Source organism: Amblyomma maculatum, chromosome 2, assembly GCF_055883805.1.
Source record: "Amblyomma maculatum isolate TAMU_Amacu chromosome 2, ASM5588380v1, whole genome shotgun sequence".
NCBI classification, from domain to species: domain Eukaryota; kingdom Metazoa; phylum Arthropoda; class Arachnida; order Ixodida; family Ixodidae; genus Amblyomma; species Amblyomma maculatum.
Genome location: NC_139345.1, coordinates 91,458,400 through 91,602,578, shown reverse-complemented (window position 1 = coordinate 91,602,578; position 144,179 = coordinate 91,458,400). Strand labels below are relative to the sequence as shown.

The 144,179-nt window shown below is 44.8% G+C and overlaps 1 protein-coding gene across 1 annotated transcript; it reads right to left on the bottom strand.

Annotated features, from left to right (window-relative positions):
• Positions 1–42,794: 42,794 nt before the first annotated feature.
• On the bottom strand, positions 42,795–103,414 carry LOC146199262 (uncharacterized). The gene is made up of 6 exons (XM_084592085.1): positions 103,373–103,414; positions 102,269–102,425; positions 99,300–99,517; positions 94,106–94,392; positions 91,427–91,649; positions 42,795–42,950 (listed from the first exon to the last, which is right to left on the bottom strand). The coding sequence occupies exons 1-6, from the start codon at positions 103,412–103,414 to the stop codon at positions 42,795–42,797; spliced, it is 1,083 nt and encodes a 360-aa protein (XP_084448211.1).
• Positions 103,415–144,179: the final 40,765 nt, after the last annotated feature.

The window sequence follows — 144,179 nt, the reverse complement described above, 5'->3', positions numbered from 1 at the left end:
ATTTTTTACATGCATGTTTTTCTGGGCTGACAATGCATGGGTATGACTTTCCACGTTTCTTAAGCACTGAGAAACTAAGAAGATACACAATGCCTGGCTGCCACCTTTTTGATGTTGTGCGATGTGCTTACATGTAGGGTACAACATTAGGCCCGGGGTCCATCCGGTGATCTTCAGACCCATGTGTTTTTGCTATTCTACAATTTATCGTTCGAACTAGGGCTACCGAGACGGCATTGAAGACCTAATAGCACATTTCCTGCATTCAAAGATTGCTTACATAATTAAAGAAATTTGAAGTGTCTAGTGTGGGCACAATTTTTTCAGAGCACTTTTTATCCATAGCCAAGCTCTTGCTGTTCAAATTCTCATGAACAGCGCCGAGTCAAAAAGCAGCGAATTCTTTTTGGCGTGTCAGAAATATCCCCTGCAAACTGCCCCTAACAGAACGTAAGTTTCAGTTTTGTCAAGCTTAAATCAGAATCATCGGGCACCTCAAGGGTATGAATTATTGAATAATTTAGTTAGTAAATAATTATTTATTAATTTATAATTTATAATTAATTTATAATATTAATTTATAATTTCTAGAGAGCATTTTGGACTACTAAAGTGCGATGAGGCGAAAGCCATTATAGCGCGGTGAATCGTAGCCGTCCGCTACGGCACCTCTATCTCCCTATCTTTCACTTCCAGCCCGCCGGGGTGGCGCAGTGGTTACGGCGCTCGACTACTGTTCCCGAGGACGCGGGATCGAATCCCGGCCTCGGTGGCCGCTTTTCGGTGGAGGCGAAAAGCAAGGCGCCTGTGTGCTGTGCGATGTCAGTGCACGTTAAGGAACCCCAGGTGGTCGAAATTTTCGGAGTCCTCCACTACGGCGTCTCTGATAGCCTGAGTTGCTTTGGGACGTTAAACTCCACAAACCAACCAACCAACTTTATCTACCACGTACCTCACAGGGCAGCCAGGAGCCCTTGGTTTCCATTGGCGTCTTCAGCTATTTGGATTAGATCTATCTGGTGTTCTAGGGGCGAGTTGAGCAGACTCCTCTCAAAATCTGTTTTCTCTAAATCTGATTTTTTTTTCTTCTTCCAATATATATGGAATGCGTCGCAGGTGCACTGTTTCCTGGAATGGTTTTGAATTTTGTTTTTTAATTTTTCAAGATACCATCTGTTTAATATCTTGAGCCTGGACAAGGGTTTGGGTAACACACAACCCAAAACCATGTTTGTTAAAAGTAGTCGAAACTTCACTTACTGCGAAGTGTTAAGCGAAAGCTATTCTCTTTTCTAGAAGGATTACAAAGTCACCAGTGTCACCAAAGTCACCAGTGTCACCAGTGTCACCAAAGTCACCAACGTCACCTGGTAAAATTTGCCGCCTTTATCATTCCTCTTCCTAACGTGAATGTGTTAAAGAAAAATATCGCGGATAATAGGAGCCACAAACGATGATATGCCCATAGCATATAGCTCTAGAAGAAAAAGTTTGGCTGTCAATGAAAATAAATTTAGAGTTCATTTAAAGCCCTAATAAGACACTAAAGATTGTCTGCAGGTCATCGTTTCGAATTCTAGGAAGAGACCTTTCTGTTTATTTTTCTATGTATGTCTTGGTAGACAAAATAAAAATTGATTTTGCGGCACGGAATACAAAGTCTCGTACGCGTACTGAAACTTCAAAGCCAATATTGCGCGGTCCCTAAGCAAACGTTTTAAATCGATTGGCGATTGACAATTTGGTGACGAAAGGACCTTTTAACACAAGGTTGCTATGATTCTTTAACTAGAGCTAGCTGACGTTATTCTATACGAGAAACCCTATTCTCTATCTCCCATCCTGCAAGCAATTTCGGGTTGTGGGCATTATCTGTAAAACATTTTCAAACCATTCAGCTCTAAGTAACATCCCGGGCAACAGTATACTCCAATATATATGGTTACAGAGCTCGATGAGCTTAGTTTTGACCCTAAAATACATTTACTTCGTAGGGAAAAAAATTCTTATTACCAGCTTTGTCAGTGTAGATTACCGTGGCGGCCGTGCCGGCTCTGTAGGGTGCAATGCGTAAAGCCTCTTCGGGCCTTTGCGACCGCTAATGCTTTCTAATTATTATATGTAGCCAGCCCTAAATGTCTATTTTCTCTTCTGTCTGCACGAGGCAGCGGAGGTGGCTCAGCTACAGAGCCAGTAGCAGGCCCGTGCATTTTCTTTTCCCTCTTCCTACAGCCACAGCAACAACAACAGCCCAGTCCGCAGTTCTCCATGGAGAGGGATGGTAATGAAAGTCAGGCCGCTGCTAAGCGGTGTAAGGGCTGAGAAAATCTGAACTCGTCGGACGCCAATGTTGTCGCTTGGCAGTCGGTCGTCGGACGTTAAAAGAAAAACAAGCTAAAGAAGGTTAAGCGTGCGGCGAAGACACCGGAGCAGAGGAACGCCTAGACAAGAGACAGGAAGCGGAGCGGCATGCCCTCGCCTCGCAACAGAACAACGCCGTGCAAGCGGCGACGATGAGATGCAGAGCAAAATATTAATAATAATATTAATAATAGTAATGATAAATTGGTTCCCAGCAAAGGGAAGGCGCAGTATCTGTCACACGCTCTATGGACACCTGACCCGCGTTGTAATGGAAGGAAGGAAGGTGGAAGAGAAAGTGGAAAGAGAGAAAAAAAAAGCCATAGTGGAGGGCTACGGAGTAATTTAAACTGCCTGGGGATCTTTAACTGATTGGTTGATTTATAGGAAGGAAAAGGCGCTGTAACTGTCTCACTTGTTTTCTGTGGACACCTCAACTGCGCCGTAAGGCAAGAGAGGAAGGTGCGAGTGAAAGTGGAAAGAGAGAAAGAGGAGCCGTAGTGGAGGGCTACGGAGTAATTTCGACGACCTGGGGACCTTTAACGTGCGCTGACATCGCACAGCACACGGACGCCTCTTCGTTTCGCCTCCATCGAAACGCAGCCGCCGAGGTCGGGTTCGAACCCGAGTACTCCGGCACAGTAGTCGGCGTCTTACCACTTAACCAAACCGGCGGGGCAGGGGATCTTTAACGTGCACTGTCATCGCATAGGAGTCGAATAGGAGAAGGGTGGTTGCTCCTGGCCCTGCGGGGCTGGGACTGGTAGGTCAACGCCACTTAATTGCGGCGGGTGGCTAGCCTGCCAACGGATATTTTATCTGTTGTAGGCTGCCATTACTCACGCCACCGCTTTGGTGGTGACGACGGCTGTTGCAGCGCGCGTCTCAATCTCCCTCTTTTTCTTTCTTCTCTATTTTCCATTCGTATGTATGTTGTTGTGGCGATGGAGGCGAAACGAAGAGGCGTCGTGTGCTGTGCGACGTCAGCGCACAGATCCCCAGGTGGTCAAAAATTACTCCGTAGCCCTCCACTACGGCTCCTCTTTCTCTCTTTCCACTTTCACTCCCACCTTCCTCCCTTCCCTTACGGCGCGGTTGCGGTGTCCACAGAAAACAAGTGAGACAGTTACCACGCCTTTCCCTTCCTATAAATAAATCAGCTTTTGTGGCTGGTGAAACGCAGGGGCGTCGGTATGCTGTGCGATGTCAGCGCACGTTAAGGATCCCCAGGTGGTCGAAATTAAAAAATTCTTTTGAAACATCTGTGAAAGATTGGTAATGGTTTCTTGTCTAATATGTAAATATGTAGCCTAATATTGTGTGTAATTTGTCACTCATGATGCTAAATGCACTAAAAATGTAGCTTTATTATACTCGGCATATCGATCATTTTAATGAAATAAAGGAAAACAATCTATATGTATTTCCGTCTTTGATATTTAACTAACACAGATCCCCGTGTATGAGGTGCGTACTCGGTTTTTAACCTTTATTTGTATGTTTAGGGCTGCCTGATGTCTTCCTTTTATTCGATTTCCAATGATAATCTATATGATAAACCGTGTTTGTAGATTGTTTTTCAGCTGTTAAATCATATTCCTGTCTCTGCGTTCTACTGATGTCTGATTTTTATGTTTGATTGTAGTCTGTATATATTTACAGTCCTTACGCCCTTACAATGCTCCGAACTGGAGCCTCTAGAGTATTTTGAATAAATTATTCAACAAATAAATATATAAAAAAGGAATAAAATCGTGGTACTCATTTCGCCACACCCTATACTAGCCGGGGGCAAACAAAACTCACTAGAAACTCACCTGCCATTGAGTAAACAGAATTCGTCTGTATTTCTTGTGGTGATTTGTTTCAGGCATATTTAAAACAAAAATGATCAATAATGGGAGAACGAGACCCTGTAGGGGTCCTATACCAAGTAGAGTAGATGCTGATCACATCGCAACGACTGTTTACATTTAGTCAAACGTAATTTATGTTTGCTCTGCACCATAACTACATGTACAGTGAACTTTTTTTAAGGCTATCTTACTGATTATCGTCACGCAGGTCTACTCATGAAATACGCTTGCGTGAATTATCTAGGATAAGAACAAACATCAACGTTTTCAGTGTTACCAACCTGTTACACCCCTGAAGTTTCTAATTTAGATGTCAGTGAAACGTCTTCAAGAGGTTTAGCACATCTTTTACTTTGATATTTTATTTCCCTTTTCAAATATCTGGTAAGAAAAACTTGATAATAAGGCCTCCTGATTAACAATCAATAGAGCATGCGTACACATATTACTTTCATTGCTCCCTGCCGGGCTGGTGCAGCTGTTAGGGCGCTTGACTTATGAGGCTAAAGATGCGGGACCCCGGCCGAGGTGGGCGCTTTTCAATGGAGGCGAAAAGGAAGGCGCCCGTGTGCTGTGCGATGTCGGTGCATTTTAAAGAACAACAGGCGGTTAAAATTTCTGGAACCCTCCACTACGGTGTATCCATAGACTGAGTCACTTTGGGACATTAAACCTGTATAATTTGTTTTGTTTGCTGTTATTATTTTATTGTGTGAATTCTGCATTGTAAACATCATTTGACTTCATAACCTACAATGTCATGTACCCATGTTCTTTCCTCCCTCCTTTTTTCTTTCTTTTTGCCAAGTCTCACTCCCCTCTATAATGCCCACCGGGCCAAGAGGGTAACTGAAATAAATAAAAAATAAAATAAATAAATAAACCGATCAATGATCCTTTCATTGCCTGGCATATAAAAAAAATGCAGCACACAAAAATGAACATTTTCTTCAAAAAATAAATTAGAGGCGAAATTTTTACTGTTCATTTTCACACCTTTAATTGCGGTTTATTTTTAATTTTTTCCTTTTTGATAGGCATTCGTGAACTGTTAAAAACATTACGCAGCAACTTCGCGCACTTCTCAATTCTTTCCAAGTGCACTCTTCTACAGATGCTGACCACTACGTAAACGTTATGCGAGCGCGAAAAGAACGTGAAGAAAAAATGCAAGTGCGAAGTATTTAAAAAGAAATTTGAAAGTACATAGCAAACGTAGTAAATCGTGAAAAAAGATAATATCAAGCGTTTTCATCTGAAACAAAAAGCCAGCATTTTTTTTTCTACTACCCGATTTCAAACAGGCTGCCAAGGAATATTCTACATAGCGTGAAAAAAACTAACCCACATTCCTATATGATGCAAGCATATGAAAAGTGAATAGATGGAAAAAAATATTTTTTCCAAGCTTGACGCAGCAGATGCGCTATCAGCTGCAGACAGCATGAGGGGGAAACAAAATGTTAACCGGGACCACAAGTTACAGAATAAAAGGTTAAGACTGGCGGTGCGGTGCGGGTCGCTCTTCAAAACAAAAAGGAAAACGCGCCTTTTTTGAAACTGGTGCTGACAATGAATACCGAGACACGTAGAGCACAGAGAATTTTTTCTGAGAACAAGAAACGCGCGGGAAGACGTCACCTGCACACGTTCTGCCGCTGCTTCCTTAGCGCGCATTTGTCAATTCATTCGCCCGTTTCTCTGCGTTCCGCTTCTACTTCCTGTCCAGGAATGTCCTCTGGAAACCTCCGTCTAGAATGAGAAGTAAAAGACGTGCTCCTTACGAGGAATGGTCCAAGCCTGTCCTGTTCAGGAAGTGCCGACGGATGCAGAGAATAGAGCACTGTCTGCTCTGTACCTCGACTCTAGCCCTGGGGCAAGAACGTGACCTGGGAGAACAAAGAAGCAGCTTGTGGGGTCTGCTATGCTGGAACTGCCTATTTTTATCATTTATTTGCTGAGTGTAAATTCGCATGCACTGCATACTGAGAGTGGTGAAGGTTAGAGGTGCAATACTGTGGGCAAGCGTTTAAATGTACATCTTTTTCTTTAGTTGGGCCATGTGGCGGCATCACCACCTGAAAACACAGGAATGTCTGCGCATACTATTGAAGATTTCAAACATTCACATCATCGGCAGAAATGAAAAGAAAAAGTAACACAGCATCGCCTCCCTCCCCCCGAAATTGACTGAGCCGAATTCGGAAACTGCGTTGAACCGTATTCAAATAGAACCTGGCTCGTCCCCGAAGTCTCGCTGCCTCATCCCAAAATTAATTTTGCCTCATTCGAAAGTCACGTTTATCATGCTCAAAGACGACTTGTATTCACGTTTTTGGAATTTACTTGACGCAATGCTGTATCACATATCGGATATCGCAAAAGTGTGTTTGCATGCTTAAGTCAAGTTTCTAAATGTTCACAAAATTTCTTATACGAACGTTTTACCTCCATGTAAGATACCCAGACATGTATAAGCCCACATTAGATATTTAAGCGGCTTTAGTTGATCAATTTCCAATGGGTGAAAGATAGCTTACCAACATTTCAGGAATGTGTTTTATTCGTTCCATAGCTATAACCTAAATGCCAAAATTCTAAAATATGAGTTTGCCTAAGAGGTGGGGAATACGGAACTGCTTTTTTTTTTTTTGTATCCTAAAACTCACCTTTATGCCAGATTAGTTAAATTAAGGTAGTAGATTTTTCTTTGCATTAAGTCAGGGAAATCCTTATCATTCATACCTCCCGTCGGACTGTACCAATATCTGGAATGCTTCTCAAAGGAGTGCCTGTGCCAAATAAAATAAACAATTATATCAGCATCTTTTGGTCAGAAATTAGGTAATCAGCAATCATGTGAGGGTCGAACTGAAACCCTTTCCTCTATCAACACTCGGCAGGTTATCTCTCTTTATTTATCTTGCTAACATAACTTTCACGCGAGTTGGGAGGACAAGCATAAGATCAAGGAAATGCACTTAGGTCTAGTGATATATTTTTTTTTTTCCTGTTGTTTGTCTTCTTGATGGGATAGCTTCATAGCCAGGACTGTGCGAACTAGAGCAGCAATAGCTTTCGCTGGTTTTTCATGTCGTGGTGATGATACCTTTTAAAGTGCATGTTACTAAGTTATATTTTTTGTCTCCTCTCGATTTTTTATTCTCTGTTATACAGTTGATGGGCTCATTATTAGCTTTCAGGCATGTTTCTTCGATCAACTATTTTTGTATGATGTACGGCCACAGTGCTCTTTTTTTTCCGTAAAGCGCACACAGACAAAAATTTGGCGTCTGTTTAGGGCTCTCTTGTGACCTCAGGGCCTGATTTTGGCGACTGATTATGAATAAAGGACGTCGGATGCCATCATTGGTGCCTCCGTTCGCCAAAGAGGTTAAACCCGACTACGGTTTAGTATTGGACTGACATCTCTCGGTGGGTAGACCACTCCATGCCATCATAATTTTTCAGCCGCTCATATATACAGCAACAATAAAAATTGGCTCTCATGAATTTCATACAATGTCAGTTTGCTTTTGTGACCTGAGTTTTCCTATGCCAGATCAGGATCATTCATCGAAGGAGACAACGCAGAGCTTTCGTATGCTGATGCCAATATCTTAGTTCGGTAAGGCCTTTCTTGTACCAAAAACTAGGAATTTTAATTTTATGACCATTAGATTGGTATGTTCAGGTGCATTGTAATTTCAGACCAAAATTTATAAGAATAGAATGTTCTCACGACGCAATAAAATCACGAAACAAATGTTAAGCTCCGCTTCAGTTTACCTTTCTGAATATTGATCTAAAAAGAAAATATAAAGTGGGAAAATGACGACTTTTTAAACTGCTCACGTATAAATAAAACCAAAGCTACCTATTTACACGTACACTTTCATGTTGGAGCTTTATCTCACACATTTTAAAAGGCAGATGATGTATTAAAAACTACACAATGTGTTTTAGCGTATATTATTCGTTACCATTGTCGGCAGTTGAGTAGAAAACCAAAGCAGAAAGCGGCGGCGTGCCTTATAGAGCTGTATAAGTTTTGTATATTTCTTGTTAAGATCGGACCGTATTAAGCAGGTAGAGCTTGGAGAGATCGCTAGGCAGGGGCGACCGCGGCCACATTTATTTTGAGGAGAAGCTGAAGAGGTGACGACGGCAGCGTCCGGCCGAGGCGAATGTCGCCAGCGTTCCTAAATTCTTGTGCCGGCGCTGCTTCCTTCTCTTCGGCACGTGCCGGACGCATGCCACGCGAGGCACTACAAGCTCTTGACTTACAACAACAGAAAGGCGCAATTTTGAGAAGTTAAATTGGTTCACAGGAAGGGAAAGGCGCAGTAACTGTCACACTTGCTCTGTGGACACCCGAACCGCGCCGAAGGGAAGGGAGGAAGGTGGGAATGAAAGTGGAAAGAGAGAAAGAGGAGCCGTAGTGGAGGGCTACGGAGTAATTTCGACCACCTGGGGATCTTTAACGTGCGCTGACATCGCACAGCACACGGACGCCACTTCGTTTCGCCTCCATCGAAACGCAGCCGCCGAGGCCGGGATTCGATCCCGGGAACTCCGGCACAGTAGTCGGGCGTCTTACCACTGCACCACCCCGGCGGGGCCAATTTTGAGAAACTTTTTCTGAAATTTTACCACTTTCTTGCTTCACGCTTTTTTGACGTTTGTTTAGATACTTTATGTTTGCCTTATATTTGTAATGGCTGTTTTGTGCAAGAGATGTGCAAAAGATGTGCAAAAGATGTGCAAAAGATGTGCAACGACGCAAACGACCTCGGACATCTCAGTAGCATCAGAAATATACGTACGACCTACTGCAGTTCTTTCATTCCTGCTGGTCGTTCTGCAGAATAGTCGCTGGTTGATTCTTGCGTGAAATTATAAGCTTCTTGCCACCCAGAAAAAAAAAAAAAATATATATATATATATATATATATATATATATATATATATATATATATATATCGCAGTTAACATGTGAGCAACCGTTTACGGTTAAACGCCAATGTGTATAGCACGACTCAAGGCGAATGACTGTCATCCTACCCAATATTTTGCATAAAGATGCCTCTACCTCGTTCGTCTAATCAACTTTTTTTTTTCAAGCAGCTGCCCCTTCGTCCCCCCAATTGTCTTAACCTCATCCACCCCCTTAATTTTTTGCCGCTCCTATAACGCTTGCCTTTTTTAAAGTGCAGTCTGTTATACTTTGCGACCATTAGTTTTTTTTTATTTCCCATCAGATGCTATCGTGTGTCTAATTATTCCCTCATACTTCGGCTAGCGCATAATTAACTTCCGTGTGTTTTCAGGCATTCTCTGTTGTCGGTCCCACCTCTTAAAGTAAAATATTTCATTTTTCTTCCCATAGAGCGCTATGTTCTCCTCAAAGGAGTTTTCCCTTTATCATTCATGGTATCTGCCATACATATTTTCCAGTAAATCTTATTAAATGAAAGGCTTAAAGCGATATAAATATTATAATACACAGCCTATTGCTTACGCTCCTACATATCAACGTAGATTCCAACAAGTATAGGAAAGGGCAATAAAAGGTATCCTACGCTTGCACAAGAATAATGTACATAAATGTTCTATGTGTGATTTTTAATAAAATTGCGGTCAAGCCTGCTGCTATAAGTCACGGAAGCAGGAAGTGTGTGCAAAAGCATCTGATTACCGTATGGTGCTGTAACCTCATTATATCTGATGGTGTTAAGTTTGGCAGTTGAACTCATCGCCTTCTAAGGAGTGTTATGATTTTCTTATTATTTGTTATTTGTGCATATACGTAAAGGCTACAAAAAGTAACAATATAACGTTTGAAACAAAAATGGTTTTGTGAGCGCGGCAGTGTATCTGCTTTCCCACTGACAAAAACAGACCATTCGAATTGGATTTCATCAGTCCTTAGTAAACAATAATTTCTTCACCGTACGACAAGCAAATGAATCTTGTCTGACACGGGAGGCTTTTGACGTAGAATTGTGTAATTCGTTTCGGTACTCTAGGACATGTTCTTTTTTTTTTTTTTTTCATGAAACAATGCTACAAATGTTTCAACTAAATCGACTCCCCGCCCGCCGCCCAAGAAGTGAACTAAGAAGAGTTTCTGATATTGCCGCAACAATTTCTCATAAATTTAGAATGATGCCTTATTTCGCAAACAATTATTACCAATGTGTTCAGGTGCTGCCACGTGATCAGATCTTTTACACGTTAAGCTACTTCCGGTTGATGTAATTCGGGGTCAGAATGACGACTGCCTAGATATTATAACGAATAGTTAGTGTTATCCAGTGCCATTAATAACAATGGTTCAAGAGTACTTCCCAGAGCAGTGCCTGTAATAATACCTAAACTGTGAGTAAAGTGCCGGCCAGAGCAAACATTTGCGTGGTGGTGCTATTAATAGGATCAGTCTAAGTTTTTCCCTTCAAAAGTTTTCTCTTTTGATTGGCTTAGACGGCCGATTGGCCTTGTCGAAGAACTATGGCAACAGTATGCCTATTTTTAATAGACCTCTCCTAGAATAATTTATTTTCAATTAACCAACGCTGTTTTATGATGCCTTTCATTCTATAAGCTGTACTGAGAGGAAGCAGGGTATTTTCACAAGGTCTAAATTTTTGCTCTGTAGCCTTGTCGAAGTCTTTAGAATAGGCAGGCAAAGAAAGCATCATAGCCGGAGAAGAACTTTCCATTAAAAGCACATTCTGTTTGAATACTTGAATTTTTACTGAAGTGTTCCGTGTAAGGATATGAACCAAAGACGGAAGTGAGGAGAGGCCTAACTACTTAGTAGAAGAACATTATCGTCTTATGACTTCTTTAATACGTTACCAGAGATGCTAACACATTGACTTCTTAGGCAAATGCTTACGAATTGTGCTGGTGGACAATGGTTTTCTTCTCTGTATCACATAGTTGTTAGCTATAGCAAGCTGCTCGCTGAAACAAAGAGCGAGTTAAGACTGTTAGTCATTTTGGGACAGTTTGCTTGGAGGAGCGAGTCACGTCCTACTGCTAATAAGAATGCTGCAGCAGAGCATTCATCTTAAGCTCAGTATAAGACGCAGCACTTTACCTTTCTGATCGCATACGACTGCATATAAATCTCTGTGTACTTAAAGGTGAGCGAAAGCAACGCACATTTTATTTGGTAGCATTTCACAGAATTGGACGATTAAACATAAGAGAAGTGTACACCAACTGGTCTTTATGGGCGCTCTCTAGTGACTTCTAAGCCCAGTGTTTTCTTCCAACACTTCGTGGGAAGTTGAGATTCAGTGTATACTGTAGTGAAAATGCTGCTTGTCGAACAAGAAAAACAAATGTATGTAACACAAAGCATCATAAAGGTGACGGAAGTTGCCTGTGTAGCCTCTGAAAGCGTTCTTTCCTGAATCCCGGCAAGAACTCGGGCAATGCAACATCTTTGGACGGAGTAGCGGGGCACGCAGAGGCGGCAAACATCGAGCGAACGCCATGGGAGCCAGATGGCATTGCTGGCTGTGCAGTCGTTTCGGAAAAAGAGAAACGGCTAAGCCCCCTTACAAAATCAGATGGCCCGTGGTTCCCCGCTTCCTCGCAAAACACAGCTCGGTAAAGAGCTTGAGCCAGAAAAGCCGACCAGCAGTACACACGGCACGTATGCTGCCCGCGAAGACTTATAGCATTGTGCCAAGGAGTATGAAAAAAAAAAAAAAAAAAACGTATTTGTGTGTTTCGACGCAGAGGCGTGGGTAAGAGTGGATGAAGGAGATGTTCTGGCGATCGCTTGTGCAGTTGTCTCGCTCTTTATGTAATGTATAGAACTGAGAAAATTGGAATTCCCCATGTCGCGTCTAGGAAAATCGTAGCGACAATGTGACCATTGTGCGCCTTCAACTTCCGCCGGAAACTTTCTAGCGTGCTGACCGTTCGCCCTCCTATCGCTTAATATCCGGTGGGACATGATCTTTCGTACTCACACATGTTACTTCTTTGTAACGAGTGAACGTGTCCTGCTTCACTTCCAAGATCTCCCAGATCTGGGAATGCCTCTGACTTGTTGCACTAGAGGCTCGAGTTATGGCTAAGATCTGAGCTTCGGATGTGAACTTGCTTGAACGTTATTGCGATAACGCAGATAGTTAGTAAACTAACAACAGGGCATCAAAAATTAGCGGGCTCGAGAAAAACGTAGTTTTCGGGCTCCCTGTCCTTTTGAGCGTCTTCCTCGGAGCGAGAAGGCATCTTGCTTCCAAGCTTTCTATTTCTACTGGATCGCGTCGGAGATTTCTGCGTATTAGCGCCAAAGCCACAACACGAGCCTTTTTACTTCTGTTGCAGAGCAGCTAGTAATGTCCAGTTTACACAAAGTAAAAAGGTATTAAGCGCTTAGTTAGAGAAACAGATCACGTTAACAATGCGTCTTGCACCAGACTTTGACTATTGCTACTTGCGCTTCAATAAATATTGCTTTATGACACATCGCATTATATCTTGAGTGGAAGTCTTTACGGGGTACAGAACTTCAAGTACGTCCCCTACAGCAGACCTTGGTAAAATCAACTCGATTTTTGCCTCATTCATTAGAATGCCTGTGGAGTTTAAGCCTAGAATCCACCACAAATGCTTTACTTCTTAAATGGCTCTATGCTATATACGTTCTCACAAGCACAGAAACGTCCTACTGCCCAGTACCCCTTCGAGCATTTTCTCGATGGATGCCCTGCTCTGGTAGCCAATAAACGGTCCCGCTCGACTATAAATGGCATAGCCTTTCATCCGTAAGGGCTCTTGTTTCGACGTTGGTTTAAAATGAGGAAGATAAAACCCTCTAATGCGAAGTCTGCGAAGACAGAGTAGGGAAGAATACTGCCTTGTCTCGGCTTAAAAATTCAATGCATAATATTTTCCGAGCATCTGAGCTTTACATCTTTCGGAGTGAGCGTATATTTGAGTACTTCAGCTGTTGTATTACCTCGGTTACAGTTTGGAAAGAATATCAAGACAGTGTACAAGAGTAATAACGTAGGAATGTCGTTCCCCGTTTACACATTGGGTTTTTCCATGTCCAATATGGACCAGAGTTCGTACTACAACCTGTTCAATTACCTCCTTGAAATGGGCTGCTCTTAACTAGCGTTTCCTCAATATGTTCCGGATAAAAATGTTTCGATTCAAGTGATAGCCTTTTGAATTGTTCAGACGAGCGCAAATGTTGGTCTGAACAAATATTTTACACGATATAAAACATTTAATTTTTGTGATTCTTATTTTGTTCAAATTTTGCATTGCATTGTATTGTGCTTTCGTATCTCGCTTGAAGAACTCTCCGCTGCAATAGTGGTTTAATCCCTAACTTTAGCCAAAAAAAAAAAAAAAAACAAACAATTGTTTTTCCGCGCTTTCGGTCGCAAAATTCACCAAGTGTTCCAGTAAAGGTATAATATATGGTCCGGTGCATAAGTGCATAGTTTTATTGTTATTTCGTACCGAAATTTTTACCTGGATGCTTTCAGCTTTGGCTAGTGAAAATTTTGAAATTGTGTGAAGCACCATTGGTCGCGTTTATCACATGCTGCAACTGAACGTTAAAAAAACCCCAGGTGGTCGAAATTTCCGGCGTCCTCCACCATGGCGTCTCTCATAGCCTAAGTCGCTTTGGGACGTTAAACTCCACCAACCAACCAAGCACGACACGCTTTGGACAGCGAACATGCTCTAAACATAAGCCCAACAAAATACACGAGTTACTGTCCTTGGTGCGGTGCAAGCCCCACACTCTTTCACATCTCTTGGGAATGCCAGGACAAACCTGACCCAACGTTAATAGTGCCATGCCCGACACACGAGCAGTGGGAGGCGGCCCTGACCAGCGACAACCTGGACCAGCAAGCCTGGATTATCCAGCTAGTCCGCAAGTCAGCTGCTGCCAGCGGAGCCCTGGACTAGGCGCACCGACCACCCAGCTCCTGCGAATATTTACTGATTATATGCTCATTAAAAGTTTTCTCTCTCTCTCTCATGCTCTGTAACTGCGTCTTCTTTCGTTTGCGACGGAGTGCCATTTTGTGAGTCGAGTGAAATTCACCGGTTTCTGCAGACAATTAGCTAGCTGCAAAAGAAAGCAGACAGAAAAAGTGTTGAGATGTCGAGAGAGAGAGAGAGAGAGATGTTTTAATATAGCAGGAGATGTCTGCATGCTGGTGAGCTTGGCATGCTACTCGTGATGAAGGTGAGAAAGAAGTGAAGAAAATGAAAAGAATAATGAAATGGATGAAATTTAAATCGGTCCCACATGCAATCCCGCGTACGTTCGCACACACAGAGTCGTTTCAAAGGATAGCTCTCAGCCACGTGTCCTTATGGAGCTTGCTCGAAACGCTGAGAACGCCATTTTCCTGTACAGTGCAGCAGTCGACCGTAGAGCGTTGCCGCGCAAATAGGGCCAAAGCGATGGTTTAGGGCAGTCGTGGGCTCCGCCGAAGCATATACTAAAGCGCAAAAGGTAAAGTCGGGACAAAAACACTGCGCGTTTTTCAATATACCAAAGGTATACGATTGCACGAACGCGACAAGACCAGGAGCGATCGGAACATCGCGACGAGAATGGCTTGCACGCATCAACAGGCGGCATTCACAGAAGTCCGGACAAATGTCAAGTGTGTGCACGTCATTTCGTGTCAGGATTGCAGTCATCGAAAAGTTTATACGGCCGACGTGCAAAATGAACACATGAAGCTAGAATGGTGAGCTCCTGCGGCAATCTGTGCCTTAATGTACAACATTCGAGGTGCACATGCAACTCTCGTCTGCGACGACGTTCCGATCGCTGGTCTTGTCGCATTCGCGCAAGCGTACCTTCGGTATTTTGAAAAACCCGCAGTCGTCTTGTTCGGATTTTACCTTTTGCACTTTTGCACTTCAGGCTTCGTTCGGCTATTACAGCCCACGACCGCACAGTAGAACATCGTTTTGCACTGTACAGGAAAATGGCACCTTCAGCGTTTCGTGCAAGCTCCCTATAGAGGTCATGTCATGGTCATCCAATCTATACCACTTTTGAAGTCTGGCAAATATTACTGGGCCTTATTATTCTATTTCCGATTTTGAGCGTCCTAGACGCATTCCTTATTTTGAAATAAAAGGCTCAAGTTGACATCGCGAAGCTCCTCCCACCGACAACGGTCGCCATGTTGAAACACCTCGTATCTTCACAGAGCGGCGCTGGCCACCGCCTCGTCTGCTGCTGTGCCGGCGCCGATAAGCTGCCGATACACTGTACTGTGTTCGCGCTTGTTAGCATCTCTCCCAATAAGTGTACTCAGCACGTTTATGAAAACAGAACACAGACTGCAGTAAAGCGCGACTTAGTTCCTTCCCAGGCATCCATCTTCGGTGTGACTGCCGCCAACGTACTGCCCCCATCACCACCGCGCCAGCCGCGCCTACCGCTCAAGTCGTCCGCGCCAGCAATATATACGGCGGATCCCTTGCGTCAGCGTCAGAAAAGGCGTCGCCGAAAATAATCATTGCCTTTACTGGGAAACAGTGGGACGGAGAGTGAACAAGTTTCACGATCGAGTGGTCCATTTACTAAAACGCCTCGCTGATCTGTTACAAAGTGCCGTCCGCTGCGGCCTCACTGCGAATTTAGGCCTAGCGGCGATTAGGGAGAGGGAGACAACCTGAGCTCCGTCGTCCTTCGCGCTCGCGGGCGCCGTTGCAGTAAGCTTGAGGCATCCGGTGCTGTAAGCCTCTTGAGCTGGTCGTCTACTTTCGTGATGCGGCTAAGGCCTAACTTGGGCCCGTCATCAGTTCAGTTCAGTTCACGCGTTCAGTCGTGTCCGACTCTTCGTGACCCTATGGACCATGTCACGCCACGCTTTCCGGTCTCTCACTATCTTCTTAACATCACATAGCTTCATCTGCAATGCCTCGAGAATGCCATCTAACCATCGCGTTCGCTGCCTGCCCCTTCTCCGGCGACCCTCAACCTTTCCCAACATCAAATCTTTCTCCAGCGACTCCTCTCTTCTCATCAGATGACCAAAGTCATCTGATGACCCCGTCATAGAGTAGCGTAAACTATGTGCTGCTATAAGACGGCACGGCCGGGGTAAGTGCGCCGCGCCAAATATACGTTACGCTGCTGCGCGGTCGGGCGGTACCCGAAGATTGCAGAAAATCGCCGTCAGAAGGCGCTATATACATTGCGCATATATACGCTGTTCGAGCGGGTAAGCTCGTGCGCCTTTCGTACTCGGACGCCGAAGAGCACCTAAATCCCGCCCAGAGATGCCGCTATTCCCTAGGTTAAAAGCGCTAACAGAGATCGGCGAAAAGCTATTTGCGGTAACCTCGGCAAGTGGCATGACTGCTGTTTGGCCGACATTGCCGCAGCTTTGCGTAACCGCGGTTTACACTACTCAAGCACACAACATTTAGCAGACGACGCGGTGGCAGCCTATGGCGATGGCGATGGTGCAGGGTCCCGGTGTTTGTCAACTGTCTATTACCGTAATAGAGAATCTGTGATTGAATAACAGTGCATTACAACCTACTCTTGAGCAAAGAGGTGAGAGGCAAAGTGAGTTTTCAACGTTAGTCCGAACATTTACATCGTGCGTAGAGCTGAGCCTTTCTTTAAATGTTGGCCCCGGAACAGACGACTATCACCATGCTCAACTAAGAAATTCCGAGTGAGAGAGATTGAAGAAATAAACAAACTACCGGTTCATTTTTAAACAAAAGGTTATTATAATATTTACAGCTATACTAAGCAGTAAAACTCGTAGAATGGCTTCTATCATAACTTTTGTTTTTTTATTACATTACTTCTGTATCGACCCCCGTATACTAGCGTAAAAGGTATAATGGGCTCGAGGTCATATTATGCACTTTTTTTTATGCTGTAGCTTTTACCAGGCGTAAATAAAGTCTTCTCATTATTGCATCGTGTTACTCATACTCCAAGAGAGATTTAACAGAAAAATACTATAAATTATAATTATTTACTTACAGAAGCTTGTTCAGAAATGATGCTTTGAAATTGGAGCGCTCGCTTTGAACCGTGAAACCATCTAAACTCACAGCCCATTATATACTGAAATATTTTTTGTGCGGAAGAGCAGAAAAATGCGAGCCATGGAAAATGAACGCACAATGAAGACCACTGCCACGTCTCACATTTATTCCTTGCCTAAGTAAATTGCGCGCTTACCAAAGCAGCTGTCTTGGCGCTGACGAAGTGGTGGATTACGGTTTCCGCTTTGAGAGTTGCGCCTTTAATTATAATGTAATGAGGTCAGCGAAGACTTCCCCGCGGCAGCTTGACGTTAGCGTGTTACTGCAATGAACCCAGGTGTCTTAAATTACGGCCGCCAGCAAAAATGCGTAATAACAGGGATATCATTATATGACCGCTACAGCTTCTTGCAGGCACCAGCCCTTCGCCTCTTGTTATTAAGTAAGCGAAATCCTGATGACCAAGAGAAGGCCAAGAAGCTTGCTACGGCAGTCAAATAGTAATTGCATATATCGCGTTGATCTTTATCCTTTTTTCTCTTTGATGTCTTCTTTAGGTCGAGCAAATATGTTTGTTTAAAAGTATTTCTATGCTACTGCATATAGGGAACCGAAGCTCAAGTTTCACCGCACGACGGCAGCGCCGCATTCCTGGCGTGGTGGCGAAATGTGAAACGATGGGGCTTCGCCGGAGCAGACGCTCCGCTAGCTTTCTGTGTACGCGCGGCGATCGCGTTGCGCCTGGAGGTTATTTGGCGATACAAAAACGCTTCCGCTGATGCGAAACGGATGTACTAAGTAGCATTGTGTTATAGGAAGCCACAATAGCAGGCGAAGCACCAAAAGACGAGGCTCACGTGTGAAACTTTGCAGATTCCTTTGGAAGCGTGTCCGCAAGACCTGTTTTCCAATCGCATGACGGCGTTCTGAGAAGTCTTGCGTTTTTTTTGGAAACGAAAAGAGCCAATTTCCCCTTTCTTCGTAAACTCAGAAATGTTGACAGTTGACAAAGACGGCTCGGAGAGGCATCAAAAAAGTACAGTGGTTTAACACCATGCATGTGAGGAGGATGGAAGATTATCCTGCTCTTCGCTCCCCGCGTGTCTAGTTTTGCCGATTTTCTTTGCTCTCTCCCTGCTTTGTGAGTGCTCTAAAAGCAACCAAATCAACAAAAGCGACGTTCGCGATCGAGACTGATGTGTGAAAGTGCCCTAAGTGTCCACAGCTGCCTTTTCATTTTTAGATTGACCGAGAATATATCTAGGAACGAGGCCTTTTTTTTTTTTTCGGGGGTGGGGGCGGCGTTGGAAAACATGCCTCGCTGAGACGCTTTTACAGATTTTCGCAAATTGGCCAATAAGTGAATCAATTATTATTATTATTAATATTATTATTATTAACAAAGATATGTCGGAAGTGCACTAAAAAGTGATCCAAGCTATGGCTCGACGGACCCTACTCGCACGGAGCACACCATTCGCGTCACAGGGTTCGTGAGTGCAAACCAAATATCATAAATGAAGCACGACCATTTAATAAGAACCGAAATAAAACACTATGTAGTACAAGCTTGGATTTCACCTGCCTTCCGAGCCAGTGAGCCGGTTATGTCGCGTGCAGCGCACGGAGCACGCATGCGCTTATGAGATTGCTAGCGTTCTTGTCTTTGAAGAAACACCTCCTTCGGACTATATACTTATTCTTCTACTGCAAGATTTCCCCTTTGGTAACGCCGTAATAACAAAAAACAAATCCGTATATAGACCGCATGCTACAGGCCAAAACGATGGTCAACGATCGGGCCACTTTATTTCACAGTACTGATGATACTTTACAGTTTTTAAACATATTATATACGACAATATAATTACTTAGCGGACTTACCTCGAGATACACTTCCGACGTTTTTGCTAACGTGGGACGCATTCACAATCAATATTTACTCATCCCCGTCTGTTGTCTGCTCTACACTACAGACGTGAATAGAAAGTTTCCCGCCTATAATTAAGTATCCTTCATGAAAATTCGCGTCAGGTTGCCCAATCAAGACTGGCATGTCGCGGTGCGCCTGCGGGGGCGCGTCAAGGCGCGTGCTCGTGCGAGAGAAAGCGCGCGCGGCGCATGCCGTGAAGACAGCGAGCTGAGCCGGCGGCGTCCAGTGCGTGCCCGCGCGACAAAGCAACGCGAGACGTATGCACGTGCGCGGACGCGAGCGAGCGAAAGGAGAGGTGGTGCCGCCGCGCGTATCCCCAGTTTCTATTTTTCTGTCAGAGATGGCGCTCCCTGTCAGGAGCAGCAGCGCCGCTCGACGGTGCTTTGGAAGCCTATAGCTGGAAAATAGCTTCAAGAATATCTGCCGGTACTTTTTTTTTTTTTTTCTGTCCAACGTCCATTGCTTTGACAACCTGAAACCTGATTTCCTCTCTTTCTATGGTGTTCTATTTTCTTGAAACTTTATTTCACTGTCCGAGTGGTACGATAAAGACTGTTGCATGCAGTTTGTTTATGTTCAGGCATCCCTATTTCTGTCCTGGGTAAACGTAAGCGTCTGTTCTTATCTAATTTTACAGTTCTGTTCGACTAGTAGGTTATTTTCGCTCAATATTTTGCCCATATGATCTACTCCCATATAACTGCATCTGTATAACCATTCCATGAGAACAAAAAGAGCGCTTTATAAAGCGTAAACTTGTTTGCATGCTTGAACGCGTATCGCATCGCTATCGGTCTTGGGTATTATCTGGTCACGACACGAAATCAGAATAAACAGGAATGAAAGTTGAGTTTTCAAAAGTTCCAGTGAAGGCAAATCCCAAGAATTACCTTTACCTCCCATTCTCCTGTTCTTTCTTAAATAAAACGGCAAAAAGGAATTTAAGATCCCCTTCCGGGGGCGGGTAATTACTTTCTCTTCTTTTAGTCCCAACGCTTGGCCCAAGAAAATTTAATACGTGGTTTGTCGACAATCCACTACACAATCTACTACTGCTTTTGGCTTCCTTTTGATAGCGAAGCAAGAGCTGCAGCAAATTGTACGAATGGAATATCAGGCTATGAAATAAATTAACACGAAGCTATTTCCAAGACCATTGCCTGTTTTCCTCAAACATAATTCACTGTCAAGCTCCTCAGGCCAGCCTAGCTTCTCTAGCGTTGCCTGCGCACCTGTCTACTGGAAATGTGTAAGCAGATTGAACGCTGCAATCGTTTAATTCAAGTATTATTTTGCTCCTTTTCGTAAATGTTTATTTTGTTTTTACCTAGTCTCCATCTATCTGCCATTTACTTTCAGGGCAGATTGTAACACCGACATTTATAAGGACAACCACATCGAGTGCTTCAAATTTGTGGGCAGTGAGAAAACGGTTTATCGAAGCCGAAACACTGAAACCTATAAATGTCAGCACAAATAATGGAAATAAAGATTTTGGTAGGAGGAAAGCGACCTTGACACAAGATAAAATGCTGATCCATGTCAGTATTTAGATTCGAACTAACGCGTGTTACAATCAGGAGATCAGTGGTGCACACAGCATACAAACAGGTGATGTACGTGCTTAAATATGTTAGAAAAATATAGGTTTTCAGTATTCACTAGTGAGGTCAAGTTCACTTGCTCATTAATTTGTTAGGTTAATGAATGTGGTTCTAGTCAAGCGTCTGTTAGTTGCATGAATGTGTAATAGCTAATTATTCTAAACTCACGAGAGAGCTCGCCGTCCATTTATAGTTGGCTTTATCTGAGCCTACTGTTTAGTCCAGAAGGTCGCCTAGCCAATTCACTTTCTGAACCTGAACTTTTCTTAATCCGGTTAACATTTATCTGCGTTCTCTAATTGCCTCGATAATTTAAACTGTGCTTTGCTACACCGACCGATACCACAAACGAATGTAGCTGATTCGCATCTGCCTTCTGTCTCGGTCCATAATCGCTTAGGCTTCCAGTAGGCTTAGCCGTTGGTGGAGGTTCATACACACACAGAGAGTACAGAACCAACAGAGTCCAAAGTTGACCCACATAAATAATCGTCGCAGACGGTGACGCAGTTTTGTACACAGCTGAATGCCGCAGCCGCTGACCCAAGAGAAGCTAATGAAATTAGCACAAGGCGTGTCGAAAGAGAGAGGGCTCCCGCCCACGCGATGTTGCATCCACGCCACAAGATGAGTCTCAGCCACCGGCGTAGCATCTAAATGAAACCTAGCGCTGAAAGGACAGCTGGCTTCATTTGCAGAGCCACGGTAAACACGAAGTAATTTTGTTAACTTACGCGAATGGGGGTTGTCAGAAGCTTACGTATCAAGGAAACAACAATAGTAAATAAAGAAAATGATTAATACGTTGAACAGATAGAAAGTAAACTTTATTTAAGACTGTGTAAAATGTTCGGGAGCACTTAAGCTCAGTCTTTAACTGCATAATGAAAAAGCGTTATTGGCTCCCATTTGCCAGATTTTCGTTCAGATCCCCGTTTGAATACACACACTTTGCTTTTCTGGAATGGTCAATAATCCTTTAATATGTGTGTATACTATATCATGTCGATGAAAATTGCGCCCTAGGCAATGAAAAACAATGTACTGTGATAGTCATCGCCATCGACATGCACCTGGGCGTTGTGCGACGAAGACGAAGTACGCTGGGCTCGCCGTTGCAAGGTCCTGTCCTCACAGCTCTCCATCTGAGCTTCAATAAACGCCCTATTACAATTGGCGGAGGTGCCGGAAACGATCCCACCCAAACTGGAACTGCGAAGCCGTACACTACCCTCTACGACCGCCATGCAAGACACTTCGACGCTGCCGGCCGTTCCACCCACGATCATGTGTGCTGGCGTCGTGCGCCAGCGTGACCCTTGCCTGTTCAGCGGCACGGCCGATCAAGATGTCGACGACTGGCTGTCATCCTATGAAAGAGTAAGCACCTACAACAAGTGGGATGACTCATACAAGCTCAGTAACGTCATATTCTATCTGACGGACGTGGCGAACCTCTGGTTTCGCAACCATGAGGCTGACCTGTCATCTTGGTCGACATTTAAAAAGAATTTCGCGGAAGTGTTCGGCCGCCCGGCAGTGCGTAAGCTTCGTGCCGAACAACGTTTACACGATCGTGTTCAGCGCGCTGATGAGACCTTTACCAGCTACATAGAAGACGTCGTTGATCTCTGCAAACGAGTCGACCCGGCCATGCCGGAAGCAAACAAAATCCGCTACATCCTCGAGGGCATTTCTGAGGACGCCTTCCAGATGCTGGTAGCGAAAGATCCCACCAGCGTTAGTGAACTCGTGAAGCTTTGCCAGAGCTACGACGAGCTCCGCAAGCGGCGCGCTTCTAGGCGCCGCTCCAGTGTGTGCGACGAAGGCGTATCCGCATTAGCCCTGGGTGGTTCGCCAATTTCTGAAGGGAGCCCGCTGAATCAAAAGATCAAAGATTTTATTCGTGAAGAGGTCGCACGTCAAATCTCACTCCTTCCCCATTTTCAAGACTCGGGCCGCCTCGTTCCTGAACTGGCTCCATCTTTGGCCCCTGCTATACGCCGTGTCGTGCAAGAACACGTCGCTGATGCCTTGCCGTCCAACCCCGTGGTGCCGCCTGTGACGGCACCTCTCACGTATGCCCAAGTAACGGCTAGGCCACCACCTTCGCCCACGTCTGGCTCCTATGTGCAGGTCCCTGCCTACCGTTCACCGCCGCATGCTGAGCCTTCGTTTCAAGCCCCACCCTCAAGATTCCGCCCACATCCTATGAAACCTTGGCGTACTACGGACAACCTTCCGATTTGCTATGCCTGCGGTCGGCCGGGCCATGTTGCGCGCCTTTGTCGCCAGCGCCTCCAACCTTCACAGCCTGACATTCGATTTTACCCGTACGATACCGACTCACGCTCGCAAATGATTCCGCCCGGTTCTCAATTTGTTCCACAAGATCGCCAAACCTATACCACTCGTCGATCACATTCTCCTCGGCGCCGATCGCTTTCTCCAATGCTGCGACGTTCTACCAGCACCGTTGAGGGAAACTAACAGTCGCAGTTCCGGGGGCAAGAACTGCGCTTGTTTCGAATTCCTCAAGTCCTCCATGCCGTCCCGCTAATGTTATCAAAGTTTCTGTAGAAGGCGCCACAGTTCTCGCTCTCGTCGATACCGGTGCAGCCGTCTCCGTCATCAGTGAAGCGCTCTGCCGTCGAATTCGCAAAGTGACCACTCCGATTTCCGACTTTTCGCTCCGCACCGCCTCATCACAGCACATTCACCCCTCCGCATCTTGCACAGCCCGTGTGCTCATTCAAGACGTCTTGTACCCCATCGAGTTTATTGTTCTGCCGAACTGCTCGCATGATATCATCCTCGGATACGATTTTCTATCGACTCATCAAGCCGTTATTGACTGTGCTCGTGCACAAATTGCCTTCGCCCCCCTCTGTGATGCCCCCTTTTGTGATACCCCTCCCCGCACTGCAAAACTTCTCGTCGCCCATGACACCGACATTCCTCCGTTCTCTGCTGCCCTCGTACCACTGTCTTGTGAGTGGGTAACTCCTTTGACTGCGATTTTTACACCTTCCGAAGCCACCTCCCGTCATCCCTGCCTCCTTTTTCCGTTCGCTGTTCTCGAAATTCAAGACGGCAAGAGTGCACTTTACGCCTCGAACCCATTTTCTTGCCCAGCAGTCCTGCTCCGTGGCGAATGCATTGGACGTCTTGAAGAGCTTGATCCCAGTCATATCACCACTCTTGCTGACTCAACCCCCTCCTTCGACGCTAGTCTGTGCTCTTGCGATGTTGCGACCGCTTCGACGCCCTCCGACGTTTTCCAACATGCTATTGATGCTGATCTTCCACTTGCGCAACGTGATCAACTTGTCGCCCTCTTGCAGAACTTCGCTTCTTCATTCGACTTTCCTCAAACTGACTTGGGCCGCACGTCTGTCGTAGAGCACACCATCGACACCGGTAAAACTGCACCTTTGCGCCAGCGCCCCTATCGCGTGTCGGCTTCGGAGCGCCAAGTAATTGCTGATCATGTGGACGACATGCTCCGTCGGGGTGTCATTCGGCCATCCCACAGTCCCTGGGCGTCTCCAGTTGTGTTGGTACCTAAGAAAGATGGCTCCTTCCGGTTTTGTGTCGACTACCGCCGGCTCAACAAGATCACGCGCAAGGACGTCTATCCTCTGCCACGCATCGATGACGCACTAGACTGCTTGCAGGGCGCCGAGTTTTTCTCCTCGTTGGATTTACGATCTGGCTACTGGCAGGTGCCAATGGCTGACGCTGACCGCTCTAAAACTGCCTTCATCACACCAGATGGATTATATGAATTCAACGTCATGCCCTTTGGGCTTTGCAACGCCCCGGCCACATTTGAACGCCTCATGGACACTGTGCTTCGTGGATTCAAGTGGCGAACCTGTCTTTGCTATCTCGATGATATCGTAGTCTTTTCTACCGATTTTCAATCCCACCTGCTCCGACTGAAGGACGTTCTCACTTGTCTCGCTACCGCCGGCCTCCAACTGAATCTGAAGAAGTGCCGCTTTGCTGCTCGCCGACTAACAATTCTAGGTCATGTCGTTTCTAAGGATGGCATTCTTCCCGATCCCAGCAAACTTCGTGCAGTTGCCGAATTCCCACGCCCAAAATCACTGAAGCAGCTACGAAGTTTCATTGGCCTATGCTCCTACTTTCGCCGCTTCATCTTAAATTTCGCCTCTATTATTGCTCCTCTCATCCAGCTCCTCTCCGGTAGCTCCGACCTCTCCGCATGGACACCTGCTTGTGATGACGCCTTCAACACTTTACGCCGTCTTTTGGTTTCGCCTCCCATCCTCCGCCACTTCGACCCGAATGCGCCAACTGAGATTCACACTGACGCTAGCGGTATTGGGATAGGCGCCGTTCTCACCCAACGCAAACCTGGTATCCGAGACTATGTGGTGGCGTACGCAAGCCGCACCTTGACCAAGGCAGAGTCCAATTATTCTGTTACGGAAAGAGAATGCTTGGCCATTATTTGGGCCATCGGCAAATTCCGTCCGTATGTCTATGGCCGACCATTTTATGTGGTCACTGATCATCACGCTCTGTGCTGGCTGGCGTCCCTCAAGGACCCGTCCGGCCGCCTTGCTCGCTGGGCTCTTCGCCTCCAAGAGTATGACATTCGTGTCATATATCGCTCAGGCCTCAAGCATACTGACGCGGACGCTCTTTCGCGCTCACCGCTGCCTCCCTCTTCGTTGCCTGATGAGATCTGCGCCTACGATTTGTCTTCGCTTGCCACTATTGACATGGCCACGGAACAGCGGCGCGACCCGTGGATATCTACACTTCTGGACTTTCTTTCAAGTCGCTCTCCAGGTCGTCTGTCTCGGGCGCTTGCCCGCCAAGCTCACCATTTTTCAATTCGTGACGGGCTGCTCTATCGCCGCAATTATCTTCACGACGGAAGGAAGTGGCTTTTAGTCATCCCCCGTCATCTCCGCGCCGAAATTTGTGCTGCTTTCCATACTGATCCCCAGTGCGCCCACGGCGGAGTGTTGAAAACCTACACGCGCTTGCGTCTACGCTTCTTCTGGCGTGGAATGTACCGCTTTGTCCGCCATTTTGTCCGCTCCTGCCAGTCTTGCCAACGCCGAAAAACTCCTCTCAAGTCCTCTGCTTCGTTGCAGCCGTTGCCCTGTCCTGCCCGTCCGTTTGATCGTGTCGGCATAGATCTATACGGTCCCCTTCCTACAACTTCAGCTGGCAACCGCTGGATTATCGTGGCAGTGGATCATCTAACCCGCTACACTGAGACATCATCATTGCCCTCTGCTTCCGCACGCGACGTGGCTGCCTTTATTCTGAAAAACCTGGTTCTTCGCCATGGTGCCCCTCGCGAACTGCTCAGTGACCGCGGACGCGTTTTCTTATCAGACGCTCTTGAGGCTCTCCTGAAAGAATGCCGCATCATACACCGCACCGCTACCTCGTACCACCCTCAGACGAATGGACTGACAGAACGTTTTAACCGCACTCTCGGTGACATGCTGGCTATGTACGTGAACACCGACCATTCCAATTGGGACCAAGTTCTACCGTTTGTTACTTACGCATATAACACCGCGACACAGGCCACTACTGGATTCTCTCCATTCTTTCTCCTTTACGGGCGCGAGCCACCCTGTACTATGGACACACTTTTTCCCTACCGCCCTGACGTTTCCGAATCTTCCCCGCTATCCGATGCCGTCACGTACGCAGAAGAATGCCGTCAGCTCGCCCGCTCTCTCACAACAGAAAATCAGTGGCAACAAAAATACCTCCGTGATACCGGCGAATCTTCGCCATATCTCCCGGACACACTGGTGTGGCTCTGGGTGCCCTCCACAACCCCTGGCCTTTCAAAGAAGTTTCTTGCTCGCTACCACGGGCCATATAGGGTCCTCCAGCAAACATCTGCAGTCAACTACGTAGTTGAGCCCGTCACACCCTCTGCGGACTTGCGTCGCCGTGGTCGTGAAACAGTTCACGTGAACCGATTGAAGCCATTCTATGACCCCGCTGTGCTTTCCGCGCCATAAGTCGCCAGGATGGCTCCTTTTTTTACCCGGGGGGAAAATGTACTGTGATAGTCATCGCCATCGACATGCACCTGGGCGTTGTGCGACGAAGACGAAGTACGCTGGGCTCGCCGTTGCAAGGTCCTGTCCTCACAGCTCTCCATCTGAGCTTCAATAAACGCCCTATTACAGTGTGTATACTATATCATGTCGATGAAAATTGCGCCCTAGGCAATGAAAAACAACACAAACGTGAAAAAAAAAACAGGAAAATTGTGATACATAGGAAAAGCGCGTGCTGACCACTATCGTTCATTCACACAAGGCATTTAATGTAGTGCATACGCATGCTCTGTTCAGAGTAATCACGCAAACCCATTCCCATTGATAGTGTTCACGTACTTAGGTACGTAGACAATTATTTATTAGTTTTATTTCATCATTGGTTAGCATAGCCTATTGTATGACTACGCACTTGACTTCTGCAGCCTATACGATATCTGAAACCTTAGAGTATTGCTCTTTCCTTTCTCTCTTTTGAAGGAGCTAAGATGGTTGTTTCTTGAAAGTACAGTGCACATGTGTGATTTTGCGCAAAATACAAATGTCTGCCGTATATTTAACGAACCCTATCAGTGAGCGTTTTTTCGCTTTGTCGTCGATTGTTTTGTACTTCCAAGTGGATTGCAGCCAAGAGGTTTCAGTAAATGAAGCCCGGTAGGTGTTTTTGAAGGCGTGCATGGTTGTTATGAAAGATGGGCTTCAATTATTTTGTCGATGCTGTTGTATAAACCCATCTGTAACAGTTCGATCGCATTCCTTTGTCAAGTCAGGTAAAGCGCTGTCTTCACAGCTGTTTGGTGCATCGTGTCGACCTTGCTTTTGTTCAGTGTATAGAAATGAATCTGCTACAGAATAATTCAGATCAACCTGGAATATGTAATGTGCACAGACATCGTACAGCACCCAAACGCCTTTTGCGTTTCGCCTCCATCAAAACGAAACCGTCGTGATCGGGTTCAATGAAGGCAGAACGCAAAAGACGTCCGTGCTGTGTGATATTCTCACTGTCTCTGCTTAATGCTTTGTCGAGAGTGCGTGCAGACATCAGCGTCTGCTGTGTGCTAGGCGACCGCATCTACATAAACAAGTAGAAGAGAGCACCCACAAAAGTAAGCTATCACCGCCGATGCAAGGCAGCATAGAAATGTGTCCCTACAGCTGGAGAGGTGTGCGGCACCAGTGATGACCGCCGCTACGTTACGAGAGCAAGATGGTGCCAAGATTTATCTCGTCAAAAATGAAACGGTTCATTGGAAACCTCTCATATCTGTAGACTAGTATACACTGAATACATAAATATATCTCCTGATTTCGTGATGCAGTATATTAAAGTGTGAACTCAGAGAAAGGACGCTTAAAATAGCCAACGCTGAACTGCAATGATAAGGCGAAAGAAAGCATTTATTGTCCCATCGTTGTCGTCAGCAAAAGTGTCACGCTTTTGCCTTATCACGCTTTTGCGGCGGCTCTCATTGGTCGAGACGGAATGACGTCATGGAGGTCTCAACCAATCACAGCGCACCATCACAGTATGCGCGAATGCGTGCCTTATATGGTCATATGGCATGCAATGATCAATTACTGAATAATTACTAATTAAATATTGAATTACTACTCTATTACTAATGAATTCATTGACTACTAATTACTAATCAATGGCTAATCAATAAAAAATACTAACCCCTGCTTACTAAGTAGTTGCTAATAATCATTATTACCTAATTATAAATTGCTAGTTAGTGTCATTTATGCAGTTAATTGTTTATTGCTAATTAATGCCGCAGCCCCCTGTAATATCAACCGCTCAGCAGTAAACGTAGAACGGCTGCGTATATACAAAGAGCGCGATCTCGTCGCTGCCAAGCAGAATTCGCTGAATAAATGCACTCGCAGAATATGAAAGAGTAGTCGCTCGCTTTACTACATGCAAAACAGTCGCGTAGCAGAATTCTGCACTCAGACTTTCGCCTTTCATCACTTCAGTCGCCAAAGTGTCCTCGAATTTTAATTCCTTAATAAGCTAAAAAACTTTCCAATATACTTTGCAAATTATGTCATATAATACTCCTGAATCCAGGCAACTTTATAGAGGAATTACACAGAGCCAGCAGAAGTATGTTACCTTTTACAAAGAGATTCAAGTCAAGTGATTTTCTTGTCCATGTGTCAGAAATGCAATGGTGGAAACCTCTCGACAACATTTCATCGGGACCCTCCTGTCCTTCGTCCTTTTACTAACAGACCACCTTATTTGCTCCCAAGGACTGCGTAGCTAGTTTAGTCTATGTGTTATCGTACAGCATTAAATGCCGGGGAACATAGGGTTCGTGCGGCCATTATTGAGTCTAAAATATGCCGCTTAGCCCACAGTACAAGCGGCTTTTTGCAGATACCTCCGACAAAAATGGTCAGCCTCAAGCCTTATTTCATCTGGTATTATATCAGAGGACACCTTTTTTCTACTCATAGATTGGCTAATAAAAACTACAGACCCGGAAACAATTTTAAAAGAAAAACAAGGTACAAAATTAAGCACAACTTCAGTATTGAAGGTCTGCGGTTGTATTTAATAAAATATATCTGGTGAAATATCAGCATTCGTTCCCTTCCATGGCGATTGTGAACTGGGTTGTTTATGTCGATGGATCAATGCCACAGCTCTATAGACACGCTTTTCGGGCGCCCAATGGTTACTTTCTAGCAAGACTCAAAGATTCATAACAAAAGAAAAGGTGAATAAAACTAAAACCACCCGAAGCAAGCTGGTGATTTTCAGGAGGCGGGAGATCACTTCTTTGTTCTTTCCATTTTTTGTCTACCTGCCACGCACGTTGTAGTTTCATCTGGGCACCTTCTTGTTCTCCTCCACTTGCAGAACGAGAAAGAAAAGTTTGTATATAACCGTGCAGGCAGCGTCCAATCGCCTTTGTTGGCACAAGCTGATTGCTTCTGGTCGACAGGATATGATGCAGGCAGGTTATCACTTCTCTAGCGTCTTCAGGTTTTGTGGTATATCTTTTTGAGCATTGCGAATATTATTTATGCATATACATACTACCTCGCCCCATTTGCTTCCCAGTTGCATACCCAGTACAGCGAAGCGGGATCCCGCAAAATATTTATTGCGATGAACAAAACAAAATGGCAGCTTGAACACAAGGTGTTTATGAAAGCTCTCGCTCACAGTGCGAACAGGACGAGTAAAAATTAGGCATCAAAAGTTGCTGACGTTAGGTTGCATTCTTCAGTTTCTGTAAATTTCTTTGGGATGACGGGAATCTATTTGTCAAATATGTATGAGTGTTATTAATAAATTAAAACCAAGATTTCGTCCCTTCTTTCAATAATTTTGCAATTATTACGCCTCTGCGTTAGTCAAACCACATCTCTTTTGTTGCTGTTGGACGTGCGAGCAGAGTCGCCTACGTTGAGAGATAGCCTAGGCATTTTTTAAAGAATTAGCTACAGGAAAACGGCTCCTTTGTGCGTCATTTGTTTTTTATATGGTTGTTTAGCACAAGCAAAGAGGTGTTTAGGAGTATGCCCGAAAAGCACATATTGTCGCAGACGGTAGGGAAAAGTGAAGCAGCACATCGGCTTAGCTCGGGTAGGCCAGGAGATGACTAGCAAAAGCCAGGGTTTGGCTCAGCTAAGCTTGGTTAGCTGATATTTTAGGATAAACCGGTTCAGCATTTCAGATACTGTCCCGGTTTCGATGTATGTAAAGCACATGTTCGTTCAATGTTACACTTTATAGACACGAATTCCGATCGATATCCTGCAAATTAGTATGCCATCGTTTCCATTTCCGATACACAATATCTAGACATGATGGTCTCTCTTTGGTATAAAAGATAATCGCAGTTAACTGTTGGGTAGCCTCAACATGAGGATCCGGTGCCAAATGAAAGTCGAGCTTCGATTCTTTCTGTTGTACCGTTGTACTGCTTTCTACTTGTAGTGTGCAGCGACTCCGTGTCTTTGCCGATCCGAGACATGGCGACACCATTTACCAAGACATACGTCCCGCTTTCAGGCAGGCGTCTCCGGCGCTCGTTCAGCCTTCCTTGCTTCATTCGGACGTCGTCGGGTAGCCACGTGCTATGCGATGACTTCTGGGTCCGTCGACGCTTCTTCAATTAGACTCCGCTGATGCCGTTCACAGTACGTGCTCTCGTCGTCCACCTTTTCATCTATTGCACATCTATCTAGCCAGCGAAAACGTCGCGGCTTATGTTCTCAGCTGCGCGCTAGGTAGATGATCCCAATCACGATGATCACGCGTGATGATCACGATGAAGACCACGATGTGCATAGCGCGACGTAACGTGGCGCACGGGCGCCGCAACCGGTTGTTGCGGTAATGGCTCATGCGTAGTTGCGGCTCCGGCTGGGCACAGCGATATGCGCCTCTGCTAGCCTAGTACAGTTTCGTCACAAAAGAAGACTCGTTATCCTGCAGCATTTCTTTGCACTACGAGAGGCACCCAATCTCGTTTTATTCGAATTAGTTTTTGGGATTCAACGCCTCAAAAGGACTGAAGCTCTGCGAGACACCTTGTGGGCCTTGGGATAATTTCGAACTACTTTGGCTCTTTTATTGATACTGACCTGACACAGTATACGGCGAATAATATCCACAAAACTGAAGCTCTATGCTTATGGTTCTTAAAATGGAAGGGCGGTTTACAATAGGCAGCAAGGCGCCGGAAGTGACAAGGGATTACTTCTACTTACGGAAGGTTGTAACCACAGATACTGAATAAGAATGTACTTTAGAGCTTTTGAAGGTTACCCTAAATTGTGAATGGCAATCATAGTATGCTCGAGCAGAGAAGTGCAATAGCTGTACCTTACAGGTGCACATGTATGTGGTAAAATATGGAGGCTTACAAAATAGTATTTCATCTGGAAACTGGGAACATAGTTATGCCAAGGAATTTGATACGTGCAACTTTAAGAGACTGGAAGACAGCCAACTGGGGGAAAGAACAAGCGAGTATACTTAAAGGAAGTGGCACGGACAGGGAGTGTCATGTGAAAGAAAGATAGCCAATGGTTTTAAAGGGCAACGAGCTTCATTCATGCAGAATGCAAGTGCAACAGGTGGCGACGGAAATAAAGGCCGGCGACAAGATTAGAAAGTCTCTGTCGGTAAAGAGATCGCAGCAGACACAGAACGGGGTTATAGACACAAAACAGAAGCGGCGGCGGTGGTCGGAAGAAGGGGTGACTGGCTCGATGATGTAGTTTACAGTGGTTGTGCGTTGCAAGACGCGATAAGGTCTGTGGTATTTCGTTTCTGGTTTGCTGGTGCCAGGAACGCATAGCCAAACAAAGCTGTCGGCCAGGAACGTCGGAGCAGAGGTATCGCTATTATGCTGATCTTTGCGATAACGTTGAGTGTTGAAGGTAAACGTGCGAGCTTGCTGACGGAATTCCTCGGCCTTCTGTACAGTATCGGACAAAGCACTGTACTCAGAGGCATCTGGATGGTATGGCAAAATTGTGTCCAGAGTACAAGATGGTTCACGGCCGTATAAGAGAAAGAAGGGCGAAAAACCAGTTGTTGCTTGGGTGGCAGTGTTGTACGCGAACGTACGAATGGCAGTACCTGGTCCCAGTTGGAGATCCCCGATTCAGATGTAACATACATTGCGAGCATGTCCCCAAGCGTACGGTTGAAACGCTCCGTGAGACCATTGGTTTGCGGGTGGTACGCGGTTTTAGCCCGATGTATCGATTTGCAAGACAACAGGAGCTCTTGGACTACTTCGGAAAGAAAGACGCGACCTCTATCACTGAGTAGCTCGCGAGGGGCGCCGTGTCGAAGAATGAAATGGAGCAGAAGAAAATGGGCTACCTCTCGGGCTGTCGCCGCGGGAAGTGCAGCAGTCTCCGCGTAGCGGGTAAGGTGGTCGACGGCGACAATGACCCATCGATTACCGGTGGCACTGCAATGTAGCGGACCATAAAGGTCGATTCCCACGCGATCAAATGGGCGAGCTGGACACGGTAAAGGCTGGAGAGGGACAGCGGGGTGGCAAGAAATCTTGCGTTGTTGACAGGCGGTACAAGAGCGAATGTAACGACGCACGAAATTGTACATTCCCCGCCAGTAATACCTCTGACGAATTCGACCATAGGTTTTCAGGACGCCGGCATGAGCGCTTTGTGGGTCAGTGTGATGGTGGGCACAAACCTCGGAGCGCAGGTGGCGCGGAATGACAAGAAGCCATTTTTTGCCGTCTGAGTTGTAGTTCCTTCGGTAGAGGAGGCCGTCCTGAATGGTAAAATGGGAGGCCTGTCGGCGGAGTGGCCGAGGATGCATAGTCACGGAAGTAGTGCCAAGGATTTCTAGCAGGTTAGAAACCCAAGGATCTTGTCGTTTCTCGAAAGGCATATCCTCAATGGTGAGTGCTGACAAGGATGCTTGAGGAGGAGATGATGAGTTAGGCGAACGCACCGGTGACCAAGAAAGAGCGTCGGCGTCAGAGTGCTTGCGGCCAGAGCGGTACACTACACGGATGTCGTATTCCTGAAGCCTAGGAGCCCAGCGCCAGCAGAGAGCGAGCCAACAGAGAGCGTGGTGATCTGTAACTACCTCGAAGGAGTTGCCATATAAGCGAGGGCGGAACTTCGTTATAGCTCGCACGATTGTTAAGCACTCCTTTTCGGTAACGGAGTAGTTTGACTCTGCTTTGTTAAGAGCACGGCTTGCGTAGGCGACAACGTATTCGGAGAAGCCAGGCTTGCGCTGGGCGAGGACGGTGCCGGGACCTCCACCAAGTGAAATGTGGATTTAATAGTTTGGTCGAATGTCTAGCGCTGCCATTAGTACGGGTACAGCAGGATCGAATTACCAGCCGCAGGGCACAGCTTCAGCGCGAGAGAGATGGGCGCCGGAGATCAGCGATGGTGATGGTGATGCCGCAGCGTTGTTTGTTCTTTGTCTTCTTTACAATAGAGATATAAATAAAATTACCTCAAGAGACATGCTAATGGAACACACTGTTAATGAATTACCTGACGCAAAACATTTTTCTTTTCAGACCAAATTCTCATTAATACGCTCTTTATAGGCTTCAGTAGGACAAAGGTGCAGGTATTTGATGAAGAAAACCGCGCTCTTTTCATGATTTTGAGTTCATTACATATCATTGCACATATTGTTGATACTCATTCTTATATGAAGCACCGATGTGTGAACATTCAAAGCATGTATTATTTACACATCCGTGAGGAACGTGTACGTTATAATTCACTACTTCCTGATTTGCAGATAAATCATTTTCCTCGTCCTGCATGGTGGCACCTGCTTTTCCGGGGAATCTTTTAAGCTAGGTTAATAACCTAATTCAAGCGCAGAAGATACACGAAAACAGAAAGTGAGAGGTTAACACCACCATGTGTGCTCCCATCTGTTGAACCGAATGGCGTCGAGAACTGGTAAACGAGGAGTGCGTGTTGTCGGGCTAGTTGGTTCTGCATATTTAAGAAGAAATTAGTGCTAATCATTGGACAGGGACGGACGAAAACACAGACGACGGTTCCCAAGCGCTATTACCAGCTGTTTATTGGAGTTTCAACGCAAGGAATATAAAGAAAATTATGAGCTTGCGCATATAGTACAGGCACACACATCGATTGCAGTTGCGTGACGTGTGTGCCTGTACTGCCAACGCATGGTCATATTTTTCTTTATATTCCTTGTATTCACACATCAATAAACAGTTCGTAGTAGCTCTCGTCAATCTTCGTGTGTGTTTTCTTCTTGCTTCGTCCAAGTATTAGAGCCAATTGCTTCTTAAATTAAACTGGTAAACGATTTTACGACCTTTGAAGCTGGCAGTGGTATGTCCAAAGGTGCCGCAGGTATGCTGGATGCAGCGAAATATATACAGAAGACGCACGCAAATAACGAGTCGTAATAAAACTGTTAGGTACGGTTCAGTATTGAGAAAGAACATTCGCCTGCTTGGAAATGAGACCAGTGAAATGCGGTGTTGCATGGCGTATTAATTTGGTTGAAATGTATTTTAGTACCAGAGGGACCATCACTCGAACAGATATTTCGAAACCTTTGCTCTTAACTACTACAATCACATGGTGCTACAAACGAAAGTGGGCATTTCCCTTCAATGTCTAAAGAAGTGATGGAGACTATGTTTTTGTCAATACGTTTTTAGCCTTCTTTATCGCCCTATCTTATACGATAACCTCGATAAGGTAATTGCAGGTAACTTAAACTACGCGTGGTCATGGGTACAGTGTGTGCGCTTATAGACTTGGTTGCTAATTCAGCGAAACTTTTTCTGACGCCACCAACGGCTCCGAGCTTTCTATGCACACGAACTAGCTCTCACCGTCATACGCGTACGCAGCCCTAAGTGTCCCGAAATTTTTACGCGAGAGTATATGCAGCTCATTTGGGTGGAAAACCGCCGTCGTGCCCCACTTTCGGTTCTGGTTCTGGTTTTCTCGGATAGTGGTTCTGGTTTTGTTGGAATTGTTTGGAATGGGGTATAAAAAACGAAGGCCTGTATTTGAGGCGGTGCAACGTTTTTCACGGCGTGTATAAGTTTGCAGTCGCCTCCACGCCACTGCTTGTCTGCTGTTTAATTTCGGGTCTGGTGGGGGTACCAGTCTACGATCCAATCTGTAGTGTTGCGTGATCTCCCCATATTTTAGCAAACGCTCTCCAATTCCTCGGTCATCAAGTGGCCCTGTAGCGGCTCGGCGGTAGAGATCTCGAGCCAGCTTGTGGGCCGCCTCGTTGCCGAGGATGGCTTCGTGCGCAGGAGTCCAAATTATTTGAATTTTCCTATCCAACTTTTTCTGACCTAGGATTCTGGCTGCTAAGGGCGAGATCCTGCCCTTGCTAAAATTTTTCATGGCAGTTTTGCTGTCACTGATGACAAACTTCGCTTCCGTTCCGACGCAAGCTAACGCGATCGCAGTTTCCTCGGCTATTTCTATGCTCCGCCCGCGCAAAGTGGCAGCTGTCACGGGATTTCCCCGGCCGCTGACGACCGTTGCGCGAAACACATGTTCCCTGAGGCTAGGAGTGACAAGTACAATCTTTGTGGGGCGAGAGGGACCCTCGACCACATAATATGAGAATGACCGTATTCTTCCAGGAGGACGAACAATATAGGCTGTAGAGACACCTGGGAGACCCTGCTGCGCAGCTCGGACCCTGAGCTCCAGCTCCTACTCGTCCAACTGGCTGAAGAGGCTGCTGGGACCCAAGACCTTCCGTCCTGCCTCTGAGGCGGCGGCGCCCGCCCCTTGACCTGCGTGTCGGGAGGTGGGTAGATCACCTTATCTGTTGGACATTAAAGTTTAGTCCATCCATCCATCACGGCGTGTCCCAGGTACCCACTCAAAAATGTGACATATACTGCGCCTGCACGTCTACAAAACAAAATTTTCAAACTTGAGGTGTCCACTGAAATGTGTGACGGTTACTGCGTCTTCCTCTCGCCAAGAACTTATTTAAGCAAAAATATGTAAGAAAAATTTCGGAATAAAAACACTTTGTTAAATGCGCTATCGGGTCTACCCTTAAGGTGAAGCGTAATCTTCCCCATACTTTTTGTATTATGCAAGTCAGCTCGCAATTTGGGATGCTGTTCATATCAGCATTGTCTTGGAAACACGAAAAAAGTGCGGACGCCAAAGGGTTGTGCAGGAAACACTCCATGTCGGCCACTGAATTAAATTTTCCATAAAACCTAATCTCTGAAGCAGAGGCATTCCCCGACGCGTGTGATGGTGAGTTTGCACTTCTGAATGTGTATAAATTAAGCCAAGATCCTAAACCCGACATAGCAAACCCCGAATTAAGGTCGCGCAAATAAATGTCGAGATGACGCATGGCCTCCACCATCAAAGACTGAAATTTCCTGATAATTAAGCTTCCGAACTGTGCAAGGCAGATGGCTACTGCCGTTGTGAAGGCCTGTCTTGGATATTTATATTAGGTAATGTATTCGAGGTTATACGCTCATCAGTGCTGTGTTAAGCAGCTCAGTTCTCGCTTATGTGTATTTTAACCGAGGAAATAAGCAAACAGCATGATGCTCACCTGTATCCGAGCAAATTTGTAGCCCCTACCTCCTGCAAGCACGATGTATCGGTGTTGTTCAACTACTCTTAGGAAGATGGCCGCGGTGCGTGGAAGTCAAAATTATACCCTGTCATCTAGCAGTACACAACCATCTCTTTAAAATGGCGCCAAATAAAACACATTCAAATTGCCGAGTACATCAATGCCACGTTTTTGAGAAAAAAAAAAACAACTAAAAGTCTTTGACCACGCAGAGGATTAGTGAAGACACGTGTTTAGGGATTTCGACCTGATGAATCGCGAACGTGGAATTCATCTGCACCCTTAGGATATTCATGCGCTGAGATACTTTCCGCTATTTTCTTCAGGGCCCAAATCCAAGTAGGTTTGTTCGTGAACATTGGTACTTGTAATTACCTAAGGGTACAAGAATAACGAGAAATGACAAAACCTTTCTTCCGTTTCAAGGCATTGTGACACAGAATGAGGCTGTTGATAGGCTAGGTCATTGGGGCTATTCTCTTCTATAAACGAGAGAAGCCTCCATCTCCAAGTGTTTTCCTTCAGCAGCAGGGAGCGAACATCCCCCTTTCAGCACAACGTTCTGTAACCCCTGATTCTTAAGACCTCTGTTCCGGACACATCTCCAATAGGTGGAGAAAACTCATTTCCGAGTTGGGTGAGGAACATTTTGGGCACGGACTATGCACTGACCGTTTCTATTTGAAAGCGCCGTCAGCATGTGGCCGCCGAGATACCGGCCGCGCTAGCCGTTTCCCTTCTAGCGGATACCTCCCCCAATCTCCTTCAGCTATGTGGGATGGAGGCAGTGCACGGACAAATGAGTGCACGTGAATTTCTACTTAGAGACATGACAAGTGCAGAACATCAGAGGGGAGATCGAAAAGGATTCTGGTGGCGGAGGATTTCCATCTTTCCTGCTGGCACCTCAGGTCTTCTGAGTTTCTCCAGTCAGCTCTATGAGCAACAAAAATTAATTATATTTGGACACTTGTTGTTGTTTTCTACTTACGTGCCTTCTGCGTGACGCCTGGTGCCTTTGCAAAGGAGATACGAGGCAAGCACTGTATCCCGTTCATATTTTTTCTGCACTTGCGCCAACAACGATTGGACCAAAGACGAAAAGAAAACACGAAAAAACAAGAGACAGCACGACCACTTAGGGAAATTTTAGAAACTATAAATATGTCTTCCTTTTCGGCAGGGATGCGTAAAAATAGATTAAGCATTATAAAGTGGACATAGCCTTGACTGGCGCCTTCTGCTAAAGGTATGATTCCTTGCAGCCTACGGCTTCTTGCGCAAGCGGTACCAGCTTTGTGGATTTTTGGGACTTAATACGCTATTCTGAGCCGTATGTGATTTATTTGAAAGCAGGCCCCACTCACCTGGTTCAGTGCTTACGGCGCTCGACTTCCGAACCCAAGAACGCGGGATGAAACCCCAACTGGTCAGAATTGTCCGCAGCTTTCCACTACGGCGTCAGTCACAGCCTGAGTAGCTTCAGGAAAATAAACCCTACAAACCATAAGCTAAACATGAAAACAGATTACACCAGTGACGTGTTTTTTTTTTTTTCTGGCTATTTGTCTTTAACGAAAACGACAATAGGCCAACCATATCGCTCGACTTTCACTGAATTCATCTGCAAGTAGCACACTTATGGGGTTACACCAGTGAATAACAATAATACTTATCTTGCTTCATTCATCAAAGGACGTAACAGCGGTTGTAGCTTAGAGCATTTTCATCTCATCCTCCTATTCCGCTGTTACAATTCCCATCAGCGGTAGCAGCTTTAAAGAGACTACGCTTTACAATTTTTTGGCGCCTACTTTATTTCTGACCGTTGTTTCCACGTTAGAACTTTAAGCTTTGTAGCATTTTTTTTTTTCGAGTTTCATTGTTTCTTCCTTTTTCTTTGTTTGCGCCGTACCGCCTTAGCCTCAGGCTTATCCCATGGACGAAGTAAATGACAGGATTAAAAGTTTACAGTTTCACATCATACAAAAACATGCCGTCTAAATACTTACAGAAATCGTTCTGTGTATGTTTCCTCATTTGACATTTTCAAATATTGCAGCGAGCCAATCAAATCTTTAGTCGTTCTTTTTCGACAGCCTCAGACACGCGCGCTTATCACGGTGATTCCAGCGCACGAATCGATTCTTTATTCTCTGTTCATGTTTATCGTCGCGAGGCATGACTTTGTCATTTTCTTTGTGGCGCAGCATGCGCCGAGATGTATCTAGAAGATTGTAGTCACTGTCGTTTGTTTCTACAATGCTCCAGGTTATGCTAGTTACAGCTTGCGACTTTATTTTGGGTGTTTCTTAGCCGCCTTTAATTTGAGAGTTGACGGGTGCGACGGGCATTCCTAGGTCGACGACTACCGAGCAAGATTGTGGCTATCCCCACCGCCGATTGCTTAGTTATTTTGCAGGCGCAAGTCAGCCCATAAAGACTTTATTCCAGTGAAGTTCAAGCCTCCTCATTTGTTTACAAGGTCATTGTCACCACTACGTGAAAATAACACTTCTGCTACCCACTTTTGTCTATATTTACAAGAAGCAATGCAAGGTCTGCCTTATATTTGCGACCTTACTCAAATTGAAATAGTTGCTTTAATTTCAAGCTTGCTTTTTCTTGACGAAAATTTCACTTCGTGTTCCTGTCTCGTTATCTTGATTTTTGTTTTGTTATAAAGAAAAGGCAGAAGGAACGAGGTATTGTTATCGTCTTGTGACATGCCCTTTTGCATTGGCCGAGTACAAGTAATGTAGAAACGCCCCTACTATCATCCCGTGGGTTGACTCCATGGCCCTGCATACAAGCATATTCTGTTACTCTATATATACACATAGACGTGATAGTAGTTACGAATTTAATTTGATGGCTCACGTGCGTCGCAGAAACGCGAAAGGAAGGCATTCGCGTTCACATGATATCCTGGTGGTTTATTTTGGCATATTTACCAGAATAATCTGATAGTTGGTTTGAAAGTGGTTGAAATTGACTTGGGGAATCCCAAATTCGATGAAGAATCTACTAGACATAAAATATATTCCATGCCTTTATTCTGAACACAGAAGTAAAATGTTTCAGTAAAGCTGCCCCTAAAGAAAGAGCACTAAAGGCCATTTTCCTGGACGGAAATGTTTTGGTCCAGTCTTGTTGATACGAGACTAATGCCATCAACCTAACGACTTCGGCGTGATATCTACGACTTGTGCTAAGCTGGCGAAACTGATGAAAAGGAGCACACAGAATTAAATTTTCTTGAAGCATGTCTACTGCAAAGTATCGAAAAACCATCAGTCAGGGATTTCATGGGCCACTTGACGATGAAAGTGAATCGAAAGAACCCGCTTGAAAAGGAAAGGATTCTGTGCTCTATTTATTTATTCTTTAGCAAGGGTGAATAGGAAACCAGTAGTTGTCCATCTTCAGGTTTAGAGCTGACTCAAACTTTCTGAATTTTCCTCCGCTTAACTACTTTACATATCCTTTTGATTTACAGATTACACTGAAGGTAGATGAAGCCTTGAAAAGAAGGGTGGTGCTGGCCCTAGGGCTTCTTTTATTTGCTTTTTACCGTTTCAAAGATAACCTTATGCTTCCTGAATAAACGAGATGTATATTCGAAAGAACGTAAAAGAGAAATTGAGGACCTGGCCCTTGTCGGTAAGACTAATGAAAGCTGAAAAAAAAATTTAATAGCCCTCCGCTCGGGTATATAATGAAGCTTTTTTAATGCACACGGCTCTGGTGTGATTACATCCAAATCAAAGATTTTCAGAGTTTGAGGAGGAATATAGAAGAGGAAAATATCGAGGAAGCAAAACAAAAAACGATCTTCTATGACGCTCAAAAAGAAAAATTTAAAGGCTTCAGCGTCCTGTATCGCGAGAGAAAGAAATACGGAGAAGGATTAAGATAACCCCGGCTCACCACACTCTTCGTGGCTTCATTCCTTCGCCTTCTTCGCGGCATTGGTTTCGTTTTTAGTTTTTCGCAGTGTTAACGAATTAAGCTTCAAGATTTCTGCTTTCAAAAAGCCACCGTCTTGTAAGGATAAGCCTCCCAATATGGTGTCTTTATGAAGGACGTGTCGTCGCTGGTGAATGCAATTTAAGACGCGCGCCTTCATTAGGAGAGAAATCCGCCCATGTTGCGGCCGTACGGCAATCTTCGCTCTGTTCATTACAATATAATTAAAGGCTTCACTCGTGTATCGCGAGACCGCGACAAACAACTTTATCTTACTGCACACGATCCGATGGGTCCGAAAGATGAGTCTTTCTTTTTACCCCTCACTACAGGTGCGACGTTTATTTGAACCACGCTGTTGGAAATCTGTCAGCGCTATCAAAGCAATTATGAGAAGCGTGAGCGTTACTTGAGTGCCGCCTATATGGCAAACGAGTGCGTTTACTTAATGGGTTTATTCCACCCGCTTTCTACTTTTTTTTTTCTACTAATGACACGGAATGACACGTGTTGGCCTGGAAAGTAATTTTCGCGCTTCAGCTTTCGTCACTGAAATATTTTTCTTAACCGTTGATAATGTGCCTAGCGCTCCCAGTGCATTACATTTAGGCATAGGCAATCTCACTGAGACGCTAAAGGATTTTTCCTACACGGAACAGATGACTACGGAGAGAATGCGAAAATAATTTGCTGGTGCTGAGAAATGTTGTATTGCTCTGGGATTGGGGTCAATGATGCTTCGTGTTTAGTGCAGTAATGGTTCGTTATTGCACCAGAGCCCCAGACTGCCATATGTAGTAGAAAAATAACAAATTATTCGCGGCTTAATCGAAAGTAAACATTTTCTTAGATTTCTGATCCTCAGGTTACAAAAAAAAGCATGCATCAGAGCTTCTTGTTAAGAGCGGAGAGCTTATTCAACGATGCAAAATCTTGCGACCTGCTTTAAGGTATTCACTTTCATGACAAAGTACCGAAGATAATGTTTCTGGATTCTTTATAGCAGTTGTTCAAAAATTAGGTTATATGCCGGGAAACTTAGTTTTCAGTCCCAAAAGATACACCAGTCGTGTACAGGCCCTTTAGCAATCCAGGATATTGTTCCCTACCCTTTCCCTCAAATTTCTGATGGACATCGTCGCCTGCGACACAAACATGACGCTATGATTATTTCAGCTTATGTTGTCCGCTTCTCGACCCCAAGCCGGTCTTACTTCATGCGCATTTACACATGGCTGCTTTTCAACGGTAGCAAGAATTTAGTACAAGCTCACTACATTACTGCATTCATTCGCTCAAAAATTCTGCTTTTTCTGCCAGTAGGTCTGCCTTAAATGAAGTCATGAGGTCTGGTTTAGAGTTTTAATATTTGTGCGACGCTTGCTATTGATGCTATGTAAACATTTTCTTTGTATCCCACGTTCTCCAGAAGCCATTTCTCCCATACTTCCACGCTTAAAATTTCTATCAATAGCATCATGTGTGTTTTCTGAATTGAGTCCTAAATACCTTAGCAACTGCTTATACTTCCAATTTCAAAAGCTTGCCTTACCGATCTTCCCACAAGATGGCTGCAATTTTAATTACCTATTTTCTAACTCTATATCATTTGTGGTGCTGCAGGCCGCGGCCTTTCGAAGAGTGTCTCGGTAATAGGTTTAGTGGTGCGCGAGAAGTAGACGTGCAACGTAGCTGACTTTCAGGTCCGAACTGCTCGTGTTCCCCTTGGCCCCGGGCAAACGCCGGTCGACCTTTTCTTCTTCTTTACATTTCACAGCAGTCACTAAGGCGCCGGTATAGAGCGTCAAACTTAGCGGCACCGCATTAAGACTTCGGAGGGCACTACAGAGTTCACCACCAAGAGGGAACGGCGAAATGGATGCGTCGGCGAGGCACAGATGACGCTGGTTGGCCGGGAGGAATTACGGAGGATACGCGAGCCACATCCGAGGTCAGCTCAGCAGGAAGCTTGTCGACGTAGGCTGGCTTGAGGCGATCCGGACACATCTGCACGCAAAAGCGCAGCAGTATGGTTGCAGTGTTAGGCTTCTTGTGGAGGACGCGGTACGACCCGTCGTAGGAGGCTGCAAGATGCGCCTTTAAAGCGTGTCGTCGGAGAAATACGTGCATGGACGACCCAAGGTCTGTATGCACAAACATGTGCCAGTCAGGAGATTGAGGTGGGATTGGCGCAGATGCTGAATGAAGACGTTGGAGGCATTGTATAAATGACGACGAGGGAGCGGAATGCTCAAACAAGTCTCCGGGAAGCCGCAAGGTGAACCGAAGGCAAGTTCTGCCGCTGAGTAGAAAAGTCCAGGTCGGTACGAAGGACGGCGCGTAGACCAAGAAGCGTGGTCAACTCAGTGCTAGGGGTCCAGGCGCACATTGAGTGCAGCCTTGAGCGGATGATGAAATCTTTTGACAGTGCCGTTGGCGCAAGGGTGGTAAGCATGGTACGTCAGTGCTTAGTGCCACGGCCGGACTGAATGCAGCGACACTCGCTCTTACGGCCTCCACATTCAACCGGCGAGCAAGGGAATTTTTTCTCAGCGCCTCGCGCCACCGTTCGTCTTGCGAGGGTGCTACGGACCTGCCCAGCGCTGCCCTCTTTGCTGCCATCGTTGCGCACGAAGTCCGTTGAATTGCAGCCGGGGGTGAGGCTGCAGCACGCGGTGTCTTGTTATTCTTTTTTTTTTTCGAGTTGGAGAAGATCTAGGAGGATGCATAGCAAAGCCAATCGCTGTCATTCGGTTCCTGCACTCTGCTTGTCACGAACAGTAATTGGCGTCATCCAGTTTCAAACTTCTGGAGAGTCGAGGCAGAAGTGTACTTTGTTATTCTAAGCCAAAGCTGTTGGCTCTTTTGGACCGACATACGAATTTCTTTGAAAAAGCTGTGGAGGAGTTTCCCTGGACAAATAGTCCTCAGGTGTTTCAGACAACAATCGAGCCGCAGCTTGGATAGTCAGCTCTGCGCAGATGCCCAGAAGGTGAACAACAACAATTTTTGCTTAATTGCTGAGACATTCCTACGAATACTCCTCATTTATTACACGAAAGCGGTCAGTGACAAAAATAATATCTCATTACGTTATCAAGCCTTCAAGGGAACATTTTCCAGTCGAATACGTTCCGTGAGCTCGTTACTCCTGCTTGTGTGAGAGCTAGTTGCCGTACCAAAGTATTACTATGTGTAAAAAAATCGAAGACAGGATAACTGATGGTCGCTTAGGGTAACAAACTGAATTCCAAGGGAAGGAAAGCGTAGCAGGGGGCGGCAGAAAGTTAGGTGGGCCGATGAGGTTAAGAAGTGCGCAGGGGTCAAGTGGATGCAGCTAGCACAGAACCGGGCTAATTGAAGAAATATGGGAGAAGCCTTCGCCCTACATGGGGTATAGTCAGGTTGATGATAGTGATGATGAAGAAAGCGTGTTTCATAATTCCAAGTTTTTTTGTTTTTTTTTTTGACGTGAAAGGCGAGAATCGATAACTTAGTATGTGTGTTTATTATTTAAGTGTGTTAATATGCCAATGGTGTTTCCTAATTTACATAAATTTAGAGACGCCAGCATAAAGTGCCAGGTTTTATTGACGTGTATGATAGGGATAAATTTTTGTACTGTGCATAAAACATATGCCAAAGATATTGATCTCCTTTATTTAGTTCGGAACCTCTACCATGTAGCGATGACAGCTACAGGCTGCCCTAGCAGTTACTGCTGGGGAATCCGGTCCCGATGTACGAGAGCGCCCGCATACATCTTATCTACTGCACAGAAAGCAAAATGTCATTTTAAATCGGCCACGGATTGCGATTGATGTTGCATTTAACTTGTTCAGTTAATGAGACTGAAAAATTGGCAACACTAGCCCGAAATACGGGGTATTTGTGCTGTCATTTCATAGCTTGCTAGTGCAGCAGCTTGTAGTGCTTTGTTTTCCTGATACTAAGCCAAGTTTTACAAATTTCTGCACGTCTCTCTCATGCCGGGAAATCATAACGAGCCCAAAAGCCTCTAAACATCGATGGTACAGCGCACGAGCGAATGCATCCCAAAGCGCGGGAGGAGACGGCGCAGGGTCGGAGCTGCAGTGCCCTCCTCCAAGTTGTGGCTGCAGGTGGCAACATATCCCCATTGCGCAGCCCTTAAGAAGGGCGCGTGCCGCTGCATTCAGTCCGGTCGTGTTAGCGCCAAGCAGGTTTGTGAGGGAAATGAAGAGGGTGCAGCGAAATTACCGACCGCGATCCGCTGTAACAATGCGCGGCCAGTGAAGTGGGAAACCCAAGCTGGAACAAAGGCTATGGAAACCTTTTCTGCAGTGATGTCGGGAATGGGCACGGATTCAGGTAATGGGTAAAGTGATCAGTCTTTGTGAGAACGTAGCGGCACTGCTGAGAGGGAAGTCGAGGTGCATGTAGTCTAAGCGAGAGTCAGGTGGTAGGAACGTCTAAATGGGAGTCTTGGAGCGGCGGGTTATTTTGACGATCTTGCAGGCAAAACATGAGCGCACCCACTGCCGAACATGAGTATTAATGCTCGGCCAGACGTGCCGCTAAGTCAGGAGGCACAGCGCAGCGTAGATGCTGGGATTTCAGTTGTGAAGTGAGTGAAAAAACGCTCCATGAAATGCAGCCAGAATGACGGAGTGAGGTAGAGCTGCTGACCTCTCTAAACACAGTGATCCGGGCACAAAAGGATAAGGCACCCGCTACAGGTGGAATGAACGGGGGTAGACACGCAAGGCTTGCAACTCAGGATCTTCTAGCTACGCCTGGGCCAGACGTTCCCAGTCAACCGAAGAAGGAGAAGCGCCAATAGGCTGACGCTTGAAAGAGCGTCAGCTGCCTCATTGTAGGTGCCTTTATGTGGCGGATATTCATTGCACGTCTCATATGTAGGCCAGGTGACGGAGTTATGGTGCGACGTGCTTAAGAGTTCGTACGGATCACAGGTACCAAGGACTTATAAAATTACTGACCCTCCAAGAAATGTCTGAAGGGTTTTATGGTGAAGTAGATGGCAAGTAGCTCATGACGAAAACATTGTAGCGGGACTGAGAGTTCGAGCTTCCAAGTGAATACGTCCAGTAGCTGCCACTCATGGACAACTTGCTGCTGGAGAGCAGCGCTGATGTTCATTCTGGAAGAATCCACTATGCTGTGCGGGGACGCGTCATTCCTCACATGAACGAAGAGGACGAAATCAGGGATGGCTTGCTTGGCAGACGTGAAAGCGTACTGAGCCTCCAGTGGCCAGGAAATCGCGAAGGAGGAGGTCTTTGATGAGCGAAGAAGGTCAGTCAGTGGTTGCAGAAGCTCGGTTCAGCGCATAATAAATCACCGTGGGAAATAACTAAGCCCAGAAGCACCTGCAACTTGCGCAGGGCAGTGCGGTTGGGAAATCCCTTGCGGCCTTGGCGTAATAAGTCAATGGATGAATTCCGAACGCCGAGAGTAAGGCTGTCTTTAGAGTCGATGTGAGTTCCATCAGTACCTAGAAAATTATAAAGATCTAGTTTTTCGGTTGCTTGTTCCCTAGAAATGCCAGTTGGTTGATATTTGAGCCCCGAAGTGGTCAATGACAATATATACTTAAGGCTTGAGCAGAAGTAGTCATTTGTAAATGGGGAAATGCTTGTTGTAGGATTGTCTGTATGACAATCAGCACTCTCTAAAAATCCTGCACTTTTACTTTTAGTTCTTTTGTTTTCATTCTAATGAACGCGACCTCATTATGGCAGCTTCTGACAACCACATTAATATTAATTGTAGAGTAATTTTCCCTGCTCTGTGTTCTTCATCCTACTCAACAACTACACTTTGTAATGCACTTCGCGCTGGCACCCATTGACATGCCTCAATACCTGAAGGCGAGACTGCTTCTCTGAAAGCGGCTTTAAACATACCACTATACTTGGCAGCGTCCTTCGACTCTTATTCAACTAAGATTTGAAATCAAGGCAGCCCCGCTTTGAGCAATAGCTATTCTGAACAAGCTTTTTTTTTTTTTTAGAGCATTTGTGTTCCTTATTCTTTTCGAACTCTTTTTCAATGCCTTTATTTTCACGTGGAAACCTTTAAATTTTAGCTATGACATCGTTTTAGTGTTCTCGAATCTGGAAATTTTGCTAATGGCATCCACCCATTTGACAGTTTTCCTCTTTTCAATTTTCGCCCCCGTGTTGTAATTGCGGAATCCTTCTCATATTAATTCGAGTGATATTTTACTCTATATAAACGTTCGTAGGGGAGAAAAACGACAGTGCAACCGAGTTGACATCGTCACAGAATTCGAAGCAACAATATTTTGTGGCAGTGAAGAATGGCGGTTTCACTGGGAGCAAAAAGAAACATTCGATCTATACCAAGTACCCTACGTAGTCGGTAAGACAGCAGCCAGAGTGTGCCTTTAGGCTTAACTAGTGCTGCCTAAAGAACGGAAACGAGCAGCTTACAGCTTATATGGGCGAATGGAGAAGTCAGGATTCCTCGTTGTAGCCGTTAAGTCGAGGCAGGTAGTAAGATGGCCAGGAGTGAAGTCATGCACGCTGTGGTAGCAAACGAAATCTTGACAACGCCGGCAAGGTTTTGTTAAAGCTGCTCATCGTGGGGAACGTATATGTAAGTTTGAGTTATTATCGTAATGGTGACTTTATCTTATTGATTCAATATTATGTCCGGTTGTTTTTAAACTCCCCTTTATGGTTTACTTTAAAATTACGTCTTATGCAAAGATATTTTCGCAGAACAATAGAATACGGCCCTTTTCATTTTTAATATGGATTTATAGATGGAAACAGTCGGTCTTAATATATTTATACGGTCATCATGATTTTTTTCACAATACAGCGAAGCGCTTTGAGCAGCGTGAGGAAAGCATTTACCGCTAACAAATAAAAATATCATTGTACTGAAAATAGATAGACACCTGGTATATTGAGGTCATTACTAACTATTGAAATATTTAAAGAATACGCATGCACAGTTCTAGACGAAAACAACAAACAAACGCTGATTGATTTCTCATTGCATTCTGTTGCGCGAGAGACAAGGCAGTACATAGCTGTACAAAATGTAGAATTCTCATCTTGAAATATGTTCAGTGAACAATAACAGATTACAAACATAATGCAGACCGACGCTGGAAAATTATGCACTTTCTGTCTTATGTTTCAATGGCGCGAAATATAGAGACTGAGTCTCATGTGCAAGTTTTATAGACATTTTACCGTACAGACACAAGACCCCGCGATTACTTTTTTTCGCACCGGAAACGTTAAGGTAGTTCTGGCCTACGTTATGAGCATTTTCATGCTTTTTTTCGAAGGAGTAGTCAACTTGACTGACCCGCATTCCCTTATGCCACACTCTACATCAGCCCCATGTTGCTGCCTTTTTTAATACGTTTGAGAATACAATGTTTTAACTCAGTGTCAATCTTTAGCATTCCTTTTGTAGATTATTTATGTTATACTCATATTAGGCACTTTTAGGTGTACAATAAATAAATAAACGCCGTAGCAGACCTCATTCTGAAGGACAGAGGCGGTCCTTCTTCACCCAACGAAGACTGGTCCCCTGTTTTCGCCAGCAAGGCTCCACCTCATAAACTCGCACTCACGCTAGAGCCCTGAGTGCCCGGCACGCCCATCCAGAGCAACAGTAGAACATTATGGACCTGCTCTGCTTCTGACACGATCTCGAAAAGAGCACTTCCCTTCCTAGGTGAACATCAACCTGGCAACTTGCAAGAGTGGATCAATCCGCCATCACAGATCGCATCCGCGGATTCACTGCACCTTTTGCGTGCTCCTCCGCAATATTTCAGCAGGAAGGAAGAGGCTGGCCATTTCTTTGCAGAGCCGCCTTCGCATCCACTTCACCTCTAGCAAGGAGAGCATGTCGGTCCCCCTCTTCTTACTGCATAGAGTACCGCATTTCTGCTTCAAGGTATAACCTATTAAACACAGAATAAAGATGCTTAAAAGAACATAAATAGATAAATCACAAAATAAATAAAATGACCAAGAGTTAGAACGCCCAACACGTAATAGTAGCTTGTTAGTATTTTCTTTTCAGTGTGTTCTCGTAGACTTCCTAAATTTTTCACTTAATACGACCCGTACATAATTCTGGAACTTATGATTTTGCAAAACGTGACTCATTGCTTAAGACATTTATAAGATTCTATAAAATACGTGAAAATTTAGGTCGTTGTGTTGAAATTTCCACTGTGTCATAAAGAAGTTTTGTAAGTAACATTCCAAGACTACAGAAGAGTGCCGCGCCGCGCACTGGCTTATTCACTAATATCCTGCCACTGTGCAATAGTTTCTGGAGGAGGTCTTAATCCGGAATGGGGAAAGGGGGAAGCACGCAACATATAACATGCGCTTCTTAGTGGCCGACTCAATACCCCAGAGCGTTTACTTAGCTCCTCCGCATAATAGACTTGCGGCACCACCTGGAAGAATATGCGGTTTCATAGAATCAAAAAACAGTGAGTTACTGCTATGAAAGCGCAGAAAACCAATATCACTCGGAGTTAAAGGCTTTCATGCAGTATCGTAATCTGGTGTTACACGGAGCTGCCTATACGCTATTTCGCAGCTTCGAGACAGAAACTCTATACACAACATAAAACATGCCGGACGCGAAGTTCATGGAGACACGATTTCGTGATCCCAGCAGAACACTTCCTATGCCTGCCTAGGACTAACAGTTACTACTGTGTGCTGAAACATTTCACTGGAGATTAATCCAGGCGAGAACACCCGGCCTGTTCACAGGCTTCCACCGCTAACAGAAAGAGTAGAAGACCGCCGGTGATCTTGAGCCCCTCGCACTGCACTCCGCACCATTGGACTCCAACTTTGTGCAGCATACGACAACGCAATGGCACACAATCGATTACATGACATGTTTTCGCATTATCTGCACCGCGCAAAAAGCAGCGTTAGGCAGCAAGCGTCACAAGTTTCATATGGGTCTGATTTTCGCGCTTGAACTGCCACATACATATCGTGTGTTCTTTGTCTGAATAAGCGGTGAGCCAACGCCAATATAATTTCTAGGGTAGGGTTAGCGGTCTGCTTCTGCGAAATCGGCTGGCATCTTTCACGGTTGGAGTTTTCCTTTTCTACATTTCGCGTGATGTGATTGAAGAATGTGGCTTCTTCGCTTTCCGTACTAGGTTTCAGAAAGTACTCTTGCAACAGATTACTAAGAAGGCTCCTTCTTATTTGAGGCGCTTAGTGTTGCCCACCTCGAGTTTCTTTTTCAGGAGTGATCCAGTTTTGGAAGGCGGCATAGTCAGGATTTTTCTCATCTGTGTGTAAAGAAATCAAGCACTATTAATGATTCCGCTATGCAGATTATTCGAACTACTTCAACGCAGTCGTTTTACATGCCCATAACATTACGGTGGTTAGTAAGTTAAAAGCCAATTGCAAGAATTTAAAGAAAAATACTCGGAAGATGTCGAACGGAAAAAAAAGGAGGGAAATACTTTATTGAAACACAGTATTATACTCCGAGAATGCCCTGCGCCAGGGTCACCTAGGCCAACTAATCCGTCAACTGGCCTGAGGCTAGCAAAACGCGGCACTTGGGGAAAAACGGTGTGAAAAATGAGAGGACTGAATTGAAAATGACAAGAAGAAAATGCAGTATTCTCAATTAGCTTTTTGTTCAGGACCATTCGACCATCAGGTGAGTGTCTGATATGGTAGAGAAACGCTCGGGCTGGCGTTAGGAGTTTATCAAGTGTATGTATTTAAGAATGCGTAGGTGGGCGGTAGTGAGAGATTTAGAATTGGGTTCACAGTATAGCATACTCCCCTATCATATAGGTAATGGGGGATTAGAAGATAAGTTTGACCTTTGTACACTTTCTTTTCCGGAGGTAAAACGTATCTTGCAACCTACCCATTACATACACGACTTGAAAGTAGGCTAAATTATAAACCCAATTCTCGATTTTTGGCTTGTTCATAATCAAGACATAGCTACACATGCCATTTTGACAGGATAACAGTCAAAATTTATCGATTTGAGCAGCTTGCCGAAACTAACGGTTCATGTGGCACATACGGAAAATTCAGATTCCCCACTGAGCATCGTATTCTGGCATGACACTAAATGCGCAGAGTTAGAAACGAAGAAGAATGAGTCTCACTATATGCCTAGCTTTCCAAAATCCTTCAATAAAAGCCAGCAAGCTAACTTTTGTGTACAGCTTGCTTCTTCCCTTCTCCCATTTCCCTTTCAAGAGAGCAGTAAAGTATTACTGGCGGGCTTTTTCATCAAGACTAAACCTCCCGTTATACAACAGCAAGAAAAAGGCACACCATAATGACTTGTCGCATCCGAGCGTCGGCTGCAATGCCCGTAATCTACTGTGCGCTCTTACTTCAAAATAAGAGAGAGAAAAAAGAAGACATCTTCTGGGGTTCAGTGGGGTTCACTTCACATTTTCAGTGAAGTGAAGTGAAGTGTACTTCGAGACTAAGATGCACTGCAAGTGAGAACACTAAACTAGGGAACATTCATTATACATATTATCATACACATTACCCCTTAGATGGAAGAGGGTACTCTCTACAATTGCATTGTAAAATTACGTAGGCTTTGGGCTGCTAGGATTGTTTTGCTTTTTTTCAGTCCACTTAGCCTGAATTTTCCAGGAAGAGGAAAGAGCTATACCCTTTCCAAAGGAAAGCAAATAAATTACGTACATACAGTTAAAACCTCTTTCTCTCTCTCTGTCCCTCATTCTCTCACACAGGCAATAGTTTGTTCATATGCCTACAACCTTCCTTTCACATGCACGTGCGAGTGCGCGTGGATGTGTGTGTGTGCGCGCGTGCGTGTGCGCGCGTGCGTGTGCGTGCGTGCGTGTGCGTGCGTGCGCGGTGTGCGGTGTCTGTCTGTCTGTCTGTCTGTCTGTCTGTCTGTCTGTCTGTCTGTCTGTCTGTCTGTCTGTCTGTCTGTCTGTCTGTCTGTCTGTCTGTCTGTGCGTGTGCGTGTGCGTGTGCGTGTGCGCGTGCGCGTGCGCGTGCGCGTGCGCGTGTGCGTGTGCGTGTGCGTGTGCGTGTGCGTGTGCGTGTGCGTGTGTGTGTGTGTGTGTGTGTGTGTGTGTGTGTGTGTGTGTGTGTGTGTGTGTGTGTGTGTGTGTGTGTGTGTGTGTGTGTGTGTGTGTGTGTGTGTGTGTGTGTGTGTGTGTGCGTGTGTGTGTGTGTGTGTGCGTGTGCGTGTGTGCGTGTGTGTGTGTGTGTGTGTGTGCGTGCGTGCGTGCGTGCGTGCGTGCGTGTGGAGGTGTAGAGAAAGTCACACGTGGTTTAATGTTTCGACCGGTGTCCGCAGTTCAATCGATAAAAAAGCCGTATTAAGCGCAATTGACTACATATATATGCTCATGCTATCACTACCTAGCTGCGTAGCGGCAATAGACATCCAAAAACCACAATACTTAAATGAGGGAGAAGTCCTGCAGTAGCAAGTACACAGATCTCACATGTGAGCTTTAATCAAAATACCAGGAAACTACAAACACATCACGAACCAATACGGCTAGATGATATAGCAGAGCAGACACATACAATATACAAGGCTTCGTACTGCTATTTGTATTCGTCAAAATAGGGATCTCAATGAATCAGGGAGGACAAATTGTGCTTGTCCATTCCTCATGCACCTCCCTTTTCTAAACTGTATGCCCTTCGTACATTATTCAGCCGCTGCGGTCGATGATCGTGGTGCCAATAAAAATTCATATATGAGGGAAAGTGATGAAGTTTTCACATGTATTTCTGCTGCCTGTCGCAGGATTCCTCACGAAACACAAAAGGGAAAGCGAGAGTTTAGAAAAAAACGACAGATTGATTCGCACCGGGCATAATCAGTGTACGACCGATTAATAATATAAACGCACTTAGATAACGTTCTCAAGGAAGGTTCAACAGATACTAAAACATGCCTAATTCTGGACAAGTTTGATAGGGGGCGGTTCTAGATGCTTCTCTCAGCAAAAAGAGAAAAATTGCTTCTTAGGCTGGCGGGCTTCAGCACATAGCCTTGCTAGGTGGAACTATGAAAACTGTGAAAGTATAGTGCAGTAGACGACTTCCATTTCCTCCAACGGCTGCTTGGTCGTGTTGGTCATCCATTAGTGAAAAAACAGAGCAACAACAACGAGACACACGAGAGACAAGCGCTGTAATTAGAGACTGGAAGTCGAGGTTTAAACATTGAAAAGAGCCCGAAGTACAAGAAATTAAGTTTGCAGCAACGGCTGCTTGGGCGTGTTGGTTATTCATTAGTTATCCCCGTCCCTCGTACTAATTACACACGTTTAGACGATTTGCACTCGCCTCTACATTAGTCTGCCAACCAAGATCCGTATAACTCGTGCTATGGTCTTTCCAGTTGTGATGTATGGATGCGAGAGTTGGACTGTGAAAGAGGCTGACCGCCGAAGAATTGACGCGTTTGAATTGTGGTGCTGGCGAAGATTCTTGAGAGTTCCTTGGACTGCCAGAAGATCAAATCAGTCAATATTGTCGACCATAAACCCTCACTGCTCATTGGAGGGTCAAATTCTAAAGTTAAAGCTCAGCTACTTTGGTCATCTGATGAGAAGAGAGGAGTCGCTGGAGAAAGATTTGATGTTGGGAAAGGTTGAGGGTCGCCGGAGAAGGGGTAGGCAGCGAACGCGATGGTTAGATGGCATCCTCGAGGCACTGCAGATGAAGTTATGTGATGTTAGGAAGATAGTGAGAGACCGGAAAGCGTGGCGTGACATGGTCAATAGGGTCACGAAGAGTCGGACACGACTGAACGACTGAACTGAACTGACTGAATACTGAATACAAATTTGCCAGTGTCAGTGTGTGCAGCAGCCGGCTGCATAGACAGCATGTGCGAGACCAAAATTCTGGCAGCGTCGGTCACATTTGTATATAGAGGCAAAATGCAAAAACGATTTTTTGTTTGCAGCGCGATGTCTTGTGCACGGGAAGAAATTGGTGTGGTTAAAATTTCACACATTTTCTGCACTGCGTCTTTTACAGCTCGCGGGTTACCTCCCCCTCCCCGCCAACCTCTCATTCGTTTTCATTTTCTGCTGTTTGCACTCGCCTAGAGTATTCGGTACAGAGTTCGTTCTCATACATAGCGCTTTACCCACAGTGCTTAGCTTGTTCATGTTCAGAGGCTAATGATTGCGAGGCTACATAAGTTTAATGTTGCATGAGGCCCACTCAAGTCTTTTTGGGACAGCGCTATGACGTCGACCTGTCCAAATCATCTCCCTTTCGCTGAACTAAAATTGTGTGTACACCATCATGTCAGGTTTTATTTTATTTTTATTTTCTCCATTGCGCTGCACCACTTAAAATTTGTATTCACAACATAAATGCTCTCATTTAGCAGACTGGACTCCTTAATGAGAAGTTTTGAAGCGGTCACATAATGTTATCTATTGCTTTTCTTATTCTGCCGCACGACTGCGAAAGTATTGAGCTTGCTTGTCATGAAAGCCAGTAATGCCACTTCACCGAGAAAAGACGCAAGAGATGAAGAAACTACGACCGTTCAGGAAGACGTAAATGGCATGGATAAAGTTGGAAGAAATTGATCGCTAGCAAATAAATTTGAATATACGCAATAACTAATATCCAACACAAATATAACCTCACCCATGAGAAAACGAAATTAAAAAGAAAGAAAACAAAACAACATGTGCTGACACCACCTACATCAATCGATTGACATATTTACAGCGAAGAATAAAGGAGCCAGTTTTAACATGCGAAAAGTGATGCTTCTATGAACCTCCGTGCCCTCCGTTTCGGGACACGCAATGCAGCGTAAATCTAAACGAGATTTTAATGGCTGAGTAGCCCTTTGGAGTCACACAACTCTGAATACAACAACGTGGTTGCAGAAGGGGCAAAGGCGGAAATCGGTTTCTGCATGCCCTGGTAATTCCTGAATTCATTGTCGGGGCCGGGGATGGGCGTAACGCGAGAATAATTCCGCTTATCCACCTCGTCGCCGCGCATTAGAGCAGCCAATGCGTTTCGAACGGCGCTACAGTTACGCTCCACCTGGCAGGTCATCCGTTTTCCAAACTGAGGGCCTACCATCAGGCGGGTGCTCAACATTCCCCTGTCGCCGAGTTCGAGCCACAATGCGGTGGTGCAGTCAGCGCTAGATCGTTGCATGGGGAAGTCTCTGTGTATACGGGGTCGGTTTGAGCCTCCTGCTAGCGATGCAGTAAGTCGGCGTCGCCTGCGCTTACAGATGAAGTATCGACAATAGGCCGTGGTCGCAATATAACACACTCAGCCACCTTGCACCGCTTTCTTTTGCATTTTCTCCCCTCCAGCTTTGCGACAAAGCTGGCTTGTCGCGACAAGTAATGCCACAAGCTAGCCGGTCTACACTAGCAAATACTCGTCTTTCCCCTTTTGATTCTGGTTCGCTTAGGAATGCTCGCACGGTCGACCGCCGTGCCTATTCCAGAGCGCTCGGGAGGAAGAAGTTCACTCTCCTCGGCGTGTGTGTTCGACGAGCGAGAGCTCGGTTGAGAACTGCAACCTCGAAGCAAACGAAATAAATAGTCCAAAACGGGCCCTGTTTTTCTTTTCGTCGGCCACACTACACAGCTGAACCCTTGATACTTTTTAAGAAGGTCCTTGCATGCGTAGAAGAATTTTCATTATTCGCGTCAATGGCTCGGCGATGATAGCGGCAGCACCAGTACACTCGCATGCTGCCTAATTGCCGCCTTGTCGTTATACCAATTAAATACTGTTCGGTGTTCCGGAGGTATTTATATCCTGCCGGTGTATGAGCCGCAGCAAACGGAAGCGTCGCATGCAGTGTGGGCTGAGGTTGCTAAGGTGCAGGGTGGCATAAGCCTCGAGATTTTTTCTGTTGAGCTGGAAATACAACCCAGGGCTGTTGCAAGCGAGGCGACTACTGAGGCAAGCGCTAGCTTTTATTTCTGGGAACTACTAGACCACACAGCTCACCAGTTGTCAGTATCCTTGAAATCTATGTTATGTCATGTTTTGCGTCAATTACCTGTATGGCCTGACAGCGTAAAACTGAGTTTGAATCAACGGAAGAGCATTCTCAAGACCATATAAGAATATACGGGCAATAAAGAACTATTTCGGTACTGCACCAGCGGCAAAAAGAGAAAGAAGCAAAGGAACGGAGGAACAAATGAAGAACTCGGTTTTGCTAAGATAAATACTGGGGTAGAGCTGCCCTCAAAGTATCTTTACAATACATCACCTTTACTAGTTAGTCGGTATTTTGTAAGGTACTTCAGGGTGACGGACGTTGCGGCTGCCCTATCATGCTTTGGTTGAAACAGGCAGATAGCGTCTGATTGGGGACTCTATCCCTAGTTTCTTAAAAACATATCGAATGCTCGCGTCTCCTTCTGGTCGACGTGGTTTCTGCAACAGTATCCCTCTAGGTAGGGGAAGAAAACAACAATGAGCATTTCTTCAGGGGCTTTATTTGTTACGGTAACATGGATCCTGGATCTTTCCTACTATTCCGATCAGTGCCCTGTGTGTTCGTAGATTGTTTGTCCGCTGGACCGACCTAAACGAAGTAGGACCTACATATCTATGCAATATGGGGCCCTAATTCCTTTCATTTCGTCTTCGTTGCTTTCTCTTCCTGCGCGTCGTGCCCAATATTCCAGAGTCCGCATTTCGCTTTCAAGCAGCTCTTGGGTATCCCACAGCTGCCCTTGTGATGAAATTGAAAACTGACTATGTTGACATAAGCGAGGAAAAAAAACATGGAAAGGTATTGAATAGATCAGGTTAGGTCAAGAGTTCGTCGTCCTCTCTACATTTATGTGAGCGGGCCTGGAGCTACACGTTCAAGAAAGAGCTATGAAAACTAATCTCTAAGTTTGAAATTTGCCATCGTGACCATCTGTATGTACACTTTGCTACAAAGCTTTTTTTTTTATTATTTTGATTTTTTTTTTTTTTGGGGGGGGGAAGGGGGGTAACCAGCGTTGACCGCTTGACTGTCAGAAGGCGGAGTTTTTTTCGGCAAAGCACGCAATCGGTTCAGAGGGCTATGGAACGAAAAATGGTAGGCGTAACATTAAGAGATAGAAAGCGTGCAGAGTGGGTCAGAGAAATAACTCAAGTTACCGACATTCTAGTGGAAATTAAGAAGAAGAAATGGACATGGGCAGGACATGTAGTTCGAAGAGAGGATAACCGATGGTCGCTGAGGGTAACAAACTGGATTCTAAGGGAAGGAAAGCGTAGCAGGGGGCGGCAGAAAGTTAGGTGGGCGGATGAGGTTAAGAAGTTCGCAGGGGTCAAGTGGATGCAGCCAGCACAGAACCGTGTTAAGTGGAGAAATATGGGAGAGGCCTTCGCCCTGCAGTGGGTATAATCAGGCTGATGATGATGATGACGATGATGATGATGATGATGATGATGATGGTGGTGGTGGTGGTGGTGGTGGTGGTGGTGGTGGTGGTGGTGGTGGTGGTGGTGGTGGTGGTGGTGGTGGTGGTGGTGGTGGTGGTGGTGGTGGTGGTGGTGGTGGTGGTGGTGGTGGTCCAGCTTTCTGATGGAATTATCGATGTCTTGCTCGTTCGCGCCCTGTATACAAAAGCAAAGGCAGTTATATCGGCCTACTGGTTAATGTTAGAATAGGTACCTATGCTTTCTAATAGGTTAAAAAAGACTGCACTAAAATACTGGAGGCATGAAACAATACTAGTGCTGTACAACTGTGTCCGTAGCGACTTGGTTCAGTAAAAAATAGTGCACTTTTTTATTTTTTTTACCCTTGTGACTCTATATTTCAGTTCGGGTGCTAAGGTCAACAGCCCAGGAATGCCAATTTTTACATCGCTCTTCTGCCGCGCACTGGGAAAGTTTCTGCATTAGTCTTCTTGGACGAGGCTCTCTGATTTACACATAGCCGTCGGTGCCATAATCTAAAGATAACGACCCTGTGCACGTGCTCTGTATATATGTCTGCATGCATTTTCCACGATTTCTGCATGGTGAGTTGCATAATAATGCACAAAATTCTACTCATATTTTTTTTCTTCTGGCTCGAGAGAGGCGCTATGGCGGCTTCAAAAGCAGGTACAAAGTTATAAAACTGAATAAATTGAGCCTTGATTTATTACTTTGAACATCGCCGCTAGTGAGATATCAACTACGTATTCCTCAGGGAGTGGAAGTAACTTCTGAACTATTTTCGGCGTACAAGCAAGCAATTTGGAAATAATCAATTTCATTCAAATGCAACTGCGAGTTCTACCTTTCCAGCAACAACATAAATGTACTGTATTTTTCCTTATTTCTACAGAGTAGTTCCTGTTCAGGAGTAAATGAATATTTGTAAAATATCAAAAATTTATATTCTTCTCAAATAAAGCAAAGTTATTTGTACTTCACATAATGTGATTTTATACACGAAATTTCCCAGTGATTATCTTATAATTTTTAAGAGGAAAGTCAATACTGGAGTATCCATGAAGTCTTACTAGTCATGTATGACAGGACTTGGGCGATTTCAGCGTCGGACACAGAACGCGGTATTTTGCGGGTAATGCCTGGCTAACTATCTTGGCTCAGCGTGTTGCTCACTTCAATACATTTCAGCTACGGCAACAACTATCCAACCCTTACGCACTATGCACGTAACGCACGTACCGTACTTCCCGCTGGGGCAATGCATCGTACGTGTAAAACACACGTAAGGGACGTTGCCAAAACGTAAAGGTAAAATGTAAGTCGGACAGTGTGCGCACGGTATTCAAGATTTGCGCGATAGGCACGCGCGTTAGCTTTTGCGCTGAATAAGTTATTAATGAAAATTAAGTTCTAAGTGCTGATAGACGTTGCACATCAGATATTTTCGTGACCAGCTACATTTCCCGTGCTTGGCGGTTTAACCCTCTACTCTCAAGGCAATAAATGATGAAGCTACATGAACCATATTACTGGAGCCGGTTGAGGCTTTTGAGGTTTCTGGAGAAAAAGAAAAAAAAAAAGGAATTTTCGTCAGCTTAATGAGTGGCCTGTTACCGCTGGAGTTTTGCGCAGATGTGTCATCTGGCCTTAGCTTCTATTTGACAAAATCTTTGGGGAGGATGCCATAATCGGCGACTGTAATGAAAATACCGCAATTTACGGGGCGAAGCTGTACCAAAAAGACAGCAGTAGTGCGATATCCTCCCTGCAGGATCACCAAGTAGTGCCAGATCTTGGTAAAAGATCTGGCAACAGGCGACCAGAGAAACAAATTTTGCTTCGCAAACCTTCAGAGCAGAGAGGTGCCGGTGTTCTTACGTCCCATTGCGAAATTCTTTTCTGGTTGTTGCTCTTGTTGTCATCGCATATAAATTTGAATCGATTCAGGTGACAGTAATCAACAATGACCATAAACTACAACCTCTCACCCCTTGCAATCTTCAGATGGAGTTCTCAAGGGCTAATTAATGCATTACTGCCAGCATCGTATGCTTAGTTTAGGCAACCGATTTTCATCTGAGCTCGAAATTTTCCAGCACACCCAAATTCGCTTAACAAGTTTGGTTGATCTTTGTTTTCTTCTATGCGTAATTTTAATGATTATTCTTCTTACAAATGGCAGACTCAGGTCTCTCATTCAAATAAGCAAATCCGTTTGTTAAGAATCGAATTAGGGCCTTCCCGTGAGTAAGGGTGGGTAGATTAAACCATTTATACATTTCTCAATTCTCAAGAAATAAAGGACACGCCAAAATCAACTGCCTTGTTTAACATATTATTATATTTTCTAGCCTCCCGTCGTCTTTCAGAAATCATAAACACGGAGTGGAGGGCACAGAAAAAAGTCCCATTCTCCAGATTCTTATTATACACAGCAGCCGACCGCTGGCTTGAGTGGGCGAGACTACTCTGTACAAATACCTCACGGTCGTAATTTCACGGAAGTCCGCCCTGCCTACTTGACGTGTTCTGCATGCGCTTGCTAACCATGCAATGATAAACATATCTCCCAAACGCGAGAAACTGATAAAACAAAAATCAAACTACTGAAGCTTCATGTCGAGATTAATGTTCCTTCAACTCCGTTGTGGTCACGTCCGCCAGCATAGACGTTAAGTTTCTTAAATTCTTCTCTTTTTTTTTTTTTTTTGCTGAAATGTATATCTATGGCATAAAAAGAAAGCAGAAGCTAATAGGACGTTTTAAACAGCTACTATATGTAGCGAAATAAATATTCTGAAAGAAAGTAATACGGGATCCTGCTCAGAACCTCCAAGCAGATATCAAAAGAAAACTGCAGGAATATATGGCAGGCGCTGCTCTATAAATCACTCGTTAAATAACGACCAAAATTTTCGTTTTGTCTTACTAACCGTCCGAGACAAGGGCATGGTGATAAAAAAGGTAATTTAAGCTGCGGCACTGTAATGAGAACGCATTACGGACGCTTCTTATTGTTCATTATGCATGAAGGTTCACGTAATTTGTTACACTGCGTCCACGTTTCAACGGGAGAGAAGTAAATGAATAGAGCAGAAAAATGGCGTCACCCTTTAATGGTGCAATATGTGATGTTTCGCAGCTATATTGTAGCAACTAAAGCAAAAAGAAAGTCGTTGCCTGGAATAGCCATAACTTGAGCACTTAATAACAACAGAGTTTCCCGATATTCCTGCGGCAGCTTTCTTTGCTTGCGCTCTATTCTTTCCCTTTTGATGTAAATTCTTTGTTCCATAATTTGCAATGTCTTTTGTTGGCCAGGAACTTTAAAACGGCGCGGGTCCTTAGAGGGTGGAGTGATGACGAACAAATGCAAGACATAGCGTATATGCGTTTTGATGGCTGTACGTTAATCTGCAGGACTATGCCTGTTTTCACCCAGCAGAATATTTAAAGTAAGCTTCTGCTGCAGTGCTTGAAGTTACATTTTCTTATTCTTCGCTCGTCGCGTGCTTGAAGCTCCATTTCATCATTTACTGAATACATAGGGGAGGGGCAAGGGACATATATCAATGAACTTCATTATGATTATAAACAGCGCGAACACGAAGACAAAGGACAAGATACAAGAAAGCCACAGTACAAGCGCTGACTCACAACTATGCCTAAGCCCTTTACTCCATGGCCCAGAAAAAACAAACATGAAGAAAACGAAACAGTCACGTGAAACAACCCCTGCAATTCAGTGTAATCCAATTCAATCTAGTTTATTCTAATTTAATCCAATATAAATCAATCCGGCCTAATCAAATCCAGACTAATCAAGTACGGTTCATTTCAGTGAAATACGATCCAAACAATCCTGTCCAATTTGATTCAAGCCAGTCCACTAGAGTCCGATCAAGTCCAATGTAAGCCAATCAGATCTAATTCTGTCCAATGATGAGTACACACTCGCCTTAAACGTGTCGCTGACTAGTCTATCATCATCATCAGCAGCAGCAGCAGCACTGATATCATCCTCACGTTAGAAAAGGAGAATTAAGACGCGCTACTCTATATGTTGCTGCACGAAAGACGATACCTCTTCTTCTGGTTTTTTGCTTCTTGATTGCCAGATGGCGCGGCGAACGCGCAGCATCCACAGCTGCAACGGTTACTAGGCATAGGCTTTGTGCCTCCCGCCACGCGAAACTCCTCGTTCATGGCCAATGTAGATTTCGCTACAAAAGCAGCCCCCGAGACCAGGATTAGATCCCGCATCCTTGGGCACAGTAGCCTAGCGCCCTAACCACAGCGCCACACCAGCGGAGTAGAGCCACACCTTTTCTCAGTTAATCTCCACCAAGCTAACATGGAAGCTGAACTAAATTCCTACGTACACTATACATGTAACCTCATCACTGGAGTACGCATCCATAGTTTGTCATCCCCACCACGTACCCTGAATCAATTTCATGGAGTCAGTACATTTCTGTTGCTGTTGCTGCCTGAGGTTGCTGTTCTAATACCAGCCACAGATTCTTTTGCACACGTTCAAACTCAATTACGCACACACGAGATTATTCGCCTACATACTCTGGTTTCATGCACTAATCACCAATAACTACTTATTAATCAGTCAGTGAACCGATGACACTGTGATCAATCCCTAATCAATCAACCAACACTATATATATCATATATACTAAATGCAAAATATTAAAAAAAAACACTTCTAGATGGGCTAGATAGTTTTCAGATTCAGAAGGCGTTTTCAGGGTTAACAAAACATGTACGCAGGAAAGAAAGGCACGAAACTGACGCTAATAAATTCAGTTTATTGCAGAAGAAAGCTCAACAAAATAGAGCGAAGCACACGTGTATAAGTACTTTGTAAGCGCTAAAACAATTGTCGTCGCAATACTCTATGCAACACGTCCGTTAATTTTTCGGCATATTTTCAACTCGTCCTTAACAGAGAAGCGCAGTTTTGGACTAGAATGCAGGGGTGCCACCTTGGAAAAGAGACATTATATTCGAAATTACGTGGCCGCCGCATGATGGCGCCGCCCAAATATTTTCTTCGCAGGGTTTCGCATCGTCCTTGAAAGCTTCCTCTCAAACCATTTTATCGTGCAGGCTTTTCGGCACAACGAGTGGAGAACCCTTTACGTAAAAGTAGTAGTTACTTTGAGAAGAATTGAAGGTGAAGTTTTTGTAGGCACGTGGAGAGGCCGCGTTTTTCTGAAAGCCACCCGTAATCGAGCCTGCAAGCTCGCATGCGAAAGCTGCCCTTAAACATGGAGAGGAATGGATGTTTAAAGAGGCTCCCACGGTTCATCACATGAGTCTTGCTTCTAGCTTCGCGTCCTCTTAGAGCTAGGTGCAGAAAAACGAGATAGCTGGTTGAAAAAAAAAACGAAATGCTGCCACTCTACCGCGCGCCGTCAAAACCATTTCCCATGCAAAAGCTCTTTCCGTCTTTCGCTTACCTTAACCCTTCCCAAAACGTCTAGCTAGTTTCAACATGAGTGACACCAAGAGATACACGCACTTCTCATTCTGTTTGCTTTACTGTGCTACAAACAGTGAGAAAAAACCCATAGCGTCTTTTTAAATATACGATGAACTACTCTGTAGTTCGTTTTATAATCCTGTAGATTTTTCTGTGGGACTGTTTTATTTTAACTACACAAAATTCTGACGTTACAACAAACGTTTACGTTGTCACAACAATTTCACAGTAAAACAGCACAGAAATCTTGTTGAGAAAACTTAAAACTGTGTGTAGTGTCTTTCAACTGGGCAGTAGGGAAAAAAATTAAGGAAAGGTGTGTAGTGCAAGAAATTGTTCTTTTATCCTACTAGATTGCAAACGTTTTACTGTGTATTATTCTATATTACTTTTGCCTCACTCAGGAAAGAGAACTGTGAAATTTACCACGCAACAACTTATGCAGCAACGTATTCTATTCATATAATGCTAACCAACTAGGCTGAAAGAATATTCAAGTTTTTTCAAACAGCGAGTTGAATATCCTTTCAAACTAATAGTGCATGCTTTAACTTATTGGAGACGAATTGAATCGATTCTTATTTATTTATTATTGCTTATTTTTTATTTATTTATGTGTGTATTTGTGTATTTATATAAGAAACAATACCCTTACAAAAATGTGAATGATCACTTTATGCGATGTCTTTAGACAATATGTTCATAGAAGCTATCGACCATCAAAAGAAAGTATTTAGAACACGTATGATCTATGTATGACCCCCCTTCTGACAATCGGCCACCGTGATTGAATAGAATGTATTTACATAGAACGTATTTATACCTCATATGATTGGCCTATTGATAGTGTATATGAACACCGTAACGGCTGTGTTCCGATAATTGTCCACCGTTATTTTAAAGGATCGTGTTCATACAAAGTATTGTTATCTTGTGTTATGCTAACCATATTTCAAGTGTCCAATAATAATGTGTATTTTACTCACTGTTCACATGTGTGTAATATTTCGTGAAAAGTGAGATGGTGAAAGACAGATGCAAATTCATACCTTCATTTATTGCACAAACCCTTGACACAGAAACACTTGGTTTCCTACGGCAACAACGACATTGTGTGTTTGATCTACATGCAGTAGTCAACGCTTCTAGTAAAATAAAACATTTGCAGGCAGCACATTAAGAAAACATGTATAACAGGTATACAACGTTCGGTTCGCTCAACATAAAAAAACTCGCGATTTGTGCAAAACCAAGCACGTCGCTGATACTATATTTGTGAAGGCTTCAACGGACGTGCAGTGTACAGTAGCGTTACGTAAGCAGTTCCACTCATTAATCACCTAAGGGAAATAACCGTGCTTACAACAATCTGTGCGGAGAGAAGAAGCATTCATTAACATAGAATGGCGATGTCGGGATGTCTCATTAGACCGAATTTTGAAACACTTTGATTTGTCAATATAAACCTGACTATGAATAATTAAGTACAAGTATTTCAGCCTTTCATGTTTCATTCGTGACTCTAATGTCGAAGAACAGCTTGTGAACAAATATCGAGAGGAGAGGTATAATACCGCTTTTTAATAATACCTTTTAAATATTTGAAATATTATGTTTCATGTATGAGTCCCAGACATGTTTTGCGTATTCCATGATCGGTCTTAATTTTGTTATAAGTTACGCTTTTTATTTCAGGAGTTACGTGATTACGATAACTGATACTTTTAGCCTTCGAAAGACCGGTACTACCATGATGCAAGTTAGATTTTAATTCTTCTGTTCGTGGGTAGGTCATTGATAAAGATGAGGAACAGAATTGGTGCAAGGACGCATCCTTGGGGTACTCCTGATATAGCCAATGCATGGATGAAATTTCATGGTCAACTCTAACATACTGAGATCGATTATTTAAGTAGTCCTCTATACAGTTTACAATGAAGTCGTTGCCTAAAGTTGATCTATGTTTGCCAACTAGTTTTTAGGAGTTACTTTATCGAACGCTTTAGAAAAAAGTCTCATGCAATTATGTCAATTTGTTTTTTTATTATCAATGCTTTGGCACAAATCTTGTGTTCACTCCAGTAATTGGGTGATGGTGGACAGTCATTTCTAGAACGCATTTTGAGCAGGTGACAGTGGGTGCTCTTGATCAAGGTAACTAGGGATATGTTTTAGTATGTGTTCTAATAATTTTCCTATCGTGCATGTTAAGGAGATCGGTCTGTAATTTGAAACATCATCTTTGCTGCCGGTTTGGTGTACAGGAATTACTTTCGCACTTTTCCATTCTTCAGGAAGAGAACAAGTAGATAAGGATTTAAAAAACATTAGATGTAAGTATTTGGCGTTTACTTCGGCATATCTGTGAAGAAAACAGTTGGGAATATTATCAGGGCCATTTACTTTTTTCGTATCACTTGGTAGCAGCGGGTTGAGCAGTCCAGCCTGTGTTATCGTTGGCATATCTGATGATCTCTGACAGATTTGATCAGCCATCGGAATGTGGCCATTATCAGCTGTGAACAAAGAGGGAAAATATGCGTTTAAAGCGTTGGCGAACTTTTGTTTTGGTCTCGCTCACTGAAAGTGTTTTGTTGCTTTTGGGGTTTAAGACACTTCCAGTATTTTCCAGATGAATGTTTCATGAAATTAGGAACCGTATTTGAAAGATAGTTTTTTAGTGTTCTGAATCTTTGCATTTATTTCACTCATGGCGTTCGTAAGCCTACGTTTTATTTAGGAGTCTTTTCTTTTATTTTTAAATACTTTTTCAGTCTTTTTATTTCGCCTTTCGAGTGAATGGCATCACGTGTTATCCATGGGGGACGTCTATTCGTTTGGTTTTGGTTGGCACATGTTGACACTGTGTGATGCAATGCCCTTAAAGCTTTGTCATAGTGTATCTCTATCTGTGGCTGGACAATTATAAAGTTCTTCAAATGATCCACACTCCAGTATTAGATAATTAAGTATGCTTGAATCATCAGCATTTACAAAGTCTAAGTAAGTTGTTTTAGAATTGGCGTGAATTGTTGTGACTTCAATTGGAAGTGCATAACGTCAGTGTATGATCTGAAATGGCATCTAGGACTGCTAAGTTAGTTTCGTCAATTGAAAAATGATTGCTGAGGAAGATCAGATCTAGAATGTTTGATGCATTACTTTGAAAGTGTGTGGGTTCGTTGACAACTTACAATATGCCAAAACTAAGCATTATGAAAACCCATTTCAGAACAAGTAGAATGGTAGAACATAGCTTGCCAGTTTATATCTGGAAGATTGAATTCAGCAAGAAGGAAAAGTCTTGCTTTTTGTTTATTACGCTGCATATATTCGCAGCTCATTTTATACCATTACTCCAGGATGCACTTTACAACGTATTTAATGGCCGCATTTTATCTCCTTTTTCATCTCTTTTATTTTCCTCGCCATTCTATTTCAATCATTCCCTCCCCAATTTCCCTTCCTGCGCACAGTAGCATGCCAGCGAAGTCTAAACGCCGGCTAGAGTCTCTATTTTTTATTAAAAGGTGTTTCTCTTACAACAGAATGGTGTGATGTCCATAGGGCTGGTACAAGGTCTCTAAAGATGCACGATACGACGGGGTCAGAGCAATTCCGCAAACCTTGTCTTTATCCCTGACCTCAGAGGTCATGGCTTATACGAAACTGTACAGCCTCGGATGTACTGAGGTGCAACTCTAATTAATCTGCTTCATCATCAATACAAAATCGTTATTTTGCATAGGCGTAATTAACATCACAAAGATAGTACAGTATACTGATTTCGGGTTGCCGTTGTGGAGATAATTGCTGCACTTTTTGGTAGCGATTTGTTAAATTCCGTACGACTCAGCATTGCAAACACCTCTGCGCAGCCGCTGGCGCTTCAGAACTTGCCATGATAGCTACTTTTACGGATACTTAGACAAGTAACGCCAAACTACATAGAAATTAGTTTGGCATCCGTTTCGGCACTAGCACTATTGCGTTCGTATTCGGTTCGGTTCTTAAGAGAACGATTTGCATTTGATGCGGTAGCAAAATAATTGCTCACTTGTTCATTTATAGCTCCAAACGTAAGCATTTCACGTCCGAAATTGAAAGAGGAATGAGAATTTCAAACGAATAGTACCTCTGATTCACACATCCTCTGCTCTCTCACATGCCGTAGTGCGTCCATTACTCTATCGAGCAAGATATTTTTCTTCCCGCCCATCGCGTCCACTTTCAATTGAATAAAGTAGCCCCAGTAGTGTACCTATCGTTCCCAGGCCTTTGCACATGACGTCACAGTTCGCCTGAGTTTTTCACCTTTAATCACTTGCTGGTCTTGGGTTATTACTGCGGTATAATTCATGTTCTTTCAAAGAAAATAGACATGTACCACGCGCTTTCTGTTACTATTTTCGCAGCACGTCCTGATTTCAAGTGCGCTGGGACAACTGGTCTGCGACAGGTACTACAAAATGTTCAAAATAAAACAAAAAGGTCGACATCTACTGTTTTTAAAGCGCTCACCACGTGGCACAAGTTTTTTAAACCGTGCGAACAAATTCAAACCACATTTAAAAAGAGACCTCTCAAGCCAGTCAGCGTTATGACGCGAGGTCATTAGAGTCTGGGAGAGAGGTGGTAGCAGAGTGGTTAGTGGCCTGGAGAATTACCACTATCCATTCTCTTGTATTATACAAGCCAGTGGTAACAACTTGTTAGGATATATCAAGGCCGTAAGGTGAAGGAGTCCTAGAATGACTTCTGCGGGCTTGATGAGCCAATTCGAAGTGCAAACGGAAGCGCTGCCATGGCTGCCGATCATTATATGTACCTCTTTCGGCCAGAAACTTTCCTAATTACAGACAACTTTTATAACTTTTGTTGACGACATCGTTGTACGTCGCTGCACGCCAGCATATGTACAGTTGAACAGCTCCTGAGCAATTATGTAACTGACAATTCGAGGCTGCTTTATTCTGTTGAGTGAATTCTTACGGGTAAGTCTCGTGTAAAACTGGTAATGCTTCAATAGCTGTAACTCTGCGTAAAATTTCTAGAGAGCATTTTGGACTACTAAAGTGCGATGAGGCGAAAGCCATTATAGCGCGGTGAATCGTAGCCGTCCACTACGGCACCTCTATCTCCCTATCTTTCACTTCCACCCCGCCGGGGTGGCGCAGTGGTATACGGCGCTCGACTACTGTTCCCAAGGACGCGGGGTCGAATCCCGGCCTCGGCGGCAGCTTTTCGATAGGGGCGAGAAGCAAGGCGCCCGTGTGCTGTGCGATGTCAGTGCACGTTAAAGATCCCCAGGTGGTCGAAATTGCCGGAATCTTATGGCGTCTCTCATAGCCTGAGTCGCTTTGGGACATTAAACCCCAGAATCCAACCAAACCATCTTTCACTTCCACCTTTCTCCCTTCTTTTAAAATGTGGTAAATGTGTCCGCGAAGAATTGTGACACATACTGCGCCTTTTCTATCCTGTAAATCAATTTCAAATGCCGCTGATGCGCCCCGCCGTGGTGGTGCAGTGGTAAGACGCCCGCCTACTGTGCCAGAGTTCCCGGGCTAGATCCCGACAACGGCGGCTGCGTTTCGATGGAGGCGAAACGAAGTGGCGTCCGTGTGCTGTGCGATGTCAGCGCACGCTGAAGATCCCAAGTGGGTCGAAATTACCCCGAAGCCCTGCACTACGGCTCCCTTTCCTCTCTTTCCCCTATCATTCCCAACTTCCTCTCTTACCTTACGGCTCGGTTCAGGTGTCTACGGAGCAAGTGTGACAAATACAGCGCCTTTCCCTTCCCCTGATCCACTTATAACGCCGCTGATGCCCGCTGTACCACCGCCTCCTAGACAACTGGGTTTGCTTCTGTTTGCTGTGTGGTACGGCGTTCGAGGAAGCGACAAATGAAAGACGCCGCGCGGACGCCTGAATCGGACTCCTGGCGGGGTCAGCTTCGTATATGCATGTGATGTGATAACAACTTTATTTTTCCACCAGATAAGGAGGCCCCCAATCCCCGCCCCCGGCACGCAGGCCTAAAGGATGGGAGCCAAGATCTCCGCGATCAGAAGCAGGCAAAAAGGTCTTGGCTCTTCACGGCTTCTTCCGCCAGGCAGATGGCTTGTTGTTGCGCAGCAGGGACCTCGCTCCGCAGCAGGGCGTCCCAGGCTTCTCTACAATTGATATTTGTTTTAGCCTCTGGGGAGCTAGCACATTCCCAGATTATATGGTCAAGGGTCCCTCTCTCCTCACAGTGCTTGCATGTATGGTTTTTTCTATCGTCTATCTGGACATAATATGCCCAGACCGGGTTTACAATGTTCCCAGCTTGCAGGCGCTGCCATGCGACTGCCTCCCTATTGTTTAGATTTTTATTCTGTGGTGGCACCAGTCTCCTGCATAACCTGCAATTTTAAAGAATCTCCGTATGCTTATGCAGACGCTCGTCCATGTCCCGGCAGTCGGGTGGCTCTACAGTTGCCCGGAAGTCGAGAGCACGGGCTAACTCGTGGGCCACTTCGTTATGTTCTCGCAAGGAAGCGACAAGGATTCTGGCCAGTAAACAGGAAGATTCGCCTAATTTGGACACCTGCACACACGTCCGTTCCTGGCAACGAAGCGGCCCACCAGTTCATTCGTATATGCATGAATCTCCTAGTGACGTCATCACCTGTCGTGACGATACATCGCGAGCCCTTTGTCGAACACAACAAGCATTTCATTGAACGCTTTAAAGTCCACCGGTCTTCTATAATTCATTCAGAGGAAAGGAAAGGCGCAGTATCTGTCACATCGCGGAACCCCGCTATCATTCCCACGATAGACAAAAAGAATTATGAAGAGCTTTTCCCAATGCGGAGCGAGGCCAGTCTAACACTGGCTTATCGTGACATTCATTTATGTAAATTGTCTGGTGTTTTTTTTTCATGTTTTGATCGCAGTTTCCTTGTGTGGTATGTTGCATGCCAAAGCTGGGCAATAAATAAAAACATCCGGGGCAAGGCGCAGTTGGTCAAACGCTGGGCTGGAGATCCAAGGGATGGAGATTCGATTCCTTGAGGATGCAAAGTTTATTGATTTATTCAGTTCGAAACCCACCGCCGACACCCACCGGTAAAAATGGGTACAAGCGTCCCCCGGCCTGGCGCTCGGCTTTTCCAGGGGTGTGCGTTTGGGAGAAGCTCCGTAAACCCCGCTGCGCGCCCCTCCTCCGCAGTGGGCCCAAACCCAGTTTCGAACCTCGCAGCCTGAAAAGGTGGTTCTGTTTGTCTTTCAAAGGTACTTCCTTTGACCCTCACCTGAAGTGCTCCCCTAGAGCCTCAGCTGCAGCAGTCCTAAAATCACTGAATAAATAAAATAAAAATAAATTTATAACTCTCGCTCTCCAAAGCGTGACACTTCTGCTGTCAAGCTTCTGTCGACAACCTTCTGTCGACAAGGATGAGGCATGAAGGCTTTCGCCTTAAATATGTGGCATTGACCTCAGCTGGATCTTACCAGCATATAATCGCACTGTTTGACATGGCTTCCCATAGCTCCTCCGTCACACTTTGATGCTCGCATTTGATTAAAATTTTAAGCTCAGACAATGAAGTAGAACGCTCTTTTGTACTAGCAATTCAATTTATAGCATAGTATGATTTTACTTCCCCTTCATGGATCACTGCCTTGTCGTGGCGGAGGGGCTTGCGAAACTCGATGAAGTCGTGAGCTCTGCTGTGTAGGGCCACCCAAGATAGACAGGTCACGGCAGAGAGTTCTGACAAAATGTGATTCACTGGAGAAGGTAATGGCAACCCACTCCAGTATTTCCTGCCAAGAAAACCCTATGGCCAGTCACAATACCATTATCGATATGGCGCCGGAAAATGAGCACCCCAGGTTGGAAGGCGTCCCACATGTTACTGGGGATGAACAAAGGGCGATTCCTAGTAGCTCCAGGACGAATGAAGCGGCTGGGCTAAAGCCAAAAGGACGCTCAGTTGTGGATGTGTCGGGAAGCGACCGGAAAGTCCGATGTTGCAAGGAGATATATCACATAGCAACATGGAATGTAAGGTCTATGACGCAAGGTAAACTGGATATCGTCAAGTGAGAAATGGACAGATTGAACATTGATATCTTGGGTATCAGCGAGCTCAAGTGGACCGGAATGGGAGAATTTAACTCCGGCGACCATTATGTCTTTTATTGTGGGCACGAATCCAAGAGAAGGAATGGGGTCGCTCTCATAGTAAACAGAAGAATGGACAAAGCAGTGCTAGGGTACAACCCCAAAAACGACCGAATGATTTCACTTCGGATCCAAGGTCACCCTTTCAACATAACAGTTATCCAAGTCTATGCACCGACCACTGCTGCTGAAGAAGCTGACGTTGAGCGATTTTATGCGGACCTACAATGCCTTTTAGACCGCACCCCATCATCAGACGTCGTTTTTATCATAGGAGACTGGAATGGTAAGGTCGGGAGTGAAGAAATATCCGGAATTACAGGCAAGTTCGGTCTTGGTGAGCCAAATGAAGCTGGGCAGAGGCTAGTAGAGTTCTGTCAAGAAAACAACCTGACCATAGCGAATACTCATTTTCAACAGCACAAGAGGCGCCTGTACACATGGATTTCACCGGACGGTCTGTACAGGAATCAGATCGATTATATTATTTGCCGGCAGAGATGGAGAAGCGCTATACAAGCAGTAAAAACAAGGCCTGGGGCCGATTGTGGCACCGATCATCAGCTTCTTGTTGCCAAAATTAAGCTTCGATTGAGGAAAACGCAGAAAACTAGAAGGCCTTTCAGGTATGATCTGGATCAGACTCCATTAGATTATGCTGTGGAAGTGAGGAATCGATTTCAATAATTAGATCTAGAAGACAAAGAGCCCGAAGAGATGTGGACTGATGTTCGTGATATAATACAAGAAGTTGCTACTAAGGTAGTTCCAAAGCAAAAGAAATGCAAAAAAGCAAACTGGTTATCTGAAAAGGCTTTGCAAATAGCTGAGGAAAGGAGGATGGCAAAAGGCATGGGGGAAAGAGAAAGATACAAGGTTCTCAATGCGGATTTTCAGAAAATAGCAAGGAGAGATAAGAATGCCTTCCTGAACATACAGTGTCAAGCAGTTGAGGACAACAGCCAATTAAGGAACACAAGAGCTCTGTATAAGAAAATCAAAGATATCAAAGGAAGCTTCTGTGCTAAGCTGGGCGTGATAAAGGACAAACGAGGCAAGGACCTCACTGAAGCCTCAGAGATAAAGAAGAGGTGACAGGAATACACAGAAGAACTGTACAAGAAGGACCCGGATGTGCAAACCCAACATAGGACGGCTGTGATTACTGATCTCGAGCCGGGCATCCTGAAGAGTGAAGTTGAATGGGCCTTAGCCAGCCTTGCTAAGAACAAAGCTAGCGGAATTGATGGTATTCCAGCTGAGTTGCTTCAAAACCTCAAAAACGACGCTGTTAACACACTGCATACATTATGTCAAAAGATTTGGACAACCCTGCAGTGGCCACAGGATTGGAGGAGGTCAGTTTACATCCCCATTCCAAAAAAAGGCAGTGCCAAAGATTGTTCCAACTACCGCACGATCGCGCTTATTTCGCATGCTAGCAAGGTGATGTTAAAAATCCTGCAAGGTAGGCTGCAGCAGTATGTGGATCGGGAGCTTCCGGACGTGCAAGCTGGGTTTCGCAAGGGCAGAGGAACTAGAGACCAAATTGCCAGCCTTCGCTGGATCATGGAAAAAGCAAGAGAGTTCCAGAAACCCATTTACTTCTGCTTTATTGATTATGCGAAAGCGTTTGACTGCGTAGATCACAGCAGATTGTGGCAAGCTCTCCAAGAGATGGGAGTTCCAATTCACCTCATCTGTCTCCTCAGGAACCTTTATGAAGGGCAAGAGGCCACAGTCAGAACTGGGCATGGTCTTACTGATTGGTTTCCGATTGAGAAAGGGGTGAGGCAAGGCTGCATACTGTCGCCCTGCCTATTTAACCTATATGCAGAGTGCATCATGAGGAAGGCCGGTCTGGACGAGTCTTCAGCTGGAGTGAAGATTGCTGGAAAACGTATCAACAACCTTAGATATGCGGATGATACCACTTTAATGGCAGAAAGTGAAGTGGAACTCAAGAGACTTCTGATGCGCGTACAAGAAGAGAGTGAGAAGTTTGGTCTTAAACTGAACATTAAAAAGACGAAGATCATGGCGTCTTGCCCTATCAAGTCTTGGAGCATCAATGGACAAGAAGTGGAAGCTGTGACAGATTTTCTGTTCTTGGGCTCCAAGATTACCTCGGAAGGAGACTGCAGCCATGAAATTAGGAGACGCCTGCTTCTGGGATAGAGAGCAATGGTTAGCCTTGACCGCCTAGTAAAGAGCAGAGACATTAGTCTGCCAACCAAGATCCGTATAACCCGTGCTATGGTCTTTCCAGTTGTGATGTATGGATGCGAGAGTTGGACTGTGAAAAAGGCTGACCGCCGAAGAATTGACGCGTTTGAATTGTGGTGCTGGCGAAGACTCTTAAGAGTTCCTTGGACTGCCAGAAGATCAAATCAGTCGATATTGTCGACCATAAACCCTGACTGCTCATTGGAGGGTCAAATTCTAAAGTTAAAGCTCAGCTACTTTGGTCATCTGATCAGAAGAGAGGAGTCGCTGGAGAAAGATTTGATGTTGGGAAAGGTTGAGGGTCGCCGGAGAAGGGGTAGGCAGCGAACGCGATGGTTAGATGGCATTCTCGAGGCATTGCAGATGAAGCTATGTGATGTTAAGAAGATAGTGAGAGACCGGAAAGCGTGGCGTGACATGGTCCATAGGGTCACGAAGAGTCGGACACGACTGAACGCCTGAACTGAATGATTTTACTTATGCATCACTGCGTTTTTCTCTCCTGGTCTCTTTTGTTTTCTTTGTCTCAGCAGAGATGCTTTCGTTACATAATTTGGTAGCCGTGAGGTCACGTCGATCCTTATCTTTTAATGACTTTCGACAACTCCTAAGTGCCCGAAGAAGAACAACTACTGTTGCTTATGAAGGAGCTCTGTTCAGTTTCTAAATCTTGCGAGAACTAGTTTAGTATTCTGTTGAATCAAATAAGTTTTGCCCCAGCCCCATTTTAATTTACGCATTTCAACTCGTCGTTCTTTATATTTACTTTTCACCTCATTGTCGCGAGGTGTGTTTTGTGGCTTATCTTATTTCCTGCATTGTTATCTCCATCCTTACTACAAAACACATGCACTACTACCTGCTCTGTACAAATTTTGCACCTTGCGACTGTATGAAATCGAGCGAATCACCGAATATTAAAGTGACGCGCGGGCGACGCTTTGGTGAAAACGTGTTTGGCGACCTGCGCGAGCTCATTTTAAAATCGATGCTTCTTCATCGCGCAATCCATGATCTATATCACTTCTCACGTCTCCTCTTACTGCATTTGCTTCGTATTCTTCCTCCATCCTAGCCCGGAGGAAAAACTCGTCGTTAGAGTTTCCCGTTCGTGAGAAGCGCCAAGTCAGGCTCACAATTAAAGAATGCGACAGTGTCCTTCAGAAATGGTGAACCCCTGGTACTCTGGTGCAGTGGCTGGAGCCCTTCTCACTCCATGACTGAGCCTAGTTTCCTGCTATTTATATGATAACCATTTTTATTCTGAACTTACACGGGCTAGACTTCGAACCTTGTGCACCTCGCAAAACTTTCAGAGCTTCGAGAGCTTGCATATTTTGCATAGCTTGCATAGCGTGCGTCGGACTTCATCAACAGCGTTTCCTTGTATTTACGAAAGTTCCGGTACTGGGCGTAACAATTTATTTGCTTTATCGCGGCTATTCTTTGCTGCATCACAGAATAGAGATCTAGTATAATTAGGTGGAAAGGAGCTGCCTTTATATTGCTACAGAGATCGATGACAAGTGTTGTGTTCACGCCCAGGAATATATCAAGCGTCAAATCAATGCAAGGCTTCCAATTTATATTCACAGTAATAGTCTACATTGAAATGTGAACAATCATGGAAACGTTTCAGAAGTATGTAATTATAGTCCTACTATATAGGTACTGTTTGTACAACCGAGGTTAGGCCTGGGAAAATTTCTTCGCAGGTTTTATGTTGTTGTGAAGGCTGATTAGAATCAGAAGAGGCAACAATAACAGCCACGGCTTTAGCGACGGAGTCAAACAGCTGAGTGCGCCCTTTGTGGCTGCGGCCTCAGTGGCTGCGGCCTCGTAAGAAATTTCCCATCCCGACTGCAAAAAAGTAGAATGGGTCTACAGTACAACTCGCTTAACGGGATCCGACTCCATCGTCCTGAGCCAAGGCAAACGTCAGGCTACCCAGATGACTCTCATTTCTACCAGTAGGACATACATTGAACTCTTATTGCAATTAGCGACTCACAATGTTCTATAGCCACTAATTTTTATCCCTTAATACAAACGACATTTATACTGTACGCAACTCATTTTGCTAGTATTGATCGACGGAGTCAAAACTTGAACAAGAAAAGGGAGCCTAGTGTGGCCCACAACAGTGAGGATAATGATGAGATGAGATGGGCGAGTAGGAATTCTTTATCTTGTACTTAACGAAACCATATCCTGAATACAAAAAGGTTATTCGTAATGTTTCAGCGCGCACCTGGAATCTGACCTGGAGAAAGGATTCCTCTCCTCTTAAATGAACGCCTCGAGAAGCCTCTTTACGAGAACAGTCAACCTTCCTTCGTAGGCGAACAAAACACAGAAAGCAGTCAAATGGCGGAGACCTCCGCCAGCTCATCTGTACTAGGAAATATGCGGCCCAAAAAAGGCGGATAAAAATAAATGATCGTGAAAATATATTTTATTTCTATCAGCAAATCATGCAGAGGGAAAAGGATTCGATGTGTCATAAATACATACTCCCTACAGACCAAAAAAGGAGCATCCCGATGAGAAATCAGTTATTATTAGTTGCAGCAGGAAGTGTGGTTGCGGCTGCTAAGCGACAAGCTGGGATTAGGGAACATTTAAGCTTCCTTCTACTTTCTCAGCTCCCAGTTGTGTTAATATTAAGATTTGCCATTGCTACGTTACTTTCCCTACTACTTCTAGTAGCATTACGGCTACTAGCATGCCTGTATACTAACAACGTTGATTCCCCCCCCCTCCCCCAAGTGCTGCGTTGCCGCACTGTCTCCAGCGCATCATACGCGTACGTCAGGAAGAGTTTTCGTCGTCCACTCTCCGTCTCCGCTCGCTATCTCGCAAGAAGTCACCGCGCTGTTGTAGGCGTGAATCAAGTGTGAAATTCCAGAGAAGAGAAAGCATAATATGAGCCGACGCCTTTCTTTCTAAAAAATACAACTTTCAAAATTCAGCGGGATGAGCAGCTCACGCATGGCATAAAAAGAGGCCTCTAAAATACTGGGCAGAATGATTTGATGCGTTCCTCGGCATGTGCGATAAGACCCTTTGAGCGTGGCTTCTTGTAAACCGTGGACGCCTCCCTGCTTAGCGAGAAGGCGTGGGTGGCCGCTCAATCGAGCGGCCGTGGACGTGGACCGCTGCCCATTTTTATCGGAAGCAACACTTGGGCTTCCTCAAGAGAATATGAGGCGCTTAAAATATGTTGCGACATGCCCGCCATAAAGAATGGGCGGGCATTTTGGTTTAGCCGATATTTTAGCGTTCAAGGGTCCATCTCGAAAGAGAAAAGACGCGTGCTTTGAATTACTGGCTTTGGCGGATTGTCTTGAGTCACAGGCCTTGGTTGTACTTTATCACAGACCGACTTATTTCAGCATTGTCTTGCGAAATAAATACATTGGAATGCAGCTGGCAGGTTTTCACTCGATACTTATGAAAAAAAATCAATCGTTTCGCGCCTTTAAGCTCGATAACAAGATATTAGCAGTTAGAAGATAACGAGCCTTCGATTCGTGCGACCTAGTTGCTATCGAAAGAAAACAGATTGATCACAAAAGGGGCTTTTCTCTGCGTCACTGCGTCCACATTTGTCGCATAATCTAACAGAACTAGCTGCCAGCATATGTTTACAGTTGGTCAAGGAATATATTGATTGATTTATTATTGCTTGAAAGAGGGAGGGCTAAATTTCACCCAGAATAAAAAGAGATATTTTCTGCGCAAAGATGCTCTACTCAGCCTTTCAGAGATCGAGGTGTCATCGATGTAGACACTGCAACAGTCTATTCAAGCACATGTTTTCAGAAAAAAAAATGGTTTAAACTGTTCGACGATGCCTTATCTCCGAGTCCCAAGTCGAGCATCATGTTTACCGCAAGCTTATGTGATATGTTTTCCTCTATTCGTACATGATATGTCCTGCTGGACACTGAGATAAAAAATGACCGGTAGACCAACCAGCTCACACTTCTTTTACTATACTTGCCTCAAAAAAGGAGGCCGGGTGTCGAGTCATGTTTTTAACGAGCCTGTCACACAGGCTCTGAGCTGGTTATTAGGAAGTGGGCCTCCATGTAGTACATTTATCGTTTCCAATGTTACGGCTCGCATGCCCGCCACCTTTTTAATTGTTTCTCGTGTGTCAACAATTCCGTACGCCATTTGGTGGAAAATAGGCCGGCGAGTTGAACTTAGATATTTCGAACTATTGAGTATATATTGAACACAAATACTAGTCTCTGGAATCTCCCTTTAAAACTGCAGGAAACTCAAGTAATATGTTGAAATTTAATTTTTCTTGTCATACGTTCCAAATCATGGTCGCCCAATTGCCACTGATTGTCATTGTGCAGATCGACAAAGGGGCTTTCGCACGGATGAAAGTTTATTACAAGAATGGCATCCAGGCCAGCGCGTGGGAGACCTAATAATCTCGAATATGTTTTGCCAATTTTCCGAAATTCTTTAAATATTACTTTTCATTAGAATTCACTCCTCATTTTCAATCATTTTCTATCTTCGTGGGACAGAGAGAGAAGACTTTATTTACACCGACTATGGACCTCGGGGCAGGGGCTCAGCCAGCGGGAGGGTCTCTTGCGCCGTGGCAGTAGAGAAGGTCTTGGAGTAAGCATCCTCCGCCAGGCGTAGGACGATCGTTTGTTCATCCGCATTTGGGCTGCGGATGTAGGACTCCCAGGTAATTTGATCAAGGATAACAGTTTCTTTAGCTCCATGAAAATCGGGGCATTGCCAGATTAGATTATTCTGACTCAGAGGTACGTTGCAGAGATTGCAGGCCTCAGGGTCACCTGTCAACTCATTAGGTAGAGTAACATGAGGAAAGAAACGATAGGTCTGAATTTTTCGCCAGGCCTTGCATTCTGAGGGTGTTAGGGACCTATCTGGTGGTGGATAGATCCTTCTGCTTAGTCTGGGAGTCTCAAAGAGCTCCTTGAGGTGATGAGGGGGTCTTTGTCTCCGGGTAGCGGGGTCTCTATGGCCGCTCGGGTGTATACATCTCGAGCGAGGGGATGGGTAGCCTCATTACCTGGCAGACCCTCGTGACCTGGAACACAGATGGCTGAAACTTCCCGGTTTGGCGGGTGCTTTCTCAGTAGAGTGGCCGCCTGCTTGGAAATTAGCCCTTTGCCGAAGTTCCTAACAGCCGCCTTATTATCCGCGAGGATAGTTTTGGATTTAGTACCTGTACATACTAGCGCAATCGCAGCCTCTTCAGCTATTAAAGCGTTACGCATAATAATGGATTCAATTACTTTCTGCGAAAGGTTTTCCTTTGCCACTGCTATGACCGCGGCCCCTTCTAGCCCGCAGGCTGCATCGTAATAGACTAATTTCTAGGAAGCGTCGTTAATTAGTTTGCTTTGAATACATCTTGCTCTATGCTGTCTTCGTTCGTCGTCATGGTGTTACCAGGTTGAAAATGTCAACAACAAAGACTAGCAGTCTAGCTTGTGCGATTCATCTCAGAGCTGGGAAAATGGCGTATTGATCTAATGCTGCGGCCCGCCGAAGCTTATTATTAGACAAATGGCAGGTTCAAGTCCAGCTCGCCAATAAACACCAAATATATTCATTTGGTCTTTATTTACATACCAATACCTTTCTGAACAAAGGCGGGTCGGCGGCGCGACCTCCGGCATCTGGTGAGACACGTACAGAGACAATAAGATGAGGCCTAATAAGATAGGCCTCAGCCTGTCCCGCTACTGTTACATGAAAGAAGCATTCTAAAGAATGTTTGGCTGCAAAAAATCGTACAAATTTAAAAGGCGTATCAATCAAGTACGAAAGGAATTCGGCAACGATAAGTAGCTGAGCAGAATCCAGATGCTCTCTGCTCACTTTCCGCCGTATTTGTCCATGATGGCATGAAAACCCTACTATGCGATGTATTTATATTTCTGTTATTTCAGGAATAGATACATGCCGCTCGGGGATCATTTCGTTTTAAATACACTGCGAATTTTTAATAAGGAAGGCAATTGTGTTCCCACCTTACTTTCGTTCCGATTCACATAATAGAGCCTTTTCTGTTCGAGGTTATCTGAATGAAATACTAAAACCAATGAGAATACTGCAGAAGTATATATCACTCGGCAAGGCAAGTGAAGTTGCAGCAAACGTTCCCACTCTTTTATTATGTATGTTCAGTGCAATTATACAAGCTTTTACATTTGCTACGGAGTGTCCGCTTTTGCATAGTACCACCACAATCTACATCATCAGGAAAATTTGGTGTTTGTATAAACCGGATTTAACTTTGCTAATAAAAAAATAAATAAAGCCTCCTTCGCCGACGGTGGGTTTCGAAATAAAGCCGCGTCAAGCGAATCCGCTTCGCTGGCCACTGCGTTAGGCTACTGCGCCAACACAGGAGTCGTTTTGTTTTGTTTTTTTTGTTCTTTTTCTTTGCACGTTCTAAAGTACCAGCCTTTCAGGCCTCACTTCGGATGAGGTGGTCTTCACGGTTTATTCTCCTCTGGAAAAGTTGCCATAACGAGTGATGGACATAATATTATAGTCCTTCAGCAAATCTGTCTATCAATAAAAGAGTTGTATCGTCACAAGACCAACACGCTTATAGCTCGACCACGCAAGAGCAGATTATAATGCCCTTGTTCTGAATGTAGATTCCTAGAGTTGCTGTGAGTATAATGTTTTAGGTCGTTCGATCAGTGAAGTGGTCTTAATATTTCTTCAGGAGCTTTTTCTTTTCAGTGCAGTATTTATTCGTCGAAAGGGATGTGGCAGCAGCAAGTACAACTGCTGAATTCATCTCATGAAAACTATATTAAATATCTGTGCCACTTGTTTCTCGAAACCGATGGATGAAAAATATTGAAGTTGTCTATTCAGTTCGTAAAGTCTCTCAGCAAAATTTTCCCATTTGTACTCATGTACAAATGCATAAGATTCCGTGCTTAAAAAGAAGAAAATCGTGTAATTATTGAGTTCCATCCTGGAAACAATGTTCACCTTGCTGAACCACCCACCTATATGGACATCATCGATGCATATTTTTTACACAATTTTAAAAATAGAATATTGAAAGCGTGAGAAAAATGTCGCCCTATAGTTGTCGCTGTGGATCATCTGACTTCGCAAGTAAATTGCGTGCGTTAGCGCCGGCGTAGCCTAGCTCACGTTGCACGGAACGGCTGAGGCCATGTTACAGCGTCCTCGATTCCAAAGCGACAGGACACAAGGTCTCTGTGTGGACGTGACAAGCAACGGTGAAAGGTCGAAATTAGATTTGTACGGACAAAACGTTTTTCATCCGGACCAAAGGTAACCTATTACGAATGACAGTGCTCTTTTACAGAATTGATGATACCGTTATCTTGAAAGGTGGTTCGAAGGTATCGATTTCCAGGCTTATGTGCTACTAGCTGAATCATGCAGATAAACGGATGTTTTCCTCCTCGGCTGCCTCACTTACTAGTTCACGAATAAAATTGAGAGCACTGTGGAATCTACACTGCAGAAATGCGAAAGCTGGAGTTTTGGTGCTGCATACGGTGCATTACGTTTGCTCTCATCATAATTATCAATCAAATGAACCGCCATTATCAATGCTATTGTCATACAGCTGTATAACGTCACAACACCTGTGGTGCTCGAGAGAGCGGAAGTTAGGCCGCCGTTCGTGCGCACCGCCGTCTCTCACGGGTGGCGCGAATTGGTCGCCCAGCTTTCAGGCGTGACGTCATAACACCTGTGGCGCTTCTGGCGGAGAAAGCGGGAGTTAGGCCGCCGTTCATGCGCACCGCCGTCTCTCATGGACGGCGCGAGTTGGTCGCCCAGCTTTGAGGCGTGACGTCACACAGAGATCATGCGAAAGGTCATTTCATGTGCACCGCCGTCGCACCGCGAAGGCTTGAAAGTGAAAGTAGTATTGTTTTCGCAATAAAAATAAAAAAGCAAGAGTTTTGCAATAGATTACAAAAGACAAGATTGAAGCCTGCACAAGCACGAAGCTGGAGCCAAATAAATCCATTGTTGGGTTCTCGGCATTGCTTTTCATCGCGTATGGCAGCGAAATTTTTGCAGACATCACCTGTTCAAGCACAAGAACGTTTACTAACCACTTTAACGAGGAAATGCATTCTTACAACCGAAAGGTGCATGATACCAAAACCTCAGTGAAGAAGCAGATTATCTCCGCCAAAGATTCGCATCTGCGCAGGCATCAACACCCGCACAAACCGCTACTACTACTAAGAGAAGCATAACTCTTCACAATTTAAAGGTTCGCTTAAGTAGAATAAATTGTACAAAGCATGTCAATTGCACAATAAGCACGTAAGCATAGTGTGCTCCAAAACATGGTAATGTAAGTGCATTTTCGTCCCGAGATACTCAAGCATTGCGAAATAGTTGCACAGTAGGGCAACAAAGCAAGCCCTCTTGCAGTTCGCCTCTGTACAGTTATAAAAGCATGTTTGGGCATAAATTACAAGAGTTGGGTATGCATCTGTTGAGGACAATGCCGTTTTTTTACACTGACAACATTTTAGACGACGTTCTTTAAGAACTCGTCGCCGTCATCCATGAGCACTTCGCTGCGGCATGCCAATATTACGGACGCTCCACGCTCGCCCCATTTGATAGCAAGATCAAATTCATTTGCAAATTTCCACTTGCGCTTGTAGAATGATCGGGCACATCATCTAAAATCCAACCGCCAGACTCGTTGCCTGCTCATAGAACGCGGCTACTCCGACACTTTCAACTCTGAACACGCGTATCCGCATGTATCGACCTCCATAGGGGAATTATATTGATCAATGGGCGACCTTGCGTGACGATGCATGACGTATACACGCGCCCTCACATATCATGACCGCATCGTCACTACACCCACTTGCCCCAAAAGAGTGGCCAGAAGGCATTGATTAGATCCATTCATTGATGTTAATTCAGCTGTAATCATGTACACAAAATGCAACGACCACAGGTGCTACAAAAATTAGTATTGCCAAAGAAGCACACATCCGCGAATTTATTTTTCTTTTACTATTGGGAACAGTACAAAAAAATATTCGATTATCACGAGAGAGATTCAGATATTTACCGCGCAAATGACATCCTCACTTCGCGAAAAGAGTGCGATTTTTTCCCATTTGAGCTAGCGTGCTTGGTATGCTCTCTCTCGCACCCGCTCCTATCCAAGCGCGTTTCTGCGACCTGAACTATGGTCCCTAGAAAAAGTAAGTTTTTCCAGGTACCATACTCCATGCGCGGGAGCCTTACCGTGCGCGCTTGTCAGGCCACCTCACGGAAATAACGCAAACTTGCTTGCTCGCGCTTTCTAGTACCGCCGCCTGGGGACCTTTCAGTCCGATTTCGAAATTTCTGTATATGCTCCCTGTGGTCTCGAAGCACATATAAAGACGTTTTTAAAAATTGCCCGTAGCTTTTACGCTGATATCGGCTTATTAAAGTAAGGGAGTACGCCAAGCACATAACTCGTATGCGAACCTGGAATCTACGCGCTTGCAGGTAGAGCAATGCGCAAGTCCTTTCACTACTCTACGTCAACGATTCAATGGTCTGCAGACTAATCCAGTTTCCATTCATTGTTACTTTTATAGATCCAGCCTTTTTGCTAATGTTTATTTGACATGTCATAGTTTCCTCTTTTTTTTTTTCTTACTCTTTGGGCTGCAACTATTGACCAGAAGTTTTGTGCAGAATGATCTCAGCGCCTTGTTCTGGTTTGTTTCAATAGCAATAAGAAGGATTTCTAGAAATTGTTGCAGTTTTATGCTGAGCATCAGAAGTAATGCTTCTTGCACAGCGGGGTACGAAAACCCTTGCATCTCTTTATAAGAGCTGTATCATGAAGAAAAGACAGAGCCCATTTCTCGCATATATACACGCCCCCATATATTTTGTCTTTCAGATGTACCATTGTGGGGCTATCATGTTAAGCTCCAAGAGCTACCCCAACTGTGTGGCGTGTATTGAAGTGATGCAGGTAATACGAAGACAGCTGCTCCTCTTAATGTGCCCTGCGATTGCTTAGAAAATCAACCTGAACCGCTTCTTTCTCGACCACATGGTCAGCGCCAAAATCTAGTTTGCAAGACAGCTCATGAAGTATTCGAGCAAATTGTTTGCTTTCGCCTAAATTTTTGCGGAGACTAGCGAGAGGCACAAGCCCTTCCTTCTGAAGATAAATTACGGAAGGCAACAATGGTAAGGCAATTAACGCTGATGTCATTCCCCTCTTGGCTTTGTATCGATAAAGTGAGTTTGAGTTTAACCTTTCCTGAGAACGTTCATGGTGTGAAGTCACTTGAGTTCCTAATAAATCAGTGCAATTTGCCCAAATGGCACTCACATTGACATTCTACATATCTACGTTTTTTTTTTCTTAATTTTTTGGCCTTCATTAGGCACACAATTTGCTAATATTGTGACAGACCGGTGCGTCGATGGTCTCACTTGCTTCTGACTTCGTAATCCATTCCTGGTAAACATATATTCTTGCTCATTTTACAATTTTTAACTGTGCAAGTAGTCAGACAGCTGAGTTGGACTCTCCGTGTTATATCCTAATTGGTACCTTCTCTCCAAATGCCATTTATCAGCACCTGTCGACGCCATTTAGGAAGCTATGCTGCTGTCGCAGGATCAGAGCAAGTTGGCTATCAAAGCAAAGGAAAGCATACCATTTTTATGTCGACCAAGCAAACCAACCTACATCCTCATTGATAATATGTTTCTTGGTACCTCTCTTTGCGTATATGCACTGAATACAATAAACAATAACACAGTGTTTTCTTGTCACACTCATGGGCATTTCCGTTTGCCGCAATAGCTATTTACCATTTCTACCTTGTGGTCATCAGTCACATTTGCAGATTGCATCGCGGAACAAACAAGCACTGTTTGTTCTTTATTAGGGTCAAGTCAAATACAGCATTTTTTAATATCTCGGCACTTACTTCAGATACAGAATTCCTTTTTCAAGACCATGCGCGCCCAGCAATATTATGGCAGATAATTAAGCTCCATATTTTTTTTGTTATTGCGTGATAGTGTTAAAGACTGTCGTTTGCGGCTCCATGGTTCTCCTTGAGGTTCCTCATTCACATGCATGTAGTCTATAATCGCCTACTTACCACTCCCTTAAGTGGCGCCTCGAATGTCTCCCTCATTCTTCTTAGCATAAAAGTTCAAAGGTACCATTTTGTCCAGTTGACCGTCTTCGGTGGCTACTCGACATAGATACAAAGCTTCGCTTTAACGAAGCCCAGCTAACGTGCCTGCGTGGAAAGCATGTCTGACTCGCATCCAAAGGCCCTTTAATGTTGATTATTAACCCACCCTCCCAAAAACTAAAATCAGCAACCCGGGTTGACTGCTTTTCTTAAATTCAGTTCTTGATTGTACTGTGATAACAGTTGGTGACTGGCTCGCTCTTCAGAACGTAGAATACCCTGCGTAGTAACCAAGACTTCGCGGCCAACCGTGGGCTTTGTAAGCACGCAACCAGTTTTGATCATCTAACCAGTGGCCTCCTAAGACCAACCGTGTGCTCGTGTGCTGCTTCATTTATTTAGACGTCATTTGAGACTCAGCACGTGTCAGCCGTCTATCAGACTTTCAACACCATTTGGGTTTGAGCTCGCCTAACACATTACGCTCTGTAAAGAAATTGAAATTGGTTTACAGCGCAGACAGACAAACGCAGAAAAAACGAAGTGAAAGGACAGAGCACTACTGACAACTAAGCGTTTTATTGACCGATCAGTCGCTTATTACAGCAGCTGCTCATATCAACCAAAAAACGGAATGACTAGAAAAACGCAGGAAGAAATCAAAACAACTGACATCTCATTATCGCACGAAATGAAATTTTATATATAGTCCTCTTACAGCGGCAGGTACTTCAGTTCTTTTTATGATTGAGAAATTTCTGGGTTGCTGACACACGAGCTACCGGACTTGCGATTTTATCGGCTTCGACAATCTCTCTTCCTAGCTGCGTCATGCACCTGCACAGCACCACTGTATTATCTAGCCAGCCCGTTATACTAAGTGGCACGGGCAGAGGCTCTTTATTTTTCTTTCCTTTTCATGCCTCAACATAATATATGTATTATCTAGCCTAGGAGCACAATTACGGCCTTTCTTCGTGTGTTCAGTCATTGTACTGCACGAAGTATTTCCATCACCACTTGCGTGCTCCCTTAACTTTTCGTTAAGGCACCCAACAGTTTTACCAATATACCGCTTACCACAGGTCAGCGATATGGAGTATATCACGTTCTTCGAACATCCTACCAAGCGCTTTTGATGGCGTTTTGAATAAGGTACATGTACCATGTCCAAACCCCTGTTCTCTTCAGGTGCAGGAAAGACGTGAGCAAGGTACGTCTTTGCTGAGCCTGAAAACCTCTCCAGAATTCACGGAATGGTGATAGCGGATCATTTTGCACGTACCCTGTCTAAAACGCCACCAAAAGCTCTTCGTAGTATGCTCTAAAAATGCCATGTACTGCGTACTGCACCTGTACGTGGTAAGCGGTATGTTTCTGAAACTGGGAAGCGCCTTTACGGGAGGTTAAGGGAGCGTACAAATGATGTTAGAAATAATTCGGGCAGTAAAATGATTGATCCCATTAGGAAATACCGTAATTGTGCTCCTAGGCTAGATAATTTATTCATATACAATGGGGCTGCGCAGGTGCACGACGCAGCTAGGAAGAGAAATTATCGAAGCTGATGAAATAGTTAAGTCTGGTAGCTCGTGTGTCAGCAACCCCTCAATTTTGCTATCAGAAAAAGAATTGAAGTGGCTCGAGCTGTAAGAGAGCTAGTTGTAAGCCTTCACTTAGTGCGATGACGGGATGCCAGTTGTTTTGATTTTTTCCTGCGTTTTTCCTGCCATTATGTTTTTTGTTTTTCTTTTTTTTTTTTGTTGATACGAGCAGCTGCTGTATATAAGTGACTGATCTGTCAATAAAATTCCTCAGTTATTAGTAGCGCTCTGTCCTGTCACTTGGTCTTTTCTCGTGTTGATCTGCCTGCGCTGTAAAGCGATTTCAGCAATGCACCAACCAGCCTGTAAAAACGTTCTCGTCAGTTATATATTAGTAAAGAAGTCATCGTCGAGGTGTATATTAATGGTGTATATTAAAACGTCTGCGTAGGAACGCACAACAGAACAACGCATTTGCGCATAGCTAGTACTCTAGACATCATTAACGATATCTTCTATATAAAGCAATCATTTCCGTGCCCAGTGCGTGGTGTGGGCGCACCACGCTATGCACCTTCTGAGAGAAATTGATGACGCGTCCATACAACAGAGGGTTATTCACGCTCTGCCTATGCTGAAGCTGTCTCCAGGGGCGCTATACTGCCTCCGGAAGAATTTCTCCGCCGCTCCACGCGTGGTTGAGTTTCACCGTGTGGGTCCAACCTTCCAGGCGGTCTAACTCGCCTGAGGAGGTAGAGTTGAGGAAAATCCGTTTGGATGCTGCGTTGACACCTGCAGTCAAATCCCCCTGGACCTGCCTTTTCTGTCCCACTCCCGCTACAGAGGCGGCGCTTGATCCTTTCTTAACTACTGGCCCCGGCCTTTGGGCGACGCACAAGCCACACTTTCGAAGCAGCGGTTATCACCATACGGGAGTACATACAGTACGGTCCACCGTAAAAGGAAACGCTTGATCACGTGGTCTAAACTGTATGCAAAGCGCTGCCCGACAAGTGGCGAGAATGGGCGGCACTATGTGCATGCTCACGAAGAGCAGCCGGCCGGGCTTTCTGTGCATGTACCGTCTTTGCCAAAAGTAACCATGGCTGCATGTTCCGCTTCTCGGTTGGATAGCAGAGAAGTGGTACCACTTCTGTAGCTGTATACCTGTGCAAAATAAAGACGAGGTCCTGTTCTCACTTCTTAACAATTTGTGATCATCTGGGAATCAATGCTGGCTTTACAAAATAAGCGAAAAGAAAACCATGTAGCCTGGTTACTTTTGGCAAAGACGGTACTTTTTGCAATCATTTGTTGCCGGCTCTCTCAGAAATGTTATGCAAAGCGCGGTAGCCACGTGGTCTTACGTTCCCTTTAACAGTTAAGCCTACTGAACACAAGGGTTCCACCATCGGCCTGCATCTTTATTTTTAGATATTTAATGCCGAAAGGCACATTTGCGCGACAGAAAAACAAAATGCACCTCGTGGCCCGTCTTGAAGTCTCTGTCTGGTTGGATACGCGCAGGCAAGTCGTAACGGTTACTGTTATGAAAATATCAATACTAGAAGAACCTTAGACAAATTGTGAGCATAGGAAGAAAGGGAAGAAGGGGAAGGAAAGAAACATTCTGTCCTCGTTTATGGGTGAGGATTTCATAGCGTTGATTGGGATGGTTTACCATTTTAGAACACTGGTATGGTTTCCTTTATATAGCACGCGGTGCGCAAAGCATATTTTCGTGAAGGCAGACATTTAAGTTCAGGCTCACAGATGTATGTAGACTGTTCAAATCAACCGCCTTGGCAGATATTTAGGAAGTAATATTCGGCGACATTTGCTAAATATTAAAAACAAATCTTATCGAACACAGACATGCACGACGGTTCGCAACAATTTCGGTAGCGAATGACTTGAAGTAAAAAGGTTCATGATAGTTAACGGCTTCGTCCAAGCAAGTTGTTCCACTCTCTGTGATCTGGGAGTAGAATATTTAAGGATCCGCAAAAGTGGACTCTCGAGGTTGATGCACAGCTTTTGGTTGACCGATGCGAATCTAAAGGTGTTGTACAGGGTTCAAAGCAGACTGACTCAGATGTGGAGGGTGGAACTTGTGGAAACGCCTAAGTGTGGTTATCTTCCGACTGGGTTCGAGGCCGGGGAGGTGAGCATTTTACTCTAAAGCTGTGTAATATGAGTAACAAGAATTTACAACTACTGCAGCTCGTCTTGCACGGACTCAACGACTCTCGCAAGGATAGTTATTTGAAGATCCCAGATAGGGCTTAAATATTAGATTTTAGGACGGACTGGGCTATTTTACTGGACAGGTTTGCAGAAGGAAAAGCGCCAGTTAGATATTACGTTTGGAACTCCAAAGAGTTCGGTTACCTTCGTTTGTAATCAGCATAACATATATGGTCTAAGAGAGATCATGCGCTAGACTAGTTGCTATAGGCATTTCGCGCGAGCTCCACCACTGGAGCGAAAGGCACTTGCGTCAACTTGGAGGAGCAAGCGGGATCACGTGGCTCCTCTTACTGCTGCTGTAGGAGCCTCAAGTGAATTTGTGATAGTACCGTTGAACGTCGAGCTAGTTGGTCAGACGACATGATGCACCATGCAGCGGAGTAGGCGAAGAAACACAGGAGATCCACAAAATGCACACATACACATGAATGTATGTCCTTGTCCTTGTTTATGTGTATGTGTGTATTGTGTGCCTCTCCTGTGTTTCGTCGCCTACTCTGCTGCGTGGTGCATCATGAATTTGTGAGTTGTAAAAGCTGAAATTCAGATTTACCGCTTTATGTTGGCTTGTTAACGAGCGCTATCATTGTATAAACCTTTATTTTGCATTGCCGCCGTGGTTTCGGCAGTTTATTTAAACTGTTGGCATAGTCTGTTACTGCTTTGTACGCGACGAAACACGTACCCGTGCAGGCTTGCATTTTTACCTAAAGCAAAACTGAGAGATGCTTCGCTAATCAAGTTGTGAATGGACAAAGAAGCGTGTAGTCATTCTCATGTGTGCAGCATGCGCTTCAGCGTGTAAAACAGTGATTTCGGAGACATTAGCAGCCGAAGGACTGGAGCTAAAGTTCTACGTTTTTGCGTTTACCGCTGTGGGGGACCGATTTCTAGTGGGATAAACATTATGCTGGCTTCATCGCGGAACACTGCCTTCCCAGAGCAGTGATGGCTTGATCAAAAACGAGCAGATCTAAAATTTCTTCCTATGAAGGCACTGATGCCCGACAACGGAAGTCTCATTGAAACTAGCCAAACGATTCTGCCGCTCAGCGCACCGGTATGCATGATGAGTCGCCTCCGGACGCTACAGGAGTAAATTCAAATGACCCAGAAAGGATATAAGCATGTTATTATCTGCTGACAAAACGGCCAACAAAACCACTTTACGCGGGGAAACAAACACCTAACTGAAGCCTGAGTGGCAATGATCTCAGTCAGTGCGTAGGAATTAGAGGCGGGGAACTTACCTCTGCACAGGTCTTTAAGATACTTCTCCGCTTCATCCGCACTGCCACAATTACCTACTCTCAGTGGCTGCATTCACGGGACCACTTCCGCCGAAATCGTCCGAAGCGCTCCGCATCCGTCAGGCGCATGATAGCTCCGTTCCTCTCGCGGAGAAATGTAATTCCTGGGACTTAGGACCGCTTACCTCTGAATTATTGTGTGACAGGATCTCTTTATTTGACAGCAGCAATACCGCCGCTGGCCAGAGCGCGACGTCATAGCAGTAGGTAAAAGTCACCGGACAACGTTTCAACAGATAGCTATGTGACGCGCTTTTTTTTTTCCTAATTAGCAGTTCTAATCCTCAAAAAACACTTCAACAGGTCAAGACCGAAGTTTATATAAAACAATTAAATGAGAGTAGTGCTAGCGTGCGACCTACCTTCATAGGAAAGCACCATGCAGCATACGTTCAACGCGCATTGTCCAATTTCCTGGATCTCGCGGGCACTGCCGAGTGGGCGCGTCACGGTATGTGGTGGCGCCCAGTACTACACTACAATGTGTTTATACAACTATAAGTAGAGGAGTGCGACACTGATGCGCCGCATATGCTTTAGTTTTGTGTAGAATATTATTTGGTACAATTAAATACGATTACAATTACTACTTGTTGTCGTCCCGTTTCAATTTTTGTCGTTTGATAATTTCGTATCCGACGACGATCCTCCTTATCAAGGCTACGAACTTGTTTTAAATTAGCAAGAGCGGCATACCATGATTCAGTCACTGAACAGCTTTTTGGTCTTGACGAAGCAGATAAGATTGAAGAACACCTTGGCGAGGAAGCTACTGCGGCCGCTTTTTAATCAGATTAAGGTGATTCCGACGCTTCAAGCACAACCGGCTAAGATATCGTCGATGTGAAGCAAGCAGCAGCCCGTAGTCCTTTAGACGGTGTGGGCGGGGCAAGATTTTTTTGTTTCACTTCTCTTTCTAATTGACCACACTAAATTCTTCCTTTGCTGCAATCATGGCTATAGCGAGGCTCTGCAAACAAAGCTTGAGTTTTTTTTTTAAGCAAAGGCGACCAACAGAACGCTCATTACGTAGTCCAGCTTTCGTTTTCAAATAAAAAATCATGCTCGTGAGTATAGGTTTGGTTTGGTTTGTGGGGTTTAACGTCCCAAAGCGACTTGGCCTATAAGAAATGTCGTAGTGGAGGGCTCCGGAAATTTCGACCACCTGGGGTTCTTTAACGTGAGTATAGGTGCTAACAAACTCTTATGAAGGTTTTTCTCATTTTGTTGAGGCCATTAGTGACCATATTATCAGAGAACGACTTAGATGGTTCTGAAAGCGGCACCTGTATATTCAGGGAGACAAAAAATAGAGACGCGCCCATCTACTGAGCAATGTCAGCGTAAAATATGATATAACAAGCGGTCATAATAATTCCGGAGGACTCCATTACGGCGCCCCGCAAGAAAGCTCATATTTCGCCTCGGTATGCATTACCTCAATATATAAAACGCATGTATGGCACAACACTGATAGCTGGCCGACAGATCAGCTATTTGTAACACACTATTTGTTTATTTTTCATTTTTCTGGTACAAAGCACGCGCTAATACAAGCATAAAGGCAATTTTGCTGGTGCTGCTAAATTATGGGCCCGCACACTGGTCCTGCGTGTGTATATCTCAAGTTATATGTTCGGAATACTTCGTAACTACGTCCTACGTCTAGAACTACCAGTAGCCGTTGCGTTCCAGCGCCCTATTTGGCTATAATGCGATTATCCAGGCGTCGCGCTCCACTGTGCCATCTCAGAGGAGCAGCACGGCTCTGGGGACGCACCAGGCTGCTGCGGTGGTCGGCCATCCTCCCACATAGCAGCTCGCAGATTAATGCACAGCAGGCCATTCCACACATGGCACCCCATAGCAAAAAGAAGGGTGTGACGTCACTGAGGCTCAGGTTTCTCACAGCTATATCGCCGGTCTGAATGCAGCGCTGCCAGTTGCCCTTGCTTTCCTCCATCCACTTGGTCATTAGGCCAGATTCCAGGAGGCGGTGGAACCTGCGCGAATAAACGAGTTATTCTGAACGTGTGTTTGATTGTCCCGCGGAGAAAGCGTTGTTGATGTGCACCGAGCTGCACGTCTGGAGGGAAAACACGACTAAACCTTTAACGAAACTAGTCGCCCATGTGTGGTATATAACAAATTGCAGTTTCTTGATTTAAATATGAAAATTTGTAATGGGGAAGTATGTTGGAAATATTTTCCCAGGGCTAAAAAAGAGCTACTTCCATATGAATCAGCCCATTCAAAGACTATGAAAAGAGGGATAGCTTCCCTTTGTTTGGAGTCGGCCTTGTTAAAATCATGTGTACATATGGCAGAGGAAAGCTTCAATAATCAATTACAAAGGCTTCAGGTGGGTGGTTTCCCGGTTATGATTATATGTGGGGTGGCAGAGTCTTTGCTTCAGAAAATGAAAGGGAAAAGAAGATCGCCAGATAAGTTGAGAAATAAACGACCACAAGTGATTCCTTATATACAAAGAGTTGCACACTGCCTGAAAAAGGTGGCTGGTAGGTTTGAGGTGCCAGTTGTGTTTTCTGCCCCCAAAAAACTGGGTGGGTTATGTGCATTAATAGGGGGGGGGGGAAAGAAAAGCCAATGCGATAAGAAGCATGTTAAGAGTTTTATTGGATGTCGGGTGGGAGTGATTTATGAGGGTCCTCTGACGTTCGGTAAAGTATATATTGGGCAAACAGGAAGAAGTGTTAATGATAGAATGAGGGAACACGAGAAGACCATAGAAAATGGCAAAGGGTCAAATTTAGTCTTGCACTGCCTAAAGTGCAAGTGTGAGCCGTTCTTTAGCAGGCTAAACATTTTAGGCAAGAGTCGGGATAAGATGGCACGCGAAATTTTAGAGTCGTATTGGATACAGAAGAAAGAAGAGAGATGCATTAGTGAAGCTTCGTTGAGTTTACGTTGAAAAGAATTTAATTTTATTGAGCAAACCTCCTGAGTAATGCAAAGATCGAGATTATTATGGGGCCTCAAGCTGTTATTCTTGGCCTTAAGTTGTTATTCTTGGACAAAAGATATGTGGTGTGGATGGACATGTCCTACTGTATATGTGTGGCGGTGGTGTTTAGTGTATGACTATGTGACTATGTGGTGATATTTGCTTGTCCAGCGTGGTATGAGTTACTGGGCAAAGCAGAGGTGTGGGGTAACAAGATAGTGAGAATGTGTGACTGTCATGTTTGGAAGAGGTATATGGTCTGCGAGGAAGAAAGTGCCACTATCCCCCTGATAAAGAAGAGGAAGAAGAGAAGAAGAGGAAGATTAGATTGGTCAATACCATGTTTGGATGATGTTAAAGTCTGCGAGGAAGAGAGTGCCATTATCCCGTTGGCAAAGAAGAGGAAGATGAGAAGAAGAGGAAGATGAAATGTGCCTGAGTGTAGAAGAGGAGGCGTGGTGAAGAGGAAGTGTTTTTAAATTCTAATTACAGTTGGTAGTGTGCGCGTGTGTTGTGTATCTTCTCTTGTGTTTGTGTTTTTTGCGCCACATATCTGAATATTATTATGTCCTTTACGGCATTTGATGGACGACCGGATACAAGGCAATGATTTAGTTGAAAAATGTGGTTTGTGCGGTTTTCTGCTCCAAACATGAAGAAAAGACAGAAATGGATATCGCGGCGTGTGTTGTGACATGAAGGACAGCCAAATCGACGCTCATCGAAACGCAGCTGAAGAACGGACACATCGGAAAGTGTACTAAAGTAGTTCGGCGTAAACAGTGGTTTTTATAAATAGCGCAATAATGAGAAGAGCTTGAAGAGTGGCTTATAAATACTCTGTAATGCCAGCCGTAATGTCGTACAAGCTTTCTTTCGTAGCTATAAGCTACGAAAGTAACAATTTTCCAACGCCCCTCAAAAGGCGAGAACAAAGCAGCCTTATCCCGCTGGTACTAATATATGGGGCAGAAACGTGGAGGCTGAAGAAAAGGGTTCAACAAATACTGAAGAGAATGCTGCGAGCAATCGAAAATAAAATCGTAATTGCATTGCGCAGAAAGCGAGCTGAGTGAGCCAAAGAACAAACGCGGGTTAATTCGATCTAGTGAAAACATGAAGTGGGCGTGAGCATCGAATTTAAAATGAAGACACCGATCGTTGACATAGAGTACGTTACTGGATTCCTAAAGAAAGCAAGGGTAGCAGGAGGTGTCACAAAGTTACGAGGGTGGATAAGATTAGGAAGTTTGCGATGATCCGGTGGACAGAGTCGGTAAAGGACCAAGTTGATTGGAAAAATGCGGGAGCGCTCATCGCCTTACATTTGCTGTAGTCAGACTGCTGCTGCATATGATGATGATGATGATGAAGATGATGATGATGATGATGATGATGATGATGATGATGATGATGATGATGATGATGATGATGATGATGATGATGAGCGCTTTGCTGTTGCCCTTCTACCAGAATTCGAGTAGGTATACGTACTGCGAGATGAGTCGCCTGTAAAAGCCAGGATCTAGGTGCTTGGAATACATGTGGCTCGCAGAGCTTTGTTCTATTGGCCGCCTGCCCACGACGAAGTTGCGAACGCTGCGGCGCTCACAGAAGCTGGCCATCCAGTAGAGAAGGGAGCCCTTCTCTGAAATAATCACTGCCTGTCCTCCGGCAACAGAGGACAGCGTGGCGTCTGAGAAGATTTTGGAAAGCACGGGCATGGATCGTCGACTCCGGGCTCGGTCCCATACCACCTTCACCGCCTTCGAAGGGATTTTCTGCATGATTATGTATAAAAACAGTAGTCGCCCAGTGAGGATTCGAAAGGAAGATATAATTTGGAGCAAATTACAACAGTGCAATTCGAAGCAGCCATTGCTGGCAGCTCCCAGTATCAGTCTGAAAACTCACAAAATATCCTCATTTATGGCCTAAGTATTCGTCACGTGTATGGCTTTCCTATAATATATGACACAGGCTAAAGCGCTGGAATGCTTCGCCTGATGTCTTTGAGCTAGGCCTCTTAAAAAGGCAATAGTACTTATTGATATGAATAAGGCATCGCTCAGCTTCTCTTCGCAGGATTTGTGTGCCTTGTTAGGTTAACTTAATAACTACTACTTTAATAATGGTTGCAACCAATGGAACCTACAGCGGGCAATAACGTGGCACTCAAGACCTAGAAGATTGCTGTGGCGATGAAGGCTAGGAAACGGTTCTACTCCATGAACTCTGATAATGTACGAGGCTGCTCTAAATGATCATGGCATAAGTGAATGAAAAGGCAGCATAATTGGTCGTCCCTTATTTACAGGTCGCACCCGGTGCATATAAAGCGTGAATGTAACATGATGACTTATAGGCACTGTAATAAATGTGCTGTCATGGACAATTGAGCCGCACAGTCCGTAAAAGGATTAAAAAGCATCTAGATATGGGGAAGTGAGAACTGCATGGCTTGTATGAGTAGCAAGAGCTCAAATAGTGTGAGTACATATAAATAAATAAATAAATTTAGCACGATGGCCGCCTCTTAACCGCTTGTTAACACATGATCTTCCTTCCAACAGCATTCGGCTTTTCACAGTTGTACACGTTGGTCTGATATTTCAGCCTAGGGCCTAATTGAAGCAGTCAGCACTCTTTTGGCATACTCCAGCGAAAACTCTGTGAGAGCATTCTGGTAGGCTAGTTGGTGCATGATGCCAAGTTAGGAAAACTTATAAAAAGCAACGACGTGACAAGGCATCATGGCGCTGAGTAGCTTTCTTGATTTCAGCGCTGTTTTTCTTACTTTATATTATTCGTGATCAGTTTGCCAACTATTTGGGCGGAGTCGAATCACGATAAGAGGAATTCGAAATGCAAGGTAATCTTTTTTTTTTCTTTAATCAATAATTTTAACTGAAGAGAGCTCGTACCTATACGTAGGAGTCTCTCTAGTGCATGAACTGGACGAATGAATGTGGTGTTAGTGACGCCAGTTGTGGTACAAAGCACAGCTTCAGTGGTAATGGACGGGGCTGGTGGCAGTCAGCTGATTAAGCATGTGGGCTAAAATCCGTCATGGTCCAGGCTCGCCAAAGTGGCGGGCACAGTGTCGGTGCATCCGTCCGATCTCCTCGGCCACAGATGCAGGAGGAATTTTCATAGAAGGAGAGGGCAACACAGATGTTTGGTTTGGTTTAGGGTGTTTAACTCACAAAGGGAATCAGCCTATGCGAGGCACAGTAATGGAGGACTTTGGAAATTTCGACCACCTGGGGTTCTGTAAAGTGCACTGACATCCCACAGCACACGGGCGCCTTGCATTTCGCCGCTAACGAAAAGCGATGTTTTACCCGGCAACTTCTAAACCTTCTGATCCCCATTTTGACGGGCGATGCTCGCACTGTGGGGAGGTGTTAGACACCTACCACATGATATGGGCCTGCCAGAAGATCCCATCCCTACACGCTCTCCCCAACCTCAACTGAGAGAACTGGGAGGCAACCATGCCCGGCTGCTGTACCCTCCACGCCCAAAAGGCTTTAACGCAGTGCGCCCAGGCTGTGGCAAACGCCAGTTGAGTGCCTGTCTAGGTATCCCACTTAGTGACTGTCACTACACTGCATCTCTGTATATATATTAAATGTTTTCACCACCACCACCACTGCCACCTCAGTTCGGGCTCTTTTTTTTTTAAACCCTGACACCATGCCTCAGCGAAAGAGAAGAGAGCATTTGCATCACTCGATTTTAGGTTTTTATGCTATTTAACACCCGAAAGCTACACCGGCTATGAAAAACGCCGTAGTGGAGGATAATTTTGATTGACCGGGACTCTTTTAAACCCGCCTGGGCATTTTTTCAGTGGAGGTGAAACGCAAAGGCGTCCGTATGCAGTGCAATGTCAATTCCCCAGGTGAGGAAAATTATTCGGAATGCTCTACTACAGTACCTCTCTATTATTTCACTCCGACCTTCCTCCTTCTTTTTCGTACGGCGCAGTTTAGGAGTCCACCCAAGAGTGCCAGATACTCCATCCACTCCGAATTTCCTTTCTGTAAACCAACCAACCACGCTATCTTTAACGTTCATTGACATTCCATACGACATAAGCATCTTACGCCTCCGTTCCATCGCAAAGCAACGGCAGCAGCGGCGATCGTGCCCGGGTCACTCGGCTCAGTAGTCGAGAGCCTATATCGTCGTCTGCGAAGACAGGTTTTTTTTCAAACGCTCATCCTTAGAAAACGTTAGCTCAAGGCAGGTCATACCAATGCTTCGGACTGATCACGACATCCGTTTTTTGGGGCACATTCAGAGACGCTCATCCATTGGCATCACATTTTGCTCCACTAAGCGTAAGGTCTCTGCACTTTCTCTGCTTCATTTGTCCCATGATGCGCGTGTGCTACAATTATTCAATAGCTCGTTCTCCTAGGGAAGGGCACAGTGTCTAAAATGAAGAACATGAGTTTGCAGGTGTGTGGCGCCGACGAGTAGTGCGGCATGCGCGGTTAAATGTCCCAAACAGACATCTCGAATTTAGAGATGGCATAATGGAGGGCTTCATATTATTTTCAGCTACCTGAGGATCATTATTAACCTGTACTCAAGACGCACAACACATCGTTGCCGTTTACGTTTTGCCTCCATCAATGTGAAGACCACGCTGGCGCGTTCGAACTCGGCGCAGCGTCCACCGTGCAACTTCGGTCTACCGTGGACGCTAACCAATCGGCAGCAGCTTCAGCTTCTCGCCATTTGCTTCTTCCCAGCGCACGTCTTTTTGCGCGTATTTTTTACACAAAGTACCCCATATTAGATGAATATGGACTGAAGTTGTAAAGTGCGCTGAGCGTCCGAAGCGTCCATGGTCCGAAGTGACATCAGGTGGGTGCGTTATTCTATAGCGCCCATCGGCAGTTTCTCCGTTCCGCCAACTTGATCAATTCGTGAAAATAATAATTAATATTTTTTTGAATACCATTCTCAGATCTGGATGAACCGTCCGAGTAATTTTACATCAATAAGCTCTATCCTCGGTCTCTCCCTCTCTCTCAACGCTCAGTTCTGAATAGGAAGGCTGTCGAGCCCCATAAAAATTACTCGACGCAGGCCCTTCCGTCGAGGTATCCTAAGCGCATCCATTTTTCAGCGGTACATAAAAGCTCGCAAAGTTTAGAAAATGCCAAGTTAGAACGCGCTGTATGTACGAAAATACATACGCGACTCGGTAACGCGTTGCAAGTTTCGCAACTTCTACGATGCTCACAACAGAGCTGTTCATTGCCGCTTTCTCTGAGATAGGCGCCAGCGGCTGCAGCAGGCGAGCAGGAAAACTGCTCAGTCATCTGCCGTAGACGCATATTTAGCGACATCTTAAAGAGCTCATTCTGCTGAAATCCCAGCTTCCCCATTGTCATCGCTTTCGACTGCATCCTGCAGCGGTCGGGAAAAATCCTGATTCACATGAAAATCACATGAACCGCGCGAGACCTTCAAACACTCCAGATTCGAATAAAGGCACCGAATTCCTGGAGCGTCTTGCTGAAGCCAAAATTATCGAGGAGGATCCTCTAATATGGGGGATTTGAAAATAAAAAGCGTTTCATTACAAAAAAATCCGCCGCCATTCGAGTCCGAACTCCGACCATCTGCAGTAAGGCGAACCCACAATGCATAGGCCACGAAGGGTTGTTGTTACAACGTGTGTTAGAGGAGCACCCAGTGAAACGTTGTGTATTTATGTTACAATAATAACTATTTTACACACTTAAATGTGAAATAATTTAACAAAACTTCTAAAAATTTCGCGCTGTGAAAAGGCAGTGTTGGAGGCACTATCGCATCTAATCTTAAGGCTAAGCTCAAACTTCCTCCTCATTTTCGTCTTCAAACAAGGCGCTGAGCGAACCTGTGTCAGGGGTGAATTAGGCAGCCTTGTACAAAGTCTCAAAGTGGAGGTAATCGCTTCGCATATGGGCGCACGGGTCCCTTTATCACGTGGTATCTTTTTTTTTTTTTTTTTTTTTTTTTTTACCTACGCTGGCTTCCAACTTCTACGAATAAAAAGAGCTAGGCTAAGGCTATATCACGTCGGGAACACCAGCGTCGAATCATATTCGTAGAAAGTTCTCGATAACCTTTGTATTCACGCCTTGGTTTTAAAATGAAGTCATATTTAAAGGTTACTTACTTAGAGCAATTATTCAAGTAAAAGGAGCGCGAAAGACGCCTTGGCTTTTAAAGCCAGATTTAAAAGTTAAATATTTAACTTCGAGGAATTATTCAAGTAGAAGGAGCGAAGAAGGCCAGTCGATTCTTTCCATGACTACTAAAAACGACGTTCCTCTTATCTCAATTTGAGCAATACTTAAGATTGCTTGCAACCTTACTCCAACATAGTCTGGACACCCTGTATGCATGCCATGCCGACGATGAGAGTAGTAAACTTCAATAAGGTCTCTACTTGTATATTTTTCTCTCTTTCCTTCCTCCCTCACCGCTTCCATGAATGTGCGATTTGGATGTCTGCCCAGATGCGCGGAAAATTCGACTGCTGCGTCTATGAACCTCCATGTAATGCTGCCCTAGAAAGTCACCTGATATCAAAGAAGACATATTTTGTGTCCACGTGCGCCGGCTTGTTGTGTGGAAATGTTTACTCTTTTTTTCTATGATAGCCTCATTGGCATACCTCAGGAATTATCTCGTAGGTAGTGCCACCGGGGATGAAGGGTGTCAGCTCGGACCTGGCCGCTAGATCCTCCACATTGTCTACCTCAGGTTGAAAGTTGAAGACCGCTTGCTGTGACTTGAGGAGGCTGCCGAATGTGTTGGCCATCACGAGAACAGTTAGTAGCCATGCACCCATCAACAGCTGCTGCGTTGAGCGGGGAAAGAGTCGTGGGGTACCTGCGCAAAGAAGTGGATAGCAAAGTACGAAGAGCATAGTATGGATTGTCCCGGTTTGCTGTATTTGTAGAGCACGCGATGATTTCCGCATTATCGTATGTGCTGCCCAGATCACGCCGCGGAGTGCTGGTCGCTTCACTGAAAAAGGGCAGAGGTGTCACGCTGTTCTGCGCAGAACATTGTTTGTGGGAGTTGGAGCTGCACCATTACGAACAGGGGCTTTCCCCATAGCGCACTACAACAGCTCTCTAAATGACGACAAGGGGAATTGGAGCTGAACCATTAGAAACAGGAGCTTTCCCCTCCTATCAAGACAAGAAATTTGGCCACAAAGTATTTCCTTTGGCATTTTATGCGCCGCTACGGTGGATAAAGTGTCAGGCGAATTCACACAACCATGATTCCAATATGTATAGCCAACAATAGTATCAAGCTTATCGTTAGTGCAAGCAGTATATAACATTTCTTTTCTAGTTTGATTTTTATCTTTTTTTTGGACTCACGGTTCTTATTGAACATTTCAGCAAAGTATTGCCGAATGCCACTGCCATTAAAATAATGTCAAGATCTCGCTGCACATGCGCAGTTCTTTGCAGGTTCGGTAACTATGGTCGTCTGCTCTTAATACGAAGCTTAAGTGTCCTTCTAATTTTTCTTTGAAATTATCAAGCAATTGTTCTGGTCGTTCCACATCAATTATTCGATAAATCTGTATTCGATACACACGGACGTAACTTTACAGACAGGCGTTGGTTCGCAACAGGGGCGCTGTGTGGAGATGACTTCCATCGTTCAAACATTTGCAGTGTTAGCGGTGGTCACATTGCTCCCCTGACCACTTCACACATTAAGCCGGTTATCCTAGAACGATTTCATACGACATCTTTTTTTTTTTTTAAATGTTGTCGATACAAGGCTAGAGGGAAGACTGGTGCATTATCTTCTTGAAGGGCGTCCTCTTTGTGCACATTGACAAGTTAAAGCTGACCTGTACAGAACGGCTCCTGCGTTTTAACGGCAGAGGCTGTACTCTTATTCAATGGAGAGCTCTTATGACCTTGAAAAACAATGCCGACGTTTACGTTACTTCCTATTGTGAAATGTGAGCGCAGCTCATCAGCTGTTCCACCTTTTCGATAGATTGAGGCAACGATTTCGAGCAAGACACGTATGTACAATTACAGACAATTTTTTTTTTAATTTTCCACACGTATTCCTTCAAGAAACACTCCACTAACAGTTGCTGGCTGTCATGAAAGATGTTTTGTGGTCGGAGAAATGAAGAGAGCCGTTAAGTTATCGGGAGATTGCGGGAGACAGCGCGTAGGCTCATAGGAATGTTGCGCGACGAACAGATAGCAGCGACTGACTGATGTCGCTGACGCCGCTAGCGAGGGAAGAGAACGTGACTCTACGTTTCGGCTTGGGATGCACGCACCGTGATCCGTTCATAGCGATCTGGCGTTTCGGCAACCGGAGAGCACCTTCGAAGCGGGGAGGAGGGGGGAGTATAAGCAGCGGCGAACGGTGGAACGCGCGCAGCAATCAGATAGCACGTGCGGTCGGCGCCACGCAGGAAGAGGGGGGCTGAGTTGGAGGGCTGAAAAGGGGGCAGAGTTGGTTACGAGGCCGACGGCGACGCCGACGCGAAACCCAGGAACGGATAGGAGAAATTTGAGCGTGTAGCTCAGTACAATCGCTGAGCCGACGTCCAAAAGCTGCAACATGTATTTTTTTTTCTTTGGACGGTGCAGCTCGCACCTGGTTTGAAAACCACGAATCCACTCTGACGACGTGGAGTGCTTTCAAAGACCTGTTTCTGAAAGCTGTAACCGCCATTTTCCGAAAGGAACGCGCCGAGCTGCTCCTGCAGGCAAGAGTTAAGCTCCCCAAAGAGAGTGTCCTTGTTTATCTCGAGGACATGACGAAGTTATTCCGTCGGGCTGATTCCAGCATGTCCGAGGAGAAAAAAAAATCGTTATTTGATGAGCGGAATAAAAGAGCAGATCTTCGTTAGTCTAGTGAGATGTCCACCCAAGACCATTATGGAATTTGTGTCCGAGGCCACTACCATAGAGAAGACGCTCGAGATGCGAGCTAAACACTACGAGCGGCCGTCCATCCCGATGGCTGCAGTTATCGTCGACACTGGTAGCGTTGACGTGCTCCGCGAGACCATTAGGGCAGTAGTACGCGAGGAGCTGCAAAAATTGTTTTCGTATTCGCCACAGCAAAGATGATTCGGGAAGAGGTCAACCAGGCGCTCACTCTACCCAGCACCTCCACCAGATGTCACGGGACCAAGTATTAGCAGAAGTCCCCGAGCAGAAGTCAAACAGCGGCAGCGAGCTATATACGTCAGGCCAGCGGCTCAACACCAAAACATCGGCTCCTTCGTCTTTAGGAGCCCAAGCGCTCGCGAACGCCCAAAGCGACGACGAGGAATGCACCGTGTCAATATGTCAGGATTTTTAAGTTCCCGCTTATACAATATTTTCCTTTGCTTTTAGCTTTGTTTCTCGAGTGGCATTTTACTAATGAGTTTCTGTCATCCTTATGCCATTTTTGTTCCCCTTGCGTGATGCCCTTCTGTACCTTGTAAGATATTTTGCGTAAATAAATAGCTGTCTTCCTTGTCTATTACCGTGCAGCATTCTCCAGAGTTTTGGCGATTTGCAGTCGACACTCGGCAGCCTCAACTGATATCTGCTCGCCATATTAACTGAAAGAAAGTCTAAGGACTTGCCGCACTTTCAGCGAAGAGCAATCCGAATAGGTCCCAGCAGTAGTTATAGGCTCCAGGGATGAGCTTGCTGCAGCTTCTCCCCCTTGAAGACTTGGGCAGCCAGCCAGCGAGCGCTATCAAAAAGGAAATTATGGGGAGGCAGATGAAGACGATGGCCCAGATCTGAAAAATAGAATTTCGGAATGACTGCTGTCGCTTCTAGTTTACTTCCAGAGAGCAAATATGTGAGATTCACTGCAAATATAATTGCGAACATCAATCTGATAGCCAGAAGTGCGAAAAAAAACTTCCGCGGAAATATATAATGCTTACACGTGAGAAGGCGGAAACATTACGTTACTTTACATTATGTACTTTGTAAACTGCTGAGTCATGCTGCGTTGCATAATGAGTATGAGTCATGACTATGAATGCGAGCGATGATTAAGAGCATTGCTTCTACAAACAGTAGATCAAATATTACGCTACTTTGTAATGTACTGACTCATATTATGGGTGACCAGTAAGCTCCTGCCCATGTTACCTACCAGAAATACGCCCATGAGGAGGACCACAATGAATGCTGCCCAAATTGCCACGATCGATATACATATAAAGCCTCGAGTTAACCACAAGCCCTCCGAAAATGCCTGTATGTCTTAGGAGCAGCTTTTCTGATTCGGTATTAAAATGTTCGACTAGATTCGACTGCCAACTGGTTTCCTTCCTAGATTGGTAGCCCTGCAAATTGGGACAAAGGAGGTGCTCCAGTTACGTAAGAGAAACCTGATTACGTCACTTGATGTCAAGTGATTGTGTCAGGCTGCTGTTGAATGGAAGTTTTATGGTTTAATTTGGTTTAGTTTATGGGGTGTAATGTCCCAAAGCGACTCAGGTTATGAGAGACGCCGTAGTGAAGGACTCCGGAAAGCGCACGGACATCGTACAGCACACGAGAGAGAAGTTTTATGACAGGACGGTGAGTGACGCTAGGTTTCGCTCATGATGGAGCTTCTAATTATTTTGCATTAGGTTGATTCAATTGATTTTGTCAGATGTACACAGTCCGGTCTACCAAAAACCATTGTTTATCTTCGTGTCTGTCTGTGCGGTCCTCCTCATGACCATGCCTTTGTCAAGTCGCAGTTGGTAGGAGCCATGGCCACCATCATGTCTGCAATTCCTGTCATGGACCAAACAACAGTTGCCAGACACAAGCTTTCTCGTGATTTTATTGCAATAGACTGCGGACGCCGACATGGAAGAATTTCGCATTCGTCTTAATTAAGCTCTGAAGTTTTCAAGACGGAACTCAAATGTTCTGCTCCTTAGTTTGATGGGTGCCATCTCCAACACAGGCGTTTTCTCTATGAAGTGTACGCTAGCCCAGCGGCTTAATGTGGGAGGTCTGAACTTGTCTATCTTTGAACTAACAAGTAGAAATAATGTGCGTTGACCAAATTAAGCATCTGCAGGAGAACCTACAATGACCTGATAAGCTTACCAATTTTTAGACCAAAATATTCTTGGTTAATCTCCCTTTTTTTATCAAGCTGTTTTTTTGCCACTATAACTGTGCAGAGGTAAGTGTTATTGTTAAAGTTTGGAATGATAGCGATCAAAGTATCCATGAATATTGCCCTGCAGCTTCCACTGAGTAACAGATTGTCCTCCATTTCAGACGTGCTATCTGTCTTGGCTAGGTTCCTCTCTAGATCAACCGATATAGCTTTGCCAAAACTACGTTCCGAGCACTTGTGCATTACAATTTCGTGCAGAGCAGCTGGCGCACTTTATTTGATAGTTTACTGCGGTAGAGATAGGCGGAATAAGAATAACCAGTTAAGGTGAAGTGTCATGGCTGGGCAAAAAGTGCCCATGTTAATAACTATTATTTCATGGAATTGAAGAAAATACCTGAAGTGATCTGATTACAGGGAAAGACCAAAATTACAGATTGCACCTAACTTGCATCATCTGACATTGAATCTTTTAAAATCTGCAAAGGATCATCGCATCCAGTGAAAAATTTGCTTGTTCCCGAATCAACAAAAAAGTGAAACTAAGCAAGGAGCAGCGTTGGATGCGGGAATATGGCAGCGTTTTGATGCAGAAAGCGATGCAGTCACGTCAAGGCACGTAGAGGCACATTTAGAAGCCCGAGCATGCTATCACATTGCATTTCCTTTTAATACTGATGGTTTTCATTTGAGCTGAATAACAGCTGTGAGAACGCACTGATAAAATTCAATAAGACGCGAAATCGATGGCCTGCATTGGACGTCTGTGTGTGAAACAAATGGGTAAAACCCCTTCACCACGGGTCAGTTTCCACGTCACTGATCCGCTCCTTTCACAGTCGCGCCGCTCGTGAAGCTGCCATACGCAAATAAATAGCTACACACCCCTCATTCTGCTGACATCCGGTATAGTTTGCCAACATCATTTCCTTCCTTCATCCGGGTCAAACCTATCTGCCTAAGTGGTGTGTGTTAATAGGCTGATGTCGTTAAAGTTTGATTTTCTGTTAAAGCCGCCCCTAAAGAAGAAAAAGAAAGGCTAAATAGTGCAGAGCTAACGCACTCGCTTCGCGAAACAGAGAATCCATTTCGAACCTCACTTTCCACTAATTAACCAACTGTCTTTATCACGCAATTAATTTATTTATTTTACTCATATGCGCCTTGAACTTCTGATTCACTTTCAGACCTTTTGTTTCAAAATATCGCTGGAGAAAATAGTAACAAATATAAAGTAGAATAAAGCTCTCGCCTAACCGCCGAATAAAATGTTAAACCAAGCGAAACGTCGCAAAACTGTCATGTAAAACCCCTTAAACAAACTAATTATGTGCAAGGGCGAATTGAAACCTTATTCTCTGGGAGAGGGGTGCCATCACAACTTTCATATCCATGCCTGAGCTTTTAAAGGCATATTTCAAAAGTAAGTAAGCATTGCCAAATATTTAAGAAAACCGCTGAAATGAAGAATTACTAGCCGTCACGATACTTAGCATATATAGCAACGTGCAAATTATATAAATTCTCAAAGACCCTTTGAGCATTCCTTTAGAAAGTTGATCCATTTTAGCTGGGAGAGCCTGTGCAGGAAGCAATAACGAGTGAAACTGCGCAACCAGCAACCAGCCTGAACATGCGGTTGTTTACGTTGCTCGCTGTCTCCATTTGGTTGAAAACGCATCGTGAGGAGCAACAGGTCTCTGAAAGTCAGAGCATCGCAGCCTATAGCGTTTGAGCTGTTCTGCAAGACAGCGGTGAAGAAGTTAAAGATAATAACAATAACAATAATTGGCATAAGCCGTAATGCAACTCTACAGAAAATGAGACAGTGTTCTGTCGTAATCAAGGCTGACTGAACAGTGAAGTCACCAGGATTACAGGAGGAAGCAAACAACAAAAATCAGCTGGGGTCTAGTTTTAGTTAAACCCGGTAGGTTGCGTAAGCAAAGCCGATGTAGCTTCTTCTTCTTTTCTTCTTCTTCTTCTTCTAAGGCGCACCGTGGCAACCGGCCGCGGCCATCCGACGGCTTGAGCTGGGAGCCCATATGCAGCTGCTCTAAAGGCCACCGTGGCTACCGACCGCGGCTACACGAAGGGGCTGAGACCTGGAATAGTATTGCTTACGCAGTAAAAGGCAAACCATGACAGAGATTAACGACATTTAACTCACTTGGTAGCCTGCACCAGTATTAATTGGCAGTAATTATGTCTAGTCTGTATTCACATCTTGTTTTCAGCTTGTTCAAGTTCGTAACCAGTCTTGTTTCTCACAGCTGATAGATTCTATTTGAGGACGTACATCAGCATCTAATTATTGAAAGCAATATGCCTTGTTCGTCTTATCTAGTAAAGCTTGTTTGTATTATGTGGTGTAATGTCTCGAAGCCGCTCTTCGTGAGGAATGCCGTGCAAGAATCATCGGATAAATTTGAACAGCTGAGGTTCTTTACCGTGCACGGACATCAGACAGTTTACACTGGTGCCTTGCGTTTCTCCTCTATCAAAACGCTGTCGCTGCGACCTTGATCGCACCTGGATCGTCCGGGTCAGTTATCGAGCGGCCTGATAACTGGACTTGTACTGCTGGGCATCTAATTAAAGTCTAGCGCAGACACGGCAAAATGCTCTTACCTCAGCGTCAAAAGCACGGACGTAGCTGAAGGCGTCAAAACGAGCCGGAGATGACGTCGATAAAATACTGAGCTCTGCGGTTTCAAGGTAAGGCCCACAGTGCACCACCTTGTAGCGTTCCTCGGTGCAAAGCATAGCCGTAACTGCTGCGTCAGCCTCCTAGAATGCACGTCAACACGAACACAGAACGTGAGTAATGCTTCTGGCACTGTTGTTTTTAGAGGCTGAAGTCATACCTCGAGAAAGATCGTTCAGAGGAATCATAATGATAAGAGCATACAGTCGATCCCGGATATAACGAACTCGAATCGGATCTCGAAACAGTTCGATGTATAAAACCGCACTAAGATATGAGTGTATTTCTAAACCAGAAGCGACAATAGGGTGTACCCGCACCAGCGGCCAGATTCCTGCAGCGGTGGGCGCCCACCGGAGTACTGGCCGCGCACCTGCGAAGTGCACACGCGCGTCTGGCGTTCGAAAAAGGTGCCGCACTGAGAGCATCACTACGTGTCACTTCTTGGGCGGGAGCGCGTCGTCTAAATATTTTGTAGGCTAAGATCTGTGTATCGGAGCTCACGCTACTCGTACCTCTCGAGCCGCCTGGCACAAGTGCCGAAGTTTAAAGTTGACATAAAAGCTGCTGCGGACAGTGTCTCGAAAAAAGCCACCGCTGAGCATAAGACGTCTAACTCTGTTTCTGCCACGCTGTAAGAGTAATTATGCCCAAGTTAAAATCGGGTGCAGTTGATTTATTTGTCTTCTTAAACTGCGAAGCAGGCCACATGAGTGCCATCGCAAGCCTTCGGTCAGCATGGCTAGCTTCACAGCATAACGTCCTGTGCACCCAATGCCAACTTCTTCGCATGACAGCAGTGTCGCGCTGAAAACAAAAAAAAAGACGCAAGACCGAAGGCCATTTTCAAGAGAATTCTACATTCACATCGCCAAGGGATTCTAAAGCTATAGCGTTGCCGGCAGGCGCCCAAAGCTGCGCAGTCTATGCCGCTCAGCAAGCAAAAAATGAACGTGAGGTGCCATGAGGACAGAAGCACCTTATTGGGGCACGACGCGCAATTCGATTTGTATAATGTGCCACTGAATGGGATAAACAGAAACAACAACTCTTTCTTTTGTATGACGTTTTTCAAGAGGATACTCTGTGAATTCGATATATCCGGCATCCATATTCCAGGGAATCACTTGAGTTGTAGAGACGCCTGAATAGGATGCACACGAATATTTAATGAAAACTGTGCTTTATTAGGTTATCTGTAGAAAAACAGGCAAGGTTGCGATTGAAGAGGGCTGGGCGGAACAATCTGAGCACAAGAAAGCATTTCCTTGAACGGTTTTCTGAAGGTGCTTGTAATGCAAACATTTTTACCCCTCTCTGGAGAGCACCGATCATTCCCGTCCAGGATCCATTTGCCAGAGGCTTTCCGTAATCGTATTCTTGTTTGACAGTGTATCTGAAAATGGCATAGCAAAATAAAAGCACAATCAAAAGATATTTTCACTTCGTGTCGAAGTGCTTCAGGGAGATCGATTTAAACTAGATATATGAAGCTCTCTCTGTGTGCAGGCAATAGAGGTCGAACAGGTACTGAAGTTGACAACCATGAGTGAGAATGAACATTTGCGTTGAACGGTTTACTTTTGCAATCATTATTCATTTTCTGGGTGGCTGAGATCTTGAGATCTGCATTAGACGCGGATAATTCGTACTTTTTAGGAATGAGGTGGCGTAATCTGTTCGTGAAGGCTGAGTGTTAAGTGAACTTCATAATTGAGGTCATGACAGGAACTTAAGGAGAGATAATCTATATAGAGGTCCACGAGAGTCGGTCTCAACATCAGAAGTGCATCATCAGATAATACCCTTGTGGCTTGTACAATGACGCACACTTCGGAGAATTAGGAGAGGTTGTATTCTCTTCATTCATGGTAGAACCATAAACGGTGTAGACCATGTACCTTCTTTGCCAAAAGTAACCAGGATGCATAGTATGCTTCTTGCTTGCATTCTAAAGCCAACATAAATTCCCAGAGGATCCTAACTTGTTAAGAAGTAAGGACAGGAGCTCGCCTCCACTTTTCATAGATTTGCATCTTCAGAAGCCTATAAATTATCTGCTCCTAGACCGAGAAACGAAGCACGTAGCCTGGTTACTTTTGGCAAAGACGGTACATCGCGTTAGCTTGTTTAATTAAATCTCACCCTTTATGTAATACCTCGGCAAAATGATGCCGTTTACGAAATAAAGCTAAACTGAGCTTCAAGATCTTGCCACCATCAGGCTAGGAACCGTTTTTATCTGCCACGAGCAGTAGCAGTAAATTCATTCAATGCATGCTTATGTGTGTGCTCCATCTGGCTTCCTTAAAAAACATTTAGGCTTGCCTGACAGTGCGTACGGATATGCACCCTGTCGATTTCACTTGTGGCAACGTACGTGCAAGTCGGTAGAAGTTTCCACGCCGAAATCACTCGATATTTTGGTGGTGGTTATACTCGGGTCATGGACCACAATAGGGGACGTTAATGCGCACATCAAAAAGGAGGCTTTAGGATTGGACATAGGTAAGAAAACGCGCTTTTCGCTTCTGACCAGGACATAGTGAAGGAACCCCAACTTATATTCGAGCGGTGAATTGTGTTGATTTAGCTTTCATCTCTGGATGGCTTGCCAGCAGCATCTGATAGCTTTCGGTTGTTTAAACACGTGGCAGTTACTACATTCCTACATATCTGAATGTTATTTGTCCTTGTACGTCCACTTCTGCTAGACGTGTTCATGAAATGATTGGTCAGAATTTAAGGTACTTAAAGATTCTTCCAGAGAGAGCTTCTCCACAGGTTTGGAGCAGATAATTGGAAGGATATGAAAAACGAGACATGGTTCTTCAACTCTTCGGCGCAGTACACCTTGTTTATGAAATTACGCCACCTGCCATCCCTGCGACGCGAGGAAGAGCAGATACCGACGCACACGCAAGCTGAGCATCAACGGCTGAGATTCAAGGCGCATACAGACGAAAAGTCATTTCAGAATTCACGCCCTGTGGGCACAACATTGGAAGCCATTTTGAGGAACGTTTCATTCACTGAAGCCCTTGTGACAAATATTGAATATCGTTCATGGTCTTCCAACCTCAAGCCCCTCACATCCCTCATACTACACTTAAGACATGTCGCAGTCAAGGTAGCCGAACATCTCTCGGCAAGGGTAGCAGGCCTACAAACACTATCAGCAAGGCTGCAATCTAGCTACGTTCAGTCCTTCCGGAATACCCGTAGATTGGCGCAGCACTAGTTTACTGCACATGGCAACCATAATCGATGCCCGATGATGTGGCACTTAGCCCGACCCGTTCTTCTGGACGATGATAAGTCATGGCGCAAAGTTACTTTTCGTATTGAACGGAAGATGGACAACCAGCGTCCTGAATTCGCAGTGTTCATTAGGAAAACAGTCACGATCTCCAAGGTAATCAAGCGCAAGCCCTCCGACTGCAAAATATTTCTCTAAAGCAGCAAATGTTTTTTCATCACCTGGTAACATCAATCTGTTACATGAGTATATTCCTTTTTATGCTATGCGAGCCCATAATCAGGAGGTGACTAGCGTCCGCTGTCATCATTTCGTCACTCTTTGGGTAATTAGGCCACAAACTACTTTCGCTAAAGTCATAAACGCTTTTGCACCAATATGCCCTTGCAGTCTACCCCAGCTTCAATATCATCCTCATTATATACGCCTGAAAGTATCCATCTCCGGTGAGAAATTACACACTACGGTTACAAAGAATGCCGTGCATCGCAGAATATAAAGGTACCACAAGGTACGTTTTCATCAAGCTGAAAATAACCTGTCGGAATGAGTGGTAAACTACGCGAAACGTTTTATACAATACAATGAAAAACACACGACACTTAGAAGCATGTACTGTACACACTCGTAGCGGAAGAAACACAAGGCATATTCAAGTATGGTCTGTTGCACGCTTTTAAATTTCTGATCATGTTATGCATGAGAAAAGCTCCGTATTCTTGCAGTCTTGAAGAACAACACTAAAACATGAGGAATCACAACTGGAACTTTCACTTCACTGGTTTTAACAACCACAATGAAGAAAAATTATGGGGGACAGTTAAGCTCCGCTTTTAAGGCTATTATGCGATAGCGTAGGTGACCACCCGACATATACTAAAGCACCGCTTTAATCAAGTATTAGGAACGTGCCTGCGTGGCCTAGGAGTGGCGTGCATGATTCGGCATCCAAGAGGACTGGGAGATTGATTCTCAATCTACCTTCCTCTTTCCCACCTCAAAAAAAGAACTCGAGTTGGCAGATTCTTCCTACTTTCTGAGATGTGTGGTCGCGTTAAGTAGCGAAAACTCTGAAAGAATCACTGCTTAGCCACGTCAGCTGACAGCTACCACCCGCCACCGCCATGGACTTTTTTTTCGCACTGAAAACGCTGACGCCGAATCAAAATTTTGGGGGTAACGAGGTCTTTAGCGCTATCGCGTTAAAGTTAAATAATCGATGTAACAAGTAACCTAAATGTGCATCGGAAGTGAATTGTAAGTTCTCCTGGGAAGGTAGAGTGTACGGAGGTCAGAGAGGAAGATATTCTTCAACGAAGAAGCGCAAGAGCTCTGTCGAAACGTAAGGCGAAAGCTAGAGGTACACTTAAGCTCCTCTTTTAAGGGCATGACGGAACACCATTATGACTCCCGTTTACCGGCTCCCTTTGCGGATCCTCATTCTCGTCTATTCAATTTACTAGTCTCTTAATCAGTAGTCTTTAATTTTTGTCTCTAATATCTCAGACGTGCTCCTTAGAATGCACTGTAGGATACATTATTATGAGAAAGACGACCCGACGAAGATATAAATGCACGCTTTAAGCAAGCCGTAGGATGTATCTGCATGGCCTAAAGGCAGCGTTTCTAAATCTGAATAAAATGCTCTTTTAAGGTTGGATTCTGATCTAACCCTCCCATCTCAAGGCGATGCCTGAGCTTCCAGTTCCTGGCACTTCGATCATATTGTGTCTTATCGTGAAGTCGCACCACCCGAGGACCAGTTAGTGCCCTGCCCTGCAACCCAATGGCTACCACCTGCCAGAGCCGTACAGCAAATTTCAGCTCCCAACGCCAACGACGGAATTTTTTTTTTTTTTTTTTTTTTTGCAGAACGAAGTCTTTAACGCTTCCACATTAAAAGCAATTGAACACCTTTCAGAACACTGCATGAATTGCAAAGAAGAGTGGAGAGTTGAGCTTTTTGGTTTACGATCACGGTGGAAACAGCGCTAACACAGGATGGCGTTGTGTTCTTGCTCAGTCCTGTGTTTCCACCATAATAAATTGCAAATGCTGCATTCCATACTTTGATAATTAACAAACGGGTTTTAACAAGGAGAAATGAGAGATGAGAGAAAGCACTTATTAAACTTTTCACATGAGCACATCAGACAAATAGTTTAGCAAGACATACATATCATTGACGTGGAAAGGAATTTCTTTTTAGAAGTTTCGTGTAGAAACGCAAAACTACGAAAGCCTTTAATCCAACTCACAGGGTTGAGCTGGCTAATCAATAGGTGCAGAGGGTAGGTCGTAAGAAAATATAAAATGAAAAAAAAAATCGAGCACACTCTAAACAACAGTAAAAGCCTTAAAGCGCTTAAGAGGACTTTAGGCAAAGGCAAAAATCAGATGTATACGCTAAAGGGCAAGACAGATAGTGTCGTCACTAATATTAATATGATAGTCAAAGTAGCCGGGAAGTGCTAAACTGACTCATACGGTAGCCAAAGCAGAGTCCTTCAATACTCCAAATTGTCACGAAACTCCCGCCGAAGTTTGGTTCGCAGACAAAAACTGCCGCGAGGGACGCTGCCGTCGATTAAGAAGCCGCGAGCAGTAGGCCGCCCTAAGGGCGTGCGGTGAGGTTGCACGCTAAATTCTTGATTTCGCTCTCGAGCTCTTATATCCTACTTTTATTACTTTGTACAGAATTGAAGCAGAGGTTATGTATCCGCTGCACATACTTAATCGCAGTCAACTTGATGCTTATAAGAAGAAAGCGCTGCTGCCATACCACAGATTGCTCCTTATCCTTGATCACCTGGCTAGTGTACAGAGATTTTTTATTGTTGTAATGGGACACTGAAAAATTTCCGAAAGGTGTGGTGTGCTGATTATCCTACAACATACAAGTCTCCTCACTGCAGTCAACGGTAAGGCAAAGGCCGTGTTAGCAGCTAACACTCACTGTATTCCTACGGCGCTGGGTTTCCTCACTCGGCTCGCTCATGTGTTCGACATACCTCAGCACAGGCTTAACAGTACGTCGTTTTACCTTGCACAACGTTGACCGCTGACCGGCTTGGGATTTCGCTGGATGGTTCATAACTAAGTATCTGGGACTGCCCACGATCCCGAAAAAATATCCTACTAGTTGCTTGCTCTCCGCGGCATTCAGGAGGTGACCTTTAGGAACCACAATGCATTCTTCTTGTTCGTGAAACTTGCAGAGAAAATAGCCTTTTCATTTGTGTTTATTTTGTGTATTTTGGCTTGCATTGTTTTATTACTTTGCCGGCACGCTTTCACTATATTTAAGGTAAAAGTACTACACAACATCCTATCGCCAAGTTCTCAGACCCCGATAGAATAACACCGTTCTGAATTTCGTCGTGCTTAGGTACATGTTACAGCACCGTACCGCGGAGTTCACCATGGTAATGTAAATTATTATTTCTATTTAACCGCCGCTGTCATCGGTTATGTACATGTGATTAAAAATCGAGCGTCTTGTGCCGAATGCAAAATGTATTCACGCACTCTCACTTAGTGGTTGAGGCTGATCAAAAGGGAGGAAAATGGCGAATACTTTCGAAATGAAACGCTTCTTGACCCTAGCGCCGCGCCGATAGCAACAAAGCGCTTGGCGGTCGTTGAAGAGCTGAGTACCTGCCACTCTCGGGCGCTGTGGAAGGTGCTGCGTTATGCATTATATTTTCTTCCATTTCCCTCAGCAATGACTTCGGTTCCTAAGCTTTTTGAAATAAATAAACATAAGCTGTAGATGTTCTGCCTCCGATGTGTAAATTAAGCATTTAGTATATGCACAGTCGTTCCCTAGGCCTTTATTTTTGCTAGAATGAAAAAAACGTGGGCAGCATTCCAGAAAGAATGATATATGGCGCCACTTTGGAGATGGTTGAGGACGAGGTTTTGTCATCGTTAAACACTGTGGGAGCCCTTTGAATACCTTCGCAATAGCTGCAGGCTTCAGTTTGGGAATCGTTTGAAAGACATGCACATTTTCCATACGCTGCGAAGTTACTGTACCGAATGATGTACACGGTGCCGAAATATTTCTCCCCAACACGCACGTTTGGGGAGTCAAATCAGAGGGCAACAGCTTCTTTCCTGAGAATGGAGTTCTGTCAGCATCGAACGCGAAACAAGAATGCGAGACCTTTCCGTCGTTGGTCCCAGAGCCGTAGTATCAGCCCATCACACATAAGCGGACGCCATCGTGCGCAGAACGCACGGCTTTGTGAGAACAAACGCCCACGGATACTTCTACACTGAGTCAATGAAATCGCCACGAAACGAAAACGTTACAACTGTAGCCCTCAATACATCGCTTTCCGCGCTGTTAGACGGCCGCCCCCTTTGCCGCCCACGAACACATGCACCTCGATGGAAGCCAGCGCCGCCCTGCGGTCTCTCATGGGTAGCGTACCAAGCTCTCCAATAGAGTGACAAAGAAGCTTCACGACCATAAAGCAGTACTGAAGGACTCTGGTCAAACTAATCTGGACAATAAAGAGATTGGCAGCCACGAAGAGCAACCAGACGATCCGCCAGTATTGGCGGACGAGGTTAAGAAAGCTTTAGGAGTAATGAAAAGGCGGAAAGCCGCTGAGGAATTACGTAGCTCCAGGTTTGTTGAACGACGGTGGGAGGGGGGAGGGAGTGGAATTGTCCTAGAAAACCTGGCCCCCCTTTTTACGCAATGCCTGGAAACATCACGGTACTGGAGTCACAGACGAACGCTACCATTACCCTAATTCAGAAAAAAGGGGATGCAAAAAACTTGTGAATTACAGATCAGTCAGCTTACTATCCGTTAAGCGCAAGGTATTTACTAAGGTAATCGTTAATAGAGTCAAATAAATCTTAGACTTCAATCAACCAAAGGATCAAGCAGGTTTTCGGAAAGGGTATTGTACTATCGCACGTATCTCTCAACCAGGCGAGAGACAATGCTCGTAATATCACAAGCCTGTATGTACAATTCGTTATTCATAAAATACTCGTCATGCTGGCATGCTGGCATTGCGAAATCAGAGTGTGGATGAGTCGCATGTGAAAGATATCTATATTGGCTGCACAGCACTCATAGTTCTCCATAAAGAAAGTAATAAAATTCCCATAAGAAAAGGTGTTAGACAAGGAGACATGACCTTCCCAATACTGTTCACAGCTAGGTTAAAGGGTGTATTAGAGGCTTGTAATGAGAGCAGTTAGGGATAAGGCTTGATGGAGAATACCTCAATAATCTGCGATTCGCTGATATATTTGCCTTGCTAAGTAATCTGGGACATGAACTGCAAAGAATGATTGAAGACGTAGACAGGAAAGTAGAAAAGTAGACTATAAAATTAATAGGCATAAGATAAGCTAATGTCTAACAGCCTCGGCAAGGAAAAGCAGTTTAAATTACGTAACGAAGCTTTGAGAGTTGCAGATAGGTATATCGACTTCGGACAGGTAGTACGTGCAGATCCAAACAATCGAAGGGAAATAACTAGAAGGATAAGATTAGAATGAAGCGCATTTGGCAAGCACTCACAGATTTCAACTAACAGCTTACCGATATTACTAAAGACGAAAGTACATAACTGCCGCATGTTACCTGTACACCTTTGAAACTGAAACGTGGAAGATAACGAAAACCGTTCTACATAAGTCGATGACAACACAGAGTTATGGAGCAGAAAATGGTAGGTGTAAAGTTAAGAGATCGGAAGCTGCCGAGTGGGTGAGAGAAATAACTCAAGTAATGCCATTCTAGTGGAAATCAAGAATAAGAAATAGACATGGGCAGGGCATTTAGTGCGAAGAGAGGATAATTGATGGTCGCTAAGGAAAGCGTAGCATAGGATTGCAGAAAGTTAGGCGGACGGACGAGGTTAAAAGTTTTGCAGGGGCCGAGTGGATGCAGCTGGCACAGGAAAACAAGCAGAAGTACCAACGTACCTCCGCCTGTTTTAATGCTCAAAAACAAAGTTAACGTGTCTGCAGATGGTGTAGTCACATCGGCTCTTGCAGATACTGGTGCTACTGTTTCAGTAATGAGTTTAGGATTTAGACGATTGTTAGGGCGTAAAGTGATGTTTCAGTGTGCCCCACGTCAGCATTTTGTGGAGTAAGCGGTTAATCGTTACAGCCTTTAGGAGTATGTTGTATAGAAGTCGAAATCGAACTGGGCGGATCAATATTAAAGCGGAATTTATTGTTATTGCCCTTTCCACCCATGGTGTGATTTTAGGCTTGGACATTTTGAAAATGCGTGGCGCTACCAGTGACTGTGGAAGGGGTGATTTATTTCGAGCAGCCACTTATGCCTAATCTTTTGGAAAGTGCTTGCGATGCGGAAACTGTATTTAGTGTCTCCGAAGACACAGTCGTGCCATCGTGGACTGCAGTGTGCGTCCCAGTTCACCCATCGGCTCATAATGATGACAGCTTTGAAGCTCTAGTACAACCTATTTACAGTACAGGGGTGCACTTGTGCCCCATTGTTTGATTTCTGTGGTGGACGGTCGTGCTGGGTTGTGGACAATCAATTCCTCCCTTGAGCCTTCTGTTCTTCCCGCTAGATTAAAGCTTGCCTTCTGAGGACATCATCCCCTATTGCCAAACCCAGCGCCCCAACGCCATACCTGATTATGGGCCCAATATGACGCTGGAGACTGGGCGTACTGGGACGCGGCATACTGACACGTTCCGCATGGTGGCACTGGTCGCCCGGAGAAAAAAGGCTTCGAATAAAAAGTAAAATCTAAAAAGTAACGAAGCACCTCAAGTACATTAAAAAATCTAAAAAAGAGAAAGGAAAATCAAAACTAGGAGAGCAAAAACGGCAACACTACCGCGCTTGGAACTCGCTACCTCTTACTCCGTAACTGTCTACGCTAACCACTCGGTCACACCAAGAACTGGGAACCTCTGAAACAGTTTTGCAGGGTATGTGATGACCGCATTTATAAGGTTGGGACCTCATGTTTCGAGGTGTACAGGCCACTGCTGCCGCTCTAAAATTTACAACTTCTTGACCATTGGAGCTTGCTGCCTGCTCTCACGACTTGCAACTAAAGTTCTGGATGCCTATGCACACTATTTTGTGCCCTGGAATCAATTTAACATGTGGAGTTTGACATCACTGGCAAATTTACCAGCGCCGGCCCCTCGGTGGTGCTCTGCTACCGTGGGCGTAATGGTCGCTGAACGCGAAGCTGTTGCACAAGCCTTCAAGGAAAAAAGGGGTGACCAAGCTTCAATACCGGCAAGCGCAGCAGCGATGACACTATTTTGCTTGCAACTAAATTTTATTCGTATGTACACATTTCGGGAAGCTTTGCGATGACCGAGGGCTCAGCTGGTTTGTACGCAGAGCAAGAAGGAGCGCAAAAGCTTGAGAAACACGCAAAACATTATGCGTTACAAGCGTTGTATGTTTTTTTTTTCCCTCTCTTGGGCCCATCGCTCATCACACTACTCTCTTCTTCGTTTTTTTTTTTTTTCTGCTGTTTATACTGGACCGCGGTGCAGGCTACGCTCACTAATGCGCAGGCCCTATTTGGAGCCTGCGATTGAACCCGCTTTGAGCATTTTGGCAGTAATCATTGTGTTAGAGTGCCTTCAAGATAAGCTGTGAAGTTTTTTATGCATGGTGGCCCACATTATTCAACTCCAATTTTAGTTGCACGTTATTCATCAGTGTGTCATGAGATATCAGAGGCGTGGCGATCGTGGTCTCTCTCAAAATGCTCGAAACAACCTATTGAAACATAGAAACTCTAGAAAAAAAGAAACTGCCTTTGTTTTCTTACAGGGGCTCAATGACTTCGTAGCAAAAAGCGCTTACTTGAACCATATTTTTCCTATGCGCATTATTTCTCGCCTCCCAGTTTCCGGACTGCCGAATATTTCCAAAGCGATACTGGCACCATTCCGGCCCCAGCGCACATACAGCGCTTCACCCAGTGCATCGCGAATGCCAGCGACACACGCAGCGTCAAAAAGCTAATCCCACGGTTTTTCTTCTATCGTACCAGTGCAACCAGTATCTTCCCGTCACTGCTCCAGTGAATATCGCAGACCTCCAGCGTCCCCAGCAGACCCAGTGCCAAACCAGCGCGAACATCTTACTGGTTTCGCACTGGAAGACGCTGGTTTTTGCAATAGGGTATGCTCTCCGCTGTGGCATCGGTCGGAGTCCCTTCAAACGAACCTTCCCGCTTCGTCACACAGAATCGACAATTGCTTACATGGTGAACGCCAGTCTCAGTAGTACTGAACGCCAAGCTCTGGTGGACCTCCTACTGCAATACTCATCTGTTTTTGACTTCGCCAAGCACTCTGGACCTGCTTCTATTCCTGATTCTTGCATTCCTAACATGATCGATACAGGTTCTTCCCGCCCGCTCTGCTAAAAACTTTATAGAGTATCAGCATCCGAGTGCAAAGTCATCAATGAACAAGTCCGAGAAATTCTCCACAAGGAGTCATTCAGGAGTCTTGCAGCCCGTTACAATATACCTCCTGTACGCAGGCGGAATCACGTGAAAGGGTTTCAGCTAGGATATTTTCTTCGTCGCACTTATAGTTATGCTCAAGGTCCGTATTCGTCAAAGGCCTTTCGTTAAAGTCATGTTCTCCAGACTATCCAGTGCCGGCCCGGTCGGCTTCGGCGTCGTCGTTGTAGACAAGAGATAAGTGGCTTTGTTGTGGCAGCTGTCTGGTGACCTGTCTGTGCACTGACAGGTTGTCGGTTTGTGTGATGTCAAGAGATTACATGACACGGCCGAGCTGGCAGGTGCTACAAACTAGAGCTTCGACTTTGAAATCGGAGGGTGAGATCGTAACCCCCCCCCCCCCCCCCCCCCCGCCTTTCAGGACCGTTAGATCCCAAGTTACACACGCCGCCGCTAGGTCATGCGAGCACGTTCGTACGGCTTGGTTAAAGCGGGAACTTACACCTACGTCTGGTGATCTTTCCCATCGTGTTGTATCTGTCGTCTGCATGCTAGTGTGTATATGTTGGCATAAAATATGCACAAACTGCAAGCTGGTGATTAACCTAAATTCAAAGCGCATGTGTATGTGAATGAAGAGCTGCAATGATGATGGTTAATAGTGTTTATTGGCGCAGGGGCTTTTGAGGACAGGAGCGTAACAAATAGGAGTGATTACGCTGGTGTGTAATACCCCCGTAAGCGGTGTTTACCTCACATATAATATATATAAATGTTCCTCACATATAAATATATAAATGTTAAGCGCAGCTGGACTTCGCGGGCTGGCGCTTGAGCTGGCACTTGCCGCATTGAAGAATGCCGAGTTTTGCAATTGTGTTCGTTGCTTTTTCTTGCCTTGGTAGTTTTTACAGTAGTTAAACTGGACTAGCCTTTCTCAGAGTTGAGCATAATTCCTACAAATGTATATTGGCTTTGCTGTTTTCAACTTCGTTTAAAGTCTTCAACTTGAAGATGACAAAAAAATAAAGCTCGTCTTGCGTATGACGCCTTTAGCAATTTATCTCTGTGCTGCGTAGAACGCGCAAATTTTAATAAAATGTACAGCCTGGACTTGTAATCGTTGTTATGCATATCTTTTTTTTTTTTCTGCGGTCCTAATTTTTCCGAAGACTTCGCTTCTGCTTTCAGGTTCAACTAACCAGCCCTGGCGATCTTATCACAACACGTACACCACGTTTCTCACCGGGCGCGGAACTAGCTGCCCGTAGGTTCTCAGTTCAGTTCATCAGATACAAAAACCCAAAGGAATAATCAGGTTTCACTGATTACAAATGAGCGCTTCAATGCATGCGAACTGCTCTACGACCTGGTTCATATAAACAACTCTGCAGCAATTCGGGTCGAGATATCCTTTTCTAAAGGCTGGCAGGACCGTGGATGTGTCCCGACTTATCTACGAGTACTTCATTTAATAATTGCTGTATCAAGCGTAGAGTCAGCGCGCTCGGCTCTGCAGGCTTTCAGGGGAGCTAACACTTGCCGCATGAAGCAACGAAGAGATTTTCAACCGTCGTGTCAATATTTTTGCCGCATCGAGCAATGAGAAGTTTTTCAACCGTGGCGTCAATAGTTTGGACTCTGTGCTGCCACTTCCGCCACCCATACCATGACGCGCAGCGACGTTAATGTGCTGTCGGTGGCTTGCTGTTGATTTCACAAAACACTATTGGTTTCGCATCGGCATCGCCGAAAATTCAGTATATGACCCTTAAAAATGTGAGGAAGCAATCGGGGTATTCCCTTTTTTCCAGCGACTGTAATAAGGTTACCACGTCTCCGGATCTTCTCAACATTTGATCTCTCTCAAAGCGCATCCTCAGACCGTGTCCGCATCAATCGATGACCATCAAAACCTACATACTACTGTTTTGTTACCAGAGAAAGTCAAGCTTGATATACAAATTGTAACTGCGATCCTCATTCTTTTTTTCATGTCCATTTATATCAATCACCTGATCCTTTTCCTCCAGGGCAGGATAGCAAACCAATCTTGTTGACCTCCCTCCCCAGCTGCCTTCCCTCTTCCCCTTCCTCTGTCTTTGTTGAAAAAGCTTAATATGGACTGCTACTTATCATCTTAAATAGACTTGCAGCGAGTGGCGCTGTCGCTAATTTCGTCTAGAACAGTACACCGCCCACAAGAACAAGGCTGTATCATTCAAAATTGCGCTTACATACTGGGAATCACTAAACAATAACACCAGCAGTTCTCCACGCGGCGCTGCGAAAAGACCACCCTTCCTGGGGCAACACGCTGGCAGGAAAAAGAATCTAATTAAACCCCCTAGAATTTGTTTTAGGCGACTCAGACAAACGTTTATTGTAGAGCTTATATTCCGTGATTTTATAGATTGTTTTAGCTAATAGTATTGTATTTATCTTGTTTTCGCTTAGGGTGTGTGATCTTGGTTTGCTATGACTTTCCATATTGCCACATTCCTAATCAATCTTGTGGCGCCGTCATGTGGCCGGACTGTATTACCGGGCGTTTTAGATGGCATTAACCCTGCCAGTCACCCAAGCGTTCTTCGTCTTCTTCTCTAGAGCTCCCGGCTGCCTTGCCCACTTACGTTCGCTCATTAAACTTACCTTCTGGGTGAACCAACTTTGGCTGCTCTGGCTGTTTGACGGTGACAATATAGAGTCCAAAATAAGATTTAAGCATAGAGGTAATACTTTGAGCAATCTGATAGCTACTAACAGTAGACAGCACGTACGTAAAGTTCATACTGGCCGCCAATGCTTGGATTATGTGCCCTCCAGGACCTCCAATGGAAAGGTTGCCGTTCTTTCTCACAGCGGTCTGAAACGGTGGCCACTGAAAAAAAAAAAAAAAAAAAGCAGCTCTAAATAATCCTTGCCCCGAAAGGCAACAGCTCTTTTTTTGGTTAAACTTCAAAGCAAATTATTCATAACCACTTAGTCACCGTATATATCAACAAATGCTCTTTAACTTTGCTTGCCACTGCAGGAATCTCATCGCAAAGAGTGACTCGAGTCAGTACTACAACGGCGCAATTGAATATCAGACTGCCTTTTGATAGTGGTGAGGAAGTGCGGGGCGCAGTATTAAACATGGTAGCTTCCCGCTCGAAAGCTTCTTTGTCTGTGAGGCTAATCTATAATATGCTCGTCCATAACGCTCAAATTTGAATGTGTCTGACTTCATGGCATTCATTTTGAACCTTCAGATCTACTTGGTTTCTTTTTCGGGATGGAAATGGTAAAAATAGTTTAGCTATCTACCTTCTTATGCGCAGACATACCCTATGGCATGCTACCCTGTCGCTCCGCATCATTGCATTTCCCCCCCTTCACACTTTCTCGCCCAGCAGCGCGATACACTAAATCCACGCCTACCACGAACATAACAACATGACGGCACATTTTGAACAGCGATTATGTTTACTGTGTAGTTGGGATTGGGTACGAATATATCAGTCGAAAGTATCAATTGTAACATGCTGCACCAACACAAAAATGCACCGTAAACAACTTTACAATATTCTCTCACAAAGATCCTGACTTGCAGAATGAAAGCTTCATTGAAATAGCCATACCGAAGTGAAGATCAAGTCCTTGGCGGTCATGATGGTAAGCACTGTAATAGTTACCATATCTACAGAAGTCGCGCACTATTCTCATCCGACGCGTTAGAATTCTCGGCTTCAACCAAGAAGACAAAAAACTGAGAAGAGCTCAAATTCGGCCGCTGCAGTTTTATAAGAATAACTGGAAGCAAAATACATCAGTATCCTTGAGGTACATGAATCAGATAGCTGGTTAATGATTGGGAATTTGACTCAGTTGAAAAAGAAACTTAACGAAAATCGGAAACGATAAGCGCAATAGACGATGCTCTTGTGTATTACCTGGTTGTCCGTATGAGATAAACGCCTGTGCCGAACGGGATTCAAGTGCATTGGATTGAAGCGGTACCTAAATGGTGCAATAATTGTGAAACTCTGCCAACCATCGCCTTTAGCAACTGTTCTACCTCAGATGTATAAATACAGAACAGGTTATTGTCCAAACTTTCGTTGAACACATCTCAAGAACCAAACGACAACTTCAAATTTCTCAATTTCCATTCCAACTTCCACTATCCCATTCATTATCATCATCATCCGGATTATTTCCACTCCAAGGCGATCGCCTCTCCCAAAGTCCTACAACTAACCCGGTCCTATGCTAGCTGCATCCACTTGAGCCCTGCGAACTTCTTAAGCGCATCCGCCCACCTAACTTTCTGCCGCCCCCCGTGGCGCTTTCCTTCCCCCGGGATCCGACTTGTTACCCTAAGCGACCATCTGTTATCCTCTCTTCGGACTACATATCCCGCCCAGCCAATTTCTTCTTTATTTCCACTAGAATCTCATTAACATCGCCTTACTTCTCTGACCCACTCTGCACGCTTTCTAACTATTAACGTTGTAGTCACCATTTTTCGTTCCATAGCCCTCTGCGTTGCCTCAACTTAAGTAGAACGCTTTTCGTTAGCCTCCACGCTTCAGCCCTAAAAGGGGGTGCAGGTTAGATGCAACTGATGTATACTTTCCTCTTGAGCGATACTGGTAAGTTGCCAGTCATAATCTGTGAGTACATGCCAAATGCGCTCCATCCCAATCTTATTCCCCTAGTTATTTCGTTTTCATAGTGTCTATCTGCGGTTACTACCCATCCTAAGTAGACATATTCGTCTACCACTTCCAGTGCTTCACCACCTATTTTGAACTGCTGTTCTTTCCTAAGGCTGTTGAAGATTACCTTTGTCTTCTGCATGTTGAATTTCCAACTTACCTTTGTGCTTTTCCTGCCTAGGTCACCCACCATTCTTTGCAGTTCATCCCCTGAACTACTTAGCAAAGCAATGTCATCAGCAAAACGCCAATTGCTGAGCTATTCTCCATCAACCCTTATCCCTTACTGTTCCCATTCCATGTCTGAATACTTCCTCTAAACAAGCTGTGAATAGCACTGGGGAGATCGTGTCTCCTTACCTAAAACCTTTTTTATGAGAATTTTGCTACTTTCTCTATGCAGAACTATGGCTGCCGTGTACCGCTGTAGATATCTTACAGTACTTTCCCATACGGCTCGTCTACAGCCTGATTTCGAAAATGCCTGCATGACTGCCGAGGTTTCTACTGATTCAAATGTTTTTTCGTAATCATTGAGTGTTACGCATTAGGGCTGGTTATATTCTGAGCATTTTTCTATCACCTGGTTGATGGTATGAATAGGACCGATAGTAGAGTACCTTTCCGATAACCTGCCTGATATTTTGCTTGATTGAAGCCCAAGATTGTCCAGATTCGGTTACATATTACCTTAGTAAACCTTAGAAAAGGTTATATTCTCAGCATTTTTCTATCACCTGGTTGTTGGTATGAATAGGACCGATAGTAGAGTAGTAGAGTACCTTTCCGATAACCTGCTTGATATTTTGCTTGATTGAAGTCTAAGATTGTCCAGGTTCGGTCACATATTACCTTATTAAACCTTAGAAAAGGTTATATTCTGAGCATTTTTCTATCACCTGGTTGATGGTATGGATAGGACCGATAGTGGAGTACCTTTCCGATAACCTGCTTGATATTTTGCTTGATTGAAGTCTAAGATTGTCCAGATTCGGTTACCTATTACCTTAGTAAACACATACGTAACAAACAGTAAGCTTATTGGTCTGTAATTTTTCAAGTCTTTGGCGTCCCTTTTTTTTTTAATTAAGATAATGTTAAAGTTAACCCCTGATTCTGGTACTATCGATGTCATCAGGCATTACGTATGTAGGGTGGCCAGTTTTCCTAGCACAATATCTCATCCCCCCCCCCCCCTTACTTCAACAAATCTGTAGTTACCTCGTCCTCCCCAGCTGCTTTCCCCCTTTTCATAGTTTCCAAAGCTTTCTTAATCTCGTCCTTCGTCACTGGTGGAACGTCTGACTGCTTTTCACTACAGCCAATCTCATCATTGTACTCACTACTTCGGCTGCTGCATAGATCAGTATGGAACTCCTCGGCTACTTTGACTACCTGGTTCATATTCGTGATGATATTGCCCGCCTTGTCCCTTAGAACATACGTCGGATATTTTCCCATGCCTACTTCGCCGCTTTAAAGCTGCCCCCGTTCTTTATACTATGCTCAATTTCATCACATTATACTTCCTTACGTCGGCCACTTTATGCTCGTTGATTAGCTTTGATATCTCTTCCAGTTCTATCCTGTCTGTAGGGTTCGAAGCTTTCATGCTTTTGCGTTTCGTAATCAAATTTTTCGTCTCCTTAGACAGTTTACCGGTATTCTCTCAAACCATCCTACAACCTACTTCTACCGCTCACTCATTAATGATATCTCTGAAATTGTTCATCGCTTCTAGGCAAGGGTTGTCATCTTCGGTTAACGCTGAAAATCTGTTCTGTAGTTAGATCCTGAGTTCTTCTACCCTCTTCTTCATTGTTAAATCATTGAAGGACTTCTTTCTTACTAACCTGTATCACTCCCTCTTCAGATCTAGACCGTCCTGTAGTCAATGCATCGCACCTTTCCATTACCTCTACATCCTGCACAATGTCAGGGCTCGAACACAGTATTAAATTGATTTCATGTTTAGTCACCCCGTTAGAGCTTTTTAATGTTCACTTCCGGTTTCTCTATTTGCTGAAGATGGTGTTCATAATTCAGAAGTTTTTTTGCCCTGAAAACTCAAGTAGTAGCTCCCCCTACTAATCCTAGAAACAATCCCATCTAGCCTGCTTTTTCCCTACCTTGGCACTGAATTCGCCCATTAGTAAAGTATACTGCGTATTTATTTTCCCCATTGCCAATTCTACGCCTAGAAGCTTTCGACTACCTGGTCATCAAGACTACATCTAGGCGCGTAGGCCTGTGCAACCTTTGGTTTATTCCGCTTATTAAGCTTAATTACGATGTCTGCCACCCTCTCATTATGCTATAGAATTCCTCTATATTACCAGCTATATTCTTATTGGCAAGGAACCCTACTCCTAATTCTCACCGCTCCGGTAAACCTCAATAAGACAATACATGTCCGCCCTTCATACAGCATAGGCCTCATATGGCCTCTTAACCTCACTACGCCCTATCACCTCCCATTTCATACCCTTCTAATTCATCTAACAGTACTGCTAGACTAGCCTCACTAGCTAGGGTTCTAGCATTAAACATTTCCAGGGTCAGTTTCCAATGGCGGCCTGTCCAGCGGAGCCAGAAATTCTTAGCACCCTTTGCTGTGTTGCAGGTCTGACCGCCGCCGAGGCCAGTTGCCTCGCAGCCGCTGGATACTGGGGGCCGGGGGTTTGTTGGATTAATCATAGGAGGTGGTGGCCAATCACTACATCAGGGTGACCAAATCCTGTTCTGGCGAGGGAGTGCGTTTTCCGGAGGTGTTCACCGGAAAGATAGTACCCCAAATCAGTTTACGCAATTCCATAGCCACACGGATTTTCTTTTCTCATCCGTTGGGGAATCGCGCGGCACCGGGATTTTAATTACGGTCCTCTTGAACGCGAAGCAAATGTTCTACCTCTATGCCACCGCATGGACTCTCATATTGCGTCACTTAAAATAGTTTTTTTACCTTTCTTTAACGACGGCAGCGTTTTGTCCTACAAGCGCATCTCTAGGTACCACCGTTTGAGTTAATTAATGGCGAATTACTAAAGTAGACGCCAACATACTTTAACTTCAAGTGATCACTGTTCACCGCGCCAGAATACCACATTATAATATAAAAAAAAAGAAACTTCCAACACAACAGACAAGAAATGATTCCCCGAAAAATAGCTTGAAAACACAGTTTTGAAGTAAATACTTAAAAAAACAACATGTGGACGCTTGGAGGTTGGCATTAAGAGTAGACGCGATAGCGTCTTTAGCACATCGTTTTCAATTCGTGTTTTTTTTTAATTTTTGTTTCAGTTAACAATAATGTAAAACTAGTACACATCCCATTATAGGCACACCTCGCGAATGCCTTGTGTTGCGTGTGAATTAATCCGGTCTGCATATTTTATTAAAAAGGAAAAGGACGTTCCAATTGCTATAAATTGCATGCACGCTTATCATGCAGAGAGCCTGGCTTCGAACCTCATTGAAGACAAATTTATTTTATTGAATCCCTTTTTTTTTTTTCGGATGCCGTTTTCTCACTTTTGGGTTACGGCGATAGCAAGACTATTCTATAGAACAAGTTGTATCCTCTATTGCGTAAAAATTCAATTATTTAAAACAAAACCCCAGAAATCCACCTATTGCTATACGCCTATGGCAAAACTGGACGCCTTATTTTAATCTTCAGATTTCTGATGTCGCTTTTCCACCACTTTTATTTAGACTTACACTGAACCAATGTACCTCCCGAGCTTTGCATGGTGCTCAGGGCCGCCTAGTCCAGCATTGATGCGTGCATGGAACTTAAGAGTGTGCTTGGTCAGAGTTTGTGAATATGCAACCGGTAGCCTTAGTGAGCTCTCTGCTTGCCTTGGGAACGTTTGGTTTCTATTTAAATAATACCATTGGCATGCTTGTGAAGGTGACCACGTAGGCAGTATTGACGACCAACGTAAAACGTGTTGCATGCAGTCTTGTATTGTGCAATACCTTTATGACAACCTTTTCTACTTACATGTCCGAACAAGACCTTGAGATGCTTTACTCGGCTGGAAGGCATCCTATAAACCAAAAAGATGTTAGGAAAACTGCACATGCTTCAAAAATGTGACTTAATGTAGACGTAATGAGCACTTGGAAGCCGAATATATATATATATATATATATATATATATATATATATATATATGTGTGTGTGTGTGTGCGTGCGTGCGTGCGTGTGTGTGTGTGTGTGTGTGTGTGTGCGTGCGTGTGTGCGTGCGTGCGTGCGTGCGTGTGTGTGTGTGTGCGTGCGTGCGTGTGTGTGTGTGTGTGTGTGTGTGTGTGTGTGTGTGTGTGTGTGTGTGTGTGTGTGTGTGTGTGTGTGTGTGTGTGTGTGTGTGTGTGTGTGTGTGTGTGTGTGTGTGTGTGTGTGTGTGTGTGTGTGTGTGTGTGTGTGTGTGTGTGTGTGTGTGTGTGTGTGTGTGTGTGTGTGTGTGTGTGTGTGTGTGTGTGTGTGTGTGTGTGTGTGTGTGTGTGTGTGTGTGTGTGTGTGTGTGTGTGTGTGTGTGTGTGTGTGTGTGTGTGTGTGTGTGTGTGTGTGTGTGTGTGTGTGTGTGTGTGTGTGTGTGTGTGTGTGTGTGTGTGTGTGTGTGTGTGTGTGTGTGTGTGTGTGTGTGTGTGTGTGTGTGTGTGTGTGTGTGTGTGTGTGTGTGTGTGTGTGTGTGTGTGTGTGTGTGTGTGTGTGTGTGTGTGTGTGTGTGTGTGTGTGTGTGTGTGTGTGTGTGTGTGTGTGTGTGTGTGTGTGTGTGTGTGTGTGTGTGTGTGTGTGTGTGTGTGTGTGTGTGTGTGTGTGTGTGTGTGTGTGTGTGTGTGTGTGTGTGTGTGTGTGTGTGTGTGTGTGTGTGTGTGTGTGTGTGTGTGTGTGTGTGTGTGTGTGTGTGTGTGTGTGTGTGTGTGTGTGTGTGTGTGTGTGTGTGTGTGTGTGTGTGTGTGTGTGTGTGTGTGTGTGTGTGTGTGTGTGTGTGTGTGTGTGTGTGTGTGTGTGTGTGTGTGTGTGTGTGTGTGTGTGTGTGTGTGTGTGTGTGTGTGTGTGTGTGTGTGTGTGTGTGTGTGTGTGTGTGTGTGTGTGTGTGTGTGTTTTGCTACAAAAAGTTGAATTTAGGAAATCCAGGTTCAGGCTTGGCCAGAACATTCAAATATTCTTAGAAGTTGAGCAGTATCTGTATCTTTATTTCTCGCAAGCACAAGAAGCACACGCAATTTGCCAAAAACAAAGGCACCTCTAAAGCTGGGCAGGTGATGGTGGCCATAAAACTGTTATGAGGCAGCTAGCCTTTCAATTAAGCGTTTGCAGGTTAAGTGGCAAAGTGGACGAGGGCACATTCTAGGGACAAGTGCTGAGCGACAATCTAGGTACACCGTAGCAGGGTTGAAGGAAAATTATAGATAAAAGTAGATAAAATATTTATTTCCATTGAACATGGTGGAGACTTGATAAAAAGACGCTTTTAGCAGCTTGACTGGACCTCGTCGCCTACAAACAGCAGCGTATCACGCTGTACAAAATACCCAGTCACAACCGAATAAACATCACAAAAATGTGTGGGCATAACATATCAAAGACACTTTCTATTGATGACAGAAATAATGCAGGAAATACGATGCATACCCAGCCACAATACCCAGCCACAACCTAATAAACAGCACAAAAATTCGTGGGCATAACGTATCAAAGACACTTTCTAATGATGACAAAAGTAACGCAGTAAGTACGATGCACAGGCACACAGGAAATAAAAAGAAATGAAAATTCTATTTATCTATACATAGCATGGCAGCTCTTAGAGATGGTACAGAAAGCAAGTTAATGACACTAAGAAACATTATATAAAATGAAAATTTAATGAGCACTATAGTTTTTCGGAAAAACACAAAAATAGCTTAATAAGCAGGAGGTCAGGCATGCTTAAAATTGAATTATCGTCGGGGAACCATAATTCTGCCTTATGTTGCGTTAAGCAATGCTCTATATCTGCATTTGTGCATCAAGTGTTTGGGAGGAGATGCATAGTGGTCTGTTACCGCTGCCGCGGGACCGAAACAAAGGCAGGCCCCACCTTAGTATACATGATGATGGGCATGTAATCGCGATGAAGTAACATTAGACTACAATACTATGGCAGTTGATCTCATACTCGGCCGCCATCTTGAATCTCGGACGGACACGAGTTGTGCAAACACAAGAAGTAAGAGCTAACGCTCTTAATCACGCGATAGCTAGTTGAAACAGACAGTTTACAGCTCTAGACGAGCTGTCAGCTGAACCATTCAGTTATCAGCGCGAAAGTATCCCTGGTGGTTCCTTTCACGTGTCTGTCGCTGTTCTTAATTTGCTTCGCATCATTCCAAAAACAGTCACAATGATGGCTTGTTCTGTCTACAAATTTAAAGCTATGGGCACAGCGTATTGCATATTGGTGATGCTCGCCGCTATAAAGCTGTCATTGGAGCTATTTATTTCTGCCTAAAGCAATTTTGTGTTAAATATTGCAATTTTCCAGTTGTTTCACGGAAGCAGGCCGCAAAGCTTTTAGGATGTCCGATATGAAATCTGAAAAGGGCTTCTGCAGCAATTGATTCCAGTGTTGGTGCAGATCGCAAAATTGTCACTGGTGTTAACTAATAAGCTGGCTGGAAAATATCTCATAATTAGCTCTTTTACTGTTCCAGCTACTCACCTGGTTGCAAGCAGAGAATTGTAGCCAAACGTTAGCAATGATCATAGCAGTTTTAAAAATTATCGAAAGCCTTACTTCCTTTGGCGCTGTCGCACAGCGAAATTTCGCTATTTGCTGCAAAAAAAAAGCGCACGTTCTAAACACGCGCACTCTAAAAGCAACGCCCCAGCGCCGTCAACCACTGGTAGTGCCACTCTTCTCTCTCCCGCCTGCGGGCGTTTCTCACTGTTGCTCGCTGCTGCAGCGCATTCAGAGCAACGATAAACGGCGCTGCTATTGGCCTAAGGTAAAAGTACTGAACTAAACATTCACCGAAGAAGGCCTAATACATAAGTGGCGAGGTTGCTCTTTGGTCTTTCCAACGAACCCATTCTTACCATAACTTGGCCTGCCTGCCTTATAAAGTGTCAGCTCCTTTCGTTTCCTGCATCAAAAACCTAAGAAATTAGGCTCATTTCACCGAGTACGTTACATCGCGTACACTTGATATGCGTGTAATGGGTATCATACTACAAACTGAATTATGTATCAGAAACCTCGAATTTTATATAAAGATATCGACAGATCCTTCATTCAGGCTCCTGGTACGTTCATCGATGTGCATGGGGAATTTTAAAGATATAAGGTCTTTATCACCTCAATGAGTATATCTCAGGACGTTTTATACTGAGAGTGCAAATTAGACATCACGTCTGATATTTAGGTAATGATGAAATGATCTGCTTGTTTATTCCATTCACTGACATCAGGTGTCCTTTTAGAAGAAACGATGTTGCAAAAAAGTTCTAGCGCACGTTTCTTTTTTTTTCTTTTTGCGCGTTCAGGTCCTACAATAGAATATTAAGCTTGTTTATTTCCACGCGTAGAACGTAATTTTTCTGAGTCTTAATGTACCGGCTTAAAACATGAGTGAACGAGGTGTTCTTTTCTGAGCGATCCAAGAAAGATTTTTAACTATGTTACTCACGTTTTGGTATTCTCGCTTCTCTCAGAATCTTTTAAATGGACGTTGATGAAGGCAGGCGAGTTGTTCAACTCGCGCGTGTAGGCCTTAGTACATGAGGACCCCCATATTATATTGGTTTCGTCGCCATGGAAACAACTGGTATTACCAAAACACAAGTTGTTTTTACCCACCATGCTTGACAGTGCAAACAGTTCCTCCAACATGCGGCCTGGTGCTAAAACAGAACGAACCACTAGAGCGGCGCATTTTTTCCTTCTTAGATGTGCGTACGATAGTGACATATGTATTCTAGGCCTCCAAAATGCAGCACCGTTTCCACACTTACTGCAGGCGCCGAGTAATGTAGGCAAGCTGCTCTTCGCCCGCAGGTACAGTTCGTGACGTGTTCTACTTTTCTTATCTTGAACCCGCTGCGTGTGACAACCTAAGGTCTTAAAATGTTTTAGGACCCGAACCAGTGGCGTTCTGAGGCCAGCCGCATGCTGCTCTAGTTATTTGGGCGTCATCGTCGATTAAGGACGTGCCGGTCATGCAGTACGTTAGACTTTCAAGAAACATTTGCATTTTAGCTCACTTAATAAACGACGCCGTGTAAATAAATCGTCGCCAAGCTGTAAGCTAACGTATGGGCGCTATCGGAGCAACATGATCAACGCTTCGAGCAGCAAGCGCCTTTAATGAAAGCCTTGTTTTGATACAAATTGAAATTCTGTGCAGAAAAGCGTGAGAGAATAATATGTTTTGTGCCGGTCGTGAACCGTCTTGTGGGCTCCTCTGGTGAGATAAGAGCACGTGAGGTTTAATGGCTATTGCTATCAAGGCTAAATACCCGACAAGCAGCTACACAAAATATTTGTTAAGTGGAGGGGGACAAAAAGGAACTTCTCTCCTCGTTGATCGGTGAGCATTGATTCAGGTTGAGCGCATTGATTGAGGATGGCTTGGCACCTTAGGAACCTGGTTTGTTTGTTTTTCTGTAGCACGTGGTGTCCACAGTAAGTTTTTGTAGAAGGCAAACTTTGAAGGCGAGGCTGACAGCTGTATGTAGACGGTTCACTTCAAGCGCCTCTCTAAGCGTTTAGATACCAAAAAGAGATAATTTCTAAATGCTTAGACTATTGTTAATTGAACAGAGATATTACATGATGGTTAGGATAAAACAGTATTGACTTATATCGATGATGAATGACGAAGGTCTAAGGCGCAGGATGGTTAACGGCTTCGTCTAAGCAAGTTTGTCCAGTTTCTTGCGGTATTGGCTTAGAATGTTTGGATATTCGCAGAAGTTGACACTCGAATTCGATTGACGACCTTCGGATGACTAATGCGAAATCAAAGAATATGAACAGGGTCGATAGCGGAATAACTCAGATGTGAAGGATAGAACTTGTGGAAAAGAATTCTGCTATTTTCCGACTGGATTCCCTGCCGGGGAGAATACCTTTTTTGTTTATGATATGTAAGAAGAATTCACAAATCTTGACCTATGGCTTGAACGGATTCAACGACTAGGAAGGATGATTAGTTTCAGGTCCCGATAGAGCATGAGTGTCCGAGTTTAGGGCAGTTTAGTTGCAGAAGGAGAATAAATAGATAGATGAGTTTATTAAAAGCAAAGGCAGAGAGGTTGACCGGAATAATTAAAATCTGGACTGCTACTCTGCACTGGGAAGGGCAGAAGAAAGAGATCATGATGGGTGACGATGTGGGAGAAGGCATATGAAAATATATGCAGGCACGGCAACTTGCTTTACAAACGCTAGTCAAGTCCGGTGGCGCACAAAAAAAAAATGAACCAAAAAAATAATTTCAGGGTTACGCTTGAGATAACCAACAGCTCAGTGAGCTTCATTTGTGACGTTCCTAACTTGTGTGGTCCAAGACAGACCACGCACTAGACATGGTTGCTAGGTATATACGAGTCTGTTGTTACTGGCAAACGGACGTGCCCAGAAAAAAACAGCGCATGGTCTCAACGAACACGCAGTCGACCCGACCGGTGGCGGCGATTCTTTTTTGAATCTCTAACTCTCTTCCTCGCGGCCCGCGCTCGAGACCTTCTTCGTCTTTCGGCGCAGCTTGGTCGGCCTTGGCATACGCCGTAACAATATGTAGATGCGGAGGATACTGTCGCGGTTCACGCGGTTTAGTGTGCTGTAAGATATAATGTGCTCCGTTAGAAGATGCATCCGTCTGCGAACAAACTAGCTGTAAAGGGTAGGGTATGCCCGGTTTGATCTTCAAACTGGCTTGGTTTAATTGTTTTCTTTGAGCGCCAAGCCTGTCTGGCATATTGTAGGCTTTAAGCATGACGCGTCACACCGGTATGATTTATGCAAGAACTGAAGCTCTGGAAAAACCGGTTTGGCGCAGAACGGGATTTCTCAATAAGGAAACTTACTATGACGATAAATGTACCCCAATAACTAACCTTCTAACGTCACATTGCCAGTCAAGATATTGTGTTCATGTTTCCTAATATAAACAGATTTGGGACAATTCTTGCACAGACATGGTCATATGTAACCTGATTTGGACCCAGATCTGCCCGCATTTCTGGCCACATACAATGCATATCATGCCCAGATATGGCATTTACACGTTCGTAAAGCCGGATATTTCTAATCACGTGTTCCATTCGTATTTTTTAAAGCCTTGTTTCCTTTATGTATTGGTCTTCAGGCCCACCACCATCTAGCAGCCTTAGGCTTCAAGCGCTACCTTGTCATATACTCGTGCAAGTTCGTCTAATTGCTAACAACACTTCATTTTTATAGTTTAAAAACGCAGGTCTTAGTTTTTTTTATGAATTCTTTTTGCAGAAGAGAACGACTTGACTACCTGGAGCTTCACTACAGTTTCAAACTTATGCACAACGTTTCAGTAACAGTGTTGCGCACACAGTCATATTGTTACAGACAAGAAAGAAGACGAGTAGCACGAGGAAGAGTAGCGCGAACAGAAGCGCTCGCGCAAGCCCGCCTAGATTCATTAAAATCATCTCACGGTCATCGTTCATCTTGTTACTGTTCATCTTTTCCTGCGCTCACAGGCTTGCCGCCAGATAATATTCTGGTGGAAGTGCTCCTCATCCTTCATGCTTCCTCCTTCTTCATCCTAGCCCGCAGTTTCGGCGCACTACGTTTTCGTCTACTGTCGCCAGCGGGTACCTGGGACACGTCGCTCGGCTCCTCCCCATCCTGCCAGACCTGACGCGACCTCGCAACTCCACCGCCTCGGCCGCAAGACACAACGGAGATATGAAACCATGCGTCCCTACTGACCCGAGACGCCACCCGCCCGACCACAAGACACGACGAGAGACACCATTGACCAGATGACCCCACTGACCCGAGATGCCGATGAAAGATCCCAACGACCCAATAAGCCGCCACACATGAGGACATCACCCCTGCTCATGCCATTCTGTACGGGCCTGGGAGTCGGTCATCGGGTCTTGGTGACCTGTGGCCCGAAAGTGTTCTGGACCAGGCTTCATCGAAATTATTGTGGCGGCAAAATGCTCTCTTCTTCCACTTCTGTCTTCATCCATCCAGTCACACCCATCGTCATGCCATGGATCTCATCGACGTCAAAATCTTTATCGCGTTCACGACCGGGACGATCGCTAGGTGGTCCCGGGTAATGTTACCGACGACGATGAAGAAGCGTGCATTGGCGCTGGCAGCAGCGCTTTACAGGTCTGGTTTGGCACTTTCTCCAGTCTGCGCATTTTGTGGCGAACAGGAATCATTAGATCACTTTTTATTGTTTTGCCGCCGCTTCCCTACGTTGACAAGACAGTTGATGGAAAGGCATTGCAACAGATTGGCCTCAGTTTAAGTGGCCTGATATTGTTATCATATGGCGCCACCATCCCTGGACACAGTCACAGGTCTGTTTTCACCACCAAGCAAAATTTTGTACTGGAATCAAATCATTTGCCTTGCTATATATTTAAACATCACTTGTATTACAATTGCAGTGTCAATCTTCCGTGTGTTACCCCTTTTCATTTTATATTTCACTTATTTTCCGTGTTGTTTTCTTTCCTCTACCCCTCGAATCAATTTTTTTTTTTTACTTTCTTGCAAGTATACTTCAAAAATTTGCTTTGCTACCCAATTCTTGGCCGACCCCCTCTGTGAGTATGTGCCATATGTTATTTGGTCAGCACCAACAACAACAGCGCTCGCGCTAGGCCCGCCGCGATTGATTAAAATCATCTCACGGTCATTGGTCACCTTCCCTCTGTTCTCTTTGCCTGGCACGGGAGGAGTCTGTCTATGGACTCAAGCATACTGTTCTCTTTGCCTGCGTTCATCAGCTTGCCACACCGTAAAATATTGGACAAGTTTCGCCTAAATTTCACATGTTTTGGGAGTAACGCATCCCTAATATGGATTTTGTCATCAAGAGGAGTCGAGAAGGATGGAGAGTTTTTTAAATAACTAACATTTTTAATATAATTACGCCTCGTAAATGTAGAAGGTTGCTTCTCCGTCAACTGACAGTGCATTAAGACACCAAAGCCAAGCATCTATGTATCTTTCTGTCGTTTGTATAGATGCGAACAGTGGTGTCCAAGAAACCATTTACACATTTGCGTAATTATTACAACGAATAACACAAGAACATCATCTTTACCAGCACACAAGTAAACTCTAATTATCCCGTACGCCGCCCCCCCCCCCCCTCCCCCGCCCCAAAGCCAATCGGAAGCTGTCGTAATTTGTGACAGAATATCTGCACTAGATGGCTACTCCCATAAGGGCGAACCTTGAAAGGTGCAAGTGCTTTTTAGGACGTGGAACCAGGTTTCAATGTAAAGAATACAAAATAATAAATAACGTAAAAGGTCGCAAGTCGTATGGATGATTCAAAGGAGAGCTCATCCATTGCACGACTGTGGCTCCTTCCTCCGTTCCTGCAACAACGATAAACAAAGCAATATCATCTCGTTTCATTGAGAATTGGGAGGAAACGCCGGTAGCTGCTGTGTAGTCTGTGCCACATGCTGTCCTCAGAAGCAGGGCTCACAATTATTAGAACAAAGTAGTATTTGCTAGAAACTAATAAAACGATAACCGCACGTGGCGATCTTCCTCGACGAAGCTCGACGCGATAGCGACGTCATTGTATATCGTTGCTGTTGGCACTACAGATGGAAGGACTCGAAAAGAAAAAGCTGAAATTTAACCCCCAAAAAAATGGTTTTTTTTTTTTTGGCGTTTTTGCGGAGGCATTAAAAGCAGGATAGGAACCATAGAGTATGAATCTCATAAAAAACCTGAAAATGTGTGCTAATCCTTAGCATTGAGAGATGTCTGCTTTAAAATAGAAAAGAATACATAGAATGTTGCAGAACACTATTTTACCTGCTGGTATTTTGCTTTGTGTTTACAATGTCGGCTTATTTATGAAGCTTCGTGAAATATGCCTAAATGGCGGAGATACTTAAGCTTGCTGAAGGGATTTCTGTTTTACATCTCCTGCTGAGCGCCAAAGTGTGATAATAAGAAATGTAGTCTTGTTTCGCTTATTTCTACTTCTAAAAAACAACACACAGAAACTAGTCAGGTTGCAGTCTCGTCGACGAGAAAGTTTCAGGTGCCGATCACGGTGCGTCGGTGGCGACGCCTGTCGGTCAGCCCACCACCTTCGAAAGAAGTGTCGTAGTAGAGGGCTTCGGAGTAATTTTGACCCCCTGGGGATCTTTAACGTGCACTCACATCGCACAGCACATGGACACCTCTTCGTTTTGTCTCCATCGAAACGAAGCCGCCAGCAGTCAGATTCGAACCCAGGAACTGCAGAAAAGCTTTAGAGCATCGTTAACCACTGTGAACGTACATGCAGGGGCTTTTCTATTTACTAACAGGGGGCAGGATACAAATGAGGCAATAGTTATATATGCATTTACGATCGTCTTTTTGTACAGGGTAGTATTTTTCCAATATTGAGAGAGAAGAAATACGCCTGTTTTAAACATTTTATTCAAAACGTCGGCAAATATGAGGGGCAGTTCTCTTGATACAAGCTTGATGCGATAGGGATGGATACCTTCTAATCCTGGACGACTCGTTTTAAGTGATGAAGTTGTTTTGTATATTTCGTCAGCCGAATTGGGTTGCAAGTATAATGAATGAGGGCAACGTTAAAACATTGGCAAAAAAAGATTTCCTGGACTTTCCGGCAAAGCAGGAGCAATCGCAGAAAACACCGGCTAGATAAAAAACATCTGTATGTTTGATAGTGTTGCTTCCTATATTTGTGATAGATAAGTTAGCTTGTACGGTTTAACGTCCCAAAGTGACATAGACTGTGAGAGACGCCGCAGTCGAGGACTCCGGAAACTTCGATCACCTGAGGTTGATTAACTTTCAGTAGTACTTGAGAGTGAGCTAGTTGGCTATGCGACTCCTACCACCTCTGGCGCTGCATGGTTATACACAAGCACAGCGCACACACAAGAGAATTATACCAAGACGTTCCCACAGATGAGCGCATCGTCTGTGTGAACGTATTGGATTAATTCTCTTGTGTGTATGTTGCGTTTGTGTATAACCATGCAGCGACAGAGGTCGTCGGAGCGAATAACTTTCGCTGACATCGCACAGCACATGGACGCCTCGCCATTTCGCCTCGATCAAAACGCAGCTGCTGGCATTCGGGTTCGACCCGGGTAATCCGGCACTCAAGTCGGGTACCTCAACCACTGCCCCACCACGGCGGGGCTATGGAATAGGAATTACATTAAATTTTTATTAGAAATTGATTTTTGTTTTATTAGTGTCTATATTTTCGCGTGTCATTGCCATTTTTAATTATTTGATTCTGGTAGTATTGACGTCAGCAGATTTCAGCATTGCAGTAAGTATACTTCAGTACGTTTTGAACCCTGATTTCAGTTCTATGCAGAAGTGGTCAGATCTATTTTTTTGTTATTTTTCTTGGTTATTGATCGCATCAACCTACCAGGGATCCAAAGATTTATGAGGTAGGAAAGCAGCGCATGACAACAAAGTTGATTCTGCATTGAGAAGAGCAACTAGTTATCGCACAGAACACAGCTCGATACGCTCTTCGACAGAATGTTCTAAAACTACAGCACTTCAGTTGATGTTACGTGTCATCGCTTTAAACTGCCGGGAATTAAAGGAACACTTTGTTCACGCTTAACTTGCAAGCTACACGGTTGCAGAGCACCAATACTTATGAAAACGGGGTAATAATGAGTGATTGTAAAATCGAGGACACCTGCAGTATGATCGGTGAGAATGTGAGTCAGTATGTGATCAATTCATGTACTGGAACCGCTTAGGTCACATATCGTAAAAGCAAGAATTACTGATTGAAGTTCACAAATAAGAAAACAGTATCTATACTCCGAGCAAGCTTCACGGTTAGGAACGATTATATTGACATTGATGTCTCCAAAAATTATGACGTTCTTATGTTCAACTATTAATTAATTAAAGATTATGTCTAACTGGGAACAGACCTGAAATACGAGGAACGTAAACGATGTTAGGACTATTTATTGGCAATACTTTATGGCCAAATACCAGCAACATTGTATCCCATTGTAGATTAGTAAAAGAAAGATGATGTCGGCGTTTTAATATACGTTCTGCGGGGCGAATATGGCGGATCCGCCACGGCGATGCATATGACGGTGATTATACTCGGAAACTTAATCTGTTAGTCCATACAAGTCCCACTCGTTGGCCGACATCTATATTTCAGACATGGATATAAAAATGAACGCGTGACTGGTGATGAATAAAAACAAATATCGTCATATGTCAGTGCACGTTAAAGAACCCCAGGTGGTCGAAATTTCCGGAGTCCTCCACTACGGCGTCTCTCATAGCCTGAGTCGCTTTGGGACGTTAAACCTCACAAACCAAACCACAAACCAAATGCTTGCTAAGATGGAGGCGAAACGAAGTGGCGTCCGTGTGCTGTGTGATGTCAGCGCACGTTAAAGATCCCCAGGTGGTCGAAATTACTCCGTAGCCCTTCACTACGGCTCCCCTTTCTCTCTTTCCACTTTCACTCCCACCTCATCCCTTCCCTTACGGCGCGGTTCAGGTATCCACAGAGTGTGTGTGACAGATACTGCGCCTTTCCCTTCCTGTGAACCAATTATTATTATTATTATTATTATTATTATTATTATTATTATTATTATTATTATTATTATTATTATTATTATTATTATTATTATTGTTATTATTATTATTATTATTATTATTATTATTATTATTATTATTATTATTATTATTATTATTATTATTATTATTATTATTATTGCGTAAACAGCGCATGTTAAAATGGATTAGCGATAAAGCTGGCGGGTTCTTTTTTGTTATAGCTATAATATTTGGTTACAGGAAAAAACGCTCGAAGCCATAGGGATGCTTCAGGAATTAAGAGTGAAGTAAACAATGATGTAATGTGAACATTTTGAAGTCGCTCATACTCTAGATACGGTAAACATGACTATCGTCTGTCTTCCTGGCCTTGATTACACAGTTATCTGTTCACAAATGTTTTGATCCCTTCGATTGTTTAATTCACCTCATCTCGCCCGTGATTTGATCATTGATTCTTGATTAGCTGGATGAGGTTCATCCAGCTTGCGTATGTAGGCTTTGGTGCTCAAGTGTCACCATTTTATAGCTGTTTCAAAGTCATGGAAAAAATTGGCTGTAGCCATGTCACTTTTTTGTCCACTATGTTCCGCAGTCTAAGCACTCATTAGGTCTTCAAGTGAACAAAGCTAATATCCTTCACGCGCAGTCTAGCGCTACAAAAAGAAGCACCTAACAGATGGCTGCATTATTCTGTCAGCTCTACATTCGATAGCGGATATATATTCAAGGCCGCTAAAACGCCGCAGCGCTCTCACGCCTTCTGCAGGCCCCGACGAGTCTGGAGCAGAGTTTTCAATGTTCTTCGCACGCGAGAGTTCGTGATTGGCTCGCCCTTCAGGCTAATCAATGCACTGCGTATGGTAACCAAGGCTCCGCAGCCAATCGCGTTCTCTGTAAGCGCGTATGCAGTTTTGAGGATTGAAACAGTCAATCCCAAACACCAACCGCATGCTGTTTCATTTATTTAGACGTTGTTGTAGACTGAGAACGTGTCGGTCATCAGTCGTACGTATGACTTTCTAACCACATTTGCATTCGATGTCGCTTAATACGCGGCGCCGTTTAATGAAGTCACCATCAAGCTGGAAGCTAACAGATGGAGCCTATCTGAACTTTTCGATCAATATTAGAGCCAAAAGTTCATTCGATGAAAGCCTTGTGTTGATACAACACAAAAAGTGTCCGTTTGCGTTTGATGCACCTCGTCTCGTTTTGTGCGATATCTTAATTGCCGGGGACTCGTAATTATTGTGGTTTTCTATACTAAGTAGCTGAAAGAAACATTAGAAAAAAATCATGCTTGAGGGGGAAGGGGTAGAGAAAGAAACTTCTGTTTTCGGTAATGGGCGAGGGTTTCATAGCGCTGATTAAGGACCATCTGGTGTACGCATCACGTTTGTTTGAACGTAAGGCTCACAGGTATATGTAGACTGTTCGTTGCAACCGTCTGACTGAATGTGTTTTAGGAGGCGGCAAAAAATTACTTTTAGTAAAAGGTTTATATTAACATCAGTCGAACGTGGGCATTAGATGAGGGTTGGCATAAGATAGCGTTAAATAATTTTATGCGCGAATGTTGTGAAGGATTCAGTGGCTCAGAACAGCTTAATGAAAAGTTTTTTGAAAATCTAATAAATCTGCATCTACCGGAACATTACTATCCATAATATGGAACTAATATTATGGCAAAAAATTAAAGTGTGTAGGGTAGAGGCGGATAGGTTTCCAGACATCCAGGTTAACGAGGATGGTAAAGATTGACAGAATGAAAAATATCGATGATGCGTCAGCACATTACGGGCCTCGTTAATTTGAAGCGAAAGCCAGTGACTGAAATGGAACGATAATTCTTACTTGACTATGGAAGGCCTTTTTCGTACAATCGAATGAGTTTGCCCACTTTCTAGTACAGGAGAAACGCGCGGTCCTTGTAAAATTCCTGGTTACTGCACTTACCAGACACCTACCACGGCCGCTCAGCGGCCGTGCACCTACTATCCAACATAAAAACGGCCGTTCAGAGGGCCAGGCGGCCATCTTAATCCGAAACGATTGTCCTTCCACTCAGCTCTCGTGTCATTCCCCTTGCTCTCCCACTCGTGAGATTGTTGCAGTAAAAATCATCCCCCTTGGCCAAAAACCTGTCGTCGTGGCATCGGCCTATTTTCGGCCAGGTAACGTCATGGCAGAGCCCTGTACCTGGCTCCCTGACCTTGAAAACGCAGCGCACCCTTATCCTATTCTTATCGGCGGAGATTTCAACGAACATCACGCAGCCTGGAGCTCATTTCAGCCTAATCAGCGTGGTAATCAACATGACGCCCTTGATCAAACTCTTCTTACCCTGTGCAACGAACCTAACGCGCCGACCCGTATCGGTCTCCATCCCTCTCAAGCGGACACTACACTGGACCGTACATTCTCATCACCGCGTCTTCTTCGGCGCTGGGAAGTCCTTTCTAATTCTTGGGGTAGTGATCACTTGCCCATCTTGCTCACACTCAATCGTAAATGTCTTTGCGTTCAAACAACATGTTTGTTTTTCAACTGGAACAAGTTTCGTGCCAATACTACAACCCCCTTCTTGGATATTGACGCCTTTCTGTCTGTACTCCGAGATGCCCGCACTCAAGCTCTCGAATATATCCCCTGTGGCAATTCCACAGTTGGCATGGATGCTCACCTGGCTAACATTTGGCGTCGCCCAGATCACCTCACGCAACGTTCTCGGACACGCGGAAAACGTCCCAAAGATCTCGTGCTTCTTCGACGACAATTCAAGCTTATCCGGGCATTCCAACTTCACCTGCAAAGTGAGGCTTGGAACTCTACATGCGACCGTCTTGGACAAGTACCGGGCCTATCACAACTTTGGCGCATCTTTCGCGGCCTAAATGGCAAGGCGCGCGGGGCCCCACCTCTCGTCGATCTCCTTCTCAATGGCAACCCGGCTGATGTTGAAGACGAAGTTATACGCACCTTTTTTCCACACGCCAGCCTAACGCCTCCACCAGCAGTTTCCATTTTTCCAGTCAGAAACCCTGATTCTGACCTGGATCGCCCATTCTCAAAGGGAGAACTGCAAGCAGCCCTCGGAAAAGGCAGAGCTCGCGCCGCACCCGGGCATGACCGAGTCAGTTGGCAGGAGCTTCGCAATCTCGACTCGCCAGCCCAGGATGCCCTTCTCGACATCATTAATTCTTACTGGGAGACCGGAACGGTACCGTATGATCTCAAGCTTTCTCTTATTCTTCCCTAAACCTGGCAAAACCCCTCGACTTCCTAGTAATTTCCGTCCAATCGCCCTGACTTCACATCTCTGTAAACTCATCGAGCGCCTGCTGCATACCCGAATTAATCACTACATTGAATTCGTCAGTCCTGGATTTCATCCAGCTCAAGCCGGCTTCCGCCGTAACCTCGGAACTCATGACTGCCTTTGGCTTTTGCGAAGAGATCTGAATAGAGCTCATGGTAAAGCGCTACCTGACTATCTCCTGGCTGTTGATATACACAAAGCCTTTGACAATGTTCGCCATGAGGATATCCTGAAAGAACTCGTCAAACGCTTTCCTATAGTACTCATGCCCAAATCTGGATCCGCAATTTTTGACATCTAGACCCATCCAGCTACATGGCAAAACTCCGGAATTGGTGCCCAAAACCTATTACATGTATAGGGGTGTACCTAGGGCTCCATTCTCGGACCCATATTGTTCAACTTGGCCATGACACGCGTCGCCGAGAATCTGCGGAACTCGGCACAAGCGCAAGATTCGATATATGCCGATGATATTACCGTCTGGACTGAGGCAGCGGATTACGTAGACAAATATTCTATGCAGACTGAACTTCAGGCGGCCCTTATTTGTCTTGAAAATACACTAACCAAAATTGGCCTCCAACTCGCACCACATAAAACAGAATTGATTAGTATCGACGGAAAACATAAAACCAACCCCAGTATGCAGATCCATCTTCACATCGAAGGCAACACCATCACCTCCTTAAATGGGCAAATCCGCATTCTTGGCCTGCCCATCTCAAGCTGCAACAGTCCCCAGAAATGGGTTCATCAGCTACAACGCCATTGGCCAGCACTGCTACACACTATTCGTCGCCTGTCCAACCGGCACGGCGGTCCGCGGCAACATGCCTGCCGTGCGATGGCCCGAGCAGCGGCGGTCGGAAAAATCCTCTATGGCACACCCGTCCTCCAACTGTCGAAGACTGACTTCGCTAAGGATGAACGCCTTCATCGCGTAACACTACGCACTATTACCGGTCTGCCTAAGCACACTCCTATAGCCGAACTTGAGCGTTTGGCCGCTCTTCCACCGCTCACTGCCATCGTAACCGAGTCACAGGCGCGTCATCGAATACGTCTAGAGAACACTGTCTAAGGGCGTCGCCTGTTGGCCTGGGATGAACAGCGTAAAGGCAAAACACCAGCCCTATATGCATCTCTTCCCCCTTGGGAGATGCCAGTAGTCACATGCTTCCATCGCCGACCTATAAACCGCGATTTTGTCATCCCCCAGAGCTCCTCGCTGCCCATCACCGACAAGAGCGAATCCCTGATACGACTGACATATACACCGACGCATCGATTACAAGCGAATTTGCATCTATGGGCTGGGTATGCGATAACAACTCTTCCCTATCAGGCGCTTATGCCTGCCACCTACCTCAAGGTACCCCTCTTCATGCTGAACTCCTCTCAATTTGGGGAGCCTTGTCAGGAGTGCCTTGCACCGGAACTGGTCGAATACGTATTCTTACTGATTCCTATGAAGCTTACAAGGAAATCGTTACTCCGGGTTCACAAGACGCAACAGCTACGGCCATACAGCGCCTCCTTAAACGCCACCAATTCGCGACCCGAACTGTCGCTATTCACTGGACCCCAGGTCACTCGGACGAATCAGGGGGCAATGCGGCGGCACACGCCGCGGCTGCCTTGGCAGGTGGGATGTCCACAATTACTTCCCCACCCCCCCTTGATTATTCCTTACTCGACCTTGGGCGGGCAACTCACCCCTTCTCTTGCCCTTATGCACAATACTCGGACCAGTCTTCGTAGCCTCAGTCAGCATCGCATGCAGGTGGCCACACCAGACCCATCTTTTACGAGAAAAACCTACCTTACCCGAAGTCAAGAAGTCTTTTTGAATAAGTTTAATTATTGCCCACGCAGCTTACACGCCACGTATTATGGCCCGCTGACGTCAGTATACGCAGAAAATGATTACGTGCCCCCACTATACGACTCTAACTCGCGGCGGCATATCTCATCTACTCTGGTATTGCCCTGCTTTTCTACTGGACGCTCCGAGATCAAACCCTACCGCCTGAACTACCGTTCCCTTCTAGCAACTGATGCTAACACAGAGATAATGTTTGCCAATTATGGCTCGCTGAGTGGCCTGGTTAGAGCAATGTGATTT

Coding starts and splice junctions, on each gene's coding strand:
- LOC146199262 (XM_084592085.1), bottom strand. CDS start 103,414: ATGATGGTGGCCATGGCTCCTACCAACTGCGACTTGACAAAG. Junction 102,426..103,372: donor CCAACTGCGACTTGACAAAG/GCATGGTCATGA, acceptor TCTATTTTTCAG/ATCTGGGCCATCGTCTTCAT. Junction 91,650..94,105: donor TACAGGCGACTCATCTCGCA/GTACGTATACCT, acceptor TTATTCGCGCAG/GTTCCACCGCCTCCTGGAAT.